Genomic DNA, 144,179 nt, shown 5'->3' with positions numbered 1-144,179 from the left:
CCGCTTAGTCTTCTGCCAGTGCTCACAGCAAAAAGCAACCCTCAGAAAACAAAGTTACTGGGAAAAAACTTGCTGCTTTGATGGAGCAGAAGAGCACAGAGGAGATGAATCTGCAGCTGGGGGAGCGGGTGCTGCTCCATGAAAGTAAATGGAGCTGAGCTTCTCTCTTCCAGCTGATGATGGGACCTACAGTCCTCAGCTGTACAATACATGCCACATACAACATGTAATAGACTGTCTTCCTCATTGGGGATGTCCCTGTTTGCAGGAGGAGTTCAGGGGACTGAAACACTCACGGGCTCTCTTTTTGCATCCTTTCTCTAATAAATTGTTCAGCCAGCTTCTTCCTTACTCTGTATGTCTATTCCATCCCAGCATCCTAATTATTGCAAGGAGTTCATTTCTTGTGCAATTTCTTTTGCCTTATACTGGTGTTTTACTGATCACAAATCCTCTAATAGTTTCCCCGAATTTTTTTTGCATTCTCCAAATGTCTGGCAGTTTAAAAATTCATGTATAACTCAGGACTGAGCTGTGAGGTATTTAGGATCATTGGCTTGTACCAGAACCATTTCTGGATAAGTTTTCCTGCCTTTTATATACTTTCCTCTTTAATGAGACAATGACAGTTTTGACGGTGACAATTCTCCAGTACCCAGGGATGACAGCATTTGCCAATAAATTTGCTAGTTCCTCAACATATTACATCCAAAGCAGAATCTTTGGGATGTATCTACATTTCTCCAGCATATCTGATCCTAGAGTAGTTTTCAGGGCACACACTGGAAAACTTTCAACCATGTTATGGAAGTCAAGAGGCTGTCTTCTCTTCTAGAGTGCCCCAATCTGGTTCAGGGAAACATTTGAAACTGACTTCCAGCAGGCAGCTGGGACAAGTTGTTTGTAGAACCTTACTTATTCCAAAGAGTGGGTGTGACTATATATGCTACTACTTCTCCCACTTGTTGGCAACCTGCCCCTCTGAACTCCTCTTTATTAAGGTTCTTGATTACTTAGACTATCCTGGATATCAGATCTTTAACTTTATAAATTAAATACTCCATTTTCACATTGATATAACCTATATATTCTTTTTTTCAGAGCAGCTTCCCATCTGCAGGGACCTGCTTCTGGGTCCAGAGGGGCTACAAACCTCCTATGGCATTTTAAAATTGGATCTGCCAAGAAAGAGGAAACCTTAATTCTGAAGTGGTTAAATCTCTCATGCCACTGCAGTTGGTGCTTTCTTACCCAGTTTATAAAGTGAGTCTGCAATATTGGCAAACCCACAAATAAGGTCTTCATAGTAAATTCAGAGCCCCACAAAACTCTGCACATCTGTGACTGCCTGGGAAATTGCCCAGTCCTGTGCACAGCCATATTTTTCCTTTTGCTAGAGAAAACACTCTCTTGCCAGGTTGTGTGTCCATGAGAAGGAGCCCCTTTTCAGAGCAACTCTCATTTCAGGAAGCTCAAGTTCAGTGCTAGCCTTGATCTGATCCCAGGCTGGTTGTAAATGCAGCCTTTCTTACCAGCAGCCTCTGAGTGTGCCCTGAGCCATCTCAGCAGAGCAGACAGGCTGAGAGGGACCCATTTTGCAGTGACTGCTTCCAAGATCCCTCGGTGTCAGCCAGAAGCCGGCACTTTCAAGTGCTGCTTACTGACGCAGTAGAAATGCTGTCTCCTGCCCTTCAGCCCTGCTCTTTGCTTCCACTGCCACTTGCCAATTCTTCTTAAAACTAAGTATGGAAAGCAGGCTGCAATATCCAAGGTGTTACTCTCTTATTCTCTCACGGCAGTGGCTGCACCTACAGTGGTGTTACCTCTTTCAGCACATTCCACATTGTCCCAGGGCACACAGTGCCACCTCCCCTCACCAGAACTGTGGATGACGTCCAAGTCACTGCTGAAGGCACCTTTAGGTCTTCAGTGGTCTGTACAATGCCTTCTCCACAGACAGTGTGGGGCAGTTTAATGGGTCATTGCCTCTAAAGATGAGCCTTGAGTCTTCATTATGAAGCAGAACGAGTGACTTCAGGACTCAGAGGAGCTATCCTTGATCCCTTACCAGAGGCAGAACTTCACAGTTTTTTCATTAACTAGAGTCATTAAAAAGACATCTGACCCAGCACTCACACTCTCTCTGTTTGCTGCCCGTAAGTCACAACTGCACAATCACCATATGGTCTGGCTCTGTTGGTGTTAGCAAGAATTTTGGCTCAACAGAGGACTGCAACAATTATTGGGCTCCAAATCTGCACTGCCTGCAGCCTGGGGGAGTTTCCTTCATATAACACTTAGCCAGCTTCTCTCTGGGCCACTACACAAGTGTTGCTGCCCAAGTGGTGTTCTCTGACAGGAGATGAGCTTGTGAGCACTTTGGGGGCTCTGTGGCAGAGCCAGCCTGCAGCGAGTGAGAATCATACAGCATTAGCCTCAAACCTGCACTTCTGCTCCTAAGCAGCCTGCCTATGCAGGCACCAGCCCTGATGCACAGCAGCATCCACTGCCGGGGTTTCCCAGATCTCAAGGTGCATCTTGGATCCTCCTCAGCTTTCTTTTACCATCTCTAACCCTTCTGCTTCCTTGTACTTTCAGGTCAATAAGCTGCCCCTTTTCCTCTTCAAAGCTGGGCAAGGGCTTTCACTGGGTACCACCAGTTGCTCCGTTTTGGTCACACTCCAGTCTGTAGTTATTGTGCCATTTCTCTACCTGCTCCCTTAAAATGAGCAGTTAACCGGGCTTAGCAAACATTTTCCCCTTCCAACCAACTTTATCCTTCCTTCTAATCACTCAGAAGTGCCACAAGGAGGATTCCCATCCTGTGTGCAGACTCTTGCCCATACTCCTGGTGTCTGCAGCACTGAGCTCCCCTCTCTCTGCTCCGCAGCAGTGTCCCCTTTCAGCACACAGCTGCAGCTGAGCCCCGTGACAAATTCCAGCACCTTTCAGAATGGCTCTGGCCTCCTTTTGCTGGTCTTTGCAGGCCAGGCCAAGTCCAGCTGAGTCCCTCTAAACTGGTCCATTGCCAAAGCATCTTGGCAGACTTTGCTGGAGGTGCGCCAGGAGGGAAGGTTCCCCAGGTTCTTCCTAGCTTGGGTAGATTCTCCCCTTCTCTTCCCTGAGACCCCAGTGAGTCCCATTCTACTGGGATGGTTTCTGGCTTTGGAATGTGTGCTCCAGTTTGGAAACAAAGCTTTTTTCTTTTTCTTTTTCTTTTTTTTTTTCTTTTTTTTTTTTTATTTTTCTGCATGTAATGTTTCAGACCTATTTGGTTCCTGGGAAACACTATTGCTGTCCATCTTCTCTGACACAAGGGTTCTGGGCATGCCTTCTCAGATCATTCACTGCAATTTTTAAACCAGTTTCTTATGTATTAGTACAGTTTGACTTCTTTCTTTCCTGTTTCTGCAGTAGTGACAGTGTTATAAAGCTAGGCAGCAGAAGTCCTCTGACAAACTTAATTCCACATCAGGTTTCTGACTTTTGCAACTTTTTGATTTCCTTGTGCTGTTGGTATTTTTAGCTTTTTTAATCCTCACTGCTGTCCCGTTCAGTTAGTAACCTCCAAGCTTGCCAAAGATTCCTTGGCCTCCTCTGTCCCCGGAAAAGCTGCTGGTCCTCAGCCATCTGGTTACTGGTTCCTTATTCATTTATTTTGAACTTGTTCCAGCTTCTGCTGCCCCTAAAAAATTTTACCTCCAGTCTCAGGCCATCTCCTAAGCCTTTCAGCAAAGCCTTCAGATGTTGCTTTAATCCCTTCTGCAAGGTCTCATGCTCTTTTCTTGGGTCTTTAGACCTTATTTTAGTCACTTGTGATAGCCTCCATTTCTGCAGGTTTTGTTCATAGAATTCCACAGGAAGTCTCAGTGCATGGCAGAGCACAGCATTCCTGTTTTCCTTTCTCTACTGGAAACAGCTCATTTGATATAAACTGGAATTGCATTTGCCTACTTGGCAACCCTATAACTTTGGAGTCTCATGGTCAGAGTGTGGTGAGTTAGAGAAGGAGGTATTTTTATTCCCCTTTTTGCATTTCTATGTAATGAACTTCTGGCTTCAAGCAGAGATGCTTCCGATGCACCTTTAAAAGCATTTTGCACAATTACAAACCATCTCCATTTTATTTATAAAGGATTTATAAATATATAAAGAATTATAAATATATATAAAGGAGTTATTTATTAATCTGTTCCTGAATAGTCCCGTCCTACTCTTTATAGCTGATGCTGCTCTATTTTGCATCCACCCATTTATTAAAACTATAAACAATCTTGAGATATTCCAGGAATGAAATTCCTTCCAGCATAGCCCCAGCACAGCCAACTGTCTTCTCTTCTCTAGCCATCTCCTTTTCCACTTCATAGCTCTGCAGTGGTCCTTCATGCCTCCCACAAGGTGTTATATTCAGGAGTTCCTTGACAAGAAAATGCTCCTGCTTTAGATGAAGCACTCAATTTCAAGAATGAGCATAACTCAGATGAATTCTCCAGATCCTTTTTATACTCCAAGAACGGGAGTAGGCATGTTCAGGGCACAGTTTGTCTTATCCTGACATGGGAGGCTGAAATAGTGAGATTTACAAGTGGTCCCCCGCCCACTGTGAATAGAAAAAGACACTCAGAACACAAAAACAGGAGCAGATGACTATAGTTAAGTAGAATTATCTACTTTCTAGATACTCAGACATTCCCTGAAATACCTTCCATGATGCTTTTAAAGATGGCACAGGGTGAAACTGCACAAGCAGCCAGAACCAGGCTCTAGAGAACTTCCATCAGTTTTGACTGGCCTTCTGTTGACTTGTCTCCTGTAACTGGTTCCTTCCTGTGCCATTTTAAGAAATTTGAGTAAAAAAATCCTCAAAGCCAGAGACTTCTCTGTCACTTTTAAGTTTTACTATATAGAATATAGTTTAAAAGCAGTATTAGTGTGCATCTTTTACCAACCTTCTCAAAGCTGTATTAACTGAATTCACTGTAAAATTGTGTTTGCAATGACTTTTGTTTGCTTTGCTCCCAGTCACAGCTGCCAAGGGGGAAAAAAAATCACACAAAAAATGCAGTAAAATTCCATACCAAGTATACAAATTTGGTCTGCAACTCCAGGACCATCAGCTGAGAAAAAATTATCTCTAAGTCATTATAATCTCTTGGTTGGTATATTTCTTATGGCTGTAGGTACAATAAGTTTCTCTCACACTTGTGATTTGATCCTGCTCATACGCCTTCATTAGTAATGCACTGATTATCAGAGGTTTTGTACAAATGCTGTTCCATAGTGCCAGAAAATTCATTGCAGGAGTGCCCAAGTTAGCACTGACATGACCTGTCCATATGGAATTTGTAGTGGCATGAAAACATGTCTAAGCAACAGAGACCCTATGTTGCCCTACCCTAGAATGACTTCCAAAGCCCCCCAGGGATGCCACCTTAAATTTAGGAACCTGTTTCTAGTCAGAGTCCAATGCTCTCAAAGCCACAGGACTACTTCTAGAAGACAAAAGGAAGTAGGAAAACATAAAAATCCAATGTAACTCTTGTACAGCCTCTGCTGCTCCTTAATAAAAGAATAATGGTGTGTGGCCCTCTTACAGCACTTTATCTGAGGATCTCAGCGGTTACACAATGGGTGAGTCAGTTTGTCTCTTAGCCTAAACCAGAAAAATGTCCAAAACAGAACTCTGGGAGCACAGTGCCTCTCCAGTTCAAATCACAAGTCTCTGGGAGCCCTTCAACACATGGAGAAAGCTTGCTCATGGAATATACCTCATTCCATCTCCATGACATGGTTTAGCTCCAGATGGCAACCAGTACCAGGCAGCCACTCACTCACAGACACACTCACCCCAGTGGCGTGGGGAGGAGAATAGGAAAAAAAGATAAAAGCCATCAGTTGAGATAAGAACAGTTTACTATTCTTACTGAAAATAAAATAATAATAGTAATAATTAAAACAGTACTAGTAATGAAAAGAAAGACAAAAAGAGAGAGATAAACCCCAAGAGAGGCACATTATACTCAACACAATTGCTCACCATGCACTGACCAATGCCCAGCCTGTTCCCAAAGCACAATCAGCCCCTCCCAGACTACTCTCCCATCTTATACACATGGCATGGAATATCCTTTTGGCTAGTTTGGGTCAGCTGTCCTGGTTACACTCTCCCCTGGCTTCTTCTGTGCTCCTTGCTGGCAGAGCATGAGAAACTGCAAAGTCCTTGATTTTGGGTAAGCACTACTTAGCAACAACTAAAACATCAGGGTGATACCAACATTGCTCTCAGGCTGAAACCAAACCACAGCATTGTACAAGATACTAGGAAGAAAACTAACTAGGAAGAAAACTCACTCTGTCCCAGTTTAAACCAGGACACACCCTTTAGGCACAGGAAGGATGCAGAAAATCTGAGGGTCACACGGAGCATACCAGAAGCAACTCAGCATTTCTTTGCTACTGTTTCTGTGCTGACATCTTCTGCATTCTAAAAACACAAACTTAAATTATTTTATAAAAGAGCTTGAATTATAATATACATACATTATATATATGTATAAATAATATACTGTATAGAAATTTATAGGCAATGAGGCAGATGTGTGCCCTGTATATATAAAAACTTGGTTTTTCTTGGCATTTTACATGCAAATTCTTCTTGGTAGAGAAATTCATGCTAACATGAAGAAGATTTTTACCAGAATTTGAAGTGCAAGAATAAGTGCAAGATATTTTAAATAGCACGTTGGTCTTTAATGGCCCAGAATTGTGTTTAATTTTTCCTGAAAACCAATCAGTCAAAGCATTATTCTTTAATATAATTAGTAATATTTAATATAATTGTTTTATTTTTAAAATCTTTCTGAGACATTATATGCCACATGCTGCATAGAATGTAGACATGTAGATATCCAAACAGGTCTTGGTTCCTCATGTTTGAAACCCCCAAACCAATGGCTCCAGGCAATAGTTTCCAGCACATTAGAGCTAGGACAGCATTGTTTAAATGTAAGCATCCCAGATTGCAGTAGCCCTTGTCTTTGCCTTCCTCCCCTGGCAAGTGATGGCTTCCCATGTCCAAACAAAACACTTCTTCAATGCTAGGTCACTTTCTTGGTCTCAGCACTCAACAGGCTGGACTTGCTGTAGCCCCTGTCCTTGACACAGCTTCCTTCAATGTGTAGGGAAAGTTGTCACAACTAGACAAGTAAAAACTCCAGCTAGCCAGTTCTCCCAGCAGGTTAAAAAATATACATGTTAAAATTCCAGGACTGTCCAACATTTCACTTGAAATTCTCCATAGCAACATCAATTTGGTACTGTAGTTGCAGAAGAGAGTATAAAAAAACCCCCAAGATGTGCAAAAAAGGCCCTTCAACTTTAAAGCGAACGTATTCTTGGAGAAGTGGAGGGTCTGTTGTGCAGATGGCTGTTTGCTCTCATCGCTGGGAGCAGACACTCTCCAGTGGGGAGGAGAGGGGAGTCAGATAGCGTATTACCATGCAAAAGCAGCGAGCTCTGCCCATGATGACTGCAATATTAACTCCCAGGGCTTCCTGCGGCTGAGAGGCAGCGGCGGCAGCAGCAGCGAGTTTCACTTGCCCCCTGCCCCCCACCCCCAAGCTTCCAGGTTCAATAAAGATTACATCATGGAATAAGTATGCCATGTAAGCCTGAGAATCAAAGCCGTCACAATTGGCGGCTGTTTAACTGTAATGTCGCTGAAACACACACTCCCCCTATGTGCACACACTCTCCCCGCACCCCTCCCGGCCCATCCCGAGCCCTCCGCGGCTCCTACGGTTAAGGGCAGTGTTATTGGGGAGAGGAAAATCTGATCAAAACTGTCGACGGCAAACTGACAATTTTCTATGGATTCAATGAAGGCCACCTTAACGATTTCCCTAATTAATGGATGACATCTTTGGCTGGAGGAGAGGCGCGGTATTCTACTCTGCCTTAGTCTTTGTTAACCTTCTAATTAACTTTCGTAGGTCACCCAGGTCTCCCAAACCTAAAAGTGAAGAGAGCCATTGTGCTAGAAGCAGTAAACTTACTTTTTCTGCCTGGGTACTTAAAAGGGAGAACGATTATAGGCAGGGAAAAATAACTCCATTTAAACTCTTTGTGACTGAGCAGAATGCATAGGTCCCTGCCTTAGAAAATAATTGAAACACCTTTTATACCAATATTTGCATGCATAATGCACCAAATTAGCAAATATACATCTAAATTCAGCTGCAGTTCTAAATTGATTAGAGATTTGGAGGGGTTTTTTGGTTGTCTTTTTTTTTTTTTTTTTTTTTTTGGAATGAGAACTTCAGTGGGTCAACAAAAGGAATTGGATTTCTTGAGCAAATTGCAACTGCAACAGCCACCAGCTTTTACACGGCATGATCTCCAGCAAAGAGCCTGGGCTAATAGTACACACACACACATTCTAACACTATAATATTAGGGCAGAATAATCCCTGTGGTAAGACGATTGAAGTCAATGGAATTGTATCAGAGATGAATTTGGTTCACTGCCTTTTGTGGAATCTAATATGAATTGACCATTGAGCTGGAGGCATCAAAGATGATAAATGCAGCCCTCTTTCAAACAGTCTGATGCAACCCAAAAAAGGGCAGGCAGAAGGCATTTAGGATGGGTGGCCTTTTCTTCTGTCTACAGCTTTCTCAGGGAAATTCTGCCCTCATTCACGCCCGTTGACTGAAGTCAATTAAATTATTTTAATAAATTGTAATTAAAATTCACAGTGTACAATGAAAGACTGAAACTTCATAGCATAACTTGACTAATAAACCTGAAGTTAATTGCTTCTTGAAAGTAAAGATTTAGAGTGCTTCTTTGGCTTACAGAAGAGACATGAAATTAATTGTTCCTAGTTTTTTCTACTCAGCAGAGGACAACAGAGAGGAATAGAAGAGAGTAATAATTGTTCCCCAATATAAACATACATCCCTGCACAAATTTCTGACTCTACAGCCCATATTCTTGGACAGAATGAACTGAGCCTAAAATTGACATTGCAAAAAGTCTGAAACAGTATGGTTTAGAGAAATTTTTTTATTAACTGACAAAGAAACATGTTATAGTAATTAAAACCGGCCTGAAAATCAGGCTTTCTCCTGACTTATCCTTCACTGCCATTGGTTCACAGTGGAATATGTCAACTTTGACCTTGATGCAGTTTCTCCCTCTTTAGAGAAGTTATATGTCAGTGAAGTAGCATTAAAAAACACCCAAAAGGCCTTGAACTAATCGGTGTGAAAGCTGCAGTCATACAAAATGCAACATGCCTGACCAAGAGTCAGAGTTCTTGAAATTCTTATTTTGATGATTTGATTCTGCCACCATGTACATATTTTCTAGTAGAAAAATTGGCAAGTACATTGACATCTACGGCTCTTTACTTTCCAGAGAGGTGGCAAAAAGTATATTAATCCTACTCTCAAGGGTCCCTTGATTGCCCTACAAATGTCTTGGCTGTGGATAAACAAGACCCAAATCTCTGAAAATATTTGAATCATGGCACCTATCAAAAATATCCTCAGCTGGACACGCCTTGTATGTTTCTGCCTGCAGTGTCCTGAAGGATGTTTGGCATCATGTGTGACATTGATGGGGGAAAAGAATCAAGTTACAGGTATAGGATCAATATACAGAAAAGAATCAATTCACTCTCCCTCCCTCCCTCTAGAAGTCTCATCTCTGGATAGCTGGAGCACTACTGGAGGCCCAGGGCTCCACCTTGTCCCCATTGAACACCACAGCCAGGTGATGATTTTCCTGACCATTCAGAGGAGAGACAAGCGACCCCACATCAGTGGTTATGTAGTGCCCTTTATAGCTTCTGGAAACTTCCAGGGCCCCCAGCATCAGGCTCGCCCTCAGAAGGAGTATTGGTACTAATGCCAGGGGTCTTCAGAGAAGGGGATCACTGTTAAATTCTCAGGAAAACTGGGCTCATTCTCAGACACCAAGACAAACCTCCCATGAGGTGTGAACTCGGGGGGATTCATCTCACCTGACTTTTAATATCCATGTGATGTTTTCTGCACCTGAGCCCTGTGGGACTGAATGCCTTGAGAGTCAATGGAAGGTAAGACATCATAAAACTACTAACCAAGAAGTTCTTGTTTTGGATGTCTGGTACAGCAAGAATGAACTGTGCTCCAGGAGAATTTTCCCAATATCAACTATGAAAAATCCACATACAAAACTGGAACATTTGCAGCTAGCAATGCAATGGCTGTCTGAGGGCAGAAGAATCCCACCTTCAGTGCCTCTTTACTTTTGTTTCCCATCTGTAAGGAGATGATGATTTTCCCATTCTTCCATTTTCTGCCCTTTATTCCCCTCTTAAACAGTAAGACCCTCAATGACCTATCTAGAATTCACCTGACAGGAAGTGGACAGTTACTTTTAGAGCATCTATTAAATTGCTATTTTTATGAAGCAAGTAATTTCATCCAAATTCAAAATCTAAAATAGATCTGAGAAGTGCATCACAATACATTTTTTTTTTCTCAGCACAAAGGGGGTGAACATAACTAAGTCTGCAATTTGGATTTTTAAAGTCAAGTAAAATTAATCATGTCTGTTTGTTTATACAGTACCAATCACAACAGAAGGCTCTGATAAAAATAGTTTCAATTTCTTGTAATACTCATTGAACTGCTCTTTGCATCTTAAGTAATCCAATGACTAATTAATTGAGAAAATCTAGTTAATACTCAGTAGAAAAAAAATGTAAAACATTTTTCTCAGTGTCACAGTTTAACCTCAGTTGACAACTTCACAGCTGCCTTCACACACACACACTTCCCACCAGTGGGGTTGGGAAGCAGAATCAGAAAGAAGTAAAACGCCATGGGTTAAGGTAAGAGCAGTTTGATGATTGAACTAAAATATAATAATAACAATGTGATAATAATTGTAAAGAAAAGGGAGACAATGAAAAGAGAGAAAAAGATAAAACCCAAGAAAAACAAGTGATGCACAATACAATTGTTTACTCCTATTAACCGAATCCAAATCCATCCTGGAACTACTACCAGCCCCTCCCAGACAATTCCTCCTGGTTTGTGTACTGAGCATGACGTTCTATGACATGGAATATCCCCTTGGCTGGTTCAAGTCCCCTGTCCTGGCTGTGCTCCCTCCTGGCTTCTAGTGCATCTCCTCTTGGCAGAGCATGAGAAACTGAAAAGTCCTTGACTTTGGGTAAACACTACTTAGCAACAACTAAAACATCAGTGTGTTATCGACATTATTCTCAAACTGAATCCAAAACACAGCACTGTACCAGGTACTAGGAAGAAAATTAACTCTCTAACAGCCAAAACCAGGACATTCAGTAATGAACATAACAATTTAAAACTTGTTATTTCAAGTTAAATGAATGATCAGTGGAAATATTTCACAGCAGCTAGGACACTCATTATTTATCTTCTTGACACAACATACTGGGCTGTGTCTACCCAGAACTGGAATTACCTGTCTGACTCTGACATTAAAGTAATTATTCACAGTTTGTGAAAGATGCCTCCTTGCAGTTCATTTTCCAGAGGAAATCAATTATTTTTACCAGATAGTGTAGATCCTGGTATTATGCAGTTAAATTAAATTATGCTCAGATATCATCTAGAAATAACGATTAAAAGGATTTATGGACAGAGAATGCAAACCAGGCCACCTAAAATGCATTTAATTTTTCTTGTCACCACAGAAACATGATCCTTTTTAGGTCAAACTTGAGTGAGTTCCATCCCAGCTCATTGAATGCACTGCCTTGGCAAGATTGGAGTTGGACCTGAGATACTGTAAATGTTCCAGCTCCAGTACTATTGCCTGAACTAGAAATTCCACCTTGCCCCCTTCTCAGCCCTGAGGGGTGTGATGAGCTGGCTTCCCAGCCCAGGAGGTCTGAATGGGCTTTCTCTGTCCTCTGAACTTTTCTGTGGGTGAGAAGCCCATGGACCTAGCAGAAAGAGAGATGACAGACCTTGTCCTCTGCAACTTTAGGGTGAGCTCAACTCTCAAACGTGACCTTACACAAAGCACAGCAAGGCTGCACATTTGCTGCTTCTTGGTGGTTTTCATACCAAATTTGTTTCATTTGCAGGAAAAATATAGTATTTCTTTCCCTGCTTGATACTCTGGCAGAAGCAGCCTGGGCTCTGAGAGGCAGAAGTCTTGAAAAAGGTGTGAAAGATCAACTCTACCTTGTTGCCTAACTGATATCAGCAAGCATAGTGCCCATGCACAGATCACCATTGTAAAGCTTCAATACAGCAGGCCTGCTTCTCTTAGAAGCCCAAAACCACCTGTACAGCTCTATAGATGGAATAAAGCACAACTCTCCTTTTTATTTCTCCACAGGCCCCTGTACAGTGTCAGAACTTTGGGCATGAGCTGCACTAGACTTACAGTCCGAGACACAAGAAGGGTGTCTGAGCTGCTCAGCATCATCCCATAGTAGACAGGAAGAAAAGTAAATGCTTTATCCACAAAATAATGTTTTTAAGTGCCTCCCAGTTGATATAGGCACCTGTATGCTGATCTTGGGCACTGAAGAGAAAATGTGGAGTGAGAGGAAAGCACTTTGTTCAGTCCTAGTGCAAGAGCCATTGCTGAGCTCTAGACTCTCTAGATACAAAGCAAAAATGACAGGCTCAGAAGACAGATCCATCTGTCCAAGATCCAAATCCAAATACTTGACAAGTTCTGAGGGTTCCAAGGGGTTTATATGGATGAAAAGTACAAAAGGGAATCCATAGATTCTTCCCTGTATGGCATTGTTTCATTTTAAGAACATCCTTTATACTTCCCAAATATACCAACTGAATCAGGACCATGGGCTTTGGAAGCCTTTATGGCCACACCTCAAACTGGATTAATATGTCAAAATCCCTTGTACATAACGGCACTGCTGTGTCCCCAGTTCTCCTTGCCTCACTGTGGCCTCCATTATGTTTGCCAGCTGTGGTGCCAGTCCCTTTCTCCTGTTCTTTTATCTGCTGCCTTACAGTGTGATCCTGGTAACCATTCCTTTTCATCCTCGCTGTCACTGATTTGGTTTCTCCTGCTGATTTTTGCAGCTTAAGTCCCATATTTAGAACTCCAGTTTCAGCTGCTAGCTCAACAGAGAGTGACGGACCTCACTGCATAGGTCTTTCTGCCTTTTACACCTTATGCATTGTCCAATTACTTTTTGGCTACTCTGATTGCCCTTTTTCCCCCTCCTTTTTGTCACTCCTGGCAATAGTTAGCCCCAGCTCTTCTCTTAGCTTCCATCGTTGCCCTTCCCCATGTACTAACTGCTAACTCCTCCAGCCTCTGTCCTGCCTTATTTCATCCAGGCATGTGGTCTGGTGATTTTCTCTACACCCTTGTGTTCGTCCTCTGCATCTTTGCATCTATGCTTGGAAAAAAATCCTTTCTTCACCCACTCCCTGCTAGGGTCCCTTCAGCCTCCCCCATTACTACTCATTCTTTCATTAGCACTTTCTTTCTCCAGACTCACCAGCAGACTCTTTCTATGGATCACCCTCTTCGTCTGTTTTCAAAAAAGCCTCTGAAGTCTCTGCAGAAACAACCCTTCTCTACATACCATTATGCCTTTCTCATCTCCTTCCCTCTTATCCTTTCAAATGACCAGTTTACTCCCATTCTCTTGAACTCACCTCTCTGACACTCAGCAGTCTGGTTTCCAACCACTTCACTCTGCAGGAATTGCTCTCTCTAAAATCACTAATGATGTCCTTCTAGTCAATTCTAACCACCTCTTCTCCAGTTCCTTTCCCTTTGATTTTTCCAACACCTTTGACGTATCAGACTATTCCTTGCCTTGGAGTTCCCCACAACTCAGCTGCTGTGCTGAAAATTGCCTCCTTTCGTTCAAGAGCTTGGTAGCTGGCAGCCAGAATAGGGGCACAATGAAAACGATAATTCTTTCTATTGTCTTCTGCACACTAATGAAGCCCCTCTTAGGAAACCATGAAAATTTTAAGGGCATACCCAACAGTAGGGAAAACTCCAGCACAGGATCTCTTTGCTTCCTATAGACCTCTATGCCAGATTTAATGTATAATAAAGGAAATTTCACTTTCATACCTTTGTATTTTCCTTGATGGAGTTTTGTAAGGAGAAAGAAAAAGGAAAATGAATGAAACAAATCATTTCACCTTTCTACAGATCTGTTGATACCCATTTTTCTCTGTTCACTGATAAAATCAGAGATGAATTAATTCAGAACTATATACAGATATATAAAACAGAAAAAAAGAGGATCAGCCTGGGAAGATAGTTGAGTCTTTCCAGTGTCAGGTTAGCCAAAAGTCAAAGAACATGCAGAGGGCAAAAGCAAATGCAGTGGCGTAGTGAAGGTCACAGTCAAAGGTTCAGGGGAGGGGGGTGTGTGGTGTGGTGTTAAATCCTCCAGCTCAGTAGTGAAGCCAGAGGCTCTTTTCAAGTTAAGCTATACATGCAGAGCTATATGGATAATGTGAACAGATGTTCCTACTGTTTGGCTCTTGCTGTACCCATTTTTACCAAGATTGCTCTACTTAAAACATAAACGGAATGTAACCTGTAATCACCTTACGTGGACCTTAAAACACCAAAAGTTCATGAGCAAAGTGCACAGAGATCTAACACACAAGAATTATCACTGACTTCAGATAAAAATGCTGCACTCTTGTACTCTTCTGCTCTAACTTCAAGCTGTTTTCCTCTTTATAGTCTGTGGCAAAGCTGTGGATGATAAATCACACTGTGTTTTCCATTAGAGTAAGAATAAGTTGCAGAAAACAGTGTTTAAAAAATCAAGGGAATTAACTTTAACTGTTGGATGCCCTCCTCCCTCCCCTGTGTGTCAAAACAATTAGTGAGAGTTAGATCAAAGGATCCACTCTGCAGAAAAAGGAGAAATAGAATCCAGTGTGAAATATCCCCCTGCAAAGACAGAATGTATGCAAATAAATTGCAGGTAACCTGGAGATCTGATACTATACCACCTCCAGGAGGAGAGGGTCAGCAGTTACATCTGATAATAGCCTCTCTCTTTTATTGGGGATCACTATTTTCTAAAAGAAAAGCTAAATATTGATTAAGTGATACCTTAAATACCACAAGATTATCAAAGCAATTACAGGGATTAACTCCCCAAAATGTTCCAGTATAACCTCAGCTGCAGAAACTGTGCCAACTTGGTAATGGCTATTAACATCTGTATGCACAAGAGTAATCCCCTAGTCTTCTTTCCTTTTTCCTCTGTCTTTCTCTGATTGCTCCTATATATATTGTAGTTTTTCTGAGTGCATGCAATATACCTCCTGGGAACCTCATTCTACATTTCCTTGTTTGACTTGCTTAGAGTCAGAGGAAGTCAAAGGCTATTCAAGAAGGACACAAGACTTCTATCTGTGTTGCCCACTCCCACGTGAGAAAACCTTCCCTGATGGAAAAAGGCAGGAGACACTGCTGGTCAAGAAGTACCACACGGATATGCTGACTTTGACCATGTTGTCTCAGCGTCATTCCCTGGCAGGACTATCTGCCTAAGGACTGAATGTCCCAGACACCTTTCAGAACAGCACCAGGTGGCTGAAGAAGTTTAAACTCCCAAAGAAGAGCCCTGCTTGGTTCCCAGCACAGTTGCATAGTTCAGGGTGGGTCCTTGGTAGTTTTCTATTCCCAGAGCCCACTCCCATGCTCACACTGATGAGAACCTCTCCCCTTTGCTTCCATTTTCCCTCTTCACTCTTCTCTTAGTGGGAGAAGCAACTTTAAAGCATGGGAGAGACAGACAGAGAGAGCATGACGCCCTATAATCCAACAAGTCAACTTCCCGAGCTCAAACATGAACTGATTTTTTTTTTCTTCCCTCGCCTTATAAAAAAGAAATTGACTTTTGTTTGGAGTTTGTGAAAAGTGGGACTCGGGGCCCAGTCAATGGGGCTCCCCGCGGCGCGGGCTGAGTGGAGCCATCTCGAACCAGTCAGCCGCGGCACCAATTAATCCGCTCTTTGTCACAGCCCCGGCCTCAGCAGCAGCGGCAGCAGTAGCAGCAACACATTTGGCCATTGTTCAGACCTTCATGCAACGGGATTTACCCTTTCAAAGAGGCAGTTTTGTCCCAAAGAGTTCGAGCGGAAGTTTCTCACTGACAATTTGCCCCAAATAGATAGATTTGTCAGCAGCAACCTTTAAAAGCAAAAAGCCATGGAGGAAAAAGGGGAGAAAAAGAAGTGTAGGGGGAAGAGCAAGTGCATCCTTGTCTGTCTGTCTGTCTGTCTGGAAGCCTGTCCTGAGCAGGTGGGGTGGGTGCCAGGCCTGAGGTACAGAAGGGTGAAATGGCATTGATGGGGGCTCTTGTTCATCTCAAGGCAGATGTAGCAAGGGAGCTAACAAGCTCCCAGGCTGTTGCATAGCAGCTCTGACTTCTGAAAGCCTTCAGGGAACTTCTTTTACATGGCATTGTCATGCCTGCTACACAGCAATGTGCTAGGCTGGCCAGGGTTTCTCAGCCTCAAATACTCCAACAGCAGCTCAACCCTGAGAGGAGCAGGCCTCATTCTCTATGGTCTTGCCACCAAAAACTGCATTTAAGCCAATGCAAGAATTCTTTTGCAAACAGGCTTGTGTACCTTTTCCTATGTACAGTGCAGTGGGGCTCATATTCCAGGCAGGAAAAGGGGAAACAAACACATGTGTGTTTCCCACACTGATGCTGCTGCACTCCTCATGGGTACACCCTTTGTACTTCAAGATCTGTCTGCACAGACAGAGTCAAACCTGCTCTGTTGCAAACTGCAGCTGTTCACAGGCACTGACTGCTCTTGCTCTCACCCTCCGAGCACGGCACTGCCCAATATTCCTGGCTTACACATGCAACATGCTCTTCCCCACAAATCTTCCTCCCATACTGCAAAATGAGAACAGGAAAACATGCAAAAAACTCTCTCCACACTGTGGATTCCAGCAGATCCACATCCATGTACAGACAGACTCTTGCAGCCTTGCTCTCACACTGGAGAGCAGCAACTGGGAAGTTCTCAATCTCTCTAATAGCCCAAAGTTTGGGAAAAAAATGGAAAAAAATATGTCTACTCTCACCTGTGACTCCACCTTCTGTTACACATGCTGAGCAGATGGGGAGGTGAGGGGCTAGCACATGCCTGTGAGCACCATGGTGCTGAAATCTAGAGCCCTGCTTTTCCCTAGGAAGGGTTGGGAAAGGTTGTTCAGCCTGACAAGAATTGCCTTTTGCATATGACAAACCATCATCAAATCACCTACCCTGAAAGCATAGCCTGCTCTTCCCCAGAGGCCTTTGCATGGGAAAGGAGCCAAATTCATGGGAGATCAAGTGATTCTGCTGCAGTCTTAGTGCTTATCTGCTGCCACTCTGGCAGTTTGGCTGCCCAAACCAAGCTGAAGAAATCCAGATTGCTCATGTAGATCTGCTGCAACCATCTGACCAAAAGGAAAGCATGAGAAGTGGATGCAAGGCAGCTACATAGCCCTAAAATTTTGAAGCAAACTCTGAAAATTCCATTGCTGGGTGACAGGTGGTCCAGCACTTCTGTTCAGAGTATTTTGTCTCACTGTATCTAAAATGGGGTTTATCTGTGTTACTCAAAGAACCTCATTGTCTGAGTATAGCCCAGCCCACTGTTGTTTATTTGATGACCTTCCCAAGGCATTTCCTGAAAGTAAAAGATATGAAGACTGAGTTTAAAGTGACATCAAAAATGTCACCAGCCTGCTTTTTACCCACCAAGTTCCCCTAGGCCTGCTTACACCTGCTCTTGGAAAAGGAAAAGGGCACAAGTGGCTGCAACCTAGTTATAACTCAGCCTGAAGCAGGGTTTGTTCACTATTAGGTTAGGTTTGTTCAAATTATTTGGTTTCCAAGAGATCTAGAATGCTTTGAGTTAAACCTGAAACTGACTTAAAAGTCTGAGTTAAAACTGAAACATTGGGCTCTACGCTTCAAGATACATCTACACCAGTGGGAGTCATGTTCTAGGTTCTCACCCCAGGGAACAAAGACCTGCAGAGCAGCAGCAGCATCCTCAGTCCCAGAAGGCACGTGTAGGAGCTAAGACCTTCCCCATTTGCAGAGGAATTTTGAGACCATAAGGGCGGGTGAGTAAGGATGGACACAACTTGCCATGGCACAGTGCACTGAGATGAGCTGAAAGTCAAGCAGTACAATGGCAAATACATGCAAACACAGCTTTCTCCATGTGGCATCTCTCCAGTGGAGGCCTCACTCCTTCAACTGCGGTGGAAATGCACATGGAAATTACCATTTGCTCTTTCCTGGCATGGGAGGAACACCGATACCAGGGACAATGGTATTCCTGAGGAAGCTTAGCTGTCCTATCCTTTATTCCTTTAGCATGATTGGCCCTGGTTATCAATCAATTTGATGGGATTCCAAGACCAAAATTCTTCTTTTTTAGTAGTATTTTTGCTTATGATTTTCAATAAAATAAGAAAAAGACTACTAGATATGACAGAAAATATTCTACTAGCTGCAGGGTGCTTACCATGTGCATAGTAAAAAGAACAGAAGAAGATCTCATTTCCACTGTTGGCCTGTCAGGTTCTGAATCACAGCAACCTCATTCCAGCAAAAGGGCTGTCTGGATTTTAGCAACATCAGCCAACACTGACTGCAATGGCAGTATATAGAAAATTGAAATAAGAATCAAAAAAATGCTCCTGACAGAAGTAAACTGGTTGACCAACCACACAGTAGGTTTGTAACAGCTTACCATGTGTATTTGCAGCAAAACTACGGTATTTGGATCACTCTTGGGGTTTCCTAAACATCATGATCTACTATGGAGCATAATCTCTGCACTTGTAGTTGGAATAAAACAGTTGTTGAGCAATAATCTGTACATTGGATTTCTACTGATTTTGCTGAGTGATCTGCCACACAGCTTTGCTTACCAGGGTCAGCAGTGTCACAGAATAGAGCAATTATGAAAAGCAGTTAAGGTATTACTAGTTAAGATATTACTAACAGTTAAGCATTACTAGTTGTTATCAATCCACAAGCACCATTCCATGGTGGATTGGAATCCATGCCAATCCTCGGAGTTTTTGATTCAGTGCTTCAACACTTTGTGCTCTGTGTTGCAGCATGAAGAACAAAGTCACAAGGTAAAGCCCTGTCATGGCATTCTCATAACATATTCCCCTGATTTATATTTGGTTAATAGAGCCATGATTCACAAAAAAGAAGGACACAGAGATAGTGGATCACACCTCACCACAGAAAATCATCTCCTATACACATGCACCTGCAATTCTCTGATATTTATAGTGATAAAACGTTTTTGTGACAATTGCAGCAGAACTGTATCTGGGAAAATCATGTGAGGGCATGAGTAAAAATATCTGAAATCTCTTTTAAGACCACTTAAAGCTCAGAATCCCTGGGTTGGTAGCATCTGAGTGCCCCACACTGAAGAAAGCACTCCATGCACCGGGGTTTGAAAACCACCAAAATATATTGCAAGTTCAAGGATATGCGTTGAATTTTAATGGTGAAATCTTAGTTGAGGACTGACAGGACGCTTCCAGTCAGGCTGGAAAAACTCTGATAGGCTGCCTAAACTTTGATTGTTCACGTCACATTTTCAGCTCTTGTGCACCCCAGCAATCCTGACAAAGTTGGTTAAAATACAACTTATTTCATATTTATGAGGGAAGACTGTAGGATCAGAATCTGCCTCAGCAGTGTGTTTTCACTGGACTTCATTTTCTGTTCAGGCAGGACAAGCGTAAATAGCTGCAGGGTTCATTCAATTTACAGAGGAACATGGCAGACCTCTGCTTTCCACTTTTCTTAGAGGTAAGAGTGCTAGATTTTGCTACACAGGCTCGGGCCACTGGTTTGCAAGCTCACCATCTTGCTCTCATCAATGTCTGAAATCTCAAAAGGCAGAAAACCCCAAACAACCTCATAATACATTTAGCTAATTGTAGAGTGATGCATATTGTGCTCTCCTCTGCTTGGACTTGCCACTAATTGCTCTACCTGCAAGGATACTTCTGTGACCTATATTTTATGAAGCAAGAGATAAACCAAGCCTGTCTATAAATTTCTTAGTCAGTCATTAAACTGTACATGTCTTCTTAAAAAATCTCTCTGCATCAACTGACTCAATAGTTTCAAGCAGCACTGAATATGATATGCTGATTCAATGCTGCATCTGGAAGTATTTATTGTTGTTGTTTTTAAATTCATTTCCCAAAATAGATACGACAGATCTGGTCTCCAGCCAAAATCAAGAGATATAGATAAATTGAAATCAATGGAGCTGAGCCATTACATTGGCAGCCAGAAATACAGCCCTTCCTAAGAGCATTCTTTGCTGCCACTAACAGTATTTTTTGCAATTGCCTCAAAGGTCAGCTTGTTAATAGGCTTCTACAGCAAACTTTGGGAGGCCAGTCTACCACAGAAATTATTACATTGAAAGGACAATGAATCAGGGTCATAGCTGCATAGAGGCAAGTCTTTCCTATGCACACCCAAGTACTTAAGACGTAGTCAGAGCTATTTGTTTGCTATACTCATAAAATGGTTTTTAAATGTCACAGCATAGCTCCAAGATGTATTTATTCCTTGCAGTCGGAATTCTTTTGCTGACAAATTAAAACTGTTAAAGACCAATCTTATTTTAAGTTTTCTTTTATTAGTTCTATAATATATTTATTTGCCCTCTTATTTGGACCTTTCACTTCTTTTATACAGCTGTGTCTCTGCCAGCTTCAGTATTGATACTGTCTTTTGTGTTCATGTCAGGGAAACTAAAATGAGGCCGTTTCTCTCTAAATTAGATTGCAGCTGTTGCTACATCATTGGCTTATTACGACACTTTGATTTATATCTAACTAGCAAACTAACAAATAAGTCAAGTTACTAACTAGAGCCGCTTTGTCAAGCGCTTGTCTGGCATTGTCTAGATGGGATCAGGTACCAATGTAGGCGTATAAGCCAAGCCTGACATATCCCTTTCAAAGGCATACGTGATTAATGGGGCATTTCATTGCTGCAAGTGAACTCAGGCTTGTTCCACCCCTGAATACAAGTATTGAGGAGAAGTGCCATGGCTTACAGCGATACTCTTTCCCCAGTTATCTTTCCTAGGTATAAATTTCCCTGCTATTCTGCACAATGCTGGTGTGCACTCCAGATGCACATGTGGAAATTGAGCTGTACAGTTACTGTTGCTCTCAGTCATTATCTTACTGAATCGAGCACGCACACACACAAGGGAGAAACTCACCACTTTGTCACTGGCATCTGCAGGGAACACGGGTCTTCCCCAGAGCTCTGCTGGATAAATTACCCCACTTGGAGAATGGGCTGGGATTTGTTCAAGCCCAAACCTTCCAGAGGTAACTGCTACATTCACTGTGGGACACCTCAGCATGCAGAGGTGGAACATATGGTGCCACCGGCTCAGGGAAAGTCATCCCCAGCTGCAGCCAGAAGGTGGTTTTGCTTTACAGAGGGCACATGAGCACAGGGAAATCCATCTTGCACCAGGAGAGAGGGAGTGCTCACAGGACAGATTTCACCAGATCATCTTTCTGTGCCTTAGATTTTCACATTTTGGGAAAAAAGCCTTCTCTTGATTCACCTGGAGAAAACTCACAGCACCAAACTGTAATGCATTTTTATTTTGTTGTGGATTTTGTTAGTTAGCTGGGGCTCTCAGCATGCTCCTGCAGCCCTGGAAGGCACCTGGCCCCAAGGCACCCATGGTGGCTGCCAGGGCAGCTGCCACACAGCATCCTCAGCCACCAGGATCAGCTAATTTGGGTGTGTGGTGAGGCTTAGCCCCAGCTCCATCTCAGCCCCACGCAGCCACTTGCCCACTCCCACACAGTGGAACATGAGAGGGAATGGGAAGAATAAAACTGAGAAAATTCATGGGCTGAGATGAAGACAGTTTAATAGGTGAAGCAAAAGTCATACATGTGAGCAAAGCAAAACAAGGGATTCATTCACTGCTTCCCGTGGGCAGGCAGGTGTTCAGCCATCCCCAGGAAAGCAGGGCAGCATCACACATAACAGATACTTGGGAAGGCAGATGCCATCACTCCAAACACCCTCCCCTTTCTCCTTCCGCCCCAGCTTTATATTATGCCATACGCTCTGGAATATCCCTTTAGTGTGTTGGGGTCTTGTATCCTCTCCCAGCTCCTCACATAACCTCACCCCTCTCTGGTGGGATGGGGGAGAGGCTGAAAAGGCCTTGACTTTGTGCAAACACTGCTCGGCAGTAATGAAAAGATCACTGTGTTATCAACACTGTTTCCAGCACAAATCCAAAACGTAGGTCTATGCCAGCTCCCGTGAAGAAAATCACCTACCTTGGCCAAAACCAGCACAGTGACATGGCCCAGGAAGGACAAGAGGAGGGCCAATGCCACCACTGCTGGGTGTACAGTGCAGGGCCCTCCCAGGAACACGTCCCTGGGGCAGGGGCTTTGCAAGGAAAACTCAATACCACAAAAGAGCTTGTTAAGTGCATTTTCACGCAGGGAGCAGCCCGAGCTGGGCACCAAGCAAAGCCATGTCACAGACCAGTAGTGTGGTGGGACAGCCAAGGAGCAGCATGGTCCCTTCAGCAGCTTTCACAGTGATGCTGCCCATCCATCTGCAGGCAGGGAGATACAGAGAAGGGATTTGTGGTGGTGACAGCAAACCACAGACTGTGACCTACAAAGAAGGGAAGGCACCTCAGATTTCTGCAGTAACTTGAAAGAACTAAACCCTGAAGGTGTTTATGCTGCAAGGCTGCTGCTGTACTAAGCTCCCGCATAGGGCTGCCTAGGGCACCAAGGGGCATCTCTGGGTATCACCCAGCGCATGCACCAAAGGAGGGGACTGGAGATAGCTTCTCAAGTATCCCAAAGCAAGAGAAGCTCCTCCTCCCAGGAGAAAATACCTCTATCCTTTCCCTCCTTATCACCTGTCCAAGAAAACAGGTGTGTTAGATTTGCCTTATCTTACCCACCTGGTTCCTGTTGAGAGAAACAGATGAAAACTCCACTTCCATATATTCTGCTGCTATATCCACACACTTCTGGCATCTTAAATTTTTTCCTCACCTGACCTTCTTCACTTTTTCCTTTTTTTCCTTTTATTCTCTGAAGACCTTTTGGCTCCCTATCCAAAGGCCAGAGGAGAAAAGCAAGATAAAGGCAGAAGGAGTGCTGTACTTGCAGATGAGTCACACGTTGGATTTTTTTTGCTGCTAATACTCCAAGAAAAGAAAAGATACCTGGCAAGAGACCATGGCACAGTGCTAAGAAATGTCACCATGTAACAGTAGAGTCCAGGGTCCTGGAGGAGATACACTTGGAAGGGAGCACATGCTGTTTCCTGTCACAGGACTGACAACTATTTGTATTTCCAAGGCCGTAGAAGGAGACAGTAAATTTCATTGCTGTGTTAGTATCTTCTGTATATGTAGGCCTGCTCATTAAACAAAATCTGTTAAACCCGACAGACAGTTAAACACCATACAGCTGCTCATTTCCTGCCAGCACAGTGGGGTGAGGAAGAAAATCAAAATAAAAGGTAAAACTTGTGGGCTGAGATAAAGGCAGCTTAAAGAAACAGAAAAGGAAGGGAAAGTAACATAATGATAAAAGGATATACAGTGAAAGTGATGGACAATAGCTCACCACCAACTGCCTGCTGCCCAGCCAGTCCCCTTGCCATCTCCCCCCAGCTTTTTTGTTCAGCATGATGTTGTATGATATGGGATGTACCTATGGCCAGTTTGGGGCAGTTGTCCCAGCAGCATCCCCTCCCATCTTCTTGCACACCCCAGCCTACTCTCTGGCAGGGCAGTATGAGAAGCTGAAAAATCCTTGACTTAGTATAAGCACTGCTCAGCAACAACTAAAACATCAGTGTGTTATTGACATTATTCTCATCCTAAATCCCAAACACAGCACTATGCCAGCTACTACTAAGAAAATTACTACTCCATCAAAAACCAGGACAATATGGTAAATGTTAAATGGCAATAATGGCAATAATCATTCCAAGTACAAAATGTTAACTGTAATTTCTCATCTTTTGGAAGCTGAAATACTTTTTGTCCAAATGTCCCTGGAAATGGCTTTGATAGAACCAGCAGCAAAAAGCTGGAGGTGGAAGAGAGCTCTTCCCTACACTCTTGGAAGTATTCTTGCCTTCATTTTTTGGGCTGAGATATCTCTATCCATCACAAAAACCACTCTGAAGAGACAAAGGACAAACCTCAGCCGGTACAGGTTTACAAAAACAGTGCCGGGCACTGCCCAGGGAACAGGGAAGGGCTGATGGTTTGCTCTACAGCAACTACAGCCTCAGCCCACATGCAGAGCCAGCTTTGGGTGTCTGGGTTATGTTAGTGGAGTTTTGGGTGGAGAGGTGGGATGTTTGAGCTCTCTTTTTTCTCTTGGCAGAGCCTGTGCATGGGAGGGAAAGCCCTGTCTGCATTCAGAGCAGCCTGTCTCGGGTGCATCTGAAACCTGTGGACATGGTCTGCTCAGCCTTTGCAGTGTTTTTGAGGTGGCTTTGAGTTTACAACACAAACAACTGTGGCTGCTATAAGGCCAGAGATCTGCCTCTCTAGAGCAGGGGATGCCCGGGGCCAGATTTGGGCCCTGCTGCCATTTAATCCTCTTTCCTTTGGCCTTCAGACCTCGCTAATGCAGCATCTCATTCCCTGTTGCTTTTCACATTGCTCAAGAAGGTGAACTTTCCCTGCCTCCCTGGAAGCACATTTGGAGTGAATTTGTCTGCATTCCCTGATCCCTGAAAGTCTTTGCTTTCTGAGATCTCCCTGAGCAACTTCCCAGCCCTCTGGACCATGTCCCTCAGTGTCAGGCAGGACCAGGCTTGTCCTGGTTCAAGGTTTCCTTCTGTGTCGTGGAAGCACTGGTCTTGTAGGGGGAGCAAAGAGCAGAAGGTCGCTGTGATTCCAGCGCTGCCCAGAGTCATGCAGCCCTGCGACACAGTTACAGTACAAGAGGAATCCCCATAACCTGAGATAGAAAGACGCAAGGACAAAATATGAAGTGCGGGAGGACCAAGACAGTGTGTTTGGGCTGAACACCTTATTCCCCCAGGATCACAACCAACAAGAGAGAAGTCAGTTGTGGTGCATCAACACCTCACACGAGTGGCAGGGATGGGAAAGAAGGGACCGAGGGACAGCACCTGCCGTCCCCGCTCTCTGGTGCCATTGCCCGGCCCAGCTTGCATCGGCAGCAGAGATAGCCTTCCCTTCTTCCCCAGATGCGCACCTCTCACCATCCTTCGGCTGCTCTAGCAGCGCTCACCTCTCAATTCCCAGCAGGACTGGGAGAGCTCGGCAGCGTCTCGGTGAAACCGGAGTTGAGAAAGGGTCCCACCTCTGGCCCCTCGCCGCCCCTGCACCGCGGCTCTGGCAGCGCTCCTGGGACGCTCGGCGGTGCCGCGCTGCTGAGGGCAGCGAGGGCGGCGGTGCCCGGGGCTCGGAGCAGCCCCACCGGGCACGGGTGGGCTCCTCGCAGGGCCGCCGTGCAACAAGTCCCGGCGCCGGGCAGCGGGAGCACAGCCCGCCGTGCGCCTCAGGGATCCGCCGGCCCTGCTGCCCCCGGACAGCCGCAGCCTCCCGGGGCACGACGGCTGCCCTGAGGGAAGGCTGGAGGCTCGGCCCGGCCCGGCCCGGCCCGGCTCACACCCCGGCCGACGCCGCCGGCTGCCGGCACAACCGCTGCCCGGGCCGGGGCAAGGGCAAGGGCAGGGGCGAACCGCAGGCGGGCTCCACCTCAGCACGGGAAAATGCGAAAGAAACGGGATCTTGATCCGTTCTTTCTGCTTTCCTTTTGTCTTCTGTTGTGTTTTATTTTTTTTTCCTGGGTTTTTGTTGTTTTTTTGTTGGTTTGGGGTTCTTTTTGGTTTTTTTTTGCGGGGGGGGGGAGGTGGGGAGTTGTCGCTTTTTATGACAGCGAGGGCACAAGGCGAGTGAGGAGGCGGAATCGTCTCGGCAGCCGCTGCATTTTGTGTGGAAGCCGCTCGGGGGTTCATTAATATCATTAGCATTTAACCCCCTCCCTGCCCCCTCCCCTCGGCAGCGCGGGGTGACGTCACGCGGCGGCAGGAGTTGGGGGGAAAGCGAGGGAAGCTCAGTGGGCAAGGGGCGTCCCTCTCCCCTCCCCGCCGCTGCCTGTCACTGCCTCTCTGCTGATATTATAGGGGCCGAAGCCTGGAGCTCAAAGCGCGAAGTCAGCCAGTGTAATGAACTTCTGGAAACCTTTCCCTTTTTATACCATTCAGTTTCTGAGAGGCAGAGACTGCCTCCTCTGACGCCTTTTCCCCCCTTCCATTATTTTTCCAGGCTCTGATCTCCCTGCTTGCTGCACCGAGGCGCTCGGCGCAGAGCCCCGCTCCCTATCCTACCTTCTCCTTCGCCTCATTGTTGTCCTGGCTGCTGTGGCTCTCGCTTGCCTTCCAGGAGCGCGGTGGCGAGCACAGCCGCACCCCCAGCACCCTCCCAGGGTCCCGAGAGCATCTACTCGGAGAGGGGCAGCCGGCGGCAGCCGACTTTGGGTCACTTCGTTGTTCTTTTTCTTTTTTCTTTTTTTTTTTTTTTCATTTTGCTCCACTTTTTTTTTTTTTTTCCGCGCCCCCCACCCCCTTTCCGCGTCCCCGCAGCGTGTCCCCTTCCCTCGGGAGGACATCGCCGGGGGAGCGGGGCTGCGGCGAGGATGTGCCGGCCCCCGCGGCGGAGCCAGCAGTGAGCACCCGAGGGAGGCACCTGCCCCGCGGAGCCGGGGGGCCCCCGGGGGGGCCGCACCGCCTCGCCCCGGCGCCGACACTTCGCCCCGAGTTTAGCGACTCACGGGGGCTTCGAGCATGAGCAAGCCGGCGGGATCAACAAGTGGGTAATAACGCGGTGGAGGCTTCGAGCAGCCGTTCCGAGGCCGGCTGCAGCCTGGCCTGGGGGGCGGGAGGTGGAGGGGAGGGAGAGGAAGGGGAGGGGGGGTTGTGGCTTGGGTTTGCACCCCCCCCACACCCCGCGCCCAATTGAAAAAGAAGTGTATATTTCCAACCGGAGTGGCAACGAATATATAGGCTCGGGGTCGCCCCGATGGAGTTTGGGCCTGGGGCTTACAAAAAGCCGTTTTCCAGCTGCGTGCCCCGGCATTCCGGGCTGGGAACCGGGGCAGAAGCCCGTGGGCAGCGAGCGCCCGGGAAGGCGACTCCGCCGACGGCGGGGAGGGGGCTGGACCCGCCGGGACGCGGCCGGCTCCGTGCGGGTCTGCGGCACAGGGGTGAAGGGGGAAGGTTTGGGTTTAAAAGGCATTTCGGCGTTTAAACGTGCTGGTTTTCTCACGGGTTTTATGCAACCTTCTGCGACATAATGATTTCTTTTTAAGAGTTTGAAACTCCGGTCACTCAATTACACGGAATCGCGTAAGCAACTCAGTCGAAGGAGGATTTAAATGCAATACTTTGCACACCATTCCTAGTTACAACAAATAATCCTGCAACGAGGAAAGCAGAAACAACTTAAAAGTCACATTTTCCTTAATCCTAAATCCATGCACCTCATAACTGGGGAATTTAAAGCATGACTAACCGCTCTTACAGAATGGCTCAATTCGTATAATCCCAATGGGACTTTCGGAGTTTGCAATATGGATGGAGTCAGTAACAAAGGGGGGAAAAATACCCAATCCAATTTAATGTCTGACAAGTGATGGATCGGACAGCTACTTCCTCTGCGCTCCGACAGGCTCCCGGGGTTGCGGAGTGGCGGCCAAGGGAGGCAAATCTCCCTCCCGCCGCGGTACCTGCCACCGGCCGCCCCCCGCCAGCCCCGCGGCCTTCTCCTCGCCGCTGCCTCCATTATTTTGACCCGAGCCCGCCCTTTGTCCGCGGGGGCCGGGGAGCCGGAGGAGGGCGGGGGGGCGGCGGCGGGGCCGGGGGCAGCGGGGGCCGCGGCGCGGAGGGCGCGCGTGGAGGCGGCGGCGGCGCGGAGCCCTCGGCACTGCGGCCGAGCTGCCGCCGCTTCGGCGTCGCTGGCTTGTCCTCTTCCTCCGCGGGGCTGAGTGCGGCATCTCTTTGCCCCAGCCCCGCTAGGAAGGGAATAAAATTGTAGTCGAGGTGCTAAGGTACTGCTAACCGGGGAAGGGGACGGGGGCTAAAAAACCTGCGGCGGTCGGGGCTGCTTCGGCCGACTGCATTCCCTAGGTTGCCCGGGCCGAGCGAGGCTGCCGGAGCGGGATCGGGCCCGTGGGCAGCGCGCCGGGACCTGCCGGGGCTCCTGGCAGGTTTCTGAGTGATGAGGAAGGGGCCGGCAGCCCCGGGGAGTCTTGTCCCCCAAAGGGCGGCGGAGCTTCTGCCGGAGACATTTTGCGGAGGTGAAAACCCGCCAGGCTGGATCGCTCCTCCGGCCCCACGGCGCTGAGCGACCCCCCGGCCACCGCCGCCGCTTTCACTGGTGACCCCCTGACCCCTGGGGACCTCCCGAAAGGGACCCCGAGGCCCGACTCAGTCCAACCCCACGGACACGGGGACACGCTGGGTCTCCTCAGCGCCGGGGCCCGAGCCCTGCCGGCCTCGGCAGCGCATGCAAAAGCCCGACCGGCAGTCCCAGGGCCTGGGCGATCGTCCCGGGGGTCCTGAGGGGCTCCCGGGCGAGGGGGCTGCGTCCTGGCTTTTCTGCCCGCCGGTGGGCGCCCGGCGATGTCAACTGCGATGTCTGCCTGGGTGGTAACAAGACCCCATCCCGCCGTCCCCCGAGCCTAGACTAACTTCTTTCAACAGCCTCTGATGGTAATTACAGTAATCGGGGCTGCCATATATCCTTTAAGCAATTATGACACACAAGAAAAGCCCCCAAGGACCCCCTGTCGTGGGATGTTCAAAACGGTTTCCCTGCTGAACAGAAATCCCATTTTCTTAGCGCTAAAACTTCTGAGACGAAGCGGTACCTCGGGGAACCGGAGCGCTTTTAAACAGAGTTAATCAGTTATCGCATGACCCCGTGTCAAGCTTACATTTTTCCCTTCCTACCCCCCGCCCTGCCTCTTACCCGTCTATTTATTTCATATTTTGCCCAGCAAGAAAGTTTTCTCATAACAGCCCCCGCGGGGCAGGGCTGGGGGTTCGGAGGGGCGGAGGGGGTGGGCAGAGCGCGGCCGGGACGGGGCGGCCCCGCCAAGGTGGGATGCGGGGGGCTCCGGCCGCTCCCTCCGCCGTGCCCCCCGTCCCGTCCCCGCTTCGCCGGGGCCACGGGGCTCAGCAGAGCGGCCACCGACTTGTGTGGGTATGGTGGGATGATCCAGGTGCTTGTGTGGGTTTGGTGAGGCGCTCCAGGCGCTCGCCATCTACGGCAGGAATACGGGGACGTGTAAGGAGTACATGGGCCATGTGTTTATATGCATGCTGTGGATATGTACTACATAGTGCATAGGATTTTTTTTTTTTTCCCCAAAGCGGCTCCCAAACTTAAAATCTGTGTGGGGAAAACTATCACAAGTTTTTCCGTCTCCACTTAAGCGCCGGCAGAGGAGCCGGCCGCCCCACTCCGCAGGCCGGCCGGGCAAGGGGGACCGTGTTGCTGCCCGGTGCCCCGGGGGGTGGCGGTCACACGGCGGGCCCGGGTGTGCGGGGCCGAGGCCGGGCCCGGAGCCGCGGGAAGGGGAGCGGCGCTGGGACGGGTGCGCGGGGGCAGCGCGGCAGCGCGGGCTCGGCACCGGGATGCACCACCGCTGCACGTACCGCTCCGGCGTGTCTGCCCCCACCCCCAGCCTGCCCCTCCTCCTCCTCCTCCTTTGTGTGCGTGCGTGTGGATCCTCTCTCTCCCCGTGGATGCTAAGGACTGGAGAGGGAAGTCGGGCGCTTTCCCCCGTTTGCATTGTGCGATATCCGAATTCCCATGCTACACTTTTTGACGGGTCACTGGTGCCCCAATAGGCAGGTGGCAAGGAGGGCTTGTAATTACACACTCCCAGAAACCGTGCCTTGGCCTCAGCCCTCCTCACGGGCGCCTACCTGCAGCTCCAAAGCCGCGGTTTGCTCGCAGGCAGTGGTGTGCGGGGGGGCATCCTTCAGCTGCGCTCCTTATTAATTGCGCAAAAGTTTTCTATTCTTTAACCTCTCTCCCCCCCTCCCACCTTCCCTCCCTCCGCCACCCCTCCCTCTCGCAGTCCCTAACCTAATCCCCGTCCCTCTCGCCGTGTTGTGTATAGCAGCTGTCGGGTTTCATTTAGGGGAGAAGCTGGCAGCTTGTGCTCATTGGAGGCAGTCAAACGAGTTTCAATGGGGAAAATCATTAAGTTAACACTTTATCTAATGTCCCTATTGTCTGCCAGCAGGCATTGTCTTAGAACCTTAGCGCAGACATGTCTGAAAGTATCTCGGACTCCTAAATTCTCTAGGGAGCGAGAGGAGCCCCTGCGGCCTGTTTCCATTGCCCCTCCCGCCCCCCAGCACTGCTCCGCACGCTGCCGCTTTTCCCCCTCCATCTTCACCCACTCGTAGCCCGGCCTGTCCCTGAACTACTTCCAAAAATATATAGCGGCCCCGAGAGCCCTCCATTAGAGTTTGGAGACCAAGGCTTGGTGAGAGGGACTGAATTTATAATTTAAGGTCTGGTAAGAGGGAATAAGGCTGTTTGAGGGAGAAGAGAAGAGAAGAGAAGAGAAGAGAAGAGAAGAGAAGAGAAGAGAAGAGAAGAGAAGAGAAGAGAAGAGAAGAGAAGAGAAGAGAAGAGAAGAGAAGAGAAGAGAAGAGAAGAGAAGAGAAGAGAAGGAAAAGAAAAATATTAAAGGAAAAAAGTAAACAAGGCAAAGAAAGAGAATAAGAAAAAGCAAACAAGGGAAAGGAAAATGAAATAAAAAGAAAAGAAAAATATTAAAGGAAAAAGAAAAAGAGAGCAAGGAAAAGGAAAAGAAACATGAAAATGAAAATAAAATAAAATAAAAAATTAAAGGAAAAAGAAAAGAATTAAAGGAAAAAAGAAAAAATAAAGGAAAAGAAAAAATAAAAGAAAAAGAAACAGCAGAAGAGAGAAGAAAAAAAAAGGAGCAAAGGCAGAAGCCGAGCGGGGTTTTGGCGGGTTTCTTAAACGGGGCTGCAATCGTCTCTGCACGACTTTTTCCATCTCCCTGAGAGTATTTGCAGTTCTGGTGGCAGCCGGAGCGAAAGCAGCGCCCGGCGGCGGAGCGGGGGCTGCGGAGGAGCGGAGCGGGACGGGGGACACTGCCCGCCCGCCAGGCTCACAGCTCCGCTCACTCCTCCGCGCACGAAACAGAGGCGAAAAGTTTTGCTGCAGGTTTCGGGGTGAAGAAAATGGCACGCCTTCCCTGCCGTGAAAATCAGCCCCCTTTCGCCAGGGTTGCCAGCGGGGAGAGGAGGTTGCTTGGCTTCCCAATCATTTTATTTTGTTTTGGTTTGGTTTATTCTGTGCATCGGTCTCCTGACTGCTCTCCTGCCCAGGGAAAGCGCCGTCCTGTTTGCCGAGTGCCAGAAAGCCAGAGAAACACACACCCCCTCACCAAAACCCCCGAATTCCCTCCCCTCCCCCTCATCCTCACTTCTCGCAGGCAAGACTGCTGCTCCCGCTGCTGTAATCTTCCCTTCCAAAATAGGTCTTGGCGATTATAGAAGATCCAAATAAACGTAGCGGGGCATGAATAATGCTCATTGTAGAAAACTGACACTTGCTCAAGGAAAAGAAAGTTGGCTATAAAATCACTTCATTATTTGCTTGTACTGCGGCTCTGGGGCTAATCCCTCCGGAGGTCAGATTGCTGAGAGCTCTCTCTCTCCCTCTTTCCCTTCTCTGCTTTCAGGTCGCATTTTAGACATCCCTTGCAAAGTGTGTGGGGACCGCAGCTCCGGAAAGCACTATGGGGTTTACGCCTGCGATGGGTGCTCGGGATTTTTCAAGAGGAGCATCAGGAGGAATAGGACCTATGTTTGCAAATCAGGAAATCAGGTACCAGCAGCAGCCTAGCCCCCTCACCGCCTGCACCCCCTACCCTGCATTTCCCCAGGGGCTCGCATTGCCCCTGCCCCACCAAGAGAGAGACTCCGCAGCAGGAGATGCAGCAGCCGCGCAGCCTCACCCTCCCTTGCCGAGTCCCGGGCCGAGGCCGGGCGCTGGGTGCCCCAGCCCGCCTCGCCCTGCACGTCCCCCCGCCCCAGCGCACCGGAGAGGATGGGAGAGATGTGCAGGGAGAAGGAGGGATGTGGGCAGGGGGAAGGCAGAGCCAGCGCATCGCCTGGGTACAGGAGGACAGAGAGGGGCGGCCTCCCGGTAAGCCTCAGAACAGCCAGGCGATGGACAACCATGGGTTTACAAACTGCGTATCGTGCCCGCGCCCAGTCAGAGGCAGCCCCGCTTTTCCCCTTCTGCTCCGGCCGCTCTCCTTCCCACTCCGGGAGCGTCCCCGCGGGGATGTGAGGCTGGGATCGCGGAGGGATGCGCGGTGCAGCGGGAGCCCCGAGGGGGCGGCGCCGCCGTCGCTGTCTCGGGTGCTGAAGGCGGCCCGGCCCGCCCCGCCCGGCCCGCCCTGCCCCCAGGCCGAGCACCTGGCCCGGCCCGGCCCGGCACGGCGCACGCAGGGCCGGCCCCTCCGCGCCTCCCGGGTCCGGCGGGTGGGCGCTGCTGCCCCCGGCCCGACGGCTGGTTGTGTTGCAGGGAGGCTGCCCGGTGGACAAGACGCACAGGAACCAGTGCCGAGCCTGCCGGCTGAAGAAGTGCTTGGAGGTCAACATGAACAAAGATGGTACCTGCTCCCCCTCTCCCGGGGCTGGGGTGGCGGGGCAGCCGGAGGGAGATCCTCTGAACTGAGGAGCGCTGAGTCACCCCGGTGTCTCCTTGGCCCGGCCACGACTGACCCTCCCATCCTGCGGCACCCTCAGACACTTCTCCCCAGGCACCCTCGGGCGGGGGGCACAGGGCTGGCCTCAGGAAATTGCAGGGAGGGAGGGAGGGAGGGAAGGCCGGTCGAGCAGCGCGGGCACCCCGCGGTGACTGCCTCGGCCCTCGTTGATGCCCACAGCGGTGCAGCACGAGCGGGGCCCCCGCACGTCGACCATCCGGAAGCAGGTGGCTCTCTACTTCCGCGGGCACAAGGAGGAGAGCGGCGGAGCCCCGCACTTCCCCGCCGCCGCCCTGCCGGCACCCGCCTTCTTCACCGCCGTCTCCCAGCTGGAGCCCCATGGCCTGGAGCTGGCCGCTGTCACCGGCACCCCGGAGAGACAGGCTCTGGTGGGCCTGGCACAGCCCACCCCGAAGGTCAGCCCCTGCCCCGGCCCCCCGCGGGCTGCAGACCTTGCTGCTGAGGGGCCTGCAACCTGTCACCTCCTTCCTGCCTCTGGGGTAGACATGGCAAAAACAGCAAGGCTTGAGGCTTTGTGGGTTGTGGTGGGGACTTTTGTTACATCTCTAAAGGCTGTGAGGAGATGAGGTGCAATCCCTCTGGAGAAGCGGTATGCAGCAGGAGCAGCTGATAACCTGCTCCATACAAACCCTGTCTCACGCATTCTTATACCTTCATGGATGCAGAAATGCTCCTCCTGCCTGGAGCCCATCCACAAGTCAGTTTTAGACCTTGTTTCACAAGGAATGCAATCCCTGTGAATGAGTTTTCTTCAGAGAAATGCCAGTCTCCATGGTGGTGTAGTTCAGAAAGTACTTTGTGTACTGACCAAAGCCTGCAGCTTGTCCCCACAGACACAAAACTCAAACTTGGCTAAGCTGGCTCTCTGCACTTCTTGGTTGTGACATTTCCTGAGCAGCCCAGTGGAAGCACTGCTGTGGCCTCGACTGTACAGGAATTAGCTGAAAGGTGATGTTTTTCATTAGCCCATTTGCAATGGCATTTTGTGTCTTCACAGCATCTAGAAAATCACAGAAGAAACGGCTTAAATAGTTATGCATTTTCAGTGCTGGTACATAGCTTGGCAGAATCCTTCATAAACGTGGTCAAAACATACAGTTTTATGTGGTAACTTTTAAAAATGCTGAATCAGAATTTATTTGGCAAGAAAATTTAGCACACCCTTGAAAACATAACTCCATTCAAACCCTACACAGCCTCTGGATAGTTATGCTAGGCTCTGTGCATCTACTTACAAACTGTTGCAGTCAGGGAGCAAGATGAAGGTTTAGGCTAAATGAATATTTACTGCTTTGCTGAGCAGGACTGGAATGCTAAATCAGCTTCTGAAGCAAGGTTACAAACTACATGTTGTTAATCAAATTTTTACTCTTCTAACTCCGCTATCAGAGGTGTTCTATTGTATAACAGAGTAAGGCATGACACATAATTTTGGTATGCTTTTTCCCTTCTGATGCAATAATTTCATTCTCCTTTCAAGCTCCTGCTCTGAACAGTTTCTGTAGTACAGCTCAACCACATGGATAAGCAGCAAGGAGCAGTTTGGAGTGAGCCCACTGCAAGCAATGCCCTCTGCTTGCAGAACAGGAGAGTGCACACTGTACTGGGCATGACCAGAGCACTGGATGTAGGGGAGAGGAAGACCAGGCTGCCTTGGTGGCACTGTATGAGATGGCTTTATTTTCTCTTTGCCATTAGTACCCACACGAAGTCAACGGCACCCCGATGTATCTGTACGAAGTGGCCACTGAATCCGTCTGCGAGTCAGCAGCCAGACTTCTGTTCATGAGCATCAAGTGGGCCAAAAGCGTCCCAGCCTTCTCCACCTTGTCCTTACAAGACCAGGTAAGGCAGTGGCAGTGGGAGTGGCAACGGCCTGGCCTGTCTGTTAAAGAAGGCTCAGACTTCACATTGGGTCCTCAGCTTCCAGTCCTAGACTTTGAAATCCGTAATGGACTTCAGCGGCTCTGAAGTTCAGTGCAGCGTTTCAGTGTGTCCCTGAAAACCAGGCAGTGATTTAGAAACTGCTTTCCTCCAACTTCTATCTTGTGAAGCAAGTGAAAAATGAAGGAAATCCAGGAAAAAGAAATCTAACATAGAACTAATATTATGGAAGACCAAATGCTAGAGGAGAAATCACCAGGCTGCAGACCAAACTTAGTATGCCCAAACTGTTTTTCTACTTGTAGGACAAGTTTTCTTTCCATAAAATGGGGAATAGCATCTTACTTTGCTATTTAGGGATGAGAAATGCTTAGTTAAGTTTATGGTTTCAGGATATGACTGAGGTTGTTTCTGAAGACCAATTCTCCTCCTCTTCCTCCTCCTCCTCCTCTACCAGTTCTTCCTTTTCCTCCTCCCCCTCCTCTCCACATCCTCCTTCTCCTCCTCTTCTTTTTCTCCTCTCCTCTCAACTGTTTATGCAGACAACATTTTTTCCTTATTCACCTTGGCTTACAATTACATCAGTATGGTGGAAGCAGTATTTGGCCAACCCCCAATATTTTTACCATTAATTAAAATCTTCCCTAATATGTTTTGTTTTCCTCTATGATAATTTCCCTTTGCCTCAAGTAAATCATAGGTGAACCATACGAGATGAAACAATTTCCTAATGACTTGATTCTTGATGAGGACTCAGTATGCTTTGTATAATGCACCAATTTTTTAAAAAGTAATCAGATAATTGTGAAATGGAAGGGTGGAAATCTACACAGAGCTCCAGTCATAAAAGATGTCTATTACTTTGATATGATTGAGCTAATTTACCAAAATGGTAACTAGAAAAACTGTGCCATAGATGTTACACAGCAGTCGTCAGAGGAACTAGTTCCTCTCCCCAGAAACACATTACAAGTTTTGCAGTTGATATGCAAATATTTGTTTTTGAGCTACAAGAAAAGAGCTTCCTAGAAAACCAATAATGTTTTCAATCTAAAGGTAAATAATGATAGTCACAATGTGTTATAAAGCTAAGGTATATAAAAATGCTCATTTTTTAGCACCAAACCCATGTCTTGAAATCCTTGTTGTGAAATTAGTCAAAGAGAAATGCTGCTCAGTTCTACCTGCTGTCCTGCTATGCAGTGAGGATGAGGGGAGAGATGAGATAGGGCCTGGAAGGTCACACATGCCAGTAGGAAGACAGGAATCCCAGTGTGGCATCCTGCTGCTCTCTAATCGTGTCTTCTGCTGCCACTTATCCTGTGGAGCACTGGGTCTGTCACAGTGAGCAGCCAAAGAAACAGGCTCAAGTGTCAGGGACAAGAAGAAGGTGCTCCAGCAGCAGCCCCAGCACACAGGAGCAGACTGGGTCCATTTCTGGACCAGTGATGTCCACAGGAGGCTCTATAGGCAAAGGGTTTATCTGACATAACAGGGAGGCATTTCCCACACCATCATCTCTGTTCGTGTGGAGAGGAGGAGGCAGCAGGATCTGCAAGCAGGGGAGATCTCCCTGGTGTGTGACCAAGCACAGCCTGCTTATCTACCATAGGCACCACAGTGCTCCCATTAAATAACCCATTGCCTCTTTCACTTTCATAGCAGGGACTAATCTTAGTGAGTAACATATTAAAAACCTGGCCTTTGCTTAACATCACTTTCACTTGCTGTAGCTCATTGCAAGTCAGCTTCCTCAAAACTCAGAGCTGCTCAGCTCAAAAGCTTTGATTTGGGCCTCTTCCTGCATGATTCCCCTGTCACTTAGGAGAGCTGAAGAAGAAATATTTCTGATTTTATCACCTTATTTCATGAATAATCATACAGTTGATTTTTATAACATTGCTATTGCTTTATTTAATATGACAATGGCCCAGCTGTAAATGTCTAAATGTCTGCATTTCTCTTTTGGTATCCCTGATTTTTGCTTTTTTTTTTTTTTTTTTTTGTGCTCTTCTAAAAAAGCCAAGTGCACTGTAATTTCAGAACTCTGGGGCAGTTTTATCTTGAAGGCAGGGAAATAAATAGAAACCAATTTGCTGATAAAACACAAGTCTGAGCATTGCTGCATTTTTACCTCTGGTAAGACAGAGGCTGTGTCCCTTCCCTAGATTCATACAGATTAAGTCCATTTTGAACTGGAAACCACAAAACAAAGAATGCCATGCTTCTAGTGCTGCTGGCTTGCACACCTGCCCACGTTATCTGTGAGACAGGTTGGCCCAATGCAGGTCCCCAGCAAAAGGTCACAGCAAGGATGGGGTTGATTAAGAAGCAAAACCAGTTGTTCAGAAAGCCTGGTGTTTGTTATTTCTTTGAAGAAGGAGGGCTGAGTATGACTTCAGCATGAATTATTTTAATTGGTGGTTTTACAGACTTATGCATAGGCATGAAGAAAGCTTTTGCTATTGGAATAGTCTCTTATTTCTAAAGTCTTCTGACTTTAAAGGCTTAGTGGGAAAAAAAATATGAAATTGATATCTTCCAGGAACCACCATTCATTGCCATTGTATCTGCATGAATGAATGACAAAAAAAGAGCAAATGAAAGCAAATGACAAAAGCAAATGAAAGGCTGGCAAATAATTTTCTGTGTCATACAGACACCTGCACATCCATCAGGTGGGATTATCCAGAGGAGAGACTGGGTTTGCAGGCTGCAGTGGTTAGGAAACTTTAGGGAACGTTCATCTACTCTCAGAAGAACGATGAGATGGGGACAACACTCTGGACACAGCACCCCCTCCCTGTCTCCATTTCAGGCAATAATCTGGGCAGTTTTTGGTACTGCAAAATCCAATGTAAGTGTTTCAAACAGCAGCTGTATGCAGAGACACAAGTACCTTCCTGTCACACTTCCCTTATGTTATGGAGAAGTTCTGCAGAGCACACAAAAGGGCAAAAAGGCATGAAATGGACATAACCCCACAGTGACAAGCTGAGAGCAGAGACTCTGAGAATTCAGACTGGAACAGGATGGTTTAAAACTTGTAATTATGGAATCACAGGAGGCATCAGGTTGGAAGGGATCACACCTGATCCAACCCCCCTGCCTCAAGCAGGGTCATCACAGAGCACATGGCACAGAACTGTGTCCAGGCAGTTCTTAAATATCTCTGGTGAGAGAGACTCTACAACCACTTCGGGTAACCTGTTCCAGTGCTTGCTGCACAGTAAAGAAGTTTTTCCTCATATTCAGGTAGAATTCCTGTGCAGTTTCTGTCCATTGCCTGGTGTCCTAGTGGCTGGCAACAAGTAACACTGTTCTGAACAGCAGTATTGTTAGGAGTTTGCACATAGATGAAGGATTTGCTTTTATTGAGGCTTTCTGTAACACCCACTACTTTCACATACCTGATTCCAAGGATATCATCATTCATTTGGTACAGCATCTTTTTTTACTTTGCTCTTCTTTACAGACTCTTTACATACTTCAAATACCCTCCTTCCTCTTTTCCTAAGAAGCTAAGCTGCTGGTAGTTTCAGGGACCATAGAAACATCGATGACTGCAGGTTTTGGGGTTTTGGTTTGGTGGCTTCATTTTTTTGGGCAATCTGCTTTCACTGCATGGAGTTGCTAGAAGGTATTGTCTGAGCCCACTACAGTTCTCACCTCTTCAAATCTCTCCCACCCTATTTTGTGACACAAGGTCTCAGCAACATGTACACACCACCACATGCCTTTTGGCCATGCACTTCAGCTGAACAAGAGGTCCTCCAGTCCTCTCTTAAGAGTTGGTCTGGGCTAACAATCTAACAACCCACAGATGCCCTCCAAATATGTCTGTTCTGGCTTTGCCAGTCTGCATTTCCAGAAGTCTTGTCTCCTCTTCAGATGCACCACTGCCTCTTCAGGGAAATCACAAGCATTGCCTCAGGGAAAACAGAGAAAAACACATCCTCCATACAGGCATGCAATGTGCAAAAACTGCAGAGAACTAGCAATGCTGTCAGCATAGGTGCCTGGATATTCTGATCTCTGAAAGGAAACAGGTTTTACTGCCTGGAATTTCTGAGTGATTTTAAGCAAAAAAACAGAAAAACAAGTGACACTGATGTTTGTGTGCTCAGATGCTGTGCTTGACAGATATAGAGAGTGGCTTAGTAAGGAAGGGGTTATAAGATGGATGTGTGCTCTAAAGCACTGCTCCTTACACTGATCCAGGATGTTATCCAGGCTTTTCTTCACAAAATCCTGCCTTCTGGAGGGAAAGGAGTGTAATCTCCAGAGATCAAGAGGAAAGACCTGTCCTAGAAAAGCCGTATAAGTGCTGAGGGGGGGGAGAAGAGAACCCATATCATGCTGAGAAAGCAGGTGTATTCATGTTGTGAGCAAATGCTCTGGGAAAAGAATTCTCTCTTTTTTTCTTTTCCCTTTTGGTCCACAACATGGTGCACAGTGAACAACCCTCAGTGGTTTTCTACAATGCATAGACTTTTTTCTAGACACCTTCTCAAAAGGCTAAGAGAAGAGCTAATGAATGCTGTGGGGGAAATACCATGACAGGCATTTAAAGTAGTTTTTAAAATAACAGAAATTTACATATTTAAATTGTTTATAAATCTATAAATTATACACTATGTTATATTGTACATCTATTGTATGACAGCTGATGCTTTTGGAAGATGCTTGGAGAGAACTGTTTGTTCTAGGAATAGCACAATGGGCCATTCCAGTTGATGCTAACACTCTACTGGCTGTATCTGGTAAGAATTGCACAATTTAATGACTTTGTTACAAAAATTACCATAAAAATACATTACTGAAAAAAGAACAACATGTAAAGAATAACAAATTCCTACTGAACAATAGAGCATACCTGTCATTTATAAATCTATATTTAAATGCAAATAATGTTGTTTTGTTGTATTCATGACTGCTTGCATTGTCATTTAAATGCAAATTACTGTGTTTGTTATCATCCAAGAGAAGATTTTATATTAACTTTCATACAATATAGTCAGTTTACATGGAACTAGATAGACAAGTGTGACAATAGAGAGGACATTGATACAGAGGATTTTGTCAGAAATCAATATGAAATAAAGCAAATGCCTTTAATATTATTTATTTCATCTGTTTCTGTTTCAGGCATGAACGGTGACAATACAGATTCTCAGAAGCTGAATAAAATTATTTCAGAAATACAGGCCTTACAGGAGGTTGTGGCTAGATTTAGACAACTTCGGCTAGATGCTACTGAATTTGCCTGTCTCAAATGCATTGTCACTTTTAAAGCTGGTAAGCAAAAAGGATCTCTCACTTGTCTGGTCTGATAACTGTGAGGTTGCTGCTTTGAAGTGATGTTTTAAACCAGGCACAGCTTTGAATCACCCAGTAGGTTTCCCCGTATTGAATTCCAATAGTCATTGCTGCATTTTGAAAGGGCTGACAGTGGAGTGCTGGGGAACTAATGGGAACATTTAATTTCCATTGATAGCACTAGCTGAACTGTTTTGATCCACACAAGAGTCAAGCTGAACTAGTAACTGATCTGCTTTCCAGTGCCCACACACAGTGGTTCTGAACTGAGGAGTTTCCGCAATGCTGCTGCCATAGCAGCCCTTCAAGACGAAGCCCAGCTCACCCTGAACAGCTACATTCACACCAGGTCAGTGGTGGCTTCTGCCAGTGCTTCTGGCAGCTGTAGGGCTGAAATCCTGCTCTCATTGCATGCAAGGTGGCATTTGCACTGACTGAAATGGGGACCAGGCTGCCACGGAGAGTATACATTGGCTGCCAGCCGGCTGGGGTTTCTGAAATAGAACCATAGAAAATGTTGGAAAGGATCCTTAAAATTATTCAGTTCAACCATTAACACTGCCAAGTCCACCATAAATCATGTTCCCAAGGGCCACATGTACACATTTTAACTATCTTCAGGGATGATGACTCCACCACTTCCCTGTGCAGCCTGTTCCAATGCTTGACAACCTTTTTGGGAAAGAAATTTTTCCTAACAGTCAAACTAAACCTCCATTGGTGCAACTTGAGGCCATTTCCTCTTGTCCTATTGTTTGTTACTGGGAGCAGGGACCAAAACCCACGTCACTACAATTTCCTTTCAGGTAGAGAGTGATAAAGCCTCCCCTCAGCCTCCTTTTCTTCAGACTAAACAACTGCAACTCTCTTAGCTGTTCCTCTAGACCCTTAACCAGGACTTGTGCTCTAGACCCTTAACCACCTTTGTTGCTCCTCTTCAAGTGTGCTCCAGCACTTGGGTGTTTCTAAACAAACAGAAAGGTGTTAAAAGGAGATCTCTTCCTCTGAGAAGTGATAATGGCTGGGCAATACTTTGCAGTTCAGAGGGCTAAATTTCCTCTATGTTATATTCAATCAAATACCACTAAAAGTGATGCTCAAACATTGCATCTCAGTCAGTATGAGTGCCTTTCATACATGATCTCCAGTTCCCATATAACCTCCTCCATTTTGCAGACACAGAAATCAGGACACAAGGAGCTTAAGTGGCTCTTCCAAGATGTCACCCGGAGTTTGTGATCAGGTTCAAATGAAAACCCCAGAATTTGTGAATCCCATTATGGTGCTGCAGCTAAGTCCTTTAGCTGCAGTGGAAGTCCATGAGACTAAAATAGTTGAAGATGGAGCAGTGGAAGAGGAACTGTTATACATTTTTTTCCCTCTGAAACTTTGATTTGCTGTCATAGTAGCTCTGTCAGGCAGAAGCCCTATCAGTATCAGAGATTAGATGGTAGCAGTCTCTGAAACACTTTTATTAGTCTACAGGGAATGGCCTGCACTGGGGATGGAAGTAAAAATGCAAATTCCATCCAGTTATGGCTGCTTCAGAGCAGAAAGAGTAACTGCTGCATAGTGGTCTCTTCCTATTCTTAAGGAAGGCCTTTTCCATGAAGATTGCTCCCTGGAGACCTTAAGTGAGACAGGGCCTGTTGGAGAGAGAAGCCAGGGAGGAATATATAGCCACATCTTCCCTTCCAAGGAATCAACTTTTCCATGGCATTTCTGTGTTGCCGGAAGTACTTAGATACTGTGCTACCCAGTGTATGTTGTAAACAATATCCTTTTACAAGGGAAAAGTGCAGTCCACTGACAGGACTCTCACTCAGACTCCCTTGTGAGAGGGCTTTCAGCCTGTGTGTTTCATCCTCAGGCTTGAATTTACCCTCCTGCCAATGTCACTGCAGTATCAGCCCTCTGATCCCAGTGGAGGTGCTCTCAAGAGGATGCAAGGGAGGGCAGTCTGGGGAAGCAGCATGTTTCTCCTAACAACCTAACACTTCACTTTAGGGAGACCTCTGTAAGCAGAAGTTTGAGAATCACTGTTATAAAGACAGCATAAGCACAGCTAAAAATGCACATCCTGTGCTGTGCTGGCTTCAAAAGCTGGGAGAAAGGCCAGAAAACATCCTATACAAAAAACACATTACCTGGGGAAAAGCACAGCTTCTTTAATTAAAACTCTCCTAACAAATGTCAGTTGGTATTCAATATATCTGCTAACCAAAAGGGGGTGATTACCATGACAATCCAGCTAGTTCTAAACTGTACTTCAAATGACAGGGCAGTTACTACAACTCAAGCTCTTCCCTGTATTGCATTGAGAACATTGCTGTATGAGGGACACATCAGAGCAGGTCCAGTTTTTGTATTCCTACTGCTCCAGGGGAATGAAAAAAGGAGCTGAACAAAACTCAGAAAGCTTGTCCTATGTTCTGCTGACTGCCACAGAGAGTTTTCCTTGGAGTCAACCTTGTTGCTCACACAAGTACAAAACATAGATTTTTGGCACAGTTGTCCTGGGGTGACAATAGTATCCCACTAGATTCTGAGTCAATCTAGACCATGCAGAGTGCACTTAGGTTGAGCTTATGGTGTTTCCTCCCAAATTTGCCTCAAATTGGGACACATAGGTAGCATCACCTGTGCAATTTAGTAAATATTGGTCTTTTTCTATAAAATAAAGTCCTTCCTTTGAAAAAATACTTTAAAACTTCAATGAAATTCTTTTTCTCTCTGTCTCTAGGTATCCCACACAACCCTGTCGTTTTGGAAAACTTCTATTGCTTTTACCAGCTTTACGTTCAATTAGTCCATCTACAATAGAAGAAGTGTTTTTCAAAAAGACCATTGGGAATGTACCAATTACAAGACTGCTTTCAGATATGTACAAATCCAGTGACATATAAATTACCTTAAAAGAAACAATCAGGATGGACAGTTTGAGAAGAACTTTTATCTATGGAGAATAAGCCTCAACTAACAAAATCTACAGGAAGCATAAGCCTGGGAATGTTTAGTCCTTAAACTCATTGACAAAAAATACCCCAGTAGATATGATTCTGCTGCTCTGAACAGAGTGATTTAGATCATGGAGAGAATGCTTTGTTCTACAGAAAAAGTGAAAGTGGTTGGAATTTGGCTGCTATTCCTGTTACTACAGGATGGAGGCAATTCAGATGCCAGTCATAGTTAACAAAGACTCTGCTATTCTCTCATTCAACTGGCAGATCTGAGACAAAATGTGAAAGAAGGTACTTTAGCTTGTTCAGTATTTGGAACCGGGTGACCAAACTTGGCTTCTGTTGTAACACAAGATGTGGTGGCCTTCAGAATTGTTTTAAAAGTAGCCTATGTTGGGAAAATGTTTTTAATAAGATAGGCAACATTTGAGACCAAGTTACCAAAACATTGTTTCTGCTATAATGCATCATGAAGTGGCCTTCAGAACTGATTAAAAGGTAGCTTATGACGGCAGCTCCATTCTTCCTACAAAGTGAACTGGTGATCTTTGACGCAGATGTCACCACAATTTGTTCGGTTAACATCTCAAACACAGAAGAGCTTTATACATTTCCTTCCCGACCTTCCCTCCTTCTTCTTCTACACACAGACACACATTCACACACACACACACACACACCTGAAAAGAGACAACACAAGAAAGGAAGACTAAAACAGCAAAACCAAATACAATGGAGATGACCGCTTCAGTGATCTGCTGGCTGTCCCGTTGGCACAGTGCTGAAACCAAAGGCAACGGTGGCCAAACTCTTTGTCAATGAGATGTGCAGAGAAATGAAATGACTATTAAAAAATCAATGGAAGGAATTTTATTTCAAAGAAATAAAGGTTGTTGACTGATACAATGCTAACAATTTCCAAAAGTCTCCAATGCCTTTTTAGAAAACTCCAGGTTCTAATTTTGAAGCCTTGTTCGCCTACACCCTCTCACACACAAAAACGTTATAAGCTGCTTATTTGATGTACGAATAATGTAGAAAGAAAAAACATTTAAAGATAGCTGCTGTACTTTTCAAAATTTGATTTGTTATTAGGAACTAGCACTGAGAAAGATCAGCACTTGAACTATCATAGAATGAGTAAAACTTTTCCTGTACAAAGTGGATTAACCGATTTGTGAAGTTAAAAAGTTGTACTCATTGTATTTACAAAGAATAAAAATATATTGAATTTAAATTAATTTCCACTGTTCTTTCAACCGTTGTCCTTAATCAGCTTCTTTCACTGTCCCCTACTTACCAGGGAATAGAAGTATTCTTTACTAAAATGGATTGCCCTAGATCCTGTGGAGTTTCCATCATCAGAGGTTTTTAATAACAGATTAGACAAACATTAAAGGAGTAGCTTAGGTGATCCTGCCTTGTGAGATCCTACATGGAGCTATTTTCTGTAATCCAAATAAATACCAGCTGCCAAATAAATACCACCTTCTTTCTCAAGGTAACAGGTAGCTTTTTCTAGGATACAACACTACGTGCATCAGAGGTCTACCACAGTATGTGCCTTCTGTTGCATGTTATTACAATTTTTAGTACCAGCGAACCGTGCAGTAACAAAAGGTGATGAGTACAAAAGCACCGCTTCAATTTAAAAGACTGAGATTTTATTAAGGTGTCTAACTAACTGCATAATCACACCAAAAAAAAAGAGGGAAACAACTCCTAATCAACACAACAACTTGGCAATAGTAGGAGGGAAATGCATTGTACATATGGCAATGAGTAACTGAAGAACCATGCATGCTAAAATGACAGGTAGAAATAAACTGTGTGTATTGATAGCTCACTGGTTTGCAGTGTCAAGGAATACAGGTCACAAGTGAAATCCTAGCTCTGCTGACTTCCAAGCTCAAAAATCTCACATGTTTCAGAGGTCAAAGTTTTAACCCCAGCTCTCTTCCATTTGCAGTCTGCTGGGTCTCACATTCTATCTTTTCCAAGACAGACAGACCATAAATACACAAGATGAGTCACAGGCTATGGGACCTCAAAGTATCTTCTATACAAACTAGCTTGGAGCACTTAAAAATGCGCTTACCACAAAGGAAAGCACATTCTTAACAAGAAACCAACAAACTATTTATAATCCATTCTTCCTGCAACTGTAATAATCTCCAACTATCTTCTGCTCTCTACACTGAAAATAACCTAATAGGGTAGAAAAATCAATTGCAGTTCTCCAACTCTGTGACAATTCAGTCTATGAGCTAGAGAAATAAAACCCAGTGCTGCACAGAATCCATCACAGAACATTCATTTCAGTAAGATTCATGCTGCTGTCACAGAGCAGCAATGAGCATGAACTACATCCACCCTGCTAGACAACCAGGCAATCACACCCTGCAGTTTGCTGCAGTCCCTCCATCGCCCAGGCCAGAGGACACAACAGAGCGTGCTGGCAAAGCAGGCAGGGCAATGGCACCACACCCACATCTCATCCTCTCACCTGCAAGACCTGGCCCAGCTGCAGAGCAGACTCACAAGCTGGGACAAGGCCCAGATCCCCATGGTTTAGGCACAGCTAATCTCAGACTGTGTCTTGCTCACACTGCTGCACATTGCACTGAAGCACAACCAGTTCCACTCCACTAGGATTAGGGTCTCTAGCTAGCCTTGAAGGACTTAAGGCTAGGTGAGATCCCAGAGTGCTATGCAAATGCCCTGTCATTCTAAGAGACTAATGCTCCAAAGTCCTCACTTTGGAAATAGGAATACTTTGACATCAAGCATGCAACTTTTCCCTCTTCAGCTTAAATATTTTAGTTTTTCTTTCATGGCCAATGATAGAGATTGTGTCATCATCTTTCAAGTTTAAGATGTGGCATTTACTTTGATTTCTGGAAGAAGCTTCTCTAAGAAAATAACATTTGAGAGAAGAAAAATAACTTACTCTGTATCTAAACCTACATAATGAAACTTCAATATATTTAAACCTTAATTCCCCCTTTTCAAGAATAACTCAACTTTTAGGGGTGATTCAACAAGGAGAGGGAAATTCGGAAATTATTTACATTATCAAAAACATCTTGAAAAGCGACAGCCCTGGGCTGCAAATGGACTGTCAGTTTTGGTCCTTGGTTTCATGAATAGAACAGTTAGAATCAGCATAGTCTCAGTTAAGTATGAGGTTTCCACCTAAATTTAAATTATGCAGAGCAATTATTCAAACATCTATCTATTCAGTGCAGCTAATCAATAGTACTATGTGTAATTCAGCCAGCCACCACTGCCCTGTCACTTCAGTCTTTTACATTCAGATTTCCATAAATGAGGTTAATGGTCTTAGTTAAAAGAAGCTGCTAATTTTGCCAGAAAGTTTTAGGATGCTCTTTACAGAGATTGCCATAAGAAGGAAAAAAGCAGACCTGAGTCTAAGCCAATACATAGCTACCAAATAGCATGAAACTCTAGAGCCGATTGCTACTAGAATATCCTGGAATCTGCTGTCAAGAGCATCTGGACAGGCAACTTCCATGCCATATTTTGAAGACTAAGGAAGCTTCTCTAGCTCACTTCCTTCCTATATAAAAGACAACTTCAGCAGTGCTGCCTGTGAACTGCAGTTCAGCCATCCAGCACCTGCATTGCACCAGTGGTCAAACCAGCACAATGCTGGTCTATGTGGTCTATGATCACATCTTACACCAGACTTGTATGACTTTATGTTCCTAATTCCATTTGTAGAGCAGAGCTATTTTAAACTAGGCATAATGTCATAATTTAAATTATGTAAACATTCATTTTTCTATAGGATGGCATAGTTTTCACTACCTAGTTGAAGCTGGATTGATGCTTCTCATGCCAGGCAAAAAGGTACCCTTTTCCCCAAGTTATTAAAGACACAGATCTGTTGATTGCCTCTCATGAGTGGTATTCCAGCTTTGATTCCACAACACAGGAACAGCCTGTTATACCTTTATGTGTTCTTGAACGCTTCCAGAGCAGGTGCCAGCATCTAAGAGTATTTAGTGCTGACTGTTAGTGATACACAACTACAGTGTGGAAGAGCATCACAGTGAAGCTGTAACACCAGTTCACTTGGCATAGTCAACCCCTCCTCCTCAGAAAGCAAGAGACACTGCACACTCAAGGTCAAGAGTGACAAAACATTTGAAGTGCATTTTCACTTTTATTTCAAAACTTTAGACAAGTTACTTTAGTATATAAATTCATTTTTTTTCCTCTTACAGAATATAAAGATAATTCCCTCATTACTTCAGTATAAAGTGTTTTACAAGCTTGAAGACAATTGCATAAGTGTTTCTCATACAGGATATCAGAAATAAAGCAGTCTTTCTACAGACATTCAGACAGGTGACTACCTCAGAAACAGCATAGCAGTTTAGTCGAATACAAGTGAACACGTGACACTACAGTTGTGAAAGTTCAAGTAAGGCCAAGTCAGTAAACATTGTTAAGTCATTGCAAATAATAGTGGAAAGGTTTGTGAGACATTGCAAGGGGTGGATGGTTTCATGGTATAATACTCTTAAATCAAGGATTCAGAGGGATTTAGCTAGAAGACAAGTGAGTTCTTAAATGCTATAAAGCATATGCAAAGACCAAGCAGTGTATTGGTGTTAGTGGAGACTTCGTGCCTGTTTATCCTCAGCATGCTAAGACAAACTACAACCTCTTAAAACCAAGCATAAGAACCACTAATATTTGAGAAGATGCTTTTAAAATTCAAGTATGCCTTATTTTGGATGGTGTGTAGTTTTTATCTATTACTTCATCTTGTAAGAACATGTGAAGACAACGCTCGTTCTGTGCCAGTGGGTGGCCTGCAACCCTGGAGAGAAAAAAAACCAAGCATTAGTGTGACCCAACTGAGCCTACTTGCAGCTATCCTGCAGATCAAGGTTTGCACCAATAAACTCTTGTTCTGCACTTGGGCACAGATCCCACTTTCACTTCACTGTTGGCAACTAGAATGCTGTCTAGTAGCAAGATTTACCATGCTTCCCAAGATGAAGTTAGTCCATAGGAACCCTGAGCTACCTCTGATCCCTTGGAAGCATGTTACATCATCTGTCACCTGCAATTGATGGGACTATCCAAGTAAGTGCTTATTCTAGCATTAGGAAATCTAGAGCTAAGAAAGGCAAGAGGATTTTTTTTAAAAAAAGGTCTTAACACCTTTGCCATGGGACACCCTTTTAAAGGCCACTTATCCCCTCCATTTTCAGCGTCACTGAGCAGCAGCTCGTCGCAGCAGAGCTGAAGCCTGGCTCCAGCAGGGGGTGTGAAGGTTTTCCAAAGGCTCAGGCACTGCTCCAGACAGAGACTGGACCCTAACCAATGTCCTGGCCTGGATGGGCAGCACTGCACACAGCCAGGGGCTACTGGCCCTTCTGCAGACACAGGAGAAAGAGCTTGCCTGTTCTAGGGGACACCAGCATCTCTACTGTAAATTTAATTTAAGCTGAAAAACCATCCTTTTAACTGTAAAGGAGCTAAAACTGAATTAGGAGACACAAACTTGGAAGAAAATCACTCACACTCACAAACTTGGAAGAAAATCACAAGGTACTGAACTTGAACCCTTAAAATACCATTTTTACCACAAAAATCCAAAAGAATCAGATAGCTGAAAGTTCATCATTTATGGACACGAATATTATGCAGTTTGGTTTGAAAAAAACTACATCCAGTTGGTCAATCAAGACACACTTGTTCTTAGGAGAGAAAAGTCCACCACAGTCCCAAGGGCAGCTTCTGTAAGCCTTGTGGCCTTCACATCTATCAGAACATTTATACTCATCTGGCTGAACACATGCAAAACATATTCAGCTCCAGTGGCTCAGCACCACTTCCAAGCACTTCTGGGCATCTTCTCCAAATGTATCTATTAGTGTTTATTTCATCACAGAACATACTCACTTGTCACTACTCACTTGTCATTAAGGGCAACCTGTAATGAGGAAGCTGAGCCCTCCTATTCAGTATTGATGGATTATTTCAAGAGCAGTTATAAAAATGTATCCAATCTTGCCAGGTTCTAGAAAAAGGCCAGCAGTCTCAAGCACTAGTTCATAAGGATGACAGTCTAGAGTAACTAGTTTGAGTTTCTTACCCCATCAGAATGAAGTTACTGATGTCAAACTTCAAGGAAAAGATATATAGGAGAGGATGAGGCAGCAGTAAATTCCTTCTTCCTTTCAGGAAGGGTTGAAAATCGGTGAATGAATTGCAAGACTAGATTTGATCTCTGATTGAGCTCTTGGTTTCACAGGAATACCTTACTCTGCATTAACTCAGTAATTTTCACCAAGGTGACCTTTACATATAGCAGCTGCTACTTGAAGAATTTTCATCTATTTCAAAGTCAGGTTGAGGCAGACAAGTGTTGAGGCATAACCACCCTTGTGAATGTCACTGTATGTAGTATTGATAGCGGTGCCAGCAAACTGGCCCAAGAGAACTGACTCAAGCTGCACTCTTGTGATTCAGATTTTACATTTAGAGGGACAAAGCTTCTCCATAACATCCATCTCACAGTCCTGAATATTAAGAAGTAGCATTGGTGCACCAAGATTTTTTTTGTTCCAGTGGCATCAGTTATCTGAGGGACTCTAATTCCAGAAGCAAAGAACAACTTTGATTATGCAATAATGTGGATGTACTATGCAAAGGACCTTCAGATATAAGTTCACTAGTGCCCAGAGTACTTGGCAGAAGCCTTAAAGCTTCTACATGGTTCAAAACTTTAGTAACAATTTCCTAATGAGTTGGTCATGCCATTAGAATACACTGATGAGTTAAATGGCTATGATTTGTGCCTGGAAAGCTTTATTCCAGATGTACTCAACTCCACCACTACATCAATATCTACATTAATCTTCAGTTTATGTTTCAAAGGAGGAAAAATTAACCAAGAAGTTTTACACTTCCACAAAATCAATTTATTACTTGCAGGAGGACTGAAAAATGGATACTGATAAACTGGCCATTCCATTTCTGTCAGCTATACAGAGTTTTTCAGAGAGACAGGGTAAGATGACTGTTTCACATCAGCTGCTTCAGAACACCAATAGTCCTCATCCATGCATATTGCTAGACTCAGCATACAAAACGTTCAGTAAATGCACTTTTGCTCCATTTAAGATAGAGTTCCAAGTCTGCATGGATAAAGGCTTACTTTACAGCCATGACTGCCTTGATTTTACAGCAAACTCAAACATATTCCATCTTACTACTGGATGCCTTGGAAGTTCATTCCACTTGTCTTTGAACAGCAAAAAGAGCATTTTACCCATTCAGAACCATTCTAAAATGAGTTAAGAAGCAACTATGTGAAGAAAAATTTCATAGGGTCACACTTACTTGTACAGGACAGACAGTTCTAGTGAATTAGTCACTTGCACCTCCAAGACACAGGCCTGAACTAGCAGTAACTGACAAGTACATTTTTGTAAGTTCTGGCATAACTCACAGGCATCCTCTGTTCCTGTTAAACAGCATCACTATTTGAACAAGATTAGAATGCCAGGGGAACTTACAGGCTTCAACTCCCTGAGGGAGCAGTCCCAAATCCAGTTGGTCTGAACAGCATTAACCAGAAGAGCTGGTTAATTGACAACACTCCTTACCTACTGTTTGAATCTGCACTGTTAAAGAGATTAAACCAGCTATTCAGGTCAGTGTACAGACAGTGGTTAGTAGTGTCAGATGGTGGAAAAAGAATCATAAGACTTTGTTACTATAATTTCTGCTCACCCTTTGAAAGGCAGGGACAAAATCCAGTGACTATTTCAAACTACGTGTGCACGCCCCGAGTAATGTTTTTACTTGAGAATCTTCAGAAAGATTCTCAAGATGATCAGAGAAAACATGCATCATCACACAAACTGATAATGCCTCACATTTGCAATCAAAGTAAACTGCTATAAGTCCACTGTAAGCTCTACTGTTCACCCAGTTGGAAGATATCTTTCCAGAAATTATAAAGTAGAATTATTTTGAACACTATAATTTCAGTAGCAATTTGCATAAATTAACAACAACACTAACAGTCATTTCAGCTGTTCAGGTAAGCACTAAGATACCCAAACTAAGCATGGGGTAAGTAATGTTAATACATCCTACTGCAAGATTATGTGAAAGTTCATATTCTGAGCCTAGTGCAGTTACCATCCTTAGGAGTATTAGTAGCTTCAATTCAGTTTTCCAGGGCTGAGCTCCAGGTTTTTCTCTAAATAACTAGATCCAACACTTACTTGTTTATGAATTGTTCAAGGGCCTGCTTCCTCTCCTCTATAAAGGAATCATCAAATATACCATCATCTCCTCGGAAGGGGAGCTGGCGGAGAAGAGCTTTTCCTGGTAGAGGTGGTACCACAACCTGCAAGATTTACACAAGTGTCCTTATGTGCAGCCTGTAAGCAAGTTCATCCACCTCTTCCTCCTAGAAGACCCAACTCACCACATTTTTAGTGAAGTAATAAAACATGAGCAGAGAAGAACAGTACTTGCCCACATGGGTAAGCTGAAATCAAGTAGTTTATCTCTGAATTAACTCAAAATTATTAAAACAGAAAGCCTCTGGCAGTGCAGCACTGAGGCTTGATAAAAGGACTGACACACTGGTTTATTTCTGGGCATTTTCAACCCCAGTACCTGCTTTATGTGATACATGCTTTCTAACACAATGAAAACATTTCAGCATCATGACTCTTTGCATATCTATGCAGATTTCTATTTACTTTTCACTTTACTCACCTTGCTTTCTCTTTCTAGTTCATTCCTTAGCCATTCAAAATCACTATATCTTCTTCTGACTGTAGATTCTTTCAGTTTGAAGATAGGTAGATTTGTCTGAAAACAAGAACACAAGCTATTGATTAGACAGATTAGAAGTTCTGATAAGCAGAGACAAGAACCAAGCTGTTGTTACACAGTAGTTCCATTTAAGCAACAGCAGTAGTACTGAGAAACATTCAAGATACAGAAATAGAGATAAGGCTCTAAGCTACATGAGTAAGCTGTGCCTTGAACTCCACAGTCATGAGCCTCATTTAATGGTATCCCAATTACTGATATTCTGTCATCATATCACCAAGCAGAATATCTGATCTGGTGGCCACTTGAGATGTTTCTAAGGTTGCAGAAGCATCTGCTATTCTTATTGTCTCAGCAGCTGGATTCCCAATATATACAAAAGTGGAGGTGAGAAGGGGGAAGAAATTCTTATTCCACACAAGTTTCTCTTACTGCATGCAAGGGAATGTTTCAGATATCAGCATAGGACATTAACCAAACTTCCTGTACTTTTCTACTCCCTGATACAACATGGCTTCCAGCACCTTCAAAATCAAAACCTGTAAGTCTTACAGTGAATCCATTCATGACTGATGATTTGATAGCACAAGCTGCCAAGTTTGGGTCGCTACAGAGAAGGCAACAAGGCTGGGATGTACTACAACATTCAGTGCTGAGAAGATCAAACTATTTGACTACAGAGTTAAACCAAACAGAGCACGACTAGGGAGAGCTTTGCTGAACGAGGCTAGGAGGCAGCACTCAACCCTCACTCAAACCTACACCCTTGAAAGGGACATCACATGGGAGCAAGGTTATAATCCTTCACAAGACCCTGCTACAAGTCCTTATATTAACTTGTGTGAGAGCCTGCATTACCTCTGCTCATTCTTGTGGTGCAGGGTTATCCCACTTTTGCAATCCAACTTGCACATTATTTTAAAAGTACACACTGAGAGAATCCTCTCCTAATGAAACCCTGGCTAGAACACTACAAAATTGTTTCTAGGAGTTATGACCTCCTGAAAGTAAGAGCATGAGCCTGTAATTACCATACACAACCAGAAGTCACAGAATAATGCCTACTATTGTCGGACTACAAATTCAGTAACAGTCTTTGTGTACTTTTAAAGAAGCCTCTTGAGAAGCACTCTAGGAAACTGATGTTCACTTGGGGCTACACTTACCTCCAGCTGTCCTGATGGCAGATGCACAGCAGTCATTCTCAGCTACTGCCTTTTACTTTTTGTTTTTTGGTTTTTATCTTGTAGGCCACCTAACTCAGGATCTGGTCATTGTTTGAGCAGATACCCCTGTGCAATATCATTTGTAGCAGGTTATGCCTAAGCTATCACTAGGGAATACTTTTGGCTGCTCAAAACAGGTTTAATTGCAGATATATTTTCCTGCACTGGGCAGGTCCATGACTTGGGTCATTGTACTGCTGCCAGCCAGTCACACAATAGTACTTGATAAGTTAGTTGTGTACTTTCACATTATGCAAGTTAGTTCATAATTCACAGGTGATAAAGTTTAGAACAATATTTTGTTATCTTATTGCTAAATGTTTGAAAGTATTCCAGCTCTCTTTCCCAGGTAAAATATTGTTGACTGTACTTGCGACTAATAATAAAATTGTGTTTAAGACTAACGTCAGACGTCAGGCTTTATAAATAAACACTCTTGTCTAGATGGTAAGAATATTCTACTCAAGAGTGAATACAGCTAGGTTCCCCACAATGCATGAAGGAGATTCCCAGAAGTTAAGTATTGGATTATTCTCCTCTGATTTCAGCTATTGTTTTGTAAACCAAGTTCACCATTACATAGTACATCAACTCTTTGTCAGTGTCTCTAGTAGAAAGTCCTTTAAAATATTTAACATACAGGCTCTCACTTGCAGAAAATATTAATTTCTCTCTCAAGTTACTAAAAAAGGGATTAGAACTGGATAAAAGCAGCTAAAAAACTTAAGTTCCCAGGTCTTCAGGAACTCTTTTCATGCTTTGAGGCACGCAGTCTATAAAGTTAATCTCTGAACAACATATCAGGCTTACAAGTACAATGTGGGGGTAGAAGTGCCAATTGAGCTCACTTTACCTTCTACATTCCCTTTTCAACTTTTGACATGCTAACTCAGCTAGCAAGTAGGAGAAAAAGAGTTTTTGTTTCTAAAAAGCAAGAGTTCTTTGCATTCCCTGTAAATTGAAAAATCGTCTCAAATTTTCATCATAAGTACCATAAATACTCAGATTGCGAAGTATGTCAAAAAGCATAGACTAAATTAAGTGTCTTGCAAGTCACAACTTGACAACTATATTCCAAAACAAAGTACATGTTCAGCTGGTCTGGATACGTACTAGAGCTATCTACTGAGATCAATTTCTAAACCTTATGTTCTTTAAACCCAGAAATTGCAGTATTTCTCCTTCCTCTAGAAATAAGTACTGACAGAGCAGTGTTCCTAAGGTAAGCAGCTGTTAGGAAGGATCTATTTAAAAATGCAATTTGAGAGTCCGGTTTTATACTGCTTAACCTATTTACATCTTAGGTCCCTATTTTTAATTCAGGCTATATTCACATCTGAAGTTGCTGTATGGGCCTTTATCACTAAGGATTATTGCCCTGTTTGAGCAGAGCACCCTTTGCTTCAGCAGGCTGGACTTCTGCACGCCCTACTGCCTCCATCTCCCATGGATAGGCAGTTTTCATTAAGCAAGCCAGACACCTCCTGAAGCATGGGCTTTCACTGGACAAGAACTTGGTAGGAGACAATCCTGAAGAGCCAACAGAAACTTTCATTTTCTATTAAACTGTCATTTCAAGACCATGCAGACTATCAAAAATGTATTATTCTCTGCTTGACATTTTATGTCGAGTTATCCTTGTTCAGTCACTGAGGTGCCACCAGCTATTCTGAGTGCTTCCCATGCTTTGATTGTCTGCTAGAATAGAGATCAGAGTAAGGCACAAAACTTGAAGTCAGGCTAGTTTCATTTTTATGAGTATTTCTGCCCATGCTTATTCAGCATTATAATGTCAACTTTCTGGCCTGCTGAGCTGCTAAGTCTACTATCACAAAACTCATGACAGCATGAAACATGGAACAGCCCCTGGAGCACAGCTCATTCCTGTAACAATTTCAGCACAATTTCTGCAGCAATTCTTTCTTCAGCTGTGTAATAATTATAAAATTTATTGAAAAAAAATTCAACAGCTTCTTAGTCCAAAATCATGCTGCTTAGCAGTTTGAATGCAACCTGAAAGGATTAGGCATCACCCAAGATGTTAGACAATTGTAAATCACTAGTCAGAATTGCAGATAAGGCATTGTTGCAGAAAGACAAACAAATCAGTTCTGCAGAAGTTACACACAGCCCAAAATCCAAAGAAAGTCCAGATGGATTTTGTGTAGCACTGTCCCTTTATTAGACTGTATGTAGACACCATGAGGCTTTCTCTGACAACTGTCAAACAGCCTGGATTGTGCTGGGGCAGTTAATGGCCAGCCAGTACACCAGAATAAATATTGTCAAAATTGGTGCCAAGTTACATTACATAATTAAACAACAGGTGACAAACTCAGATCCTTAAGTCACTCCTGCATTTCTCCACTCAGATGCCAAACAAACTTTCTACAGTCATTTGGCTAGTGCTTGACAAAGCAGAAATGGGAAGCAGTGGTTCCGCACTAACAGACTTCAGGGCAAAGTCCCCGTTCCCAGTAAGAATGTTTCATCAGCTTCATTTATGTCACCATAACATATTCCACTTTGAGCCTGACTCTAAATTCAGGAGATCCCCAGTTCACCTCAGAAGCAAAAGACAGTTCACCTCAGAAGCAAAAGACAATCCTAAGACAGTGGCTCAGATAACCAGGTAACAGTCTTCCAGCTCTTAATACAGTCACTCCCCAAGCTAGGCCCAGTCAGAAGCTGAAAAATTGTTTCTGTATGGAAGTGAAGAGCATTTCACAAGCAGAATGCAAGTAGTTTGAGTACTAGTCATTACTGTCCATTCAGCTTCAGATACAGTCAACAGTGCAGCCATTCTGGTAAACAAATTACCTTAAATGCAGGAGGAAAACTACACTACTTTATTTGTTTATAGTTAGTTTCAATTAATAAAATAATTCCAAGTATTTTTAAGTCTTAGTTTTTAGACTAGTTTATCCACTGAGTGGAAAAGTCTTGCAAATAGTCAGACTTGCTCCTAAAAATTGGTTTCCAGCCATAAATCAAATGCAAATAGCATCTGGGTTCCTTCAAAGAGCATGCTGACACTCCACAAGACTGTGTGACACTGCAGCCCAGTCCATCCCCACAACAGCAAATTCCCCAGATGTTGTTGCTCAGCATAGTCTGAGGTAAATTTGGCTAATTTCCTCATCTGCCACCATAACACTTAGCAGCAGCACTGCATTGCCAGCGTCTCCCACTCCTAACAGACTGAGAATAAAGCTGCACTGTTGCCACAGCACCTACTTTGATGTCATCTTTTCAAGTAGGTTATGGTAGCCTTGAGAGAACTCCATTTCCATTAAAATAGAGTGAAAGAAAGCACACAGCTCACTTTTGATAAAAGTTTGTGGCTTTGACTCTCAGAAGCTAAATTCAAGCATCCTGACTGTCTCATGTAAGCTGTAATCTTTGTCAAGAGCCTACACTCTTTGACTACATTTACAGTCAAAGAGAGCTCAGGGGCACCACAGTAAATAGCATTCAGAGTGGATAAAAAAAAGCATTATGATTTTCTTAACATAAGAGCCTGCTGCCCTTTAGTACAAGAAACTGGCTCCAGCAGTCCACTGTTATTGCAGAAACTTTGCCAGAGGTTTGTTTCCTTCCCAATTCAACATAAGCAGCTACCACTCAATTTCCTACAATTATGAAAAGCAAGAAAGAAGGAAAACATGCTTTAAACTTCAGTTTCTAGAAGTTTAGATTTTTGGTGGGTATATTACTGAAGGAAAGCTCTTTCCTCACTGCAAAATGTCGGACTAGAGACTGCTATTTTTCTAAGTTTTAGTCCTTCTCATCAAAACAGAGTGCTATCTCCCCTTTCTCCATTTGGTGTCCAGATCTACTGAAGGTACGCCATAATAAAATTATGAGAACACAAAGATCTGACCATGCAAGTTTTAAACAATGCTGACTTAAACTATACCATGAACTTTTGAGCTTCCCACTCTGCAGCACTGAAGCTATGGGGCCAGGGGGGTTTCTACCTTGAACAGTAATAGCAACATAATGAAATCCTAATAGCAACATAATGACAGAGACTATCATAACCTTTGTCAAATCCAGTGCTTTGAGTCCAGAGTTGCTCTCTGAAAAATGAGCATAGGGATGCCCATATTTTTGCCCAAAAGCATCTATCATCACCTGAACATGTTCAACAACATCATGAACAGCTGAATTATGGTATGCCACAGTTAAAATACTCTGAATAGGGTAAGATAAGAAAAAGAGATTGCTTAGTGATTCTTAATTCTTCAGGCTCCATGCTCAGAAGCCAAAAATAAAAACTGGAGCCTGCTTTGAGGACACATTTGGACAAAGACTTTTACAACACCCAGATAGAACTAGTAACTAGATTTGGGTTAGCAAGTCAAAGCCTCCTATGAAATGCCAAATATTGATTTGAAAGAGAAGGGATTGCTACTTTTACACAATTCAAGGTGCAACAGCCAGATGGCTCTGATTTGACTTACTGTAATGTTCTTACTCATTCCTCATCAGGAATGACTGAAAAGGGATCACATTAAGTTGATGCTTTAGCATCATTACTGACATCTATCAGCTAAAGTCAAATGGGGATAAAAAAATTTCAGTGAATTGCTGAAGTTGCTAATTTTTTATCAAAAACTAAACTTTTAATGTGCTTTGTGGGCTAGAGACTGTCTAGCATCCCTATACTTCAAATACACAAGAAAAAAAGCAGTAAGTTAACTACCTTAAAAGTGAGTGTACAAAGTAGTAAAAAATTCTCTTCATATTTCCAATTTTACTGGAACAGTAACACAACACTCCTAAGTAGCCACTAAAAGCTATAGAAAGGCTTCCAACTCCTATTCATTAATCTGCAGCATATCTTAACACTTAGAGGGTGCTACAGCTTAGGCCTATAGAAATAATCTCTAAGCTTTATTTCCAGGTCTAGAGGTGGGTCTAAACCACTTAATATATAGCTTCATTTTCTTCTGGATTTTAGAGTAAAGTTGCTATACACTAGCTTATAGTTATACTTTCAAATAGGTTTTGTGGCCAACACAAACTATACTGTCATATTGGAGAATCTTCTGGGGTATAACACAGATTTTGAATTCGATTCTAAAGACATAACCAAACCATGGACCTATATTCAGTTGGTAGAACAACTGTTTTTACACCTTGACTAGGTTAGGGCTTCTCCATCCTTTTTATGTTACAAGTTAGAGCAACAATAGCAACTTCAGACCCTTTACTCAGTGTTACAGCTCCACAGGGTATTTGGATTATGCACTTGTTAAACAGTCTCCAGTAGTGCAACTCGCATTGCTTTACCAAGTGAAAAAACTTTAAATAAAATACTTCCCTTACTGTTAGAAGACATAAACCTCTGCTGCATCATTTTTCCCCAGATGAAAAGCAGCAGAGACCAGACTGCTCTAAAGTTCAAGCTGACACTTTTTCAGCAAGCCATCTAAAAATAAACACGTATCAAAACTCTCTGGCATCACATGCCTACCTGGACTACAGCCATCCGTCCTATAAAGATTAGTCATTGTTCCATTTGATTTGGTCTGTTCTGCACTGTACTAGAGTGCAATCCTAAAACACGACTGCACTGTATGCTCTAAAATAAAAGGAGTGCAAGTCACCAGTTAAACTAATATATTCATAAGAAGCACTATTCAGAAACTTGGTTATTTTACTTACACAGTAACAGATATCAATGCCAAACTAGTTCAAACCTTTGGACCAGCCTCTTGAACCTAGTTTAATTACAAACCTCTACAGAAAAAAAACAGCTGCTCAAGAGTAAATCCACTTTCCTTGCTTTGGAAGTTTCTTAAATCCAAGCCATTCTACTTCTCTGTCTCCTTTATCAGTGTCCTTGGAAATTCTTAGCCTTCCAGTTATCTTTATCTGAATTACTGCTTGAAGGAATAGTTAATGTTTGTGAGGATGCAGTACCCAGGCTGTAGAACAGAAAAACACTCACCTGAATCACTGCATTTTTATTCTCTGTAGAGGAGTTTGAGAATACGTAACTGGTAGCAGTGTCTAGAATGGGTTTTAAAAGCACAATTTACTACAGTTAGGGCAGACTTGCAGTGTTATGCAAGATTTGTAGTAGTAGAGAAATAGAGAATTACTGCTGATTATGCATCCGTAAATACATCCCCACTGAGTCAGTGTTTAGTCATGACTCCACCACAGGCTTCAACTACTAAACTGTGCAATGCTGAAGTCAACTACAGCAATGGCTGATTTGATTATTTTTGTGGTGGGGGAAGAACTTGCAGCTTCAAACATGAAGGACAGGACATTTGGAACTGTTCAAGGACAAAACATTGCAAAACACATTCAAGAGCACTACTTTGCAAAACATGGCACAAGATAAGTGCTTTCTGAGCAAGTTTGACTTTCAGTTCATTTTCTGTCTTACTCTGACTTGATCACAGCAGTCAGACTACAATCAGTTAATCACAAGTCAGACCACTATAAACACGCTGAAATGTCAATATTGTATCCAAACTAGGTCTTGAAAAAATTGGTCAAGGAGAGAACAGGACTTTCACAAGCAATGCAAGTTCAGCAGTACTCAGATAAACTTCCCCAATCCCTGGAAACCAACACTATTCATAATACTGCAGGCACTTCACAGCCTGTGTATTCATTTCCTTCCCCACAGCGGACCTACACAGTCGAGCACCTCTGCAGGTCTGCAGAACATTCAGGAAACCTGACTGCTGCCCTAAAGAGCACTGGAACCACCCAACTATTGCATTTCACAATGCAAGCACAGCAAGACATTCCCTTTCTATACCACAAAACAAGCAACTGCACTATGGAATATCAAAAAGCTAAGGTAAGCCTCAGGGCCAAATTTAGTAATACTGATTAGAGGCAAGAGGTTATTGAACATTAAAGAACAGAGCTAAGATGACAAAGGCTTTTAGTTTGGCTTTGGTTTGACAAAAAAGAATTATTTAACTATTTGGACTAACAGTTCCTGTAACAGGTATTTTATTATATTTCTAACTATCAGTTTGAATATCAATGACTTCTCTGCAAGTTCTCACTAACCATGAACAGATGATTTAACCCTTCAGTCTAGGTAACAAACCCAAGCAAAATGGGCAGCACAGAAGTCACTTTTACTTCTACAGAAACAAAACCAGATGGAATAGTGTTAACAGTTTATTTCCAGAACACTGAATATTCTGAGTTTGAAGGGATCCACAAAAATCATGAAGTCCAACTCTTAAGAGAAGAGCCCATACAGGGATTGAATCCACAAGCATGGTGTTATTCAGCACCAAGCTCTAACTAAATGAGCTATTCTCAGGGTTGCCAAAGGGATACTTCCCAAAATGTAGCAAGTTCCTGGATACCCTTTGTTGACAGTATTCTAAACAAAGTGCTTATCTCCTGTGGCACTGTCTTTACAATGGGTGTACAGCTGTGACGTGTGACACCAGCCACTGGATCAGTCAGCTTGTAAAGATTAAGTCTTGTCTCCTTAAAGGATTTAACAACTGAAGTTATTGCACAGAATCTGCTTGAGTAAAAGACCTTCCTTTTGACCCACTTATCAAGAAAAGTAGAAGACAAATGATACCTGGAACTGGACTGAGGACTAAATACATGTTGTAGGATGCTAATATGATAATTGTAATTTGTTCTGTTTGCTTCCTGGAATTCAGAGAGAGAACTAGCTTTTAGTCCATAAATAGTAAAGGTATTCCCATGCCCTCATTCAAGAGTGTTGACTTGAACAAGCCCATCCTGAAAAGGTTTAATAATAAAGAGAGAAGAGCTAATAAAGACTTATGAGAAACAGCATGTAGGGGTATTTACACTGAGAACCTGACTTTTGGTTCACATTTTTCCTCAAGAGGAAAGAGTAATTAAGTAGTTTACTGTATTCCTTTAGCAGGCGTCTCGTTGATTATGTTAGTTTTAAATGCTGCCCAATCACCATATTGTGATCATCTAGACAGATACCTTCAGATGAGGTAAGTACTTTATCAAGTTTTATTTTGCTAGAGAAAGCACTTAGAACTTTATACCCTGCTGCATTATTCTCAGTCTAGCTCACCCTGAGCCTTCACACACAAGGGACACCTCAGAATGGTAGAAATGCTCTGTGTGATGCTGCTGCTGGAAAGAAAATTCTCAAGTACCCTGTCAAAAACATGACCCACACAAATTTGCTATTTTAGCACAGCAGGATGGCATTTTCTATCACTTACTTCCAAACAAGATGTTTGACTTTCATCGCTAGGCTGCACTGTAGTGGCATGTTGCCACACTGTGTGCCTTATAGTGGTTGCTACAGTGGAAAGCTTTCTGTCATCACCTTGTCCAGCTTGCCAAGAACAGACTGTTATTTAATGCACAGACTCAGGCTCAGAAAGTCAATACTTTGGCCAACTGTCCATCTGTGAAGTAAGCTGCCTGGCTAGAAGTGCTGCATAGGGTGTACCTGCAGCACTCCTCTCATTTAAGACTCCTTAAATGCTTGTCAAAGCACCACTCAACTACCCCAGCACACAGCCACCCTGCACAGAGACACTCACAAACCTTCCTAAGCTCCAAATCACTACTGCCTTGCTTATGCAGTAATGTACTGCTGAGCAATCTACCCAAAACTTCAGCTTCCCCATCAAGCTTTCTGACTTCCACCAGAACTTGATGAGTACAGCATTACAAGAACTAAAGCATGAAGTTGTTCCACTTGCTGCTTTCCAGACAACAGATATGCTTCAACTGCAGTACCAGCAGAAAGCTTGCCAATAAAAGTTTTGGGGAAAATCTGCAGTATTTCACACACAAGTTTTGCAAGACACTTTTCATCAGATATCACTTCAAGAGGCAGCTAGCAAGCTCAGTCTTTCCAAAAAACCCCAAAAGTGAAGCTTTGAGATTCAGACAAAGATAGAATTACAGAGTCTGTAAACACCATGACAATGGTACAAGTGTAATTGTCTCAACAAAAACTTGAATTTCAGCGTCCTCTCTGACAATGTTTCTGGCTTAGAATGCTCTCCAGCTGTAACATGAGGCTGCAGTCCTTTAGCTTTCACCAGCATTTGGCAGCAGTTAAGCCATCCATTTCTGCACACTTAATGTTTTACTGCTGGTGTTACCTGAAGACACAGCTCTCCAGATATGACACAGGTAACTCACACCATCTTCTCAGGTTTGCTCCTCTGCTGCTCCCAGCACTGTTGAAGGAAACTGCGTTATCAACTGCTACTTTCTTACTCTCTGTGACCACAGGCACTTGTCAAACCACAGAAGCCACACTCCAAAGAGCAGGCTATGGTACTAGGCCTATCTTTCACAAATACAATACCACAGCAATCCATGCTTGAATTCTCCCTCTGTGCTGAAATTTGTGCATTAGCAATATGGTCCATGTTCTGCTGAGAAGCAGTTAATTGATGCAAGTTTAGACAGTGAACATAACTCTGCATGCCTTGTATTACCTGCTCTGTAGCCTTCCAGCATAACAGTTCATGGTAGCTATGAACTATGTGTATGGCAGTGCACAGCTGGAAAGGGAATGATCAGGAGACAGTCCCGTACACCAGCATGTACAGATGTGAGCAAGGAGGGTGGAGGATGCAATGTTTACACAGCAGTCAGTCTGGGAGGAAGAACAGAGGAAGGTCACAGTACTATCACAGTGTACTTTTGTTCAAATCATTCTTGGGCTTCATTACAACCGGAATCCAGAATTTTCTACCCCAAACACCAGGTGGGCTAAGACTAACTTGCCTCAAAACCTGTTTTTCTGCTTCCCTTTCTGATGAAGAACTTCAGCTGAGTATTTAAAAAAATTGCTATTTTTTTAATCACAGGAAATTTGACATAATTCTCAAGGCCATATCATGGCCAAGTCCCTTTTGGATCATCTTCCTTGGATCCAACCATTCCAAATACTCAATCTCATGGAAAGAAACGTCATCAGGAACTTAAGGTGCAAATACTTTCCAGCAAGATAGAATTACATCTTTCTTCTAAGTGGATTGCTAGGGTTCTGGTAAGGGCAGTGCAATGCAAAACAAATCTGCAAGTTCTAGTTTGACTTCACACTGAGGCCAAACATAGGCTACAAGCATGTTAGTTTATTCTTCCTGCCCCATAGACACATCCTGAAACACAGAAATAGCTACTGAACATGACAATTTATAAGCATCAGAAATAAAGTATCCTCCCTAGCAGCTTTACACTTCAGGTGATTTTTCTTTTTCAAGTAAGGTTACACCAAGCTGGGGACTTAGACCTTTAAAACCAGAAAATTCACACAAGGTTAAGTCTTGTCTGGTGAATTTCGGTGACCAAGGCAGCAGCCCTTAGCTGTATCCTTCCCTGCTGTGAAGAACGCATATTGCAGAGAATGTGTGCAGGAAATCAATGAAGCTTTGCCTTTTATTACTGACTGCAATAACTGACCAGGTTCAATCATATATAACATAGAAAAATTATAACAGAGCTCAGTTATAACAGAGCAAAGCTAAACAAGGTAGAAGACTCAACTACAAACTATAAAAAAACCCATCTGTAAGTATCCAACTTCCTCAACCCAGCTTATTTCTAACCCTGTACACCAAAAAGGGTTCCCTCCTCAAGGCCCTACCAGACGCAGGCAAGGACTGTGCTGCAGACACTGCATTTTTTGACCATTCCTCTGGGCCCTGTTTATGAAACCCTAAAGACCAGAGAACACAGTAATGACTTCACATAGCTTTTCTCAAGCTTAAGACTACTAGCCTTTGGGGCAAGTCACTGAACACAGCCCTTCCAGCTAGGAAGGATTCTAGTGTTACTAAGAAGACGCATTTGACAGCAGCACATAGTGAGAAACAGCCCTATTTATTAGGCACTACAATTTTATTTCAGGTCCAAGAAAAACCAGGAAGCCCTCCTCCATACACACACCCCTTATCACTTCAGCTGGCTCTGATCGAAGCGCGTGTGCCAACTACACTTATTTACACCTTCTCTACGTACTTTTTGAAGCCGCTGGAATCCTGAACTTGACCTCTCCTTCGGGGCAGATCTACCCATATTACCCCATCTCAGAGAGTGGAGAGTTTGCTCTCCTCTATTTACCTGGAGACAGACAAGCAATGGCTCACAGTAGAGCGGTATTTCAAGTCTGAGGACAAGCTGTACGCAGCGGAGCCGAAAGAGCACTTGTCCTTTGGTTATCTGAAACGAGCTGCACCGCCGTAGCTACCAGGAGCCCGTCACAGAGTTATCAACCCCAGGCCGAGGATGGAGAGTCCACTGCGGCTCTGCCACCGCCCCCCAGCGCCCCGCACCGCAGCAGCCGTGACACCGGTCCTGAAGGACACGGCGGCGGGAGCCCGTCACCGCCACCCCGGCCAGCGCCGGGCGACACGAGAGCCCGATACCGCCACCCCGCTCCCGGGCCGGCTCACCTTGACGCGGATCTCGTAGGTGGTGAAGCGGCCGCGGCCCACCCCCACCGTCTGCGGGTTGCCCACGTCGATCTCCAGGAAGTTGCTGGGCGGCCCGTAGGCGTCGTTGAGGTTCTGCGGCTTGCTGATCAGCCGCCGGGTGTCTGCGATCGTCTCGGCCATGGCGGAGCGGGCGCCTTCTCCCCTGAGCCAGCGACCGAGCCCCCAGCACCGCTGCCGCTACCGCCCGCGCCGCCCGCCCTGCGCCCAGTTGACCGACCGGCAACGCGCACCCGCCTCCCGCCCGCGCCCACAAGGCACGCTGGGTAATGTAGTTCTTGAGGGCGGCCCCGCTTGCTCATGTTTGGCGCGGCTTCCCGCCCTCTGAACTACACGTCCCAGCAGGCGCTGGGAGCGCGCCGCGCTGGCCGAGAGCACTGATTTGTCAGGCCCGCCCACCCCTTCGGCCGGGTGCGGGTGGCGGAGGCGGGGAGTTGTGGAGGGTGGGTCTGCTCTGCCCACACATCCTCATTCTTCGGGGATTGAAAAGACCGGGTGGGAAATGCTGTATGTGCAAGGTGTTATGCAAAAGGAGCCAGCCCACTGCAAACGTAGGCTGGTGGAGATCCCCACCAAAAGCTTTGTATTGAGAGCAAAGTCTTAAGTCACTGACTCAAGCTGCAATCGATGTGACGCTGTTGTTTGTAGTAGCCTTAAACCTTTTATTTTAACAAATTATACACATTTAATAGCATTACCAACGGGGTCAGATTTTATGTTCTCATGGCTTGCAAAGCTAGAGTTCTTAAAGGATTGGAACTGAAAATAATGTTTACAGAGTAAGTTATTAAAATGACTTGAGAGAGCAAGAAAGAGAGTGAGAGAAAGGGAGCACAGCTGACAGAATTGTCCCCTTCCAAAACATAAGGTCTTTATTTCTCATTATCTGATTAAGTAAGTGGTATGTCACGATAAAAGAAGTATTTCCGAAAGTAGTGCAATGTTTACCTAGAACGTCAGTGAATTGAATTTATATCAATCCGCTATTACTTCTAAATTTTTCTATCATCTTGGAAGACTTCAGACTTTTTAAATACCTGTTAAAATAATAAAATGCATATATCACTTTCCTTCTGTCTTTATTATTATTAAAGAGTTCTAGTAATGTTCCTTTACTATCCAGGTGGAATGAGACTGTGTGAAAACTAGTAATATTTTTTCCAAAAATCTGTGTAGGCAATAGGTAAAATGGCAGACTGCCCACAATCACATCAAAGTTAACATCTGGCAAGTTTAGTTAGGTGTTGTCTGTGTTAATAAAAAGGTAATCAAAAAGCAGAAATGATTCCAAAGTTCAAAAATAGTTCATCCCCATAACCAGTATACCATGGGTTATTTGCTTGGTAACTTTTCTGTGAATTTCCTTGTCATCAGTCCTTCAGTGTTATTTCTCCCACGTACTAGAGCACCTTCCTTACTTCCACTAGTAGCTGCCAACTATTCACTTTATAATTATAAACAGAAATGAGGCTGACACGAGTTTTACAAAGCAGGAATGAAGGGGAGATTTACCTGAGTTGTACTAGTTATTAAACTGGTCGTGCTGCAAGGCAAGAAAAAACTCATTAATCCTACTGAGATGACAGATGCATCTGGAAAAGTTTTGTTTGTTACACAACCTATGCTGCCACATCTGACTGCAAATGTGAAAAAGAAACAGAGCACTGGTGTTGTCTTAACTATAATACGGCGTCTTTCTCCTGGCCAAACCTGGTTTTGTTACCTGTTCAAAGCAACAAAAAAGTGTTCACTGCTGTACATTTGGGAAGTTGCTGTGTCTGTGATGAATAAAGAATTTGTTCTCATGCTGGGTAGCTAGTAAGAGTGAGGCTTAAGCTGAATTCTTTTCTCACAGCACACCTTCTCAGTGCCACTATTCTCTCTGCTTTTCCTGTCAGGGATGACTGGTGGTGGAGAGCCTTGTGGAGGCTACAGGGAGTGACTGTTTTAGTCCCCACTTGTCAACAGTATGGGTATATAAAGGGGTTGCAGTGATTTGATGAGGTGTCCCATCTCTGTGTTTCCCACTGAAGTCAAATACAACTCCTCTAACCTGGGAGATGAAGGGCAAGATGCCCAGCTTCATGACTCGAGCCCCCCTTACATCATCAGAAAGCATAAATGCCACACTGGCTAATGGGGCAAGGAGAAGGAATGAAGGTAGGGGAAAAGCAGAGTCCTTTGAGCCTTTGTTTCCTTCCAGTCCTCAGAAAATGCAGTTGTTTACTTTGAATCATGTTCCAGGGATTTTTTTGTGATCATGAGACTAGAGTTATGTTAAATGTAGTTGTTTCTTCATGCTAGAAAGGTTCATTTCTAAGCATGAAGGTGAGCAAAAACTCAGAAAGTTTTAATTCTGTTTCTGACATGCACTTTGGGCCAAATTTCAAATCTGGAGGGAGAGAGGTCAGCTGTGTTTGTAGGTTCAAAGATTAGGTCAAGCATTTAGAATTGGACTCAATCCTTCTGGGTCCCTTCCAAGTCAGTATATTCTGTCATATCAGTGAAAATCCTAGCGAACCTAAATTCTTTAACAGTCAGGTATTCAATGATTTGTTATTACACCTTGTTTATTAAACCATGACACAAAGATTTTCTGGCATAACTTCAAGTGGCAAAATGGATACCAGAGTCTCACAGCACAAACTGATACAAGCAATATTAATGGATGATTACTCCTGGAATTTTGGGCAGTAATACTTCTCCAGTAGTTTTTTTTGTTTCTTTCTTTGTTTTTTGAAAGAAAGAGTCACATTTAACAGGAAAGTGAACCAATCTCTCCATTATCCAGTTAAGACTCTCCAGCCTTTCTGACAAGTGTCCAGGTTAGCACATTTTAGACAGCATAGGCATATTTTGTTAGAACTTGTGGGGAATGCTGACTCAGGATAAGGCAAAACCCACAAGGCATTGAACTAATTGTGAAATGCCTTGTGTGGAAAAATGACTTCCTGATCCCTGCAGTAGCTGCCAGGGCTTTGAAACTTGATGTTTGAATGTCTGCATTGTGCCCCTGCCTGCAAGACAGTAATATTAAGCTTCTAATCATAATTTGTAATATCTACATTTATATATACATCCATTTACTGTGAACTCCTATTCTGAAAGATAGTGTAGCTGAAACACTGCAGTGAATTTCTAACACATTGAGCTATTTGAGCTGACTGAGATGCAAACAGTAAACAGATAGTGACAAGGGCTGTAAGTCCATAATTTTGGGAACGTTTGTTAACCTGAGGCTTTATCAGCAATGTAGGCTTTTAACAGTGTATTTGACTGTCTCAAAATAGATGAGGTTAATATCAAGTCTACCCCCAAGTGTCTTGACATAATCCCAGGAAAATTACTTTGATGGAACTGTGTTGATGAAAACGACCCACAAAATCCATTTTTGCAGAATGGGCTGAATGGTCAGTTCTATATCAAAAGTGTCTTTTTGTTTGGGAACCAAAGATATTTCCCATGGTGGGAATATCTTGGAGCCTTGCAGTCAGGTAAACCCAGCCCTCCAGAAACTCGGAATGGTTCTTGAAGAGACCCAAAGACTTTTGGACCCATTCCCATAGGCTTCAGCACATCCAAATTTCTAAAAGCAGTGCATTTATACCACCAAAGTCCAGAGAAGACACTTGGAGTGGTTTGATTTTACCCCTCATTTTTATTCCTGTTTTATTCATGCTGCAGGCCACTTTTGGCTAGCTGGCAGAGTAATAATGCAGCAGAGTTGAACAAGTGCCAATTTAATTTCTACACAGTTTCAGTGTCACATTTCTGAAGGTGGGCAAAGGCATAGGTACAGGAAATGAAGGGTACAAATGTACCACAGGATGGATCTGTACCTGTTACAGGATATAAACCATGGTAATCTACAGAAATGTACTTGAATGTCCTGTTTGTTAAGGTTAACACCAAAACTTGCTTTTGCCAAGTGCTTACAGCCAAAGGACAGTGAGTTCCTGGGATGTGCAGTGCAGTGCATGGTGGCATTTCAGTTGGCCAGTGTATAGAAGGTTCATAGCATTGCAGAGGCTTTATTCATTTAAGTAGAAGATGTCCGAAAAGATCCAAATGAGTTTTTCTATGCTGCCTTGCATAGCAAGGTTAAGAAAAAAACAGTGACAATTTAAATAAATCAGATGTTTTTGCTGAAGATTATACTGTCATTTTCTCCAATTATTCTTGACATTTCACCCATTCATATTGTGATCTGAGTTAATAATGGAAGAAAACCCAGCTCTTGTTGCCTTGTTTATTCTTTGTTCTCAAGGAGATAAGCTGTTTATAAAGATAACTTATTTGTTATTTAAATCACTTTTACAGAATTTGTTTGTTTCCTTGTTTGAGTTTCTAAATATATTGCAACAATTGTGATGCATCTTTGAGATGCCTATTCAATTCACTATGATTTGTACTGGAATTCATTCCTAAATGGGCACAGGTGTTGATAGCTATAATATGCTGGAATGAGTCAAAACCAATAAATGCCCAATAGAGGAAAGATGAAAGAAAATGCACTGAAAACAGCTCTTTTAGGATGTGATAAATAGGCACTTTAATTCACTACCCAATTAGGTATATAGCGCTGAAGATGTGTCTGGAGCAACCATGTATTTTAAACAGCTGAGCATGTTAGAGTGCAACTTCAATGACTGCTAATATTTTCAAGATCATAAACATTATTTTTAGAATTAACAATACTATTCAGGATATAATCAACTTTTGTTTGCAAGCTGTTCTATAGTTCCCTAAAGCAACATTTTTCAATACTTTTGTTAAAAAAAAGTTCGTTGATATTCTATGAAAACTATTTGCTCACTTTCTCATGTTGCTCAGAAATTAAATGCTAGAATGACATTTAGGAATTCTGATGTTACAAAACCAAAAGTCAGTTTAAGCACTTCCTTTGTGTTTTACCAGGAACAGACACTTTGTAAACTATTTCTTGCACAATTCACTCTGCACACAACATCTCCTGAAGCCCCATCCTGGCCTTTGGGTGCATTTCTATCAGGAATTACAGGCTGGCCAATGTTATGATTAGTGATTCCTGAGTGCCAGTGCCCTTCCCTCAGAGTGCAGGCTTTTTTCATTGTGCCTTTCTGTCAAAAGAACTTTGTAGTTGCAGTGGAGGTGCTTGGATAAGGCAGTCAGGTACCTACCAAAGGAGGAAGGTGGTCAGCAATCTCCTGAGGAGTTCTCAGAAATCCCACGTGGGTATTTGAGCTGATACCAAAGACAGGGTTTAGTGTATACTAAGCAGACACTGAGAATAAATCAGCCTCTAGGGTTTGAATTATCTCCAGAGAAATCTGCTTTTATGTTAACATATCTTCTTGTTGCATTCTAAATACACATTCATAGGCATAAAAATTATACTGATAGATGTAAAACTGATACTGCTGATATGCAGATTGGTTGTAACTCTGACCAAGGATATTTGTCCTTAATATTTTACAAATATCTATCCTTAGTATTTCATGGTCCATGTTTTTAGAGATAAAAGCAAATAGCACAAGACAGAAATTATCCACAAATGTAAATTCAGTTGCCAAAACTCCCCGATGACAGCTGTGGCACCCAATGCAGCATGATACAAAAATTACAGACTCACAGAATAGTTAGGGTTGGAAAGGGCCTCTGGAGATCATCTCGTCCATGGCACCTAGAGCAGGTGACACAGAGACGTGTCCAGGTGGGTTTAAATGTCTGCAGAGAGGAAGAGCCCATGATGTTGCTGGGGAGCCTGTTCCAGTGCTCTGCCAGCTCTGCTTTACCCTCAGTGTAAAGAAGCTCTTCCTTGTGTTGAGGTGGATGAGGAAGTTCAGTTTGGAAACTGGAGTGCATGGGTAGGGCAGTAGGGTGTTTTGTGGGGCTCCAAGTGGGTTTGGAAAGTGGATTTGTACCAACTGGCTGTGTAAAGAGTCAGCCAGGCAGGGGCAGCCAGGCAGGTGGGCTCCTTGGGGGCTCCCACATTGCCTGCAGCACAGTTTGGGGGAAAAGGAGGGGGAAGGAGCCAGGGACCAGCAAAGGACTGGGGGTGCTGGTTGACAGTGGCTCAACATGAGCCAGTGTATGCCCAGGTGGCCAAGAAGGACACTGGCATGCTGTGTGTATCTGGCCAGCAGCACCAGGGTAGGGATTGTGTCTCCCTGTGCTCATCACTGGCAATGCTGTGCCTCAGATCCTGTGTTTGGTTCTGTACTTCTCACCACAGGAAGGACATTGAGGGGCTGGAGTGAGTCCAGAGAAGGGCAATGAAGCTGGTGAAGGGTCTGGAGCATCAGTCCTGTGAGGAGCAGCTGAGGGAGCTGGAGGTGTTTAGCCTGGAGAAAAGGAGGCTCAGGACTGACCTTAATGCTCTCTATGACTCCCTGAAAGGAGGTGGTAGCCAGGTGAGGGTTGGCCTCTTCTCACAGGCAGCCAGTGACAGGGTGAGAAGACATAGCCTCAAGCTGTGCCACGAGAGGTTTAAGTTGGACACGATGAAGAATTTCTCCACAGAAATGGTGATTAGATATTGAAATGTGCTGCCCGGGGAAGTGGTGGAGTCACCGTCCCTGGAGGTTTTTGAGAAAGACTGGACGTGGCACTTAGTGCCATGGTCTAGTCGACATTGTGGTGTTAGGTCACAGGTTCGACTCAATGATCTCAGAGGGTTTTTCCAATCGAATCGACCCCTGTGATTCCGTGACCCAACGGGAGCGGTTCGCCCAGCACCGGCCGCGCACGGGCTCCCCCGCAGCCCCGCGGGACTCCATTTCCCAGCGCGCCCCGCGCCCTGGCCGCCGCCGCCGCCGCGCCGGGAAGATGGCGGCCCTTGTGTCGCCCTTGGCTACTGCGCGCTGCCTGCTGCGGGCTCTGGGCTGCCGCGGCCGCCTGCTCCCGCCGCACAGAGGTCAGTGCCGCCGCCGCGGCTCTCCGGGGCTCGCCAGGCCCGGGCGGGCGACAGGCTGCCGGGGCACCGCGCACGAAGGGCACCGAGGAGCGGTCGCAGGAGCCGGTGCGTGCCTTCCCTCCGCGTCGTGCCGCGGGTCTGTCCCCGGCGGAGGGAAGGGGGCTGGCGGTGCCGGGCGGGCCACACGGCAACCGCCGGGACACGCACGGGCCTCGCCGCTCTGCCATGACCTGCCGGTGTCCTCGCATTCCCGGCCGAGGCTTGTCCGCCACACCGCCCCGGAGGGGACCTGCCTGCCGGGGTGGCACCGGGAGTCGGCCCCGGGCACCGGGTGACCCGCGAAGGGGGCCCGTGGCTTCCCGAGCCGGTGATGCCGCTTTTCTCCTGGCAAACAGGGCCTCGGTGCGCTGCCCGGTGAAAGCCTTGCGGCTGCACCCGGGCTCGGCGAGTGCGCCCCGGCTGCCAGCGCTTCGGCCGGGCCTTGGGAGTCTCGGGGGCTGTTCTCCCTCAAGGACCCTCCGGGGTGTAACGAACGACTGCTGTGCTTTCACAGCCTTGCTCTGAAAGCCTCTTCAGTATAAAACTTTATGGAGTTCTGTTAACTTGAGGCTTAGGTTAGGAGCAGAGATCTTTTTTCCTCAGTGAGAGCTCTTCGTCCTCTGCCAGTCTGGCCAAGGTGTGAGAATTCAGCTGGTGACTGGTGGATCCCAGGATTGATAAATGTCCACATCCACACATTATGTTGTGATTGTAAAATATTTATACATCCTAAGAAAAATAGACAAGCACTGCAGCTAGTACTGTTCTGTAGGTGCGAGTGTTTTATTTTATATTGGTTAGAAAAAGTTACCTGAGCAAAATTAGAGGTTTCAGTCAGCTTCCGTGTCAAAGAAAAGGTAGCCCTTGCATATGTTGTTTGAGGACATCAGACTGCAGGGATGGGCTGCCATCATGGAATTGATTTATAATCTTGGTTTATGATCTGGTTTATAGTCTTTTCTTTGTTTTTGTGATTTGCTTTCCACAGTTGTGTACCTTTTCCTTAATTAAGTAAAGACATGACAAGTATTATTTGTAAAGTCCCAGTTTCACTGGTATGCTTCTCTTGTGTCTCCCTACTTTCATCTGTCAGTCAGGTTGTGAAATGAAGTGTGCATGGAAAAAATACAAGTAATCTAGCAGAATAATGTATCAGGCACGTATGCAAAAACTAGAATTCTAGTTCCAGCTCATGTTTCTCTAGAAGATTAAATACTGTGTCATATGCTGCCTGAATGAATGGCCTTCAGTGATTCATCTGAGGTCATATAATGGGACAAAAATGCAAATCCTTGTCCTGTGTCTTAGTTGCAAGCTGCCTCTTCTGGTTTGAACCACTAATTTCAGCATGTGGGGGGCTTTTATGAATTTTACATTATATTGGCCTAACATCTTCAATTCATGCAGATAATTTAGTGTTTATGCCCTACCCCCCCCCCCCCCCCATGGTTGGTTGGATTTTGATTTTTTAGGCTTTCTGTTAAGCACTGGAAAGTAAATAATTTTTTCAGACCACCTCCTCTTGCATTCTTGTCATTAATCATAGTGGAATATTTTGAAAGGAGCGTTTGTATATTATAGGACTATAAATGCATTTTTAGCTTTATACCTAGCACATGATCTCTTTCCCAAGAAGCTTACATGACAAGTCTTTGTTCTTCTACAGGTTTATTCATGAGCTTAACTTTAACACACATTTAATTTATCCAAATCCTTGTACATCATGGGGCAATTTACCTGTTTGAGAGTGATTCTGCCAAACTTGCATATATATTTAATAAAAGATGAGACAAGAGAACATTATTATTGCTTACAGATACTAACATGACAAAAAATTCTTTCTGATATTTTGCTGCCTTTGCTCCTATTTTCAGAGAGGAAAATAACCTTTGGAGCTGCAAGACTACAATTGCCCTTCCTCATCACTGTGGTGTCATCTAAGAAGGAAACATTTTACAGCACTTCTATTACTGGCTTAATCTTGAGTTTAGGTCTCTGATACCACCATCAGCCTGTTGATGAAAGTGCCCTCTGACTCCCAAGTCCTCTTTTTCTGTCGTGGCAGTTGTGTTTCATAGGCAGTTTTAACAGCTTTACATTAAGAGCTTCAAGATTTGAAGCAGTTTGGCTTCATTGTGACCCAAACTGATATTCTGAACTTCAGCTTGGGTTATTAAATGCATGACAGCTTTTAAAAGTTGGTTTCTATGACTTTTTTTCCCCTCTCTCCACACAAATTCCGGGGTTTGTGAAAAGCTCTCGAGGCAGATTGTGCTGGCAGAGCAGTAATGAAGCAGATGTGATCCTTGTACCTTGCATTAACACTGATTTAGTAGAAGCTATTCCAGCTTCTTGATGGTGACTGATAGCAAAGGTGGCGCTCGGGTGATTTTGGGGTACTGAATTTTGGTGCAGTTGTAACCTACATGGGTTTGGTTTAGATGCAGTTCTCACAATTCTTCGCAGTTGGAAATGTTCTCTATGTTTAAGACAAACAGTAATTAACAGCAAAGAAGGAAGGGGGAAATGTTAATTCTCTGCCTTGTAGCTTGGTTACCCTTCTGTGCTCTCAACCTCTTGGCTGCTGTCAGGATCAGTTTTGGTATGCCACAACTCAACTTCCATTTCAGTTTGTCTTCTTGCATAAATAAATAACTCTAGTGCCTGCCTCAGAAGTGACTGTTGCTTTCATAAGATGTGTCATTGAAACTCACATCCCTTTTTCTGTGTCGTCTCAGACATCAGTTCTAAGTAGCAGTGGAAAAACTCAACAACACACTGATCGCTTTTCCAATTTGCTGCTTTTTTCCTGGTCAGAAAGTCCCTGGAGTTAAGAACACTTTTTATAATTTCATGTAGGCATTAATTATCTTTGCAGTGGTAAATTAATGTCAGTTTACCAAATATGTCTTAAGTCCCCTACTTGAAAGAAATTTTCTTGTAATTCCAGATTGACATTTTAAAAAACAAGTTTTATTTGCCTTGGTGAGATTTTCCCTTCCAATTTCTTTTTTTGGGTGTGTCATGGTAGGTTTTCACTGCAGCTGTGTCTGTGATCCTTGTATGAGCAAGCAGAAGGGCACATGCAAAGACCTAATTACATGGTATGAAATAAAGTGAGATTATACTGACATATGTATGTTTTGGGAACAGGAATTTAGGAAAAAAGTTGCAGCTTGGTGTCAAATCAGGTAGTCAAATCAGGTACCGAGAAAATGGAAGGATATGGTATTTACACAGATAACTTAATAACTGTAATTAATAGTCTAGAAGCTGTAAAACTTCCAAAGATTTGGGGTGAATTTTAAAAATAAGTTTGAGGAAAATCTGTCAGGAACAGGTCAGCAAAGCCCGACCTGCCTCTGAAGGGAAAGGGAAAAGGAAAGATCACACAATTATAGAATGGCTTGGGTTGGAAGGGAGCTGAAGTATCATCTAGATCCAACACCCTAGCCATGGGCATCCTACACTGTCCTGCACCCTGAAGGTGGGAAAGGTAGGTTATGGATAACCATGTCTAATTTTACACTGTTCTGTGTAAAACTGTGTGAACAGTGAATTGATGTTGTGCTTTTCTATAGTTGTATCCAGAACACTGCATAGGTGTGGAGGACGCTTTTCCTGTGTGTGACACTTGAAGAAGGGAAAATAATAAATAATTGAGTTGAAGTTTCTGTAATACAAAGATTAGATAATGAAACAGTAATGAATAAATGAAAATCCCTATTTTGCAGTGTGGAGAAAAGGGCTGTAGGACTGTAGTTAGTACACTGAATCGTAGGTGATTCCTATAATTGAGTGATAGATTTTACAATCTGTTCCACAAAATGCAGGTTAGAATGGAAGGTGCACATTTTTTTCTGTCTCTTAGAATATTGTATCACTTGTACCTTCTGTTGACTTATCTCTTATGTCTAAACCCCCACATGCTCCTCAGTAGCATAGACCTTTTTTTTGCAGCTACAGGTGTGAGTTTATCACTTAACCAGTTACTGGGTGTCTCCTGATGGTGTGCTATAGTGTATTCCCGTGATATTTAAATCCCAGTGTTCAATATTATGTTAGGAGAACAGTGAGAACAGCCAGGACACCCTCTATGGCCATTTGGGTATAGTCTCCACCTCTGTCACATGTTAATGACAGAGTACTTTCTCCCACTCCCAGGATGGTTAGCTGTGAGAACATGTAATCTGAGACAAACCCCATGCTTCTGAGCACTCCTGCTGCTGATGTGCTTTGTCCATGGCCAGGAAGGTCATGAGCCACAAACCCTTTCTTACCCCTAAATCAGCGTATTATTTATTTTCATTTGATTTTGTGGTAAGCAGTAAGAACTTTGGAATGTATAGATATAAGGGGGCATGCTGGAGCTCTTGGGGCCATCAACTTCTGTGTATTGCAAGGGCACAGATAGTTCAGAGGTATGGATCACAGGACTGAGGTGCACTTTTTTTGGGAGTGGAATAGTAGAAAACATGATGAAAAACTTTTGAGAGTTCATCTGAGCAACCTGTTCTGGTGGAAGGTGTCCCTGCCCATGGCTAGGGTGTTGGATCTAGATGATACTTCAGCTCCCTTCCAACCCAAGCCATTCTATAATTGTGTGATCTTTCCTTTTCCCTTTCCCTTCAGAGGCAGGTTGGGCTTTGCTGACCTGTTCCTGACAGATTTTCCTCAAACTTATTTTTAAAATTCACCCCAAATCTTTGGAAGTTTTACAGCTTCTAGACTATTAATTACAGTTATTAAGTTATCTGTGTAAATACCATATCCTTCCATTTTCTCAGTACACTGTATGTATTTGGAGACAGCTGTATGTTTTCCTTCTCTACAGGTTTTACTCACATTTTTGCAATAACAAACTTTGAACTCACCTTTCTTTATGTGATCTCTTTGGATAGAGATGAGCTAATTACTCTTAATTCAAAGCAACAACTCAGTTCCTCCAGGAACAAGAGAATTTGGTGCAGTTATTGGCTGCAGATATAAACAGTGGCTTTTTAGGAGAAATTGTTATTTGCAATAAGTAATCATAATTTGATCTGCTAGTTCAGTTTCATTGTTTTCTAATATTCTATCTTCCTTGTAGCTGTGTAAAACTCTTTTCATGCCTTTTATGGCATCTTTGTGGGTTCTGACTCATATTTTAAAAAACAAAAAAAAAATCCATTTACTCTGTCATTTGGTTCATACTTCTCATAACATATTATGTGAAAATTGAAAAGTGTCTTCCATGGCGGACTGTACCAGCATTGAATAGAACAGGGTGCTTTTTTTCTCTGTGTGTATCTATATTGGAGGCCTTGTGTTTATTTTATTTTAGTTTATTTTTTCCTCTAATAGTGTTATGATATTGTCTCACTGGCATTTTGTGATCCAGTGTAGCTGTTGCATCCTTTTTTACAGGTCTTGTCTCTTTAGCTGGTAATTCCCCATCTCCTGAGTTAGTTATTTCCTCTAAATAACATGCTTTGTCCCTGCTGAATTGCATCCTAGTTTATTAGATTATTTGTCCAGTTTGTCAGAATTTACTTGCCTTGCAGAGTGTCTTCACCCCTCTCCTGATTTCTGTTGTGTTCCCAGTCTGTCTACCTTATTTTTCCATATATGGCATGAATGGGAATCTGGGGTTGCACCAAGATGAGATCCTGAGCCCTCTATGAAACTCTACTGCAGATATACACCTGGTTTAAGTGTAGTAATTATTTATTACATATCCTTTTCCCAGCTGTTTTGTACCTGCTTAAAAGTACTTTCACTTGCAACTTTCTTTCCTGCTTTATAGATGGTAATGCTGTGGGACAAAAGTGTTACTGCAATTAACATGCTATTCCTTTACCCATTAAGAAATAATATTTTTCTTTATTATACTTAACCTGTTAAATGACACTGGAAGCAAAGAAGATATTTAACAACTTCCCAGTGCATGCCATTGTTTCTGATATTAATGATTTGGCAAGCCTTCTTTGTAATCTTATGCATTGTTTCTTTCCCTAGTTATGTCTTGTTTTATGTCTAGCAATCCTGACTTTTTTTTTAACATCTTGTTTCTGACAGTATTCCTATCTGGGCTTGTCCCTGTCTCTTCTAGGCAGAAGATGATGGCAGCAGATCAAGCTGTGGCATTGCAGGGCTTCACAGCTGCTGCCTTGCTTAGTGTGGTGTTTGATAGGTTGTTTCAAATTCCTTACAGAACTCCTGCTTTGGTCTCTCGTTTGCTGACCTTTAAGTATTTTCTGAAGTTTTACCAAAAAGATTATCTATTTAGAGAAATGCACTTTGGAAATGTAAATGGTTTTACCCCAATTTGGAAAAAAAAAAAGGGTCAAAACTTCCCTTGCAACAGCTCAGCCAAATCTTACCAACTCTGTAGCTGGACTTCTTAGAATGTGTGCTTGTTAATAAAGTAAAGGAATTGTAAACATACATTAAAGTTAGAAATTGAGTTAATGAAAAATGAAGGGATAACCAGTGGTTATATAGGTAAGTCATTGTCATGTATATATGTCTTTGTGTAAACTGTTAGGAATATGTGTTGTTTATAAGGAGATTCTTTTAAGAACTTCTCTATTAATTGGTTACTTTTACTTTAACAGCCTACACAGCTCAGGCAGATGAGAAGACAGGCCCTGCTTCTCCTACAGATGTTCATGCCAGAGCCTTACAGGTTTGCAATGGACCTTTAGAACATTATGACTTTTTGATTAAGCATCAAGAGCTGAAGAATGACGAGCAACAAAGAAGAGTTGTGGAGCGCCTGCAGAAATTGCATGAGAGCCTTAAAGGCTACAGCATTGATTCGAAAAATGTTTTTTCTCAGGTGAGGTTTATAATGATAAAAATATTTTTTGCATTTATATTTCCTCCTAAGAATGTGCTTAAAATGCATAAATTTCTGTCAAGAGCACAAATCTTATTTTTGCAAATACATCTTTCCAGATAGATGATTCTTCATGTTTCAATATGTCTTCTTTCTTTTTTGGTTTGTAAAATCCAGTGGCACTCTAGAAGTAGCCAAATTAGATATATTGAAATAATTCTGTAAGAAAATCTAATATGGTTTTAGTTATGTCCACTGCCTACCTTTCCAAAAACATCATTTGGCTCTAGGAGAGAGGGGCCTAAACCAGGTTTTAATTCGCAAGCACTAGTATTATACTTGTGTGTTTGGATTAGATAAACTGAACACTGATGTTTTGTGTTCTAACAGATATTCCACAAATAATTCCACATTATAATATGTATCAGACATGACTTTTAAAAACAATTCTTCTCCATGTTGCTAGTTTCCAGGTGAGGTAAGGAAAGAAGGCTTTGGTACAATCTGCACCCTTGTGTTTTTGGGGGCATCGCAGTTTCTTTTCAAAGGATTTACAAAAGTTTAAACGTATCCCTGTTGCACATTGCCTTAACAATTACAGTGCTGTTAGCCAGCTGTTGCATCTCTGTAACTTTTCCCTGAAGCTCTTGACACAATGTTTTCTAGACTCTCTTTCACAGTATTTTCCACATCTCTTGTTGTCATGCTATTATTCTTAGATTGCTGCTCTGGTGGCCTTGCACCTGCAAGTATTGATAGCACTGGTATGGCACGTTCTCATGGGAAGCAACTAGAACTGATGTGGGAATTCCCTCTTCAGCTTTCCTTGCCACTTGTTTTGTAGACCTGAGTTTATATCCCAGAAAACTAAATGTAGCACCCAGAAAAGCAGATAAGACATTTAATTCGTTGCTAAATATTGGGCATAGATGTGCACAAAGGTTGAATGCCCAGTGAATGTGCTTCATTTGCACCTGATTAACATATTTCAGTCAGCACAGTTGTAAGCTGTGGTAGGATGAAACAACAAGAGTGGGGTGTTTGAGTGAGTCTGATGATAAAAGTATGGTGCTGGGGAAAAAGCATGGCAAAATATACATTGCTGTCTCACCTGCACTTTCCCAGCCTGGAGAGACCTCCTTGTCCCTGGGAGGAGGAAATCAGCATTTTCCCCAGCTAGACTCTGAGTTTTTCTTTTGATTTCACTCTTTTCTTGCATCACTTAAGGGTTTGCTTTTTTTTTTTCATCAGAAGTAACTTTAACATTTATGGTCAATAAATGTCTTAATAATAAACATTATGGTCAAAAATGTCTTTTGCAGTCCTTGCTAACAAATCTCCTTGTCAGCCTTTTTAAGCATTCATTGCACCACACTCCTCATCTCATGAGCATAAATTTAAATATGCTACTCTAAACTTGTTACCTAACCATACCAAATTGTTCTCTTACCTGGCACAAATACTGTCATGTTTGCAGATTGCAGGGCAAGACTAAATGATGTAGCACGAGATAAGGGGAGCCAAAGCCAGAGAAAAAAATGTTATGATGAAGGCATTGCCTTTACTGCCAAACCTGAGGGATCAGTAGGCTAGAATAATTTGATCTTTTCTGGCAAGAAGTTGTGGACATTTGGATATAAAGTTCTAAAAGCACTGCCCTGGAGAATAATTTTGAGAGCTGACTTGTGTTAACTGGAGTGCCCCAAATCATTGTTAGTTGTTAGGGCAGGTGTCATGGCTTTGTAGATCAAGCATTCTGTGGGTTTGTTATTTACTGATTCTTTGACTGGGAAGTGTGAATAACAAAGAAAGCCTGTATTGCAGAGAACAAATTATCAGCCTTTCTCTATTTAGGAAATATGATGCTGCTATGTCCCTATGTAACAGAGCTAATTGCAGTAAAGCCAGAGTGACACTTTCTTACTTAAATGCCATTTTTTACTTGAGAATATGTTTTTCACCAATTTCTTTAAAGCATTCCACTTCTGCATTTAACATTGCTTTAATTTTAAACCAACTTTTGAAAATTGTTATATGGCTCACTGATGAACTAATGAGTCAGTGAGAAGCAGCTGAAGAACTACTTGCTACAGGGATAAGTATTACTGCAATTTGAGGTTTTTTTTCTGGAGTTTGATATTTTTATAGAAATCTTAAGATTGGTAACAGGTTGAGCACTATAGTGCCATGCCATACGTCAAAACCCCAGAAAAGGAGAGCAGTGACTTCTGCATGAATCTGTCAATGTCTGCTAGCCTGTGTAGTTAAACTGAAATCATGATTCAGAGAGAAGTCATCACAACAGCTTTGTTCCTCTTCTGCTGTATTTGAGAAAGCAATTTGCCAGTTCAAACAGAGCTCCTTATGAGATAAAATGAAGCCAAACAGATGATAGTTTAAATTCTAGTGCAGGCCAGTTTTTGCTTCAGCAAAGTTGTAATCAACATCTTAATGAAGGTTTCCCCAGATAAGTCACAAATGTGACTAGGTAGTTGTAAAATCATATGCTTGTATCTCTTGAGGGGTTTCCAAAGTAAGCAATATACTTGGTTTTTTGCTATGGACTTTCAGCGTAGTGATGCTGCTGCAGACTTGGTTCAGTTAGAGCTAAGGCTTTTCGTGCCAAGAAGAGCTGGTGCTGAGTACTGCTGTCTGGAGTTGGCCTGCTTGAATAGGATTTGTGTAGGTTTATGGGTGGAATTCATTCTGACCAGTTGAAGGCTTCTCCAGGAAATACTAATGATACAGGTAAATCCTGTATTTGTGACTAGCTTGTTGGCAGTCTCCTGTCATGGAGGCCAGGCACCTTGTAACTTTGAATACTGTCATGTTTGTGTAATAAAACCATTGGTTTTCCTTTCTGTTTTGTACTTGGTGAGTTTTAATAGATGTAAATGAAACAAATGGATGTATTTTAAACTAATTAAGGATATATTTTGAAAAAATGAAATAATTTATCAGTTATACTTAGTATTTTGTAAGTTCAATTCTTGCTTTTGCAAGAGGCTTCTAGAAACTTGAATAACCCACTTTTAGTATGAAACCTCCTGTTCTGAGAAGAAATTAATCTACTGGCAGCTTTTTAAAAAAAAATAGTGGTGCTTGGCATTTCAAGTGTGCTCATTTTTCTGGCTCTGTTATTGAAGGGAATGTGGTTAAGAAAAAGGGGTGATGGAAGAGAAACCTCTCTCTAGCAGCCTATTCTATAGTCTGATATTCCTTATTTTATTGCTTGATTTCTTCTGTGATAGAAGTGCAGAAGCCTCTTCCAAAACAGCAGAAACTATTCCAGAAATAGAAACTTCTTGCACTTCTGAACTGTTACAAGAGTGGTCTGCTTTGGTTTTAGCTTGGTTCTTCTTTTGTCACTTTTTCTCTAAATAGTTTATTCACCAAACTGTGGTAAAAGTAGGATTAGGGAGCGAATATTTATATCAGATACAATAGAGGCCTTTCAGGTTTTTTTTTTACCCACAACACTTGTGTTACCTCACAGGCCAAATCTTTTTGAAATGAGTAGTCTGGGGCACACAGACACACCAGGCGCCATTTTCTTCATGTTAATAAACTCTATTTTGTTATGATGTAGGTTTTTTGGGACATCAGCTTAGAATGAATCTCAGGGGAAAAAAACAATTAGTCTTGCTGCCAACCAAGTAGGCTTCTGTTTTTTAAAATTACTCCTCAAATTTGAACAAGGACTTTGATCTTCAGCTTGGTGAAAGCATGGCCTTGTGTGTTGAGATATTTTGAGATCCTCTGAATTGAAGTTCAAGGCTGTTAGAGTTGGCATAGACATTTCAGATCTCCAGCTTTTCGAAATAATACCAATTGGGACATCTTAAGAGTTGTTGAGTTGCTGTACTAATGACTTGAAATAAGCTCAATTATAAGTGAGGTCATGTTTTGAAAAGAGGTATGAACAATAGTAAACACCATTCAAGACCTTGAAAATGTCTTCAGCTACAACAACAGCCAAAAAGGAGTTTTGAAAGAGTGGGAGAAAGAGGCAGTTTTGTTAGGATTTAAATAAAAATCTGCTGTTGGGAAACTTGTCTTGAATTTTGCATATTTTAATTAACCATCTTAGTATTGACATGCATTTGCACTTACAAGTTTTTCCAGTCAGGGTGCAAATACTGCCAGGAAATGAGTTGCTTTCTTCTGGTGTCTGAGCAGGGGAGAATGTGGGAAGACATTGCGTGTTACTAAAGGTGTTGTCCCCTTCAAACTCAAATTTTGTGTATCACTTAATATCTTTTAAGTATGTATTAACATACTTAAATCTTACCTCTGTTGTCAAAGAAAACATATTGTCAACAAATTTAATGTTGTTATGCTGAGACTCCAAATGTACCTCAGGATAATATGGAAATGAGCAAGGAGAAATCATTAATTTAGTTTGTCTTCCTACATTTCCTACTTTTCTCCCTTTCCTGCCTGAAATAAAGTGTCCTTATTTTAGGGTGACTGGAGGGTTTTCTGCCTTAGATCTCCTCCCTCCTTCTTGCAGAATGTATGTTTGCATAGAACCAAGATCAGTGTTCTGCTTTCTTTGCCACCACAGACTGGCTGCTTGCTGTGATTTAAATTGTATCAAATGTTGATGATTGAACCTCCTAGTGGAGGTTTCCCTTTTTCTTAGACAGCTTCCAGGCTTCAGAAGATGCATTAGAATAACTAAAACAAAAAGAAAAAAAATCCATTTTATGGTCATGCAAAATAGCTTGAGACTGGTAGGGATATCTGAGTTGTCAGTATTAAAAAAAAATCTACTGATAAAGTTTTACTTTTTTGAAATAAAATGTATGTTAAGAAAATAGGACCAACCAGAACAACCAAAGAATATAAAAATAAATTATTAGAGTTATATCATATCTGATCGGAATGAGGAAGTCATTATCCTAAAGCTGTCAATAGTGTGATGTTTAGAATTATATGTAAAATATTTTCTACAAACTTCTTTAATTGCTGAAACAGGAAAAACAGTTTTCTGACATTTGATTTGTTTTTAGAGATGATCAGCAAATATACTTGGCTCTGCCACAGTATCCATGCTTTTTGGCAGATAGCAGATATCGTTCATCAAAAATTGCTGCCTTCAAAGGGAAACAATTTTAAATTTTTAAACCAACTTTTATGGAGGCCAAGCCATTATTTTTGTTTCCTTTAGTCAAAACAAAAGTTCCTTTTTCTGTAACATGTTATCTGGAAATAAGTATGCCTAAAAAGACAAATATTTAAGTAGCTAAATTAAATTAATAAAAGCTTTACAATGAAAATATTGGTATAAAAATGTAGGCATTTTTATTTGTTCTGTTTATATAACCTTTGCAAAAACAGGTGAAGCTGTACTCTACACATTGATTTGTTTTTCTGGCTTTATGCTGCTTCTTGTGAAACTGCAAATCACAGTAATACAGCCTTTCTGTATAATAATTTGAATATTATAGTCCATTGATTGTTGGTAATCTAAAACTAAATCCAAAGAAATTATTTTGAAAATGTCTCATTTGGATTTTTGTCTGTTTCTTTTCTCCTGTAACTTTGAGCATCAGTAGTTTTATTGAGCACAATCTCTTTAAAAAGTACACACTGAAAAATATTCAACAATTAAATTGTCTTACAATGCTTTCAAAGTACTAGCAAATGGCTGCAGCCTTGTCAATTAATGGAATAGTTTCCAAACATCTGAAACCCTTTCCAGCCACAGATTGATGATACAAATTTTTGATTACCCTATTAATAGAGATCCAAATTAAATCTAAAAGGGACTCTTGTGTAAGAGCCATGCTTGCATATTTTCTGAGTGAGCTGGTACTATAAACCTGAGATATTACCCTTCTACTTTTTGGTCATGCATTTTCTTTTATATTTAATTAGTGTTTTGTACTGACTCCTCTATTTCTTTACCACAGCACTGTATTTTCAAAAAGTGCTTTAGATTCAAGTTGTTTAGCAATTACCCAGCTCCAAATGAGACCACAAGGTTGCAATTTTAATTTTCTTCTGTGTTGGCTCAGCCCATAGAGCTCTGAAAGTGGAGCACTTTAAAATAAGCAAATACTCTTCTGCAGTGTGTTTTGTGGATGTCAATTCAGTTTCATGGATTTGATTGAATTTTGGTAAGATTTCCAGTGTTTTAGAAACTGTTTCTTTTTTGAATTATACTTGGAAGTGGCTGTGCATAGTACTGGGGGAAAGGGAAAGAGGACTATTCCAAATTGAAAGTCTTAGCATTTCTGGAAGTTTTTGCATAAAAATATATACTTGAGTAAAATAGATATCAAGTGTCATAACATATGTCCTGAATAATATTAAGAGATTTAAAATTTTTAAGCAATATTCATTCCAGATGAAAGTAACTCACTTGAAAAAAAGGTTAATAAAAGGCATACTTTGAAAGTATATTTTTATGTTTATATATTTATACATATAAGGACACATGCATGTGCATATAGATACATATTTTTACTGTGACTCTATTGATTTTAATCACGTTTAAACCAGAGATAATTTTGGGTTTAATATTCAAAGCTGAGAGAATAGGATGTACAATGTTCATGGGCTTTGCAGCACTGATTTTCTGAGTCCTAATACTTTATCTCTTTAGCAGATCTGCTCTAATAGCTATTTAATGCATATATCTATGCATAGTACCATACTACTTAACTTTAAATCCTGTTTTTCTAAGACTATTTGCTCAAATGGCTTAATGAGGCAAAGGATTTGTTTTGATCATGGTGGATTTGGAAACATTGAATCATTTTATGTGTTCTGATAAAAGGGCACATGTGCTAGGGCTGGGAATGGGGATATTTTTGCAGTGATCTAAGAAAACCCCAAATCCCAAACCCTACATGTATGTTTTGCTTCTTATGTAGAATTTGCACAATGAGAACATTACTTAAGAATTCTGAGCTAATGATTTAGTCAAGGTTACACTTTGTTGCCTAGTGCTACTGTTGTGGTTAAGTGTAGCTTCTTTCTTACTTTATCACAGCCATGTGCTTGCTTTTATTTTAACCTATATCTATATTTTCTTTTTCTCTTGATTTGCAGCTCTTTGCTAAAACCAACCCCCCAAAAGGTCTTTATGTCTATGGAGATGTTGGTAAGTATCATTTGCATCCAATAGAATTTTTTCTAAATTCGTGTCTATTTGAATTCTGAAGTGTCTGAAAGCTGTATGTTTATGTAACTTTATTGGTTTAATGGATCTTACTGGATGTAACATTATGATGTTATTTAATATAATTACACTCTGAATGCTGGAAGCTGTTTGATTGGACCACATTACTGTGTGTAGTTGTTTTCAGCATTACCCATTCTCTTATATTTAAGAAAGCAATTTAAGAATTTGGGAACTAATTGTGGGAGAGAGATCATAAATTCTAATTGTAACAGTGCAGCATGAAAACATACTTGCTTTCTAAATTAAATACTAACATGTTTTGTGGGTGTATGGGGAGTAATTTGTGCAACCTTTGGGCCATGTCTGTATTTTAAAACAGAAAAAAAAGTAGTTCTTCCAAGTTTTTGAACAGAAAACATAACTGCTCCTCACAGCAGTCTGGTCTTGTACTTAGCCTGTAGAAAATTAGAGTTTCATTAGGGCCAAGCTGACAAACTGTCATTACTGTAATCAGTACATACTGCTCTTAAATTAACTACCTCTTGAGTGATTTTTATTGTTCTTACTTGAAGGCACAGGAAAGACAATGGTGATGGACATGTTCTATTCTCACTTAGAAGTAGAAAAGAAAAGGAGAGTCCATTTTCATGGCTTCATGTTGGATGTACACCAGAGTAAGTGCAGACACAGGTATTGACAAGAATTTTATAAAATACAGTATCTATTAAAAAGTCTGTCTCATATTCATATTAATCACTGTAATTTTATTTAAATATTTAATCATAAAGAAAAGTAAAAAAAAAAAAAAAAGAAAAGTTAATGCATGCTAGCATTGTTTATCATACCAGCATAGATATTAATTGCATATTATTTTTCAAGTATCTTTTCTGAAAGAAAAATATACATACCTAGTTGTATCTATAACTTGAGTATATTGCTTAGAATGAAATACTTAACTAAATGTTTTCCAGGTGCCAATTAGCTTACCTGAAATCTGAAGAAGGCAATTGCTAAAACTGAAAATGGAAAGGTTAAACTCACTCTGTATTTTGAATAAGCAATAACTAAATCAGATATAAATGCCAAGGAGACTGGGACCTATTCTGGTTGAGTAACTTAGTAATAACTGTCAGTAATGCAGAGGAAAAAAGCAATAGAAAGAAGCACATTCCAAGTTTCAGAAAATTTTCTGATCAGCTGAATAAGGCACTTTGTTTTGACAGGGATGCTGTTCTAAAGATTTTAAAACTTGCTTCTGTTTCTAAATTCTGTGACCTTAAAATACTGTCAAACTGTTAAGTATTACTTTATTTTACAAGTGTTGTGACAGCTGCATTTTCTTGGGAAGCTTTCACTGGTGTAAATAACTCAAGCCACTTTTTAATGCCCACTTTTCAATCGTTGCTGGGTCACTTGAGATATTCTGTTTCCATTTCTTGTCGTTTGTGCTTAATCTTCCTTCTGCAGGATCCTTTTTTTCCTGAATCTTTGTTTATAGTCAGGTGCAATACAATCCACGAGACAGTAAAGTATGGATTTAATTATCTTACCGTACGCCATTATCATCATCTTCACGTGTTGAAGTATAACTGAATTGCTACATCTGCCTTCTTTTAGCTAAATGCATTCTAAGAATACCTTCAGAGCAAGATAAAACTCCAAATTGTATCAGTTTATAGAAGATAGAGTGCATAGCATTCAAGATGTTTTTGACATTTGTTTTACAGCCTTCTAAACAAAATAAGAATCACAGAATCTGTGAGCTTTTAACTGTTGTGTGGATGTGGTTGTAAAGTGTTTTAGCCTCTTGAAACTGGATTAAGTTTTACGCTTTCTTATTTTTACTGGACCAGTTTACTTTTTATTTGTTAGCTAAGTAATTTGTTCTTCCTATCTTAGAAAAAGAAATAAGAAATATATGTTGTTTTCCCTTTTATCATCTAAGGAATACATCGCCTTAAGCAGAACTTACCAGAGAGAAAAGCTGGATTTATGGCCAAATCATATGACCCAATTGCACCTGTGGCAGAGGAAATAAGCAGAGAGGCTGCTCTCCTGTGTTTTGATGAGTTTCAGGTAAGCCATAGATAACTCTTTCATTTCAAGGGAAACTTCATAAAATTACTTTTGATCTTAAAATACGATACCTGTTACTGCTAATGCAGTATTTGAATCACTGGCCAGTAGTGACTGGTAAAAGTTAAAGACTAGAAGTCACTTTACAGGTTTGAAGATGGTAGGGTTTGGGGTTTTTTTCCACAACAGACAAGATGCAGGTTAGCAGTGTAAGTCCCCTTGCAGTGTTTTTGTTTACCAGTCTGGTCATTGATCATACAAGGAGGTATTAGAGTTTGTCTAGAGGCTCATGAATTCTTCAGGACAGGGACCATCATCCACCTGATGCTTGCTTGCCACTGATCGTTGCTTTTGTAGTTCACATAATGCAACAAACACTCACAATGTGATTAAGGATTTTAAGAAACTTCTATTGAATTAAATGTGAAAATTAAAAATAAGTTTATAAAATGATCTTTGCCCAAGCTAACTTGATTATTTCATTTGTTTTACACAGTTTGTGAATGTTAATGTCACAAACTTAAATGTAAAATTCTTTATAAAAATGTTTAATAAAAAACTAGAGGTATTTGGCAGCTTTAACCAGCTGAGATATTTTTTTTTAATTCAGAGAGAAAATGCAGAGCAAGATATGAACAGATCTGTGTTAGTTCTCGAATCACCAATAGTAAAATAATCTATTAAGTGAAATTGTCTGTTATAGTGTTAAATTAATACATTTCTAAAATGGATGGAGCAGTTTATGTCTCCTAGCTATTACTTTGCAAACCTCCACACTTGAGGAAATAACTGTCTATGGTTGACTCCCATGAAGGGACTTTTGGTCAAGTAACAGTTGTTCTTGTTTTAAATTTCTCTTGCATTTTTCAAGCAGAGGTGGTTTCAGAATGTGTGGGGTCATTGCAATTGCTGATGTTCAGTCATTTAATTTGTGCTCTGTCCAGTGAATATGGTTATGCTGGGCTTCCAAAACCTGAGTGTAAAATCTAAATACAGAGACAATTGTACTTACACAATGAAGAAATGAGAAGGTTTGGAAAGGGAATTGTTAATTGTCCCAGCATTAAATGTTCGAATGGTAGAAAATGGCTTTACTATGTATTAGTATAAATACCTGCTTTTCTGTATAAATGCTCACTGCTTTCATGTGACAGTACTGTGGTGATTACAGACTGTCTGTCATATTTCCACATTTTAAAGGGAGAGACTGTGGGATATTTTGTGCCCAAGTTGATTGCCTGCTCCCCCTGCTGACTTGCTTGAGGTACACCAATGACTTCAGTTGTAAAAATCATCTGTTCTGTTGAACTGTTGCAGTTGGGAAATTAATACAAGAACTATAAATTTTAAATGTGTTTCCAAGACTTTGCATTGATAAGTGAATTTTTAAAATCTACTTGGTTTGGATATACTAATATTCCACATTCACAGGTTTCTGAATGGCTGGATTTCTTGCCTGATTTTCTGTAACGTGGAACTCTACACAGATTCTGCCTGATAAGCAGACTTCCAGCTTTCTGAATTTTTTCAGAAGGCAATGAATTTGGGATAAGAAACCCTCTGCTTAAATAGTCATAAAGTAGTGCAGTGACTGGAGAGAAGCTCACATGGTGAGACAGTTAACATTAATAATAAGGAGCCATAATTTAATTTGGGTTGTTTGCAGCTCATTTCTGCAGTGGAGATCATGGCTTTATTTCCCTGCAGTCTGATTTACTAGTATTTAAAGAATTGCTAGAATAAAATGAAACTGGAAAGAGCTGCAGGCTTAGAACATACACTGCTCTGACTTGTGGACAAAGCAAATCTCTGTTTTGACAGATGAAAAGTGAGGTTGTTTTGGCAAAATAATAGTGTGTGGAAACAACATCAGAAAACTATTGAGATTTGCTTTAAACACTTCAAGTTGCTTTCAGATGCCTGCTGAACAAAAAAAGGAGAATAACTTGAAATTAATTATTCATTTATCTTAAGAACAGAAACATAGATGAGTGGTATTTTAAACAGGGACAGCAGAACATATTGTTAATGCTCATTTTGCAGAGGAAACCAAATGCAGAACTTCAGAAGACAAAAGCATTGTTGAGGTTGCATTTTCCTCATTGACTATGGGCTAAAGCAGAACAGAAGTATTCTGAAGTGAATCTTCCTGCAAAACCCAGAGAACTATTAAGCAAATGGACAATTGACTAATTGATCTAGAAAAATATTTCAGTACTTTTTTTAAAAGTAATTTTCTGTGTTTCAGTGTATTGTTGTGTTAAAATTTATGTTTTGATGTTTCTTTGTGCAAATACTGTGTGATGGCCAGGACCTCAGTGACAGCACTATGCTTCTGTGTTTGTCCATTTTGAAGCAGGATTTTGTCAGCAGTTGCCTGAGCCCCAGTCTGTCAAGTTCTTAAAGCATTGCTGTGTCTTACTGATCTTTGTCATACAGTTTATTGGAAATATTAAAGTCTTTTTTTCATCACAGAACACTTAAGCCATTCTGAAAATATCTTCATTTTGAAGAAAAACCCTAAAATTAAGCCATTTGTAATGAGATTTCAGAGCACAGGGGTGGCTAGCAGTGGCCAAATAACTATACACAAGTAGTTAGAAACTCTAATTTTGGCACAGGACTGTAACCTATGTTAATATTGATAATAAAACCAGAGTCTCCCCTTCTTGGGAAGCTGAGAGATGATGCAGTGTTAACCTTAAGGTACCAATGGTACCATCTGGACTACAAAAGTGAACGAACAATTTAGGGAGTTTTTACTAACCTACATTCTATTAAAAGCCTCTAATAAAAATTAGGCTCTTATTTTTGTGCTAATACTAATTGCTGATAATACATGCTTATGTTTGTCATTCATTACATGGAACTGTACCAATCAGTGGCTGACTGAGTCTCAGGCACTTAAACATGTAAATTAACTATTAGTCTAGTGTCTTCGCTTTTTTTTTCTTTTTTCTCTTAAATGCTAATGAAATTTCTCCATTCTCTCCTCTAGCAGGCTCTCCTTATTGGTAATTTGTAGTCTTTGCTTTTGTTATCAGTTGCAATAAATGCTAGATACAGTAAAAAACACAAGAACTTACGGTCCTTCAGTTACTGTCTTCTACCTTCTTTACCTTGTAGAAATCGTTTATCTTTCCTAAAGTGTATTAGATAAAAAGAGCTCACATTTGCATCCTGGTCCTCAAAATGGCTCTTGCTTTTTGACAGAACTTTCAAGAGGTTTGTTTGGTTTGGTTTTTTTTTTGTTGTTGTTGTTTGGTTGGTTTTTTGTTTTTTTTTTTTTTTTTGGCTTTTTTTCTTTTCCTTCTTTTGTAATGGAGCTCAGAATTCTGCATCAAAAACCATTCTCATTAATAGGAGAATGCTACTGGGTTTTTTTATGTGAGCATTATTACCCTTTCATTCCCCGCTTGCTAGAGGCAGCATGCTTTGTAGTACTATTAAACAAAAAGGTTTGTAACAAAATTATTTCTATAGTAGAATTTTAAAATTTGGCTTTTAGGTGTGCTTTGTGGTACAAGAAATTCAGCTACCCCTAAGATGCACATCTGTAGTGATTCCTTATGTGTCTTGTGTTCTTAGGAATGGGAGAAATTACTAAATTTTAGTATCCGGTAGAAATAAATTATTGCTAAGTGAAACATAAGCAAGTGTGTAAAACTTACGGTATGATAGTGAATTACTATTTTTTTTTTAATATCAGCTCTTAGGGAGCAGAGAGATGCAAATCTGAGGTGTGTGTAATTATGTAAAAGTTTGTTTTTTATAAAAGAAAAAAATCCATATTAAGGCATTAATAGAGTAAAATAGAAAAAATCTTTGGAAGAAGAAAGCTAATGTTTATGTATCGTTCATTAAGAATGTTACTGCTTCAAAACTAGCTGCCAGAAATGAAACCTAAGTCTTTTACCTAAGTTTCTAGTGTAGTATTACCTTTCTTTTTTTTCTGCACTGAAAAGTAATTTAGAAGTTACTTTTGGAAGAATTATGGAGGGTGGAGGGGTGTGGAGTAGAAGAAAACATTATGCTGGGTAAACGTTCTGTGATGGCACATGTGTTGATATCATAGCATACTCATCTAAGGTGCTGAAAGCTCAATATTCTGTCAATCTCTTGTGTAATGGGAATAACTCCCAGCATGCCACCACTGGTTTATTTCCTCAGAACTGTGGTCTGTTTTGGCTAGCCAAAATGCAACAAGTGTCTTTATAATAACCACAGGGTCTGCAGGAAAATGAAGTATCATAAAGGTGGTTATGTATTAAGGTGGTGAACTCCTGTAAAATATGAATTGCTGTTTTTTCAGAAAAACTCGATGCATTTCTTTACAGCATTGTTCCTGTATCCTTTTATTTCGTGGTACTATAAAGCAAATTTGTTAAGCTAAAATTAAGATGCTTAAAGAAATTTTACTTAATGGCTTATCTTGTAGTCATTTTTTCTTCCTTACCCCTCCCCAGTATCTCTTGTTCTACCCATTTTTATTTTTCATTTGTGTTTTGTGCCTGAAGGTTAGAAGAGGCTGACTGTGCTGGAAGTGACTGCCTGCCTTTTGATTATTCATGGACAGTAATAGAAGGCACTTAAAAAGAACAATGAAATTGCTTATTTTTGTGATGGGCCATCTGTTGAATTGTTTTTTGCAACAATCACACAATAGTATCTATGTCATATCATTCTATTTTCAACAGCAGCTGATTATGTATAGTTGGCTACTTGTCTTTATTTTCTGAAGTCCCATGACCATTTTAAATTCACCTCTGCAAACCTTTGCCTCAAAGGTAATAGAAATGTAAAACAGCCGGTGTGTATCTCTTTTTATCTTCTGTTTTTTTTCATGTTGTTCCTAATTAAGTAGGCTCTTAAATGTTTAGGTCTGTTTTCTGTGTCTCCCACCTGTAGTTTCATAATAGAAGTTAACATGGAATCATTTAGCAATTGGTAAAGAAATGGTGGAGTTCTGCAATAAAGAGTGGGCAAGTTCTGAAAGACTGTGGTACATTCACTGCTTATTAATTATCCCTTTTATATTTTTCTCACCAAGCAATAATTAGAATCTTTTTCCATGGCTTTCACTAACAAGCATTTTCCTAGCTACAAAGCCACTTGCAGATCTATTGCAGCAGAAGCTGAAAGCAAGATATAACAAATGTGTTGTCTTCTCAGGTCACTGACATTGCTGATGCCATGATTCTGAAGCAGCTTTTTGAAAATCTCTTCCAAAATGGGGTTGTCGTTGTGGCAACATCTAACAGGCCACCAGAAGGTAAAAACAAACATTCTACCAGTGTTAAGCAAATCCAGTGAATCTCAGTATCTTACAAAACAGTTGTATTTATATCATACAGTGTTTAGTTCTAAGGAACTCTATAGACTGCAAGAATCATTGATACTCCAGCTTGTCCCCTAGTTTTTCTTGTTCTTAAAGAAGGAAAAGTTTTTCACTTAATCTTACCCTTCCTGTATCTTGAACTCTGTGTTCTTTCCTCCATCACTCTCAAAACCTCCTGTGTTTTCTGATCTCCTCCACTCTATCCAAACCAGTGAGAGGGTGGTTGAAGAGGGGTAAAATATTGCCTGTTCTGAATGTGTTTAAGGATAGGAAAAGATCAGATCCTGCCAAAGAAGGGAAATGATATCACATTGGTTCCCAATTTCTAACTCAGAAACTTGCAGATGTGGTCCACCAGCTTGAAGGAGAGGCACTTACCAAGATGCCATTTTTACTTTCTTACAAGCTGGTCTGAGAGAATTAAGTGGAGAGCTCTTTCCATTTCTACCTCTTTTTTGCAGTGACTAGTCCTTTCTAGTGATTAGCTGAGTAGATCCTTCTACAAAGTTCCCAAATCTGTATGGGTTTTAACCATTCAGTAACTGTAATTTTTTGTGAAGGAGAAAAATGTTTGTGTTGTAGAGCATTAGCAGTTAGCATAATGCATAAACTTTTATGACATTTCAGATTGATCAATTTCAAATACTGAAGAGTTACCTTAATTGTTAACTGTAACAACCATTAATTTTCCCACCCAAATTAATTGAGTAAAAGACAATCACTAACGATGGGCAATTCTACAATGAACTTTATCTTGGCAAAAAACAACAAAAACAACACCCCAAAACAACAAAAAAACCCCACCCAAATGTTTTTATTAGGGAAGAAAATTATTTCCCATTGGCTTATTTTCCTTTTCTGCACAAAAAAGAGGGAATTGTAACTGCTGTAGTTGTGTTGATTACAGATAGACTGAATGCTGGGGCTTTACTCACTTGAGAGCCATCCTTGGGTTGTTTTTAAGGACTACTCTTTAAAGTTCAGGAGAATTTTTTACCATAACCTGAGGATTGTAGCCAGTGCTTTAAATCAACATGTAATTTTGTGACCTTTATGGTTGTATGGGTGTTTTTCATATACATTAAGTCACTGTATCAACCTGAAATACATCCACCTATATTAAGTACCCCAGAGAATGACAAGAACAGCATTTCCAAAATTACTGTTTATTTTTCTGATCTCATGAAACAGAGACATAATACACAGCTCACAGTCCTATCAGCTAGAAGAACTAATGGGAGTAGGTGTCTTACATTACTGTTACATATTCACTAATTTTTGCAAGTAAATATGCAGTTGATTGCTATATATTTTAACAAATGTATGACTATCCTGATTTGCTGAGTTGGGAATGAGCATGATACATGATTTCCTAGAACTTTTTTAGTAATTAGGGTAATGGAATTATCTTTACTGCTAATTTTTCTCAATGTTTCCACGTACATATCCAATTTTGTGAAATCCATTCTGTAGGTGGCGTGTTGCTGTCTCATGGATGCAGCATCTTCTGTCCGCTGTGAGGTGTTGGCAAAGCATAAAAGCTTTAGTGTAGCTGTGGCCTTCAGGCCTTATGAGGAATATAAAGGTTAATCATAACCAGGCACGTGCTTTGTGTGGAATTTTGGTGATATCTCTGCCAGCTGTCTGTATTCTCTTTATTCATTCCTTCTGTCAGCTATAGGTCCTAAGCTGCCTTTTTATAAGGCTTCTGAACATTAATGAAACAGTGCAGATCATCATACTGTTTTAAATTATTGTGTTTTGAGAGAAGTCATTCTGTTGTGAATTTGTTGGGCAGTTGGTTAATTTCCAGAGAAGAAAAGTTTATGTTGTATAAATACATAGAGATAAGATGAAAACCGCTGCTTTGCCGTTTTTGTTAATTTGTATTTTGTTTGATGATGCAGGTCTGCATTTTGTTACATAATATACTATTTTTTTCTTTCTTCAGTTGTATTTTTAGCAACTTTGCCTAAGTTTACATCTTAATTTAATGTTCAGGTTTTTGGCCTTAGGGGTGATCCTTTTTCTTGCTTTTGAGGAGGAAGTGTACCTGGCAGAATTGCTAGAAGATAAAGCATATCACAGAACATCAAATAAGAATGATGCTAACTTAGTAAAGACAAATTGTATATTTTTAGTTTGTGTGGGGTTTTTGCCCTCTGCGAAATACTTGGGTTTAGCAGTTGCATAGTTTGGCCTTACAATCGATACCAATGTATACCCAGCATTACAAATATTTTTTAAACCCTTACTTTAAAACAGATGCTGCTCTAATTTCTTCTGCTAAAATTGGTTTTATGTCATTAGAGATCTAAGTAATTTTTTTGCTTCCTGCTGTTTTCACATTTCTAGGGATGTTCCGTTCTACCTTAAGGATGTTTTGAATTTTTGTATAGTAAAATAGGAAATTAATTTTAGCTCTCCTTTTCTGCCTTTTGTTCCTCCTCCTGTCTTCAGCAACACTGAGTTTTATTTGCTAGACTAGAAGACAAGCTGATGTTATTAAGACTAAGTAGCAAAATGGTACTGATTTCCTTTCTTTCAGATCTCTATAAAAATGGTCTTCAGAGGGCTAATTTTGTACCATTCATTGCTGTGCTGAAGGTAAGGAGAGCCACTTGTTTAATGCTTTTCAGTTCTGCCTGCTTTATTAATTAATTTGTAGAAGATTTGTAGAGGATTGCTTTAGTGCAAGTTTCCACATCCACATTATATATATCTGCTTTAGCTATTTTGAACAAAACTAATTGAAGGTAAGGCAAGAAGGGACTTTTTCCTTCTGGAATTAACATGTTTTTAAAGCTGGACTTTTTTAACATGACAAAAAATTATCTTTTTGACTAAGGCAGCAGAAAGTGTTTGGATAAGATTTTCCTGCTGGTGCAGGTATGCTGTGTAACATAGTGTCCCTCTAATATTTATACTGTGTTGTACTTGTGGGTATCTTACATTTATAATGTAGCAGCTTGCAGTTACTTTGATAGGAAGTCAAAGGAAAGTCGGGTTTGTTCTGTACTTGTCAATTACCTTGTTTCTGGGTCTTTCTCCTCAGTAAGTAGTTTTTTTTCAATGGCTGTTTGTGAGGCTTCACATAATGTTCAAGAAGCAGTGGCTCTGCAGCAAGCTTCCTTCAGCCTGCATGTTGTATTGTGGGAGGTCAAAAACTATAATAGCTTCATTTAAATTTTAAAATGGAGGATCCTTCCTCTGTGAATAACACAATTGGTGCTTATTTTGCTGTGAAAAAGAATACAAGCTGAAATGACACTTAGAAGTTGTGGACAAGTTGCAGATATTTTTTATTCCCAAGCTACAATTGTATTGTTATGTTGTTGGGGGCTAACATACAGGTCTCTTATCCTGCTCTGGATTGACATGACATGTAAAATGGAAATATCAGTATTTCCCTACTTCACAGAAGTATTGCTAGAATAAACACATAAATAATGTTAAATAATATTAGTATCTAGGATAAAAGAGCCGTAAGGTTGAATTTAGGTAGGTTTGGCTTTTTGATAGGAGATTTGGAATTGCTGAATTGATGCATTGACTGGATGTTTCTGCTCAGATGGTCAGCAGTAAAGCAGCTGACAGTGCCTAGCAGTTTCAGTGGGCCCTCTCAGAATTATAAGATTGCTTAATTGCCTAAAAACCTTTGAAAATCCCATCTAATGTTGACATTTGTACAATTACCAGGTTTAAAAGTTAATATGCCATTGACATGATTATGGCACTCGGGTGCATCTCAGAATGGCTGTGTATGAAGTCAGGGATGTTACCAGTGAGAGTGGTTCTTAACTGGATGGCTTTAGAGAAGTAAGGAACATAAAAACAAATTAACAACCACTTCCATTTCAAATTGTTGGAAAGGGTTTATTTTGTAGCTGTCTGCATAGGATGAGAGCTCCCAATCATAGAGTATTTTCAAGCATAGAAGTAGTTTCATATGCATTTGCTTTTTGAAATGCAGCAACCATGGCAGATCATTCTTTTCTATATGTCCTTCTTTGTTGACTGCTAGTTTTCTCCCTGATAAAGATAAGACTCTTTCATTTCAGTGATCATCAGGCTTTAAGAATATCTATCATGTATGCTTATTTATAGTTTCCTTTTTTTGTCTTTTTAGCTAGCTGAATTAAAAAAATGTGAAATGTAGTTTATGCATCAGAGCACCTCATCAGGACTGGGAAGGTAATAAAAATTTTTTAGTAGGAAATAGGTGGAATGCTGAGAGAAGCAGTAAAGGTGGCTTAGTCTAAAGAATGGAGTACTGCAAAAAGAAACAAGTAGCACAACCCAGACAAGGGGCAGATGAATATTATCATCATAATGAATGAAGGGAGAAGCAAATGTTAACGTAATTCACAAGAGCAAATACTGGAATTCCTGTCCTTGTTCTTTTTCCCAGCACCTTTGTGTTTTTACACTGCTCTAAATATATGTGCCTTCAATGTCACTTTAATAAATATTACCAGTGTAACAATATTCTTTCCCAAAGACATAATGACCAAAAGCTGGATCAGAGAAAGCTTATTCACAAAATGCTTTTCTGATCCTGGTTGGGAAGTGGAAGGATAAGGGCATGACATTAAAATTATTAATTAAAAAAATATTGAAATCTACATTTTTAATTCAATATAGCAGAAGTCAGCATTTAAAAACCACACTGGAATGTGTTCTAGAGTACGATTTTAACCATTGACCTTTACATTACAAAGATGTGGATAGAACATTGATACTCTGGCTTTGGTGGTTTGAGAAATGCAGATTTAGGCCTCCCCAATGTGTAGAATCTGTGTGATGACATTGGTGTGAATGGATAAAGTAGCTTCTGCCTCAGATGTGCATAATTCTGTGACTAGGAAATGTAAATGTGATTTCTTCTGGGATTTTTGTGAAAATATGAAGGAAAACACTGCATTGGTTGCTTGCAAATATTTGATTTACTGTCTTCTCAACCTTTCCCTCAATCCAAGCCATGTGTGTCTGTCAGTCTCATCTGACCTGTCCCCTGGTACTGGCTTTGACAGCTGGGACTAACTCCTGGCTTAGTTTTCCCTGGGCTCAGAGCCTCCCAGAGGGCTTTTGTTTGGGGTTTAGTGGGAGTCAATAGGTGGGTTGGTTTTGTTTGTTCTTTTCAGTAATTAACTTTTATGATCATAAATCTTAAAACAAGACTTGAGCACTAAAAGTAGTTCAAGTTCAGCACAGGAGTTTCAAATTTCTTTAAAGTTTCTTGGGAAGGTGGAATGAATGGAAACTATTGGCAGTATATTTCTGTGAAGAAATGCTTCACTTGAAATAGATTTCAGGCTCTTTTCATTTTTGTCAGTGGAACACATACTTTCTAGATACCTGGGTAACTGTTACACAAATATCTTTTCTTGTCTTCAGATGATCAAAAGTAATGGTTTCTTCCCCAGATCTAGAGTTACCCGTGTTCATCTTGAATTTTGTTTTTATTTTCTACAGTCTATGTAATTCCAATATCTGTGTTTGAGTTCTGTTTTTTACAAAGATAACTGTAAAGCTGTTTCTGTGGAATAAGCAAAAGAGTGAAATAGCACTCTAGAGAAGATACAGTTATCTTCCAGAGTTTGTCCATATTGTCTTTCTAGGTGGTAAATTGCTGGGACAAGTGATTGTTGTGTGAGGTTGCAACTGAAAAGTTCCAATTTTTAGAGCCACTTGAAAACTTCATGTCCTACAGCTGGTAGCCACATAAAAGCCCCAGGTCTGTGTCATTGGGCAGGTCAGTAACAGCACTGGCAGCTTTTTTTGCCCTGTGTATGCTCCCAGTTCAATTCTGATCTTATCCCAGTGTTCTCTTCTTTTGAAATATTAAATAGTTTGAGATGTATTTTTTTGGTGATTTTTTTAATCCTCTAACTCAAAGCTTTATAAACAGGGGAAAACTCTGAATTCATCAGTTCATAGTTGTGGCTATGATTCTTTGGGACTCTGTATTCCTTATGAAAGAGTTTAGTTTCTGCAACAGATAAGAGTGCTTCTTCAATCCATGAAATTTTACAAAGATAGAGCTTTACAGAGAAAAGAAGTATTAGGAAGAAAAATCTTCTAATTCTATAATTGTAATTCGATTCAGTCTGTTCCGATTGAGCTTTTAATCTCACAGGATCTCTTGCTGAGCATTTTAAAGTGTGTGGAATTCCGATGTGATTTTTTTTTTTAAAGACAGTTCTTGAGAAAACCATTGATTGCTCACAGTTACTTTGTTCAAATGCAGAGACCAGAAATACTCTAAAAATTGATACTCTCTACCTAAAAGAAATATACAAAATTTCTAAATGTTTTAAAGCTGATTTACAAATAAAGCTGTGTGTCTTGGAATCACAGAATTGTTAAGATTGGAAAAGACTTTGAAGACTATTGAGTGCAACTGTTAACCCATCGCTGCCAAGTCCATCACTAAACCATGTCCCCAGGTGCCACATCTGCATGTCTTTCCTCCAGGGATGGTGTCTTGCTTCCTTGGGCAGTCTGTTCTGATGCTTGACAAACCCTTTTGGTGAAGAAATGTTAATCCCACGTCCTTTTTTGCTATGGAGCTTCCCAGCCGTTCTGTCCCCAGCCTGTGGAGCTGCCTGGGGTTGTTGGGAGCCAAGGGCAGGACCCAGCACTTGGCCTTGTTGGAGCTCACACCACTGGCCTTGGCCCATGGATTTCAGCCTGGCCAGATCCCTCTGCAGAGCCTTCCTGCTCCCAGGCAGATCAACATTGTGCTGGTCTTTAACAACTTGGTGTAAGATATTATGTGAGGATCTTGGGGGAAAAAAAAAAAAAAAAAAAAAAAAAGAGAAAAAAAGCATGCTTTTTTAATTTACTGTTTTGGCAGTAATTTTGGCAACATTTTAATTTTGGCAGACATTTAATGAAGACATTTACATCAACCCTTAACTGTTCTGAAATCCTAACTCTAATTCAGTGGCTAGTTCATTGTTTCATTCTCTGAAAGTCAGGAAGGAAAGCCCCTCAAATAATTTGTTGTGTAGAGTCAGTAACTCGAGTGAGCAGTTCTTGCATTTCCAAAGGTTTCCTGGAAGTGTAGCAAGAGGCTTCAAAATGTCAAGCTGTGCTGAAGTACCGAGTATGTAACTTCTGTGTTTTGTCAGGTTTTCTTCATGCAATAGACTTGCACTACACTAAATTTTAACCAACAGTCAAAAAGTGTTTGGGCCCTTCATAGTCTGAGTATAACTTTAAAAAGCCAAATTTTAGAAAAAAAATCTTTGGCTTTGGCTACCTGCATTTTGCTTTGAGTAAAGGGGAGGAATCAGCTAGAAATCTGTTGTCAGTAGGACATGAATTTACTTTCAGCATCTTTTTTTCTCTTCTTTTTTTCCTTCTGCTATTAGGGACCAAATAATTATTTATTTTAAATAATGTTTGGTTAAAATGACTTTTAACCGTAAGTAAGCATTATACACTTCTCTCAAACAGAAAGCAATGCATTATTTATACGCTGTATTTCCCTGTCTTTCTTCAAATCAGTTAATAATTATTTATTTAGAATGTTGCTGTCTGTGGTTTTAATTAAAGTGCACCCTTTCCTACAAAGCAAGAAACTGAGGAATTGAAAAGCATTTTCAGTTTTCAATAGCTTAGTATGGGAACGTGAAAATTATTTGTTTTAAAAACATTTAGAGCTGCCTCTAAGGAAATTGTGGGAGTTAGTTTTGTACAAAGGCATTTGGTAGATATAAAATGTCTTTGATGGTGCAGTCAGCTTTTGTCCAACCACCTGTGTGAGAAATGCAGGGATTTGTTGAGTGGCGGATCTGCCTCTCTCCTCCCCCCTCTCCCAAAAAAGTCATCTCCTTGATGAAATTGATTTGTCAGTTTGTTCCAGTCTAATGGTGTGATAGCCCAGCAGCTTTCAGTATGTTGAATAGTTAAAACCTGCTTTTGAGGTCAGTGTCAGCCACTCTGACCCCTGTGAACTGTCACCTGAGTCAGAATTGCAGGGATTAGGCCTTTGATATTGTGATGGCTTCGCCTATCAATTGACTTTTTCATTACTGAAGATGTTGGGCCTTTTGTTTCCCTTCTTAGTATGTAACCAAGCAAACTCCTAAGTAGAAGGAGCATTTGTTCTTGTTCTCTCTCTGTGCAAGTAATAGAAGTGCTCATCTTTTGTGAAGTGTACCTAATTAAACATAGAAAAAATAAAAATAGGAAATACAGCATGATTGCAAATATTTTGTGCTGCAAGTATTTTTGAGCCTCAGTATAATTTCTGGGAAATCTTAGTTTGATAAATTTGTGAGACTATCAAGTAATAAAATGTTGTATATAGAAAGCAAGGTGTCAGATTAGAAGCTACCAATCCCTTCTGCATTCAGCCTTCTAAGCCTCTGTGTGTGTGTTAAATTTAAACAGCAGGGTTATTTGAAATTCTGTAGTTCAGAGCATGTAACTGTTACAATATTATATAATGTATCTATTTCTTTACTGTGGTCTCAAGAGATGAAGAGTTCAATTTGTTTACCTTTTATATCTGTCTTAGGCACTTCCTCCTAGACAGTTTATTTAGGTGCCGATCAAAACTTTATTTTAGGATTAAATAGTTGCTACTGTAACTCTGTGCCGGGCTTCCTACCTTCTCCCTTTCTTAAATTGTTAGGATTTCCTGAGCTCTTGCTTGGTTTGTTTGCTCCTTGATTAAAATGAGTAAATGAAAGCATATCATAGATATGGAATAGTTGATTCCTGCTGTATCAGGATAAATTAGTCTAATTACACGTGGCAGTTCTGTTTGCTTGTGATGTAATGTGAAATGAGGTCCTGCCTCCCCCTGAAAAGCCCGAGCCAATTAATAAAGCTTTTAAGCTCTTTGTCACAGGCCACCGTGGAGGTCTGCAGAGAAGAACTTTAATCCAATAAACATTTCATTTAGATCATGAAAAGAAAGCATGAGGAGAAGCTCCTACAAGAGAGGGTGTTACCAGCAATTCTAGTTGTGAAGAGATGCGAGGAATTTGCCAAATTAACCAAGAGGCCTTCATATTTAACACATAAATGTGTCAAAACTAATAATAGAATAATTTAATTTGAGTTGAACCTTATATTGTTAAAATTCTAAGAAGCCACAACTGTTTTCTTCAAAGACTTTGCTGTTGAGTTGGATGGACAGGGCAAGGGGAGGTTGTGAGAAACCCAGATAGCACATAACACTGGCCGAAGCTGGTGGAAAGGGGGAAAAAAAAGGAATAGATAATTAGGTGTAATTAGCGTGTATGAATTGTTGTCTCCCTGCCCTTGCCTTGAATAAATTTCAGAGAAAAAAAAAAACCCTAGTGGCAAAAACCCTTTGATGTAAGAAGAGTCATTGTGGTTTGGCAGCATAAAGGCAGTGTTTTATACTTCTTACATAATGGTTGTGATACAGAAAGAGTGAATGGACCCTGCACCCCCCAGCCTGCTTTACAGCAAGGACTTTTGGATTCCCTTGAAACAAAATGCATCAGAAGTTTTCAGTTGTGGGTAATGAGGTAGTGGACCTCATCAGAGCTAAGCGTAAGCCATCTTTAGCCTTTGTTTAGATCTTAATCGCTTTTTTTTTATTATTATTCTGGGAAATTCAGTTTCGTAAATCATGACTACTTTTTTTTTTCCTTCCCTTTTTTTTTTCCTGCCTGCCAACAGTTCTGGCAGGAGCAAAGGCTAATACTGGGGAAAAGAAATACAAATCAAATGTTAAAAAGAAAAACAACAGCATAAAAGAAATCTAGACAAATAACTTTGTCCAGGGTATAATTCCAGTGAAGTACGTGTATTGGGATGAATTTGACCCTTAGCTTACGAAACATCATGTTATAAATTCAGCGTGAACTCTTGGTGTTTGTTTCTCACAGAAGGCACAGCTTGCTTATTAGGAGATTGAAAGTTACAGTCATTACTGGTCCTTTAGCAAAACTGGGTGTTATGCAGTGATTTGTGGTTTGCAGGTGGGTTTTTTTCCTTTTGTATTTATTCTTATTCTGCAAGGAAGATTTTTTCAGAAGTGATGGGAAATGGGGAGCACTGTTCAGTGTAATTCTTAGTGCATGGAAGTTTACTCTGCCATTCTTCTGTTCCCTGACTGGAAAAAGGAGAGGCTACTTGTCTCCGAGCCGGCACAGCCGCATCTGTACCTCCTGAATTCTTTCACTTTTGTCTGAATATCTGAAATACTATTCACAGAACAGTACATTTTAAGAGTCTCTCTTTTTATTCATGCACCATTATTTTACAAGTTAATTGTCTATTTTTCCTCCTCTTAGGGGGTAGCTGATTTGTAGCTAGACATTAAAATAAGTTATTGAAAAGTTGTACAATAGATTGTATGTTCCTTGTGGTTGCAAGAATGGTGGGGTTTCTTAGTTGTTAAAGTTTTGAAGGCTGTAATGTAAACTTGTGCAACTTCCACTGAATGAATTTTGCCTCTCAATTTATCTCTGCTAAACTCTTCAGTTCAAAGTTTTAATGTTCTTGTCACAAGAAAAAAAACTGATTGCAAAAGTTATATTTGGCAATATTTATTTTCTCAGATATTTTTGCTCTAAGTCCACAGAAAAATAATTTGCAAGCAAAATGTTTGTTATCCCAAATCAACTTGAGAGTGATTGCTTTCCCTGATATTGTACAGGATTCTTGGATGACATTTAGAAAGTTTTCCTCAAAATTTGTTCATGTGGTTCTTTGGGGTTTTTTGTTTAGTTTTGTTACAGTGTTTGCAGTTGGATAAACATGAAGTATCTGAGGCTATTGCAATCGTTTCCCATATTTAATTATTGCTGAAGAATATAGGGGAAAAGACTGTAAAAAAATCTTTAGTTAACCCTGTAAAGCATTGCACTATTTTGTAGTGCAAATAGCCTTTTCTGCTTGAAGTTAATTTGGCCTGTGAAAGGCAGTACCTGAATACCATGCCAGATAAGTAATTATTCCTGATTGTAATGTTGGGGTTTTTTTTCAGGTATAGGTCACAAGAAATTCAGTTAGGGTAGAGTATGTACAAAGCTAAGAAATAGGCAGATTTTCTGTTGTAAGATTGTGTAAAAATTATTTACAGTTAATACTTGCACAAAGGTTAGAAAGGTTGATGAAGTGATACTTAGTTTTGCTTTACTATTCACTGCATGTCAGAATGTAATTATGACTGATTCATGAAACTGTCTTAGCAATGAACCGTCTTTATTAAAATGCTGATCAAGAAAAGAGCTGACAGTAATAAAGAATAGAACACTTTAGTCTTGTTGCTTTTGAATGATTGCTAATTACCCCAGAGGTCATGTATAGTGCTTATGAGGATTCATTGACATTTTCTTTAAAGTCTACTGTTTCAACAACACCTGAACAAGGAGACAAAAACTGTATGTGCATCCAACAATGCTTGGACCAAGTTTTTCTTCACCACCAAGTACCTGGTGTTTCCCTTTCTTCTTCCTCCTCTCCCCGAGTACATCTCAATCCCAAGGCTTAGTGGAGCAGAAAGTTAGAAGTGCTACAAACTTGATTAATTTCCTTTTTTTTCAAGTAAGGCAAAAGGAAAAAAGAAGCAACCCTTTGAAGGTGCCTCACCTGTACCATGCATGCTCCTGTCTAACAGTCTGGTTGATCTCCTTGTAGAGCTGCCCCAGAGAGGAAACTGCACTTAGCCTTGTACACTTCTCTCAGCAGGTTGTGGACAGACCAGCTCCAGATTCACATTCTGAAATTTCACATTCTGGTGACTTTGAAAGTACACTGAATTAAAAACCTGTGGGTATGCTTTGTATATCAGTAATATTTTTATTCATTACATACTATGTTTTTGCTGAAGATGATTGTTGTTCTGCCGTAGTTATAGAAAATGTAGTTGTAATGGTATCCTTTGGATGGAGAAGCCTTTTCTTTAAATTGCTTAAGGAAGAATATTAAGAAAGAAGAAATAATACTCTAGTTGATAATTTAGCACTAAATGGAGTCAAATATTGAAAAATAAAGGTTAAGTCTAGTGAGCTTTGTTTACCTGAGGAACTCTTTCTCTGTTAGGTAGTGACTCTCATCACATCTACATGTTGTGTGATGTGGAAGAACACCTTAGGCTGAATGTAAATGTATGAAAAGAATGATTGCAAATGAACAATCAAATTATTTTCGGATTTGCTGGAGAAAAGGAGTATTAGTGATCCTGTAACCAAATCAGAGGATGCATTTGAAAAGGAGGGTGAGATCTATGTGAAAATTGTGATTCCTTTTCCTCAGAAAGAGTGGCTGGAAGTTGCACTTCTTAGATAGGCATGGTTACTAATATGGGTGTTCTGATGGGCTTGTTCAGAGGCCAAGAATATGAATTGTGCAGCTTTGCCTGCTTGGAGATAGAATTATACTCTTCCTTGCTAATATGGAAAATGAGCATTTGATACTGCAGTGCTGCCGCTGCATTTTCCAGGTGTCTGGTTTGACCCATGCATGAAAGGCTGTGGAAACATGGCATGTGTGGGAATTAAGGTGACAATCCTCCTAAACTGAAGCACTCTTGTATCTCTGTTCCCCTACACCTTCTCTGGAGGTCTCAGATGGACACAGCTAAGTGCTAATCTAAACACTCCTCTTAGTTCTTTGGCTGCTGATTAGAACTGTGGGGTGATTAGTTTGTCTATTCTTGTGGTCTGATAGGATGATTTATATGTTGTTTTTTTTGGATTTTTGTTTTAATACCATTAAAATTCAGTGCAGAGAATAATAATTGGGTTAGCTTAGGGTGATCTTCAAGGTTAAGAAGTGTCTACTCACCTGCATTATCAAGTGTTACAAGCTGATCACAATAAGTGAGCTCAGAGGGCACGTGGTACTTAGTGTGGTGTTTGTTGTGGACTGCAAGGCCATCTGTGGCATTTCAGGGCTTTTTGTGACACAGGGGAGACATGTGTGACACAAGTGTAAGAAAAAGATTGATTGCAAAAATTATATTTATATTTTTAGCAATATTTACTGCCAAAACTTAAAACTTGAGAACTTGCAGGTTATTCAGCTAACGTAGATTACCTTTTGAAATTTTCTGAAGTTTCTTTCCTCATAATAATTTATCCTGTCATGTGCTTTAATTTCTTGAGCAGTTAAACATTTTAATAGCTACCATTCTTGATTGCAGCAATAAAGGAATATCAGAGATGCTTACTGGAAAAAAAGTATTTGTTAGTCTGTATTTAATAACTTTCTAGAATAGATCTTTTGACAGTCTAATTTTATCTATTCTGTCTAAAGGTGGTTGTTTTAAGTGTCTTGAGTTGAGCCATGAGGTTTTACCTTTTTTTTCCCTTCTGAAATAAAAAGTTTTTGAGCCACTCAGTGGCAATGAGTCCATGCTTACGCTGCATTTTTAACTTACTAATTGCATTTTCAATTCTGTAATTGTATTTACTCTTTGTATACATAAATACATAATAACTAATTAATTTTATGCGTTTGAATTGCATAGGGTAAGTCAGACTTTAAATATCTCAATAGAATAGAAAATTTGTTGGAAACTGAGGATGGTTCCACTACGCTGACTGTAGCTTCAGTATTTAGCATGTATTTCAAAAGGAGTTTAGCCCAAAATGAATTTTGAAAATTTAAAACTCCATCTTAAGAAATGGAAACCAATTGTTATAGTTATGGGTTTGACAACTAAGTGCTAACAACCTGAGCACTCCAGTTAGTTCTTTGTCTGTTGATTAGGATTCCATGGTGATTAATGAGTGGGAGAATGCAATCACATCCATAGCTTTAATCAGTCCCGTGCTGGATGAGGAAGTCCAAAGATGCAGAAAGAAAGAACTTCTATATGTAATCTTAGTAGGGGTTTTCCCCATGCTGTAAGAAGCTGAATGGTAAAAAGTAAAGAAGCCTATCCTTTCACCCCTCTCCAAACTTCCAGGATCTTTAAATTATAGTAGTGATTTTTTAGTACCATGATGCAGGAGAATAATGTTGCTGATACCTGTGAAGGGTAGACAAGATGCATGGTGATACTCACATAGGCACTCTCTCTGATGTTCAGTATTTCATTTTTACACTTGTGAGCAGGATTTGTTTTTACATACCATGGTACCATGCATCTGGTTTTCTTTTTTCCAGATCTAGTATTTTAAATGTTTAGCTTGGACATTTACAATTTTTTTGTGTGCTTTATTTTATTTTGTTGTGTATTCTGATCATTTAAAGCATGTATCCTAAAAAATATATAAATATGCATATTTTTCCTTCTGCCTTCCTGTGAAACAGATAAGTGAATGCTTATGTGTGCAGAAATAAAGAACTAGGGTGGGTATCCTTGTTGACAAAGGAGACCCCAAAAAGTAGAGACCTTTGGATCTCTACTCAGCACATAACTTCTCTGTGACCTTTCTGAGTGAGCAAAGATCACCACGTGCTGCATCTCCCTTTAGGGCTATCTCCAAGGGTACATTCTTAGCTCAGAGAAGAGATGGTGGTGTTATTGTCTGGCAGTGTGAGCAATCCTCCTACTACTTACTGCCCTTGGGTTCACTGCTGCTGCTGCTGTCCCACCTTTTCTCTCCTCTACTATGCTGAGCTCAGTTTGTGTAAATAACATTTTCCACTTCTGTTTGGTGGTTTGGGGTGTTTTTGTTATGTTATTTTCCATTAGCACCTATGGATCTGTACTTGTGATGTATTCACATAAGGAAAGGTTGTTCCTACCCTGCAAAGGTAGCTTATACTCTAACTGCAGGGATCATGTCCTGAAGGGCTGTTTTCTGAGAGTGTGTTGTGATTCAGATGATGATGTTTGAGTTTTGAAATGAATGGCAGGAGCCATTCATTTCATGTATATTCATAGAGTGTCTTAACACAATAGGTGTGGGTGAGCTTTGAAGTGTCTCAGTGAAAATAATTGGCAATGAGTATGGATAGACACCTGAGCATGCAGAAGGATTAGGGAGTTCCTGTGGCTCTTATTTGTATTTAGAATATGATCTCTAAATGGCCAGAGTACTTTCCTGAACTGACCATCAGTCCGGAGAGACCAAACATGTCAATTAAACAGGAACTTCCCAGGAGTAAAATGCCAGATATTTCCAAAAGGACTAAGTATTTCTTGGCTCCTGTTAGCTGTCCTCTGCTTTTATGCTTACACTGTGCATTACAGAAAACTGCTGTACATCAGAATTCTGGTTTTTCATTTTGTTTACATTTGGTTCAGTTGACTTTTGCCTCCTAAGGAAGCAAAAAATCACTAGGACTATATTAATTGTATTTTATAGATCTCTGAACTGAATTCTGCTATTGCATTTTTGGCTGAAAGGTCTTACATCTAACAGGGTTTTTTGAAATAAACTACATCATGTTGTATCATATTAGAATCAAAAATAGTACATCATTACAGACATAACAAATAAAGCTTATAGGGAAGGAAATATCTCTGTGAGGCAATGTTTGTATCTTAAAAGAGGTCCAAAAACATAAATAATTTTTTGAACACACAAGTTCTTTTTAACTATAGTCACTAATTATACTGTTTTTTCCTGAAGAGTGATAATACTAATTACTTCAAAGACAGAGAAAAGAGAAGAAAGAAAAAAAAAAAGGCATCTTGTCTTTAGCTGTATTGGTGGTATTTGCATCTTCAGTTTCATGGTTCTTACCTCTGAAACTCATTCAGTGTTATGTCATGGAGCCATAAAAGCTGTCGGTGCATGGAAGGAGTGACAAATTTGTAAGTGGAACACAAGTGGACTAAAACAGTGTAGCACTGGGCACCCCTTTCTGTTTCATGAAGCTGCACAGACCTGCATTACATAGCCCAGTACAAGTCTGTATCTGAGTGCACAGGACACCTGCTTGTCATTGGCAGCTGGGCCTCCAGCACCACTGTAAATATCAGGGAACAAATTTACACCAGCTACAGTGTTCAGGTGTGCTTTTGTTTTTTCAGCTCTACCATAACCATGGAATACTCTCAAGTATATGTGAGTCTGTGTTCACTTTTCACTATGTGCAACACAACACCCTGAGGGAGAAGTAGAATTTATAAATCTGACTTGAAGGCCAAATAGATGAGGCTGAATTCATGTAAAAGTCCCATCTCTTGTTTCCAGGAAAAAACAAGCCATATTGATTAATAGCATTACTAAACTTGCAAGTATCTAAAGTTAACCTAAGTAATTTCATCATCCTCAAATCTGTAGTAGTGATCTGTGGGGTTTCTCCCCATCTAACATAAAGAAAATAGTACTTAAGTTATTCTACTACTTTGGAAAAATAAACCGTTAGGTGGAAAGATGCTGGCAAAGAAAAACTAAGTGAACTAACTTTGCTGTGAAATTTCAGTAATCTTCCTTCTGGCCTTGGCTGCCAGACTGATGCTGAGGAAAAACTTAAACATCCTCCCTCCCCTGTGCATATTATTTATTACATGCCTCTGGAACTTTTTTCTTCTGCTCTGTTATTCTCTTTCTTTGTGAGCTCTCACGAGAAGAAAGGGAATAGATTATAATAATATTGTTGCACCAGTGCTATTGTGTTTGCAGTAGCCTTAGTCCAAGATAATGATTTGATTAGCATGGCTTTTTCACTTACTGGAATTAAAGATACATGGATTTTCTTGGGATTCTGTGCTTTCAGGATGATTTTTGTTTTACCTTCTTTCTTCAGCTGTATCTCTTTGCAGAGAAGCTGGAGGTTAAAAGTAGATACAGAGCTTTCACTAATAGCCAAGGGCAAAAAATTAGTGCAATGAGTCATCACAGTAATTCCTGCAGATATTTGTGATCTGTGTCCTATGCAGTGCATTTGTTCAAAAGGGCCATTGTTCCTTGATGGTAGTTCTTCTAAATATTTTTCCTGCAATGTAGTTGCTGTGACTGAGGTTTGACATTTCCAATTTTGTTATTTGATTGGCCTCAAGGAGGCCTTGAAAAATTCAAACATGCAGAATATGAAATGCTTAACAAGAATATTAAAGATAAACCAGTAGTTTACGGTGCAGTGAAGAAGCAGACTAATTTAGTGGATTCTAGCAAATGGAAGAATTTTACTGGTGTTGAACTACATTAAAAAAAAATGTTTTATTGCTTAAATTAAATTATTGATACTGCTATGTTTTCTAAAATACGAATACTTTCCTCTCTGTCTTCTATGGCTTCTTTTGCTTCTTGCTCTATATAACACCCAGAAGTTCTGTGTGTTGGAAATAGTCAAAACAGATAAGCAGAGCTATTCCCTTTGTTGGGGTGAGGAGGGGGGTAAAATCTTGATCCTGCTGATAGTAGTGAGAATCTTGCTCTCAGCCTCAGGCCTTGAATCAAAAAAAGCACCCTTTGGTACAGCTGGGTTTAAGTTTTTTAACAGAAGCAATCAGGGACATCTGTATCACACTTAGAATCCTACAGGTTGTTTAAAGGAGAGCAGAAAGGATCTTTTTCTGAGTCATTTCATACATTGCAAAAATGAAATAAAATCTTTTAGATACAGAGCTTTGTTTATTCCCCCCTCATTCATTTTACAGCAAAACTTGTGGTTCATATATTTGATCTTTGTATCAAGATCAAAAATCTTTACTGCTCTTAGTAAAAGGAAAAGATAAAATTATTTTTAGTTTTTAAAATAGAAGTAGTTTCACTTGTTGCTAGAACTTGTGTTCCATTAAACTTCTAGTGCTTCTAATTTTGTATTTCAAAAGGTATATATTTTAATGTGAAAATAATTTTTGCAACAAATCGGTGCCTAGAGACAATGAGTAATATCCACACTAATTTCATCCCATGTGCTTCTAATCCATATTAATTTTTTAGCTGATGGACTTGTGATAGGCCTTTTTTTTTTGCATATGTGAGTGATTTTCACCTTATTTCTTTGCTTCAATAATTGCAAATGAGACTTCAGCTTTTAGATCTTGAATTTCAGTTTTGCAGATGATATTCATGCTGATGGTTTATTACAGCAGTGTGTCTTCTGTGTATCACAGACAATAGTAAATACAGCTTTGGCTCGAGGAAAGCTATTCTTTCTTTCTTTTTTTTTTTTTCTCCGTAGAAATACTGCAGCACAGTCCAGCTTGATTCTGGAATAGACTACAGGAAACGAGTGCTTCCAGCTGCTGGAAAACTTTACTACCTGTAAGTTTATCTATGATATTGTATTAGCTTCCTTCTTCCTTCTTATTAGCCAATAATTTCCTATTCAGTGGGAAAAGAGAAATGTATAGTAGAATTAGCAGGGTGTGACTTTTCCTTTCTTTGCTTTCTGGTCCATTTTGTTCAGCAAACCGCCTTCCATTATGCCTTGATATTAACTTCATTAAACTACATTTTTGGTAACCACACTAGCATCATTTATAATGTGTGACTGAATAAAAACTAATTAGATTTTTTTGGGAGGTGTGGTATTTGGAGAACTGAAGTGACAGATGGTTAGAAAGTGATGAATATCCTCTTGTAAGAGACTGCACAATTCTCTTATAATAGAATAACATCCTTATTGTATTTAAGTAATTAAGTATTTATAGAAATCCATTGAGAAGGATTTATTTAATTTTCGGTGTTTCCAATGCTGTGGATTAAAAAACCCAACTCCCTTATGTTTTCACAGATTGTTTCTGTTAATCATGACAAAATTTCTTTAGCACTTTATATTTGCAAATAAATATATTTTAAAATATATTCACAGATGTGTTTCTGCTTGCAGCATAAATCTGCCTAATAGGAACATCCTCTTTAATACTTTGAAACCTTTGCAATGTAAACATTTTTCTGTCTTGTATTTTCTCTTGTAATATTATTTACTCAGTGACTACCTGAACAAAGCAGACTACAATCACTTAATATTAGATTTATAATAGTTGTATCTTTAAAATACTGATTTAAAAATAATGTTTCCAGAAAGATGGGGTATTTTTATCACTGTGATGGGTGTTTGAAATCATGTATGTCCATGCTACTTTTTAATGAAGTTAGATGTTGTAGCTGTTTGTCTGGAAGGAGGAATACTGCTTGGTAGAACTTTTCCTGCTTTTGAAAGGAAGTGACAGAATTTCAAATATGGAAAACAGGTCCAGTGCAAGTTCTGTATCCTTAAACTGTGGCTATATGAACTTGAGAAAATTAGCTCTTGTGCTGTATTTTTGCCTGGCTGCACTGGCTCAGTGCTTTGTCACACCTGCTCAGCAGAACTTTCTGAAGCCACCACTGATACCTTTGCTCATCATGGCCCTGCTGAGTGCTGCTGTCCCTGCCTGTGGTGCTGCTCCCTGGGCCTGCTGCACTCTGTGACCTTCTGGTGGGCACTGTGGAGAGCACCTGCCACATTGTTTTCCATACTCTGGAGAAAGGAAAGGATGTTTGTGGTTTCTAGCAGGTTATAGGCCAAACATGGTGCCTGTGGCATCAGCTCTCAGAGGAGAAGCAATATAAGCAAATTCCAGGAGTAGTACCCAGCCAAAATATCTCATTGTGTTCTGTGGTAAAACTTCTGATCAAGTGAATGGCAGAGATGGGCAATAATTCTGTTTTATGTTCTCTTACTGGATAGATGTTGGTTGCCTTAAGAACCCGATGTGTAAATCATTAAAGCAGTGGGGTGAAAAATTATTAAAAAAACCCCATAGCTGCCAATGGATTTAGGTACTTATTTCTTTATCCTTTCTTCTTCTGAGGGAATCTTATTCATTCTTCTATTCAAACTGGTTCATTGGAGCTTTAACCCTGTAGAACTAGCTTAGTATGTGGGGATTCCTTTTGTTTGGTTTGTTTTAAAACTAGGTACTGCATACAGTATTTTGCTACAGATTCTAAAATTTAATTAGCAGTCTTGTCTCCCAAAGAAAATGTTCTTGTTCAACATGTATATGTTCTTCAATTAATGGCTGTAGTATCATTGTCAGATTTTTTTAAAGAATCCTCTTAATGCTTCATATGTTGTGTAGTCCTGTCTTCATTTAAAACATGTAGCTGAGGGTTACTTAAAACTGTTTCATACTCCTCTGAGAGCAGTCAGTGTAACACCATTACAAGATGCCTGATCAAAGCAACTTCATCGATCCCAGTCTCAGGTGTCTATTTTCAAAACAAACTTTCTTGGCAATTAGGTACAAATATTCACCTGTTTCTTCTGGTAGCCTTTCAGTTGAAATTTCTGTTACTCATATGTATGCACATGCACATACTCTCTGAGACAGATACAGATATATAAATATATTTATACACACAGGCACACACTCTTTACCCCCTTTTATGGCCTTTTTTTTTTCTGGTGTTGTCTGTTCGTTATTGTTTTGTCAGAGGAATGCATCCCACCAATATCAATGTTGAGAGAAGCTTCTAGAATTTTATGTAACCTCCTAGTCAGAAAAGGTTTTTCATGTCTTCAAAATGGCACTTGTATAAGTTCGTGGGTTTTTAATTTTTTTCCCAAATTCTTTGTATCTACAAGGTTTGTCATCACTAAGCTTTAGCTAAAAAGAAGTTACTTCAGTTCTGATCTTAACATTTTTAAGGTGCTTAAGGCCTAATGAGCAGGAGAGTATGTGTTTAACAAACTGATATCATTTGTCAGTTAAGAGGATGTCTAGAATTGTGTAAAGCAGTGTGACTTCAGTGCATCAAGATCTATAAGATTTCACACCAAAAGTTTACACCAACTTCAGTGAAGCATTATATATCCTAGTTCTAGTTTGTTATCTGCTGTAATAGTAATTTACTATTCTCAGGTAGAAATCTTATCTATCTCTCTATCTATCTATCAATTCATCTTTAAGAATAAAACATGGAAAGATTGGCTCTCTACCCTATTCAGTGATTAAAAGAAAAGTTTTCTGATTGGACTGATTTTTTAATTCTTGTGGCCCAGAAGATGAATGCAAACTTTACTTCAGCTATCAGCACAGATATTTTGCATTTTACCATCTGTGGTTGATCTTTTACCAAGCAGTATTAGGAACAGAGGTTGGGAAACTGCTAAAACTGCTAATAAACAGATGATAGTGGTATTTTTAATTTCACAGTTTAATTTTGCAAATTGTTTGGTCAATATAATCGGTTGACTTGACGCAGCACCCTCCCCCCCCCCCCCCCCCAAAAAAAAAAAAGAAAAATCTGTTTCAACATTTAATTTCACAAAGTCCCCTCTCAGAAATTTCAAAGGATACTTCTTTAGGTGCTTGACTGCCTTGCCTTGCCTTGTCTATTTGCTCTTATTTTGCATGCAAGATAGAGCCAGAAGCCTTTTTACTCATTGTGTACACATAGTGTTAATGGGTCTGCTCTGCCTGCATTGCCTCATTACTGGAAACAGCTCAAAACACAGAAGTCTTTCAGTGTATGCAAATAAGGCAGAATCATCTACCTGAGAGTTAATATTCTCTACTTTTAAGTGTATTCTAAATGTAATGTTTGTATTTAGAGCATAACATCCTGTTCTCTTTTTTTATGGGCAAAAAGCTAAGCAGGCTCAGGCAGCTGTTTGATGTTGGCTTCAAGTGTTATTAATTTCATATTCTATTATTCTTTTCACTGTAGCACAAGTGAAGCTGATGTGGAGGCTGTCATGGATAAGTTGTTTGATGAGCTGGCTCAGAAACAAAATGATTGTACGTAAGTTAATTTCTCTTGAAAGAGAATACATTTAGAACACAATGCCCAATCTCCACTGACCAATTAATAAGTTCCATTGCTGTATATGGGTTGATGCCACACTCAAGTGGCAGTCATTGTATCAGCATTTTGTCTAATTTATGTGTTGAATCATGTGCTATTATTCATGAAGCTATGCATTTCCTATCTGTAAGAGATGAATTTTATAGTAATTATCCAGAGAAGATTGAGTCTTTGTTCATGTTCCCATAGTAACTAGACCAAGGATTCTAAAAGTGCAAGGCAGAGAGCTGGGGCTGAATAAAGCATGTGGAACCATTGCAGACTTCACGTTTGAAGAGCTGTGCGACAGAGTGAGTACCCAGGTCCAATCTAGATCTGTTAATGCTCAGGCTTTTCACAGTTAAAAAAAATTTCAAACCACACAAACTTGCTATTTTCCCAAGATGCACTGAATTAAAAAGGCTTTTAAAAAACTTGATTAACAGAAATATTTTTAATTTAACAGGAAAAACCCCTTTCTTCAAAAGAACCATACTAATTTTCTTTTTAATGATATAGTAAATTCAGTCTTAGGTGTATCACAGATTATCTTCAAAAATCCTACTGCAGTATATGCCTGGCCTAACATCACTGCTGGTATATGAGTGCTGGTAACATCTCAATATGTAAATAGCAATCAAATGGTGTTTTTATAATCTGAGGTTTCAGTTTGATACTCAAGCAAAGGAGCAGTGATCCTGGCACCACTAGAGTAACACACTGTTCCATGCTTTGGTTTCAGCTGCGAGTACAAGGAATGTTTAATCCCAGGCCTTCTCAAAATATTCCAGATTTTGCTAAATACTGGCACATTCTCAGCCTAAACATGTGAGATGTGAATCTTGAAAAGTTCTCCTTGTATTTGACCTCCAGTGGGTTGGAAGACAATTCCCCAGGAGTTGCACTGCACTTCAGTGATCTCTTTACTGATGTCTGCAGTTGCTGTTAAATGATCACAACACTAAACTGGCCAATAGCACTTTTGATTCAGGATGGTGACCAGTCTTTTGGTGATAACATTTTGCTTTCACTTCCTTGCAGCTATGGAGTTGATAACTATTTGGATAGAAATTTCACTGGTTGCGTTTCAGACTGCAGGTTTTAGACATGGAGTTGGTTTTTTGTTTCAGACAAAACAAGTAAGCCATTTGTAAGAGTGGAAGTGTGTCATGAGTAGAATAGCTTGCTTTTCACTTAAGGTTTTGAGACTTTTTCTGCTTTGTGCCCCTTAAAGCATGGGGAAGCTATGCTGTCAGTGAATACTAGTACAATTTTTAGTCCAGGAAATGCCTTATGTACTTAAATGGGATAATAAGTTGCTTCTAGGTAGAAGTGCTTTGATTAGCTCACATGTCAGTGGTCTGAAGGTTCTCATCCTGTTCAAGAATTATTTGAGGTTCAGATCATTCTTACATGGATTGCCCAGGACTTAGGAAATCTTGCTGTCTCAAATCAGATGCCTTCTGCAGATGTGTTATGGTAGTCTCTTACAGCAAAATCACATACTTAAAACTAAAGCAACATGGCTGATAGTAAATGGTTTTCTTTTGACAGCTTCCTCAGTTATCACTGATTTTTCTCTTCAGATCACTGATGCATCTTCATAAATATTACATCAATATGTTGGTTAGGGGTATGAGTGTGCTGCCTACATAGGCAAAAAAATATTGTCATTGAACTTCAGGATTGTCTATTAAATTTAGATGAATGGTCAGAGTTGCCTCCACTGTGATTTTTTTTTCCATTACTGTAAACTTTTGCAATGACTTATAGCAATGGTAGAAAATTTCACATAGTATATGCTGCGTTTAAGACCTTGCCTGCCCCATTGCTCTGTTTGCCTGACCTGCTGCCTTTAAAATCTGCTAAAAAGAAAACTTCAAAAAAGGAAAAATGCAGCTGTCAACCCTTGAAACCCTCTTCTTTTTTTTTTCATGAATTCTTTTAAATTTTGATGGAAAAACTTAAAACATGCAGTATCTTTTTTAAACAGTCAGAGAGGGAAATTGCTCCCACTCATGTCACAGAAGACACAGGGAAGATCCAGAAGAGTGCACTGGTGGTTTATAGCAAAAAATTACCCCAAATTAGGAGACATTCAACATGACAGGAAGTATAAAGTTTTTTATATATATTCCAGTAAGATTGCTAATAGGAGTGATTTGTGGAGGGATAAAGCAGAAATCTTTAAGGGACATAGCAACAAGATATTTGCTACTTCTTGTGAAGCCAAATGGTAGACAAGTTGACAGGCATCATAAGTGCTGCTATTAAAAGAAGGAAAGTAGAAAGTGAAGAAGATGTAATGAAAAGTAAGATTGACAAAAGAAAATACTGGAGGGGAATTTTTTGGATTTGCATGGAGCAGATCTGCAGATTTCTTATTGCAGGATTTGGGGACAAAATCCCATGAGAAAGCAGATTGTACAAAGGGACATGGGGCAGGAAATCTTCCTTGCTGGAGCCTGTTGCAGCCAGGGTGAAGCTTAATTGACAGCTTAAGCAAAACCTGCAGGTAGATAAATGAAATCTAAAGTTGGTGTTGTAGGAGCTCATTAAACTTGTACCAGAATTGAAAACAAGATTTGCAGTCGGTTTTGTAACAGTTTTAAGATGTGGTGACAAGCATGATAAATGGGAAATTCTCATTAATGGGGGAAAATGAGAGATAATTGCTATTATTGAAACCTTGTGGGACAATTCATAAAATAATAATACAAATGGGTGCTTACAGCCTGCTTAAAGACAGAGTGGCTGACAGAGGTGGAGAACAGTGTGCAACATTGAAGGTACTGGTACCTGCCTTAAAGTTAATTAATACAAGGTTCTTGAGTACATATCAGTCTGCTAATTACCAAACCTGGAACTTGTAGGGATCTGTTGCATATGGAGCATGAGGTGGATTACTCCTTGAGCTATAAGAAGCATATAAAGAAAATACACCATTGTATGTTACACTATAGATGAAACACAGGAAAAGGTGAAATGTAATTAGCCAGAAAGCAGCAAATGATAATTTTCTAGCCTAAAATGTGCTACATCCAGTACAAGGTCATTTGGCTGGTGCTTACAGTGATGAATTAATCTAGAAATTTGTGTTGTGTAGGAATAATCTTAATTTTCTAATGTTTAATGAAACCGAGAGATATTCCAAACAGTGAAGTTGCATATTTGAGTGTTCAGGAAGAGTAATTTTCAAAAGCAGAAGGGAAGTGTGACTAACTGGAAAGTGAAGTGTAAACAACAGTAACAACAAAAAAGAGCAACACAAACCCAAGAAGGACTGAGGAGGAAGATAGTAAAAGTATCTCCTGTGTCACTGTTGAGACAGAATCAAATAATACAGAATGAATGGCAACTAGTTATGAAGTGCAGGAAAATTATAAAATAAAGGTCATGGGCAAATATGTCTAGTCAGATAAAAGACTTAAGTAAAATTGGAGTTTTGATGTTTTGTATTATCTGAATGGTACTGGCTTATTCTTAGCTGGATGAACTTTTAATAATGATGTGGAAAAAGGAAAAGGTTTGGCAAAGAGTAAGTGTTCTAGGTGAAGTAGAGTGAAATAATCATTTTATTAAAGGATAGTGAAATAATTTTCAGTCTCTAAATAGTTAATATATGTTAAAAAGAGCCTGCAAATACATTTTGTATCATTGGAGTCCTGTAAAACTAGGCTGAGATCTCTGACTAGCTTTTTATTTTTATAAATGTTAAAGTGCAAGAGAAATTCCATGTCACTAGAAGAATGCTCTATGTGTCAGTATTAAAAACAAACAAGTAAAATGTTTATGATGATGGGTGGAACTGCAGGCTGTTGGTGAGATTTTAGTCCAGGAAGGGTAATGGAGAAGCTGATTCTGGATGCATACAATGGATGACTAAAGAATGGAAATAAGATTTAATTCTCCAGTCTCCCTGACTTTATAGCAAGTGTTGAGTTTTGAAGATGCTGTTCTTATTAGGAAAGTGACATTATGCAGTCTCAAGAAAGTATTTGTTAAATGGGTTCCTAAGATAGTTAACTAACCTATAAAAAGAAATATTGCTGAAGGTTTTTTGTTTGTAGCATTTCTAATGACCACATGTTTATACTAAGCCTGATGTACCAGGTTTTTTCCTCCAGGAGTTTTGAATATAACATAAATGCTAATACAAACTTGCTGTAAATACAGAGTACTGTGTGTATGGGGAAGGAGCAATGAAGACAAGAATGCTTTGTGCAGTTTATCAGAACTGGTATTTTGAGGAAATGGTTGGGGTTGTTTACTTTTTTTTGAGAGAGAGTTTGTTTCATTTTGGTTTTTTTTACATCTAAGAGTAGACACAGCCTCTTTTTACTGTGTATTGGGTCAAAACTGGATGTCATTTTAGGAGGAGGCTTTTGTGTTTGAGCTAATTATTAGTTTTTAGGCTTAGCCATCTCTAAAATACAGGAACTTGAAGTACCCCATGATCTTTTCTGGTTTTAAATTGCCTGAAAGTAGGGATGTGAGGGAGTCAGGGTTCCTGCTGCCTGTTGGCAGCTCTCACTGCTCCTGCACATGCAGTGAACAAGTTCAGCAGCCAGCAGGGGAATGTGCCCAGTCCACATTGAGGGAATAACCAGCTCTTATCCCCCTCATACTTCTAGGAGTGGGCAATGCTTCTTAGTCTACAGTCAGTCTGTGCAGTCAGTTCAGACTGATTTTATCCAAGGCTTATAACTTCCTTGGCTTTGAGGGGGGTTTCACAGGAAGTGTAAGGGGCATTTCCCTCATACCACGCAACCTTTCTTCCAAATTTGACATTTCTGGTCTGCATCATGGAAGCACTTACAAGTTACAGCATTATCTTAGAGTTGCAGGAGTATTTTTTGAAATTGTTTTCTGAAACTGTTGTATACCACTGCTCATGTGGGTGTTGGTAATCATTTGAGCATGAGTGGACAACACTGTACTCAAAACTTGGTTAATTGATTCCTTTGGCTGTCCATTACCCTTAAGGGTTCCAGAAAAAAGAGTAAGTTTTGAAACGATAGATGCTTTTGTTGTGTTGGCAAAACAGCTTATCACTCAAGTGACTCTGCTTTCACTTCCTTGCTGCAATCTGTCTTCTAGTCTGGTCTTGGGTACCTGTTACAGTGCATTCCAAGGGATAAATATCCAGACCTAAAAATCTGCATTTACTGGTGTAGGATTAAGGAGATGTGTTTGAAATTTACATTTTTAGTAAAACAATATTTCATATGAACAGCCTCTAAAACTTCTTTATTTTTACTGCAGTTTCCTTTAAAATAAAATCAAAATTCTGTTTTAAGGGGAAATATTGAAACATTTTGCACTTTGATATCACACGATTTCATGAGATGTTAGCTAATAGATGAAAATAGCAAATCAGCAGTTGGTAACTTGATACTATTTTTAACATCTCCTAGCTTAAGTAGAATTTTCATTAATAGCTTCTTATTAATTAATACCTGGAGACCTTGATTTAAGATTTGATACCTTTCTGGTATTACAATATTTTATTCTTGTTTCATATATTAGCATCAAACTTTTTCATGTCAAGAGTATAAAGAGTTACTTCTATCTAAAATAATGCATCAGATACTGGTAATTACTTCTTGTCCATTAATGTTCATAAAAATAAAATACAGAGATTATATTGTATGCAGTGCTGATATGACATGCAGTTGAGTTGCTAAGCTCTTGTGTGCATCAATTTGTAAATCCTGGTTTCCCAGATGAGGACAATCCCAAGTTTTAGGTAACTTAGTTAATATCAAATTCATACACTTTGCTTTTTTTTTTTACTAGCTATGTGAACATGTGGAAAACCAACAAAAAACTGGATGAGAGGATACTGATCTATTTTGGTTGCTTTAAAGCAAAGGAGAAGCAGATTTTCAGACTGACACACCAGGGTTTGTGTGGCAGAGTGGCACGTGCTGGTCTTCGTCATGGGCATGAAGTAGTTACCCAGTAGTAGAATGGAGCCCTGTGAATGTGCTTCTCCAGTGTAATCAGACAGGAGCACTCTGCTTGGTTTTCATCAAAATAAAACATAGCCATAGGAGGCTGGGACAGCCACCAGGCAGAATAGAGACATACAGTTCCCAAATTTTAACGCTGATGTTGACTTCTCCCATTTTTTTGGGGGCCTTTAATTCCTTTCTTCCAGTTTCTCCATCTATACAGTGAGGGAAACACTACCAGTGCTGTTATATTCTTGCAAAACATTATTAGTTAATTGAGTTAAATGTGTGAATGAAAGATCACCAGATGCCTTTAAAAATAAAATGGATATATTAACTTGAATTTAAAATCCCTATATATACATACATATATATGTGTGTGTGTATATACGCAATTGTGCAAATGTAAGTCTTGCCCATTTTAGTGTGTTCACACATGAAGAACAGTGTTCATTACACCTTAGAAAAAATCACTCTCTATCTTCGCTTCCCTTTTAAATTTTTCCTTTAGAAATTTTTAATAGTGGCAGTTGGATGTGTTGTAAATAAGGCAGCGGACAGCGGTGTGTAATCCCGGTGGAGCTGCGGGGTCGGGAGGTGCCGAGCTGCTCTCGCTGTTCTCGCTGCTCTCGCTGCTCCCGGTGCTCCCGGCTTGGCGCAGCAGCTGCTGCCCTCTGCCGGGATTGCCGGCTGCGGCCGCCCGGGCATGCGGCCCGCTCCTCCCGAGCCCAGCTGCTTTGCTGCATGGGTCCTCTAGGCTTGCCGCTAGGGAATCCGATAGATCCCTGCATCCCGCTCCCAGTACCAATGAATGTAGCGTCTTAACATGATGCTAACCATTAACTAGCATACATACGTTAAAAATCTGCAAATAAATTTAATATCAGTATTTATGTTGTAAAAGGTTATCAGACTGTGAATTTTTTTCCTAGTAGTTATTCAATGTTTCTGAAAGCGGCAAAATAGAATTTTCATGTAGGTTAACCCAACAAATTAGTGGTGAACAGTTTCTATTAGGTTGTTGTTCCATTGCAATAGGCACATTGTATAAATCAGGAGGAAGATGTAGTCCTTAACTTGAATAGCTTGCACTTCAAAGGAAAAGATGTAACTAACCTTTTAAAAAAGAAAAGAAAATAAAAAACTCACAATTTTCAAATGCATCAAGTGATTAGAAATGCAAGTGTCTGTTTTTGAGTCAGCTGAGCACCTGCCCTACATGACAACATAACTCAGCTGCATTTGGGGTTTAATGAGTCTGAGCAATTTTGAGGGAACTGTTTTATCTTCATTAAAAGCTGCTGAATGTATCCACAGTATAATTTGGTGTCATCTTTAGGATTGTAGGATTGTCAGGTATAGGTGTAAATAAATGTACCATAGATAAGCACTATTTCCAATAACCTTAGAATCATAGTCTTCCTTAGTTTGTGATCTTAGTTTTATTCCTAAGAGATTAGCTTTTGCAGCCTAAGCTCTAGATTGAGAGCTTATTTTATTATTTATTATCTGTATTTTATTAGCTACATTTGCTTTAAGGATTTAATCAGGCTCTCTATCCCCCAAAACTTTGGCTTATTTTATTCACGTGCATTTTTATAAAAAAACTCAAGAATTTCAGCTGGAAATATTGCAATACAGTTACATTGTTAGTCAAACCACTTTTCTGTTTTATATTTGATGTGTATCAGAGCTTAATTTTTAGAGAGCACTCCTTTCAGTGAAAGCTGCATAAAACTTGAGGGTTTAGATCCTATACTTTGTAGACCAGGTAATACAAGCTTTTTGAAGCTCATTGGAGTTTTAAGGGTTTGCCTTTTTAATTTAATTTTTCTGTTTCTTAAAGTCTTGAATGTACTTCTCTCTCTTTTTCAAAGCTTTTTTGATCATGGTTTTGAAATCTTAACAGTAAGTGTAAATACTTAAATAGCCCTATAATTTTTTTAAGCCTTAACTATTTTTGGAGCCCATTTCATTGATAATGCTATACTTTGGAGTTGGAACTGGAAATTTAGCAGTGAGAGCTTTTAGAGCAGAAACATGCCTTTTCTATGCTTCCAGTATTCAACCAGCTTTGAGTGTATTGTTTTAAAAAAAACATAAATAAATAAAAGAATGGGAAATTACAAGCATCTTCTTAAGCAGAAAAGCAAAGATCTGAAACAACTTTCCACTATGAAAAATGTGACTATAAAACTTTTGTTGTAAGAACAAGGAAAATTGCTTCTTAGCAGGATTCTGTGGTGAGATAACCTGAGATAGCAAGGGGCTGTGCTTGGTACAGAAAATGTCTTTCACTCCAGGGTTTACAGATCTTATATTCCTGCTGTCCTGGTTGGAACTAGATGATGTTTAAGGGATCTTGCAACCCAGACTGTTCTATGGTTCTGTGATTTTAACTGCAATCAGTAGCTTAAATTTTTAAACCAAGTTAGCCATGCCCTACCTCTTCCCATATTTATTTAAACTTTAGCATGCTGTGGCATCATATATCATGCCTTGGGTTTTTCTGTTCCTTTCTTGGAATTATGATCTTGACACATTATCTCAGTGCTCTGTTTTATGAGCCTCACTAGTGATAGTGTGTTGTTCATTTGGAAACAACAGAGCTTTTGTTTGTTTATACTTAATCATTAAGTTGTAAATATTATCTGGTCTTAAACTGAGTGTTGTCAATGAGAAGTTTTGGAGAGTTAAGAGTGTCTGCACAAAATTATAGTTACTGTCAATCATGCATCGTCAAGATTGGCTGGAACTGGTACTGGAATATCTTGCAGCATCAACAAAAAATACATATTGAGATGACATATCCTCTTCTATCATATGTAAAACATTCTGTATTCTTCAGACAATCTCTTAAAGGTGATATACTGGGCCACTGATGAGTCAACAAAGAAAAAAAGATGCTTTATACTATAATTAAATGAACTCTATAATAGAAACAGGAGACGACTAACTCTAAAACAGCACACAGAGAGCTCCAAATAATAAACATCCTACTTGAACTAAGATGATGATAGCTGAAAATGCATTAAGTAGACAGAGAAACAAAAACAAATAAAGGTGAGAACTCAGTCAAGCAGGTTGAAGTGGAGTAAACACTTTGTCAGGAGTGTAGACCATGTTAGGGCTAATGTGTTTTGCATTAGTATGATGCTTGTAAAATACTGACTCTTGGCATCAGAGCTAATGACAAAAACTCACAACAGTTTTACAATATATACACATGCAAAAACAATAATACCATAAGAAAGATTCTTACCTATTAGTGTTTTGAGTTTTTAAAATAATATAGCATATGAAGGAACTGGTAACAAATGGTAAGTGACAGTAATTAGATAAATGTCTTCTTGTTCTGCTATTGAGTTTTGATCAATAATTGATGAAACAAAAGAGATCAGACAGTACCAGAAACACACACCAAATGAAGTTATTTTTACAATTTTATTCAGAGGATGAGATTAATCAGGCTAAACTTTTAGTAAGAGGATTACATATATATGTATCAGTATTAGGAGGATTTGTGGCTTCATTAGCAACTTCAGAGGAAGAAATACCTTCATGTATGCTGCTAACTAAAATGAAATACTTTCTGTGATTGGTTGAGATTCACAAAATAAATTTCAGACCTGGAAAGTTATACAGAGGACAGTGCTATGTGTCTAAAATCACATGCTTCTAGTCCTGTAACCTAGTCTGAGCTGGTGTTGCTGCCAGTTGGGACTCAGAGAGTGCTTGCTGCAAGGTGAGGGAAGAAGGGCCTGAAGGCAGTAAGGCAGTGCTGTGAAGGTAGGAGAGGGCTCTGGGCTGCTGGAACAGCAGGAATTTGCTCCTTGGTGGGGCTTCTGTATATGGACTGCACAGCCAGAGCTCTGGCAGTGGCACAATCTGGCCTTGAATCCATTTCCCTGTCTGTTCCTGTGTGGCAGAAGGGGTACGTGGGTGCTTGTGCCAGCCTCATGCCTGGTTTGGGGAGCAAACTTGCTGGTGGTTCCTTCTTTTTACACTGAGTAAGAGGGAAATTAGAGGACCTCCCAAGACAAGAGTAAGTCATGTTAGGAGCAAGATGAAAAGCTTTGTCTTTCATCTCCAGGACTGTCTCTAAACTCCAAAAGCAGGGAGTTTTGAGAACTCCTCTGTGTAAGGGACTTCAGCTGGTATCAGCTGAGCCATATGTAACAGCAGAATGGCTGATTTGGCATTTCAGTTGTGTCTCACTAGACTTGAGTCTTGTCAGGGAGGTACCAAATTTACTTTAGTAAAGTACTCGTGCTGCTAGACTCAGATCTTTCTGAGTGTAAGATTTAGGAGTCTCCAAAGGCACATTTCTGCCAACATTCACAGAATATTGTCACTTAGTGTTGTAGATGTTTCAGAAGTTCTTGTTAAAGCTTGAAATGTTCTGCTTTTTATGCCCTTAATTAGAGGAATTCTTGAATTGCTTGCTTTTTGCACTGCTGAAGTAGATTGAATTCCTGTTTGACTGATAAAGATGCATACTGTAACCTTCTATGAACCATGATTTTATGTCTGTATGAAAAGCAGTATAAGTATTACATCTTCCATTCTTCCCATTTGAAATGCATTAGCCTTATTTTTGTCTTCCACCTATTTCTTCCCTCTGACTACCCAGGTTTGTTAATCTCCTGTTTGAATATCCGCCAAACAAGATACCCACCAAGTTCTTAGCTGTATAGCTCATTAGTTGGGCACTTCAGTTTGCCCATTTTGCAAAAGTTTGTACACTTCAATTTTTAGTTATATATGTATTTGTTTTAGGAATCACCTTTTAATATCTGGTACTTTGAGATAGGGAGGGTGTACTGGTATGGTTTGTTTGAGAAAGTGTGTCACATTGGGTGAGGACAGAATAATTCCTCAGGGTTTTGGGTTTTGGCAGAAGACTACTTGGGCTCTTCATGTGATAAAAGAATGAATCAGCACAGCAGTGATTTCTCTAATTTCTTACCTAGGGGGAGACATGAGAAATTCTTACCTTTCTCATGTACAATGAGATCACTGGTGTTCTCCCTCACAGGTACTCATCACACAGGCATACTTGCTCTCCTCTGTGTTTAACAGTGCTTCCGTCCCAAGTATGGAATCAAATTACCAGTACCGAAACTATTTGCTTCTCGCTAATCTTAATTAATTAATCTTAATCCTGGTTGTGTTGCTTCTAGTGCTCCCATTGTTTTTCTTTTGCACTTGATACTCTGGGTGTCCATCAGATGTATCACTTGTATCTGGTGGCAAGGTGTCCAGTGAGTTTGCTCTGTGTTGTTTCCATCCATCAGTTCCTTCTGCTTTCTTGAACCTTTTCCTGCTTTATTTCATCAGAACATTTTGAGTTCAGTTACTCTGGTTTATCCAGATAGGATTTTGGTTTTTTCAGAGGTGTTGCATGAAGCTTTGCTGGTGACCCTCATGATGATGAGGTTTTGGTTTCCGATGACCAAGTCCATAGTAGTAACTAGGGGACTTAAATGGAGGGAGAAAATAAGCATTAAATATAATTCTAAGGGGAGAATACAGCATATACTACTCTTAAACACTGCTCAAAAGAATGGAAAGGTTTTGTAATAATTCTTTTCCATAGATACTACAGGGAAGTTGAGTGCTTGGAATGGGGAAGCAGAGTGATTCCTGCGACTGCAAGTGGGAGAACTGGTGGAGAGTGGCAGGCTTTAGAACCTGCCTGGAAGGTTAGCTTATTCCCATTAATTTTCAGAAGAATTTTTGGAGTGCCATCAGGGCTTCTCTCTGCTGTGCTTGTGTAGAGACCATTTCTACAAGTTTTTTTTATTCTATATCTAAACAAAACCCAAAGTCTTGTTCATGAGCAGCTATCGATAATTGCTTAAAGTAACTTCTTGCAGAAGTGTTCTAGTTAAGAAGTTATGTTTGGCCTACAACAAATTAGTCTCATAATTTCAGTTAAAGCAAATATTTTATATTTACTGGTTTTAAGGTATTAGCAGTATTGTAGTGCTTTATAACAGTATTATACTTGGTACAGCACATAGTGCAGGTGATTACCTGGGAAGGGAGTTGTGACCATCCAAAATGCTGCTGAACTTGTTCTCTGCAGTAGCTGCAGACAAGATTCTGAAGTATTTGTACAAGTAAAACTGGAACAAGTTCAGGAGTACAGATTTTAATTGCTCATGATAAAGTACTGCCTGTGGTACTGATAGGACAGATCTTGCAGAAAAAAATACCTTCCATGTAATGAAAAAGTAATTTTAGAGGAATGTACTTGAATGAGCTACTACTATTTGTGCATATTTTCTGTTGATGGTTTAGATACAGAAAGAGAAACTAATGAGTTCTTCTTGAAGATTTTTATTTCATCATTACAGGAGAAACCATGAACAAAGGAACTGCTGCAAAATTGTATTTCTGTCTGTTTCCTCTTGTTTCCTATACTTAAAAAATAAGATACTTATTCAGTCTGGGTTAGTCCTGGGTGAACTAAATGCAGGTCTACTTAGGATTTAGTAACTAGCCTATACATTTGCATTTAAAAATCTTTAAAGATCTAGAAAGCATCCTAAGAGATATTCAAATTATTGATGCTTTAGGTTGAAATCACATGTCTTCTATGGATTATGGTTTATAGTGATTATTTTTTTTGAGGTTGTCAGAGAGAGATCATAATGTTGTGTGAGTGCAAAAGAGCCACATTTTTCACTCTCAGTGTTCGTGTAAAGCCAGGAGTATGAACACCCCCAGGTACCTATGTCCATAAGGGCAATCGAGCATTCCTCAAGCAAGATACAAAGGAATAAAAATAAGATTATGATCAGGACTTTAAGGCTCTCTTCTGTTTCTGTAGTATGTGAAGATATAGAGTTTATGTGTCATTCTGTCATGGGTTTCCATTGCTTATGGTTTGTTTTGTTTCAGCCTCTTGGAGCCAGCGACTATTTGGAAATATCAAAGCATTTTGACACAGTGTTTATTCGTGACATACCACTCCTTACAGTAGCAAAAAGGACACAAGCTCGTCGTTTCATTACTCTTATTGATACCTTTTATGAGCATAAGGTGAGAACCAAGCCTTTCCTATATGCAGAGGAATAATATTGGGATTCCTAAAACTGACTCTTACTATTGGTTTGAAATAAGGCTTTCTATAGTAATGGTTTGGAAAACATAAGCAGAATGAAGTAGCACTGCAAAGAAACATCATTCCAGCTTCACAAAAAAAAAAAAAAAAAGGGTCCTATCTCAATAAAGGCAAATAAACAGATTTTTTTTTTGTTTCTGCGAGTATTAAGCATGAGCATAAATATAAGCCTGAGCTCATTTGCCTTTTTTGAATGGGGATGTTCTTTCCTAACCAAAGAAAACAACAGAAGCCATGTCATTATTTTAATAATGAAAGATTGTGCTGCCAAATGTGCTGGAATGAAATTGAGTTTTTTAGATTTTAATCTGTATGGTTAGTTGGTCAGGAATCAGTGCCTTTTTGATCAGGAAAGAGGAGTTAATAGCACAATTACATCATAAGGTTTAAAGGAAACAGTCACTGCAGGCTTTACATTAGATTGCAGAATTGATCATGGAATAATAATGATAAATGCAGCACTTCATGTGGATTTACAGAGATTTCAATCATGGAAGCAAAATCAGCATAACTAAAACAAAGGGAAGTTCCTGTTTAAGGTGATTTTTTTTAAAGTGATGCAAGGTTTGAAACACTATCTTATATGTGATTATATTTGAACACACTTAAACGTTTATGCAGTTGGGAAGTGTCACTTGAGGTTGGTTCTTATCAAGAATGTTCTGGCATGGGTCGTTGATCAGAAAGGCTCAGCAAGGTGTTGAACTAACTCAGTGTATGAATAGTCTCGTTCAAATCAGCCAGATTCAAATCAGTGTCATTGAAATTAGCCAGATTCTTTATTCTTTAGGTTGGGAAGTGGATATTTGCTAAGGCAATATGCTAATATTAAACTAATGGGTTAGAAAAGGGGGATGGTCTGCTCTGTGTTTGGGCTGTCAGTAAGAATTGCAAGCAGTCACTTTCTATTACTTCTTCCATAGGAAAAACACAAGGTTAAACTCCCATCAGAAGTAGTTGGGAAAAATACCTGAGTACATCTGTGGGTGCCTGTCCACAGCACAAACATCTTACCTGCATGGTCTCAACAAGAGTCTCCTTCTACAGTATTATTTCAGTCTGTCTTCATTGCAGCCCCCATCTCACACTGCATGTTGTATCTCTTCCCAGCAGACATGAAAACAGCATCATTCATTTTACTAGCAAATAACTTACTGGAGTAGCACAGATGGAGACAGGAAAGGCTTCACTCAGTCTTCTGAAACTTAGAATTTTGGAATTGGAAATATGGAAATTGGAAATTTGGAACTTAAGTATTCTTTTAAATAGTGCAGTGTATCTACCCACTGAGAGGAGTCTCACTATGGATGAAAAGTAAGCATTGCTTACTGTACAGCTGTTATTTTAGAAAGTAAACTTTGTGGTGAACTCATTGCCTGTGTAGCAGATATTCTGGGTATTTGCTAGCACAGTTCTTCTGTTCTCTGAGTAAAAGTTCCATCAGTTGTTATTGAGAAAAAGATCCCGGAAGGTTAATAGTTCATCTAAGTCAGGTAAATCTGTAACAGCAGCGCTAATAAGAGAAAGGAAAATCATTGGGGAAAAACCACTGCCAATTTAATGTGAAGTTTGCAGTGCATAGATGGTGTGTTTTACCCCATTCCTGTAAAGCCCAAGGGATGACACTGTTGTTGCCTCTCTCCTCTCAGGTGCGCATTATCTGTTCTGCAGCAGCTCCTCTCCAAAGCTTGTTCCAGGTGAAACAGGACAGTGCTGAACTGCAGGAGAACAGAGTGTTGATGGATGATTTGGACTTGAGCCAGGTACACGATTTTAACATTGTCTCCCTTTTGTAACAAAATTGGGTTTGGTCTCATAATTGCACAGCATTTTAAGAGGGGCAATAAGGAAACATTTAACTATTGGTATGCTGCTTTTTTTTGCAGTGTCTGTCACTCTGATAATTACACGTTGTGCTACTTATTCATAGTCAAAGAAAACATCACTATATGTAGAACCATTTTGTTTAAGTTTTAGGGTTATTTTGAATACTAATCATTGTATCTGTTCAGTCATATATGAAAATGCTGATTTAAGTATAGCACCAACATTTAAAATACAGAAATAAAAGATAGTTTGTTCTACCTGTTCCTAGACTACAGAACAGCCTCATGAATCCTCACAAACAGTACTGCTTTGCATGTTGCTTATTCTGTTTTTCTTTTTCCCTGTAGCTCAGCTATTGCTAATGACTTTTTAAATATTTTAATTGGCGTACAATTAGTCAAAAAAAAGGAAAAATAGACAGTTAACCTGTTATTGTGTTGGTTTAAAACCAAATTATTCTTTTTGCTGTATTCCTTCAGGGGATTTCCTAGCTGAAAGAGGTGCTTTTCTTTAATTTTTGGACATCAGTTTTAATATTTTGGTGCCATGCTGCTGTCTTGTTTTGTCAAAGCCTGTAAAGCACTGAGCCTAAGGAGTTAGGCAGGAAGCATTTCAGTACAGCCATGAGTCTCATAGGTGTGTGGTGCTGTTTTGGTGTAGGATTCTGCCAAAGGACTCTCCGTGTTTACAGGAGAAGAGGAAATCTTTGCCTTTCAGCGTACTCTCTCACGGCTCACAGAAATGCAAACTGAACAGTACTGGAATGATGGGGACAGAAGCAAAAAAACATAATTAAAAGTTGAATGAAATCACCAAGAAGTAAAATTACAGCATGAAATCACCAAGAAGAAAAATTGAAAAAGCTTCAGAAAAGCACTGGAAAGCTTTTTAGTACAACTTGAATAATAATTGCACTTTATCTATCTGGACCATGTTTTCTTTCATCAATAGTTTTTTGAGTTTAAGACATGAGGTCTCAATTATTTGTCTGTACCACCAGTGTGTGGACATGTGAAATTCTGCCTTCATTTATTCTTCTTCAAACCTGTCTGGATGTCTGGCTCCATGCAGTGGTGGTGAATGGAATTACCTCCAGCTGGTGGCTGCTCACCAGAGGTGTTCCCCAGGGCTCAGTATAGGGGCCAGCCCTCTTCAGTATCTTTACGCATGGTATGGACAAGGGGATCAAAGTGCACCCTCAGTAAGTTCACAGATGATGCCAGGTTGGGTGGGAGTGTTGACCTGCAGGAGGGCAGGAAAGCTCTGCAGAGGGATCTGGACAGGCTGGATCAATGGGCTGAGGCCAGTTGTATGAAGTTCTACACAAGCCAAGTGCCAGGTCCTGCCCTTGGGTCACAACAGCCCTGGGAGCACCACAGGCTGGGCAGAGGGGCTGGAAAGTTGCCCAGGGGAAAAGGACCTGGGGTTGCTGGTCAACAGAACACAAACCAGCTGTGCCCAGGTGGCCAAGAATGCCAATGGAATCTCAGCCTGTATCAGCAGCAGTGTGGCCTGCAGTACCAGGGCAGGGATTGTCCCCCTGTACTTAGCACTGGTGAGGCCTCACCTTGAGCGCTGTGTCCAGGCTGGGCCCCTCACCATACAAAGGACATTGAGGGGCTGGAGTGAGTCCAGAGAAGGGCAGTGAAGCTGGTGAAGAGTCTGGAGCATCAGTCCTGTGGGGAGCAGCTGAGGGAGCTGGGGGTGTTTAGCCTGGAGAAAAGGAGGCTCAGGGAGGCCTTACTGCTCTCTACAGCCACCTGAAAGGAGGGTGTAATGAGGTGAGGGTTGGACTCTTCTCCCAGGAATCAGTGACAGGATGAGAGGACAGAGCCTCAAGCTGCTGCAGGGGAGATTCAGGTTGGACATGATGAAGAATTTCTTCACTGAAAGTGTTGTCTAGTATTGGAACAGGCTGCCCAGGGAGGTGGTGGAGTCCCCATCCCTGGAAGTGTTTAAGTAATTGCTGGACATGGCACTTAGTGCTGTGGTTTATTTGATAGGGTTAGGTTTGGACAAAAGTTGGACTCAATGATCATGGAGTGTTTTCCCAACCTTAATGTTTCTCTAAAATATACCTTTGATGTTCAGGAAGTTTGATGGGATTAGAATTTTTCTGAAGAATTGGTCTACAGACAAAGTTAATGGGCTATGCAGAGTCATTTTATGATGTCACATGAAGTGGGCACTTTGAATGATTACGCACTGCTTCTGTCATGTATAATGCTGCTTCACAAAAGAAAAATCAAATGCTTCTTTAAGAAACTCCTGATAGTGTTCATGCTAGAATCCTGGAACTCCTCTGTAGTGTGTTTTGGTTTGGGGTTTTTTCTGTTCTCTGAGTCTAGCTATGTGTTGACATTCAGGCTTCAGGAGTTTAGTTTTTTTTTTTTTAATCAGACTGTTGCTCAGTCTGGCTCATTGAAAGCTAATGGTTTTAACAAGAGAGAATCCTGAGGAGGAGCTTTAAGGTACTTGAAGCTGCACAGGATTAAGATCTAAGTAATGGATGAGAAAAGAGACCTTGATAAGACAGGGTATGCTGTAACAATAAGTGCAAGTTCATATTGTTCCTAAATGTTGTGGTTCTTGCAAGCCTGGATATGCTGCCTCTACACCAGTGACATCTCTACCCTGAATTTCCTTGTGCTTCTTCTACACCAAACCTTCCACTGCTGCTGACACACCTGCCCTGGTCTGGGAGGAGCAGTACTCACTACTAGTGAGGCAATTCATCATGTTACCATAGGAAAGTGTTTCATGGAAAAGATAGGATAGGAGCTGATACCTCAAGACACATCACCCATCCTCATGTTTCTGGTTGTAAACTATTTTAGTTGAAGATGCAGTGGTGTCATTCTTGATTTTAATCTAACTGAAACAAAACATGATATTGTGTGTATTGGCTTATTGTGTATTTTTATAAAGTAATCTTAAGAGCATATTTAGAAACTTTGAGTAGAAAAAAGCATGTAGATGGACTGAAAAGACTGCACTCATGTCCTAGGGAGGAGATACATAACACACTGTCCCCTACTTTAAGAGGTTTTGTTGGATTTTGCAGCATGACCTTTTTCTGTCTGTTACCAAGTTGTCTCCCATCACAATTACAAAAAGCATCCTAAAGGGCCTTCTGGGCAGCAGAGAGGGCTGGAGAGGTCCTGTGCACTTACTTTTGTTAGGGAGCCACATCTTCAATTCTAGTTTTCTGTTCTGGTCCCTTCTGCTTGTCCTGGAAGTTACTTATTCTGGCTATACCTGCTCTTCAAATAATTTTTAAAGCCTATATTTATAGTTTGCAACTAATGGAACTTTATTATTATTCCCACAATGGTGTCTACCATGGAGAATTTTAATGCATATTTATGAAAACTCCAATCAGAATACATTGTTTATACTTAAGACTATCCAAATAATTGTTGTGTGCTTTCAGAGATTTGGATTAGGTTTCTCAACCGAGGGACTATTGACATGCATGTGTGTCTGTATATTTAAACACATATGTATATTTAATTTATACATGTACATATAAATCTAGATAAAACTAATATATATAATTTAAATGTGTGTGTTTCTGTATTTATATGTGGCACTCTATACTTATCAGCCTGGGACTGATAACTCTCCTGAAGCTTCAGCCTTGACTTTTTTTGAGTAGCATTCAAATGCTTCCTGCCTTGAACTAAAACGTGTTGTAGGAAAATGGGAGATGCTGGTAGATAACCTAAGGCACTTTGCATCTGGATATTTATTTACATTGGCTTTAAAACTGTATTTTGCCTGTATGCCCTCCTCTGTCAGGTGGTATAGGGGAAATGTGCAGTCTTGCAGAACACAGATGACATGTCTGGGACACATGGGAGAGGAGGTCCTGGCAGGTTCTTCATTCCCACAGAGACTGCCTCAGGCCAGGGAAGTGAGGTGTTTCTCCACTGCCTGTGTGGGTGATGACAAAGCTCCTTTACCCACAGGATCCCTGTTTGTGTTCAAACTGCTGCTGCTTTGCCTATTGGTATTTGAGGCTTTTCTGCAGTCTGAATGCACACCCCAAACTCAGATGGCCCAGGTTTTTGAAAGCTCCTAACTGCAGTGGGACTGATGTACCACTGAAAGCCTCTAAGGATATAGGTGAGCTCTGTGAAAACACAGGAGGGAAGTCCCCCAAAAGCTTCCAGAGCCAGCACTACTTCTGGGACCTATTGCTAAATAACACCATAGTGCAGTCTTTCCTTGGCCAGCAAGGAATTTGTCTGTTTGGAGTCCCTGGTAGGTACTAGCAATAATCAAGGAAAAGAAATGGGGAAGATTCCAGAGTGTTTTAAGGCTGAAAACAAGAAAAGTTGCCTAAATCGCTGTGCTGTATTTGTGATTGTGCTGCAGAGGGAGGTTTGCCACTTTTGGGTCAGGTCCACAAGGAAAAATTTATTGGACTTGTTTCTCAGCCAGCCCAGATGTGCCCAGGGCAGAGGGTGCCCCTGTAACCACAGAAGCAGCACATTTATGCCCATCTACCTCCCTGCAGAAAGTGAGGCCCAATTTGCTTATTTGATGATGCTGTAGCATGTATAAAGCCTTTTTCCAGTGCTGAGTTGGGCGTGTGCTTCTGGGGTCAGACACCTCCCAGGCAACTGGTGCTGGCCAGAATCCTACTGGACACCACGGACAAGAGTGGTTTGTTGTGCCCCAGGGTGCTGGGCCACCTGTGCTCCCAGCTGTCCTGTCCCCTGCTGCCTGGCCTGCTCCTGCTGCTGTGAGACAGCAACAGTCCATGACTTTATTCCACGTGAAGATGTTGTATTACCCAAAATGTAAACAGTGAGATGCCTGTGACTAAATTATGCATGCTCCATAATAGCCTTAAAAATTGCTGGATTTGTGCTGAATGCTTCTATCCAGAGTTTAAGTCCTGGCTTTTTAAGTTTTCCTTGTGAAATTATGTCATCTCAGATCTGAAACAAGTTTTTATTTCCTTTAGACGTTCAGTAAACATTTTTGACAAGTTATTTTTAAAGGTTGTTTCAAGTGACCTTTATTGATGTGGTATAATATTTTGCTGTCATAGGAAGTAAAATCCTGGGGATTATGGACCATATGAAACACTTCATGTTTTTTAAAGGTCACATCCTGGCTGAGAATCTCCCAACTAACTTCTTTCAAATACTTGATTGACCAAAGAATGTTCACAATGCCCAAAAATTTAACTGCTTTTTAAACAAAATAATAAATAGTGCAATTCTGTCTTTCAGAATTACTGGTTCTCAGTATTTGTTACTGTGCAGATTGAGGGAACAATTGGAGTATTTTGGGTAGAACAAGACAGTCTTGCAAAGGCTTTGGAGAGAGTGAAGAGGCACTTTTTGCTGGTGCTGGGTTTTGATCTGAAAAGGAAAACCATTAATGGCTTTTCTTTTAGTAAAGGTGTTTGTGATGACAACACAGCTGGATAGATGTCACCTATTTTGCAGCAATCTAAACATGAAAAAAAGCAACTGAGCAGGTTTCAAACAGTGCCCAGCAGGGTCACCAGCCACATAGCAAGGAGGAAGAACAGTCTCTCCATCATGACGTGGCTAACAGAATTAAGGTTCAGGATTTTTCTTTCTGCAGTTTCCTGGGTCTGAATACACCCGGTGCCTCAGTTTCCCTGTTGATAAAATGGGAATGATGTTACTTTCTCACTTGCTAACTCTGGCGTGCTGCCAGGCTTCCCTCATTAATATTCTAAGATGCTTGCTGAGGCTCTGGGATGAAAATACTTCAGTAAAGTATGTAAATAGTGCAAAAAAATAATTTAGCTACTCAGAGTGGATTAGTCTCCTTGTTTGGGTTACAGAATTAATGTCATCCACTAAACACCACATGCCTCTTCGTAGTGATTTTGTTTTAATTAATGCATCTATTTTAAGAATCTATTTAAAGAAAAAAAATTATTTTTGTGATTAAAACTGTAAACCATTTGTGTAGTTTTTCTTTTACTTGTAATAACGAATTTCCTATAAGATTTATAAAAACCTCAGATCCTATACATTTGAAATACAGTGGCTTTGTAAATTCTGTTGGGATTTTCCTTGTATAGAGAATATTTTTTTAAATATGTCATTTTGAATCTAGTATATTACAAACTGAACACTGTCAAATCCATCTGCTATTTGAGAAGAATTTATCTTGTAATAAAAATTAATAAAACCAGATGTTATGAACTTGTCACTTACTCATGCTAATTTTAGACCTGTGTTCTGGATAGACAGACCCACTGTTAATTAGAATAACAGAATATTAAGGAGTTGGAATGGACCTTCACGATGATCTAATCCCAACCTCCCCTGCCACGGGCAGGAACACCTCCCACTAGGCCAGGTTGCTCAAGGCCTTATCCAACCTGTCTCGGAACACTGCCAGGGATGGAGCATCCACAGCTGCTCTGGGAAATCTGTTCCAGTGCCTCACCACCCTCACAGTAAAGAATTTATTCCTGATAGCCACTCTAAGCCCTTCCTCTTTCAGTTTAAAGCCAGTCCTGTCACTACACACCCCTTGTGTCCCTCTCCAGGTCTTTGCAGTGTCCTTTAGGTACTGGAAGGTGCTGTAAGGTCCCCCTGGAGCCTTCTCCAGGCTGAACAACCTCACCTCTGTCAGCCTGTCTCCATAGGAGAGGTGCTCCAGCCCTTTGGTCTTCATGACTTAGTGTGATGGCTTTTCTTAGATCTCTGTATCCAGGGGGGAAACCTGGATTGGCAGCACTGCCAGTTTCTGGCCATGTGGTTGGCTGCACAAGCTGTAGCCATTGCCCTACACATGGTTCAGCTTTTGGGTTGGAATACCCAGGCCTTGTCAGAAAGGTCCTCCTCCAGACTTGTCTGCCTCAGTTACTGCTGCCAGCAGCCGTAATTTTTGGGTTTGGAACCCTTTTTTCCACCTCTTTGTCTCTTTCCTCCAACAACTTGAGGGTGAGACAAAATAACTGTATGCAAACCACAATTAAAGTGCTTTTTTCCCCTCATAATTTCAGATTCTTACTGTCCAAGATGTGCTTGTGCTGTCAGCCAGTTAGTTCTGTGGTTAGTTGTTACAGGTTCTGCACAGCTTAGAGAATTGCTGGGGAAGCAGTTGGCTAACATGGAGGCTGGCAGAGAGCCCCCACACGGAAGGGCTGACAGCAGGGTCTGAGGATCACTGCAGCTCCCCAGTGCAGGTGTCCCAAAGGAGCACCTCTGAGTGCTGGGAGCGGGACAGCGCTGCTGAGCATGGCGCTCCTCCATGGATGCCAGGGGCACACACACAGGTCCTGCTGGCAGATGGCAAGCAGTTCGGACTTGGAAACCAGGCTGTAAAATTTTTAGGTTGAACTTTGGGTCTATTTCTGCACCTTTTACTGCAAACATTGTATTTTCCCATTTTTTGAAGAGGGATATTGTAATACTGAAAGTCAAGCAACCAACTTGCTCCAGTATCTTGCTTGCAGCATTATGGTATCCAGTGTTTGAGAAGAGCATCCAGAATGGGATGTCTTACTCTCCCATTACAGATTCACACAGATTTGTGAAGGAAAAGGATGTACCCCCAAAAATGTTTGCATGCCTTGCCACTCATGGAAACGTTGGACCCTTCTCCAGATCAATTTAAGATCTTGTTTTTCTTTCAAACATCCTGCAGCAGTAAGCTGTCAGGGTTTAATTAGAAATTTTGCTCAAAAAAAAAGTCTCTAGGCTTTGCTGCCTCTTCTGAATTTCTTCAAGAACAGGCTTTGCCAATCTGCCTTTGCAGCTTTGTTTGTCCAGTGGATGCTCCTCTTGTGTCACCCTGATCCATTTGCTCTCAGAAATGAGCAATCCCCAATGTCCATCTCTTGTCAATGAAGATTGCTCCTCATCCTGGGGTACTTAATATTCTCTTGTTCTGTGACCTCATTTCTGATGGAGAAGCACAGGTTTTTGTGTCTCAGCTTCCCCAAGACCCCTGGGCTTAGACTTCCCTGCTGCTTGGCTTGGGGCCTCAGGAGCTCTGGCACACATAAAATACAGGGTGTGGGGTCTGGGGGTGCATCCGTGCACCTGCAGAATGGGAGACATTTCTGACCCTTGTTTTCAGGGCACTGCCTGCTTTTGCCTGTGTGTCTGCCCAGAAGGGGGACTTGCAGTAGCAGTTCCTAGCATGAGAGGAGAGGGAGGATGGAGCAGATGGAGGATGCAGGCCACTTGCTCCCTCTCCAGCCTTCTGCATTCTCCACATATTTGTAAAACAACTTTTGTTTTAAATTGAATTGATTTCTAAGAGAGCCATTAAAATACAGAAATGCTTCTCACTGACCTAGTACTCTGCATTCATGTTGGTAAAATTTTGGACGTGTTTCTATAGTCCTCCCGCCAGTTCTTTGTCAGGGTGAAGGGTTTAGTTGGCTCTGTTAATCTACTCTCTAGCTGAAATTGTTCATTTAAATAGTTATAAAAATCCACTATTTTCCAATGCGAATCCTATATTCCCAGATTTGAGTACTGCTGCCAGAGCAAAGACTTCAAATTCTCTGAGTGCAACCACACTATGTCAGTCCAAAGCCAAATTGCAAACACTTATCCACAATTCCCCTTACTCAGCTTTAAGCTAATTTTTCCAGCAGGCAACAATAGCCATAAAAGTATAGAGGAAGATTGTTACAAGACCTTAAGAAATGGTTAACTGATTTCTTCACAAGCTGTGGGATAATTCTACCACATTCTCTTATTGCAAGAAGTTACCTAATGTATTTTCAGCACATGGTTCTTCAGTGTCACAGTAATTAAGAGCAATCACAGCCACTGAAAAATGAAGCATGGAACAAAAGATCGAGTGAGTGTTTAAGCTGAAGTCAAGGAAACTAGGAAAAGTAATCTCACTGACACAAAGAGAAAACCTTTGAGTGCTCTGGCCTTTTACAATTAGCAAAGGCAAACACACTTCTGTAACTTTTTCTACATGCAGTGATGGATAATGTTCAGGTCACAACATGCAGTGTTGGGTGGGGAGGTTTGCTCCTGCAGGCCTGTTAGGAGCATCACTCATGTCAGGTCTTTCCTGTAGTTGAGGTATGATGTGCCTGGCAACACTTCCCTGCTAATCGAGGTTCACGTGCTTTAAACAGGTAACAGAGTTCCTCAGGGGGCAGGGGGAGCAAACTGGTTGGAAACACAGGCAGAGGACCAGTCTCCTCCAGTTGCAGTTGTTTCTCCCAAAAAGTAACATTTCAGAGGCCAGTGGAGAGAGGAGCAATTACTGTCCAGCAAAATTACAATCTGAATGGGCTGCCATTTCCAGTGCTTCACTAGGATGGCTGTGATTGCTATAGAAACTTCTGAAAGTGAGACAGAGAGGTTTTCCAGCACTGGAAACTGCGAATGGAGAAGGTTAGACTGGGTGCAAAGCCCATTCAGTCAGGCAGCTGCCAATCCAGCCTCTTTGCCAAGTAGATTGTAGGAAATGCTGATTAAAATGTCCACGGAATGCACCAGGCAAATTAAATTTCAGTCACAGCCGCCTGGGCGGTTTCGGTGGGCAGACAGCTCCAGCCTGTGGTGCACCTGGGCTTGCTCTCCCACTGTGGCCTCTCCCACGGCCACCTGCCCCTTGCACAGGGGTACTGCAGAGATGCTGCAGCCACGGCAGCCTAAGGAATACCAGTGAGATGAGGCCTGTGGGGAAAGGTCTGGTAAAGGATGTTTGAGGGTGGGGGGGGAAAGCCAGACATCATTCCAGGTAAGGGAGCAGTGTCCCTACCCACTCCAGCTTTGACATTTCTCCCAGGGCATAAGTCTAGGAGGTGAGAGCTGCTGCCATGTTCACCACCCTGTGACTGGGCTGGCACCCCCTGCCTGTCTCGCCTACCCTACTCCCTGTGTTGGCATTTAAACAGGACTGCTGTCTTTGAACACTGCCTGCCAATCCCTTCCCCTCCAAACAGCCTGCAGTGGACAGCTGAAAGTCTCCCCTTGGGGCAGAACAGCTGGCAGTACAGCCAAAAGCCTGCCACAAACCAGGAAACAAGCCTAAGTCTGAGGGAAGTGTTGGCGCATGGAACTTCCCCTTTTCCACCTTTTCAGCAGCATAGACAAGCCCCTGAAATCCCCTCCCACAGCCCATAGCCCATCATCCCCAGCTTTGGTGGGACACCCAGGTGCAGCTGCAAGTCCAGTAATGTTTCTTCTTGAGAAGCTGCTCTGACCTCCTTTCCATACCCCCAGTCTCCAGCCCTTTCATCTGTGCTGGGAGAGGGTTTAATCTCTTTTTGTGTTCATTGCTGCCCTCGGTAAAGCAGCTCGTCACCCTTCTGGCAGCAGGCTGGCAGCAGTGATTCCAGCACCTCGCTCCCCACTGATCCCCTAAAGGAATGTTGGTATTAGCAGGCTTTATCACCCCCATAGTTTCATTTCCTTGTCTCTGCTGTCTCTCCTCAGCCTTCTTTGGTCTAACTCCAGGCAGTCAGCCAGAAGAGTGTCAGGCAGGTCAGTGCAGACTCGGGTAACGCTGCGGGGCAGTCCCACAGCCATTCCCTCCTGCTCCAGGAGCTGGGTGCAGCCGCTGTGCCAGGCTCAGGCAGCCTCAGCACTCTGCCCCCTGTGTCCCTTCACAACAGCTCCACTCAGGACAGCTGCATTTTTGCTCTTGGCTTTGAGGCAAAACAACAAAACCACTTTGTGAGTCAAAGGAATTTCTTACCTACCTGTATTGCAGTTTCCAAAGGTTCTTCATAGGCTGTGCTAGGCTTGCATTTAGGTACACAAAATTATATGGCCTCCATAAATAAAAGCAATGAGATTTGTCTTGCCACATAAGGGTGAACAATGTAAAAAGTCACACTTACCAAATCCATTAAATGTTTGCTGTATGGATTTTTTTTCCCCAGAAAAAAAAAAAAAAAAAAGAAAAAAAAAGAAAAAAGCCCTTTTGGTAGTGAATATAATTGGTATTTTGGTTTATTTGATTCTGCTAATTTACAATTCCTCAATACACAGTTCTTTAAAAGTCAGAGTGACTTCATCCTGTGCTCTCAGAGCACCTGAGGATAAACATTGAGACATCTGCTCAAGCCAGTGCCTGTCACTGCCTGCCCAGCCTTTTTACATACCTTGGTTATTTATTTTACTAACACCAAGCTGCTGCAGTACTGTCTATGTGTATATATTACATGTGCTCAAGGAGTTACAAACGGGTTCTGCAGCCCTTGTGGCCTGTAACTGCTCCCACAGCCATGAGTTAAGACTTGGTTAATGGATGCTAATCTGTCAATTCTTGAACAATTCAGGAAATTAGTTATTGACATGATGGGGAAATTACCTGAGTGTATCACAGCAGCCCATACTTGAGGACACCTCTGTCTCCTAGGGCTGACCTTAATAATTAACAGCTTTACCCACTGCCCCAGAGGTGCTTTGTAAGGCAAGGGGCTGAAGGTTAAATAGCTTCTGTGCATCAGATGTGCTCATTACACCAGTTTGTCTATAATGGCTTTTCTGAAGCCACAGCAGCCTGTTAATTGATTGTTCTCATTTCATGGTCTTTCCAGGGGTCCCCTGTACCATTACAAAACTGCGCACTTGTCCTTGCCAGATTCCCTTTTCCTGTTCAGACTAACTGGTGTTCCCTCTCTGAACAGGGACTGCCTTCCATCCCCTTGCCTGCCCTTGGTGGGCTGTATGGTGCTGCTTGGGCACCCTCCATCCCACTCCTCCACCTCAGCTCTTCCTTCTGTCACACTCACAGGCTTGACTGCCGGCTGCCTGCAGTTCAACCACCCGCCTCCACAGCACAGCATCCAGGCAGCCCTGCAGTTCTCCTGCTTTGTCCAGCATTTATTTCAGTTTTCCAAAATGAGGCAGCAATGACGAATCAGAAGCAAAGTGTCATAAGTGACTTGGTGTGGAAGAGGAACAAGGTTTGCAAGGAAAGCACAACTGAGCAGGAAACCACCATTCATCGGTCACAGCCAGCATGGCTTCCTGAGGGCAAGGTCTTTCTTGTCAAACTTCATTTTACAACAGGGGAACCCACCTAGCTGACCAAGGGAAGCCAGTTGATGTAATCTTTTTTAATTTCAGTAAAGCTTTCAATACTCTCTCACAGTATCCTTCAGGACAAAATGTCCAGCACAGAGCTGAATAAACACATCAAGCCATGGGTGAGCAACTGGCTCACCAGTCAGGCACAAAGGGTTACAGGGAATGGCGTGATAGCAGACTGGTGGCCTGACACTGGGGTTCCACAGGGCTCCATCTTAGGCCCTGTGTTCCCTCAACATCTTCATAAATGACTTGGATGCAGAATCTGAAGGGATCCTGGATAAGTTTGCTGATGATACTAAATTGGGAGGAGCTGCTGAAGCCCTCAGGGGCAGGGAGGCCCAGCAGAGAGACCTTGACAAATCAGAGGACTGGGCAATCACCAACCATATGAATTTCAGTGAGGGAAAGTGTTGAATTCTACACCTGCGATGGGGCAACCCTGGATGTATGCACAGACTGGGGAATGAGAGGCTGGAAAGCACTGCTGTCAGTGGGTCCCTCTCCTCTGACTTTGGTGCATCTACCATCAGTGACAACAGTCAAGTTCAATGCTGTATTTTAAGTGAATTGAGGCACCACTGTTCCATTATCCAGGCAAAACAGAGAGTCCGGGCTAAGGCAGGATAAACAGTAAATTATCGTGGAAGACTGACAGAAAAAGGAAAGCTAGTCCCTAGTTCTGTAGGAATACTTTTGTATTTGGGCACATCACACACCATCATCTGGCACCACTCTGTGTTGAGATCTCTTCTCTTGCCTCAGGGGAGGCAAAATTTTGTTCCTCAACCTTTCCTAGAGGAGTGTGCATGCACTTGCATCACTCTCTCTTCAGCAGGCTGTTGTAGTAGTGCCAAGCAGGCAATTTCTCATCAACCACACTCATTGCTTCTGCAATTCAGTGGCACTTCCAGTCAAAATGCATTCCCTGTTCTTCGCTCATCTTCCCCAGAATCTGCACACGCTGAACTCTCTGACGGTAAAAAATTAGCAGGCTGGGCCAATTAAATCCTAGACTGGCAAGGATTTGTGGGGATATCTGTCTTTAGGATAACAGGAGTCATCCAGATAGCCCAGGTTCCCCACAGGACTTGCACCTGCAGGGGCTCTGAAAACACATCCACCCACTCTGCAATCAGCCACTTCCCAGTGATAAAAGGGAAAGCCTGTCTTAGGACACTGCTTTTGGCTTTTTCCTACCCTTGTTTGCAAAATCACAGAATCAGAATCGTAGAATAGTTTGGGAGAGAAGGGACCTTAAAGTTCCCACACCCCTACCATGGGCAGGGACACCTTCCACTAGACCAGGTTGTTTAGAGCCCCCACTCAACCTGGCCTTGAACACTTCCAGGGATGGGGATCCGCAGCTTCTCCAGGAAACCTGTTACAGTCCCAGTTATCTTCCGTATTTTAAGTCTGCTCGGGAAATCTCCCTTTGAAGCCCCGAGCGCCGCCGGGGCTGGGCTGAGGGCGGCCTGCAAGGCGGGCAGGGCCCACAAGATGGCGGGCGCGCTCCGCGGCCGGGCGGCGGCGGCGGCCTGGCAAGGAGAGGGTAAAAATACACCCGGGAGTGTCACCGCCAGGCTGAGAACAGTCTGGCAAATACACCGTACTAGCCTGCGCTCAGATCCCTTCCAGAAAGTTCCGTTTGGAGTAGAGAAGACTGAGAGGGGATCCCATTAATGCATAGGTGTCTGTCTCAAAGGCAAGAGGATGGTGCCGGACTACTGTCGGTGCTGCCCTGTGACAGGACGAGGAGCGACCAACTAAAACACAGTAAGTTCCACCACAACATGAGGTAGAACTTCTGTATGCACTGGAATAGGCTGCCCGTGGAGGTTGTGGAGAGTCCTTCTCTGGAGAGACTCCGAATCCACCTGGACACATTCCTGCGTCACCTGCTCTAGGCGACCCTGCTTTGGTAGAGGGTTCAGACTGGATGAGCTCCAGAGGCCCCCTCCAATCCGAAAATGTCTGTGAAATACTGAAAAAAAAAAAAAAAAAATCAAACACCCACACTCCCAGCATGGGATAATGGGATACAGCCCTGTGTCCCACATCAGGCAGGCTGGACACAAAAATGGGGGGCAGAAGGGTCATGAGGGGCTGCAGGGCAGCTGCTGGACAGGGAAGTGTGGGGCAGGTGGGCAGCAGAGCCTTCCACAGGACAGGGATAACCCAACCTTCACCATGATTTATGTTTTTAAACAGATCTGTTTTTAATACACAACCAATTATAATGATTTTGGGAAGCAAGGGCTTCCATGAAATTGGGGTTGCCTTATATCGCAGAATAATCTAAGTTGGAAGGGACCCATAGGGATCATCGAATCCAGCTCCTGGCCCTGCACAGGACCATCCCCAAGAGTCCCACCATGTGTCTGAGAGTACTTCCAAACTTCCTGAACTCTCTTGGTGCTGTGACCCCTTTCCCTATCCCAGCCTTCTCCCCATGGCCAGATGCTGCCTTGCAATGGCTCAAGCTGAAGCCTCCCTGTCACAGCACCAGCAGCATCTTTTGGTGCAGGGTACAGGGCATGTGTGCTCCTGAGCAAAGTCACAGGCAGGCCCCCAAAAAAACCTCTGGAAAGCTGCTGGCTACCTTTTGACAGGGATCCCTGTCTCCAGCTCATCATTTTGAACATATATTTGTCATCATGTTGCCTGGGTGATGTAAG

General features: G+C 41.4%; 3 protein-coding genes across 5 annotated transcripts; 2 read left to right on the top strand and 1 right to left on the bottom strand.

Moving 5' to 3' along the window:
- The first annotated feature begins 26,274 nt into the window (after positions 1 to 26,274).
- NR2E1 (nuclear receptor subfamily 2 group E member 1) lies at positions 26,275 to 44,347 on the top strand. The gene is made up of 10 exons (XM_058019533.1): positions 26,275 to 26,321; positions 26,425 to 26,967; positions 31,892 to 32,037; positions 32,743 to 32,830; positions 33,107 to 33,342; positions 34,646 to 34,792; positions 39,498 to 39,594; positions 39,980 to 40,129; positions 40,394 to 40,499; positions 42,894 to 44,347. The coding sequence occupies exons 2-10, from the start codon at positions 26,943 to 26,945 to the stop codon at positions 43,054 to 43,056; spliced, it is 1,158 nt and encodes a 385-aa protein (XP_057875516.1). The 5' UTR covers positions 26,275 to 26,321; positions 26,425 to 26,942; the 3' UTR covers positions 43,057 to 44,347.
- Positions 44,348 to 47,279: 2,932 nt separating this feature from the next.
- On the bottom strand, positions 47,280 to 64,860 carry SNX3 (sorting nexin 3). Of its 2 annotated transcripts, XM_058019534.1 has the most exons (4): positions 64,595 to 64,860; positions 51,892 to 51,987; positions 51,390 to 51,514; positions 47,280 to 47,962 (listed from the first exon to the last, which is right to left on the bottom strand). In XM_058019534.1, exons 1-4 carry the CDS (start codon positions 64,754 to 64,756, stop codon positions 47,857 to 47,859), a joined length of 489 nt encoding a protein of 162 aa, XP_057875517.1. In that variant the 5' UTR covers positions 64,757 to 64,860; the 3' UTR covers positions 47,280 to 47,856. The 2 variants fall into 2 exon arrangements, with proteins under 2 accessions (XP_057875517.1, XP_057875518.1); XM_058019535.1 differs by lacking the exon at positions 51,390 to 51,514 and having other exon boundaries at positions 47,805 to 47,962.
- A 6,572-nt stretch (positions 64,861 to 71,432) lies between these two features.
- AFG1L (AFG1 like ATPase) lies at positions 71,433 to 135,651 on the top strand. Of its 2 annotated transcripts, XM_058021115.1 has the most exons (13): positions 71,433 to 71,528; positions 78,164 to 78,387; positions 85,450 to 85,501; positions 86,095 to 86,196; positions 87,468 to 87,598; positions 92,771 to 92,870; positions 95,485 to 95,543; positions 110,964 to 111,046; positions 114,443 to 114,513; positions 114,770 to 114,870; positions 127,426 to 127,566; positions 129,298 to 129,411; positions 130,136 to 135,651. In XM_058021115.1, exons 1-13 carry the CDS (start codon positions 71,441 to 71,443, stop codon positions 130,265 to 130,267), a joined length of 1,398 nt encoding a protein of 465 aa, XP_057877098.1. In that variant the 5' UTR covers positions 71,433 to 71,440; the 3' UTR covers positions 130,268 to 135,651. The 2 variants fall into 2 exon arrangements, with proteins under 2 accessions (XP_057877098.1, XP_057877100.1); XM_058021117.1 differs by lacking the exons at positions 92,771 to 92,870; positions 95,485 to 95,543.
- Positions 135,652 to 144,179: the final 8,528 nt, after the last annotated feature.

This window comes from Melospiza georgiana, chromosome 3 (genome assembly GCF_028018845.1).
Source record: "Melospiza georgiana isolate bMelGeo1 chromosome 3, bMelGeo1.pri, whole genome shotgun sequence".
Taxonomy (NCBI): Eukaryota; Metazoa; Chordata; class Aves; order Passeriformes; family Passerellidae; genus Melospiza; species Melospiza georgiana.
This window is presented reverse-complemented; position numbering and strand designations above follow the sequence as displayed.

Excerpts from the sequence above, each read along its gene's own strand:
- AFG1L (XM_058021115.1), top strand. The coding sequence starts at position 71,441 with ATGGCGGCCCTTGTGTCGCCCTTGGCTACTGCGCGCTGCCTGCTGCGG. Across the intron at positions 95,544-110,963 it reads CATTCATTGCTGTGCTGAAG|AAATACTGCAGCACAGTCCA; the intron begins GTAAGGAGAGCC and ends TTTTCTCCGTAG. Across the intron at positions 127,567-129,297 it reads ATACCTTTTATGAGCATAAG|GTGCGCATTATCTGTTCTGC; the intron begins GTGAGAACCAAG and ends CTCTCCTCTCAG.
- NR2E1 (XM_058019533.1), top strand. The coding sequence starts at position 26,943 with ATGAGCAAGCCGGCGGGATCAACAA. Across the intron at positions 26,968-31,891 it reads CAAGCCGGCGGGATCAACAA|GTCGCATTTTAGACATCCCT; the intron begins GTGGGTAATAAC and ends CTCTGCTTTCAG. Across the intron at positions 39,595-39,979 it reads CACTCTACTGGCTGTATCTG|GCATGAACGGTGACAATACA; the intron begins GTAAGAATTGCA and ends TTTCTGTTTCAG.
- SNX3 (XM_058019534.1), bottom strand. The coding sequence starts at position 64,756 with ATGGCCGAGACGATCGCAGACACCCGGCGGCTGATCAGCAAGCCGCAG. Across the intron at positions 51,988-64,594 it reads CCTACGAGATCCGCGTCAAG|ACAAATCTACCTATCTTCAA; the intron begins GTGAGCCGGCCC and ends TCTTGTTTTCAG. Across the intron at positions 47,963-51,389 it reads CTTGAACAATTCATAAACAA|GGTTGCAGGCCACCCACTGG; the intron begins GTAAGTGTTGGA and ends TTTTCTCTCCAG.